General features: G+C 50.4%; 1 protein-coding gene across 2 annotated transcripts; it reads right to left on the bottom strand.

Annotated features, from left to right (window-relative positions):
• Window positions 1-28723: 28723 nt before the first annotated feature.
• Window positions 28724-96173, bottom strand: TMEM121 (transmembrane protein 121). Of its 2 annotated transcripts, none has more exons than XM_075002987.1 (2): window positions 96122-96173; window positions 28724-31900 (listed from the first exon to the last, which is right to left on the bottom strand). In XM_075002987.1, exon 2 carries the CDS (start codon window positions 31208-31210, stop codon window positions 30272-30274), a length of 939 nt encoding a protein of 312 aa, XP_074859088.1. In that variant the 5' UTR covers window positions 31211-31900; window positions 96122-96173; the 3' UTR covers window positions 28724-30271. The 2 variants fall into 2 exon arrangements, with proteins under 2 accessions (XP_074859088.1, XP_074859087.1); XM_075002986.1 differs by lacking the exon at window positions 96122-96173 and adding an exon at window positions 95663-95847.
• Window positions 96174-144179: the final 48006 nt, after the last annotated feature.

Genomic DNA, 144179 nt, shown 5'->3' with positions numbered 1-144179 from the left:
CAGGCTGAGGCCAGGAGCAAGGTAGCAGCAAATCAGGGGGAAGGGGCTGCTGAACACACACCGTTGGATGTGTGTGGCTCTGCTGCCCAAGTTTGCAGTCCTTGAATGCTGCCTGGGCGGCTGCATAGCCATGCGGGATAGAGGGGGCCAAGTTCCAGAGAGGTCGCTTTCTGCATGAGAGAGTTCTGGACCTCTGCTGGCCAGCGCAGGCTGCAGGGTGACATGGTTGTACTATCTGTGCCTGCGGCCCAGCTCCAGAAGGGCCAGTCTGCATGGGGGCTTCAGTGCCTACTCAGAGTGTCCTGTGTAGTGTCAGCTGGTTTGAGTCTGCTGCACCTGTCCTCTTCCTCCTAGTCACCCACTGGCTCTCCGAGGTGCCTGCGGTGGGTCAGAAGACACCACTGACTCACCCCCCAGGTCTCCTGGAAGCGCTGCCGGAGCAGGGGGCTGGAGCGAAACCCCACCAGAGAAGTTCCTGGAAGTGTGATGACCTCATGTTGCTGCTCCAGCTGGTGGGCATGCACAGATCGCACCTCAGCAGAGAGCGCGGCCAGGCTGCTCCCACTGCCAGAAATGGGGGATGTGGCCACTCAGGTCTTCCCACACTGCAGCAGGAGCAAAGCGCAAGGGAAGCCATGTTTCTGGTGGGCACTAGGCAGTATGGGATACGGCCGGATAGACTCTGGTCGGCACGCTAACGTGGACACCAGGGCCCAGGTTTGGACCTGAGTTAAAAACCCTTAACCTTGGGTTGTCAACCCAGAGTAAACACGCAGGCCACTCACTGAAGTTTGGAAACCCAGGATCCGCTGGCTCAGGTTCTGCTAACCCCAGGCTTGCATTGCCCTGCGGGTGCAGACCAGAAAAGGAAAATTCCCACTGAATTATGGCTGCACGGCCAGATGCTGGAAGTCCATGGCAAACTTCCTGCAGGCGCCAGCAGAGAGGCTGGAGTGGCTGAGTGTGGGGTGCTGACTGGGGTGCCATGGAAGAGGTAGGCAGCTGCAAGGAACCTCCCAGAACACAGCCTTTGGGCATGTCCTCTCCATGCCGGCCTTTTGGAAAGCATCCTCACTGCCTCAGCATTCCCTCTCTGCGCAGGCCTGGCGCTTGCGCGTGACCAAGAGAGCGTGACGACGTTTGCTATAACATCATTCAGCCCTTCGATTCAGGGGCACTTCCTGAGTGTCCTGTCTAAAGGCGTCCTGCTTTTTTTGTTTCACTTCGGGGCTCAGATTATGTTAATCAGGGCCTGATAATGTGATTAATTCCAGTCGCTGATTCCTGACATCTGCTCTGTGAACTGTACATTTGTTAATATCTCATTTCATTTCGTTTTCAGGGGGAGACAGTTTATTGGCACAAACAAAGAGCTGGGACAGTCATTAGTGAGAAACTGAATATGCATGCTTCGGTAGCTATGGTAACTCCATAGACAGCACCAGTTTTCTGGTAAAGCCAAGAATTTAGTTTGCATGAAAATGCAGGCCCAGGAGGGAGAGATTGAGATCTCTGCACAATGAAGCAGCTCTCTGCGTGCTGGGGAGGAGGTACATTTAAAAAGAAAAAAGATGCACCCCAACGGCTTAAGCAAAATATACAATTATGCAAGCAAGGTAGTAGACATTGCTTTCACCCACGTTGCAGGGGCAACTTTCTGCCCTACTTACAACATGATGGGCAAAACTGCCACCTCTTGACTTCTGAGCTCTGCTGGCTGGACATGTGCCAAAGGACGGGAACTGCACAAGGACGTGGATTTTCCACTTGTCCTGTAATGCATTATGATTCAGTTTGCAACAAACAAACAGTTAGTAGGTGAAGATCTCACAAGTGCACCCATCGCTCTCCTTTTGCACTTCGGGTGCTGCCAGCCTCCACAGTCCCCTGACTACTCTGATGTCCCCAGCAAGGCAGGCTGCACAGGAAGTCTTCTCCTCAGAGATGGCTCACATGTAACCGCTGTTTTTGTAACCAGGCCCATATTATTCTTTACGGGCCCAGCTCCAGCGTGGGCTCTGGCAGCTGAGCTGTGCTTCAACCCACACAGAGGGGTTTTCCTGGGGTTTCCCATTCACAGCATGACAGGACTGGAAGGGACCTTGAGGGATTATCTACCATTCCACAATAATACAAAAGTGTTTTAAACATAGATGATGGCAAAGGTATTAGCCAGATGTCAATAATCACAAAGAGGTCGCTCTGTCAGCCTGTATCTTCACATAAAGCAGCCTTGTAACACTTTAAAGACTAACAAAATGATGTATGAGGTGATGAGCTCTCATGGGACAGACCCATGTCTTCAGATCTGGGGAATCTGTCCAGAATTTCCAGATTTGCAGAAGTGGGTCTGTCCCATGGAAGCTCATCACTTAATAAATTATGTTGTTAGTCTTTAAAGTGCTACTAGACTGCTTGTACCTCAGTAAGGTTTGCCCTGGAAATTTCAGAAGATTGCCTGATTGTGCAGCTGTCTTAGAGGCACTGTCTTCGCCTGACCTGTTGAATGCTCAGAGTAGGCCTGTCTCCTCTTCACCTCGGCTCTCCCCTGGAGTGCAGGAGGCTGTGCAGAAGAATGCCGCCTTTTACATTTGAGTCTGCAGTGCAGAGGGGGAGGATGACCCTCTGTGAGTGGAAGGCAAATTAAACTCCTTGTGCTTTGCTGAGCCACCATCTTTCCCACAGAAAGCCTAGACAGTGGGGAAAGGGGTGTGACTCGATCATTTAGGGCAGTGCCGCTCAATGTCTAGGAGTCTGATTTGCCTTGCATACCCCCAGTTTCATCTCATTTACAAACGACTTGACCACAGAATCAGACATAGGACTCTGAAAGGGTTTTAGACATACAGTTACTGACAAAGTGCTCACTTTCTTGTTTCTACCAGATAAATATAAAATAATTCTGTACTTATATTTCACTGTGCCTAGGGCAATGCAAATAAATCACTGTATGAAATTTTAATTGTCCTGACTTCACTAGTGCAATTTACATGGCCTGCTGTAAAACTAGGCAAATGTCTGGCAAACAACTGTCCCCATTGGAATAGCTCCGTGTGCCCTGAATGGCATGTGTCCGTCTGGCTGACATACAGTGAGCGAGTGAACGGTGCTTGGAAAGCTCTGTGGTAAGCGTGCATACATGGTCCTCCTGGAGGACTCTCGTGTCCCCGTGCAATGCAGAATTCTGCAGAAATTGACGTGCTCACAGAATTTCCTTTCCCTTGCAGAAAGGGGCTGTGCTGCTGCTGGTCTCCGCTTGGGACAGCTGGACCTGCCAGAGCCCAGCTGGCATATAGCAGGCACAGCTGGAGGGTGTGAGAGGGCACTGGAGAGTTCCTGGTTGCTGCAGTTCCCAGCAGGCCCTGAGGGAAGGAGGCAGAAGTGGGCAGAAAAGTCCATGCAAGCTAGGGTTGAAGTAGAGGAGGCGAGTGTCTGGGCTGGGAGGTTGTGGGTGTCTGGACCCCTGGCTGGGCGACGGCAGTGCAGGAGAGGGCAGCTGAAGAGGAACTAGGTTGTCACAGGGGTTTCTTTCACTCTACTTCCGGGGGATTTGTGTGTGTGTGTGTGTGTGTGTGTGTGTGTGTGTGTCTGTTGTTACTGACCTGCTGCTGACAGGCCTTTTGAAATAAATTACTAACATAATTGAAACTGGTGTGACAATATTGGGTTATTTTCACAAATCCAAATTCCATACAAAATATCTTAAAATTCTGCAAATGTTTGTAAAATTAAATCTTTTTGGTGCAAAATGCCCCCCAAGGGTCACCCTGGTCTGAACTGCAGGAAGGAGCTTGTACTTGTGGGTGTGCCGAGCCGATCAGGTTTGTGGCTTGCACAGTGTCTCAGCTAAGATGTTCCCTCCAATGAACCCAAGCTCACAGGTGTACAGTGGCTCTGGTTGTTGAGTCAGGAGGCAGCTCTAGGCTGGAATCTCTGCCCTTTGGGAGTTTGGATAAACAGGGTAGCCCTGGATGTCCTGCTGTCCTCTAGGGCTCTTCAGACTGAGCCATGTCCCTAACGCATGAGACCACCCTCATCTTTGATCTGGTCAATGAAAGAATCCGAAGGCAGCTTGCTTCAGTCCCAGGTTGAAGTGGGACCTCAGGGCAAGGTGTTCACATCGCTGGGAGCCCAGGTACTATGGCACATTTAGTATAATCGTGTCCAGCAAATAACGTTGTTTTCTGGAAACAGCTGGTACTGTACATACTCTACAAAGTGACTTGACTGGCGCTAGATAAGCACATGAACTCGCTATAGCTCCTTCTGAACAGTCTTTGTTAACATACACATCGACTTACAACTGAAATAATAAGGAAGAGATAAACCCACGTGCTGCAGTTTTATTGGTGGCAATCATGATCCGACCCCGTGTTTCTGCAGGTAAGGGCAAGGCCATCGGTTTTTGCTGTGGGTTCCTGGGGCCAGTTCTACAGCAGCTCAAGCCCCTGTGAAGGGTGGTGGTGATCTGATTTACACCATGTGGCCCTAAGAGTCATCTACCAGCTCCCTTGCCCCAGCACACCCAGGTATGCGCCGTGTGCCCAGGGGCGCTGGGTTTGCATAACTTTTGGTGGTGTCCAGAACAAGTCCAGTCAGATCCATCCACTCCAAAAGACGGAGCAGGGCAACTGCCCTGGGTCCTGCTCTTTAGCAGGCCCTGTTCTTCAGAGGGACATGGGGCCCAGGGCAGCCTGGTGCCAGCAACCCAGCCCTGCCTCCTGCGCTCTGCCCGCCCTCGCAGAAGAAGCAGAAGCCGGAGAGACAGGGTTGGGGCAAGGGCTCGGGTGAAGCGGTGGAATGGGGGAGGGGGTGGCGCAGACACGAGAAGAGGCGCAAGGAGGCGGACCAGGGTGGGGTGGCAGCTGGGGGAAGGGCTGGAGTGGCAGGTGCGGTGGTATGGGCTGGGACCGGGGCCAAGGTCACTCATTGCCTCCAGCACCAGGCCTCCTGCTAACCCTCTGGAGCCCACATCCCCTGAAGCGCCAGCCGCCGAAGTGCAGGGCTCAGGCTAGCTGCCACGGGCTGTTCCTGCGGATGGGCTGGCTCCGAAAATGTAAGACCAAACATGGACGAAGCCGGGCCCATGTGCCAGAATGCGGGTGGAGTGGGGGCACCAGGGCCCACGTAACTCACTGCCTGTGCTTGCGCCAGCGGCTGCAGGGCAGCTGGGATTGTCCGTCTGTTCAAACCCAGACTGGACACCTCTCTGGGAGACAGGCTGCCATCGAACCCACCATGTTTGGCTCCATAAGGGGGTGGCTAGGTGAAGTTCTCTGGCCTATGATATACAGGGGGTCGGACTAGGGCAGCTCTCAGCCTGTCCAGACTACTGTCAGCTATGTGCAGGAGTCTGATTTGTCTCGTGTGTCCCCAAGTTTCAACTCCCTCAAGAACTGCTTGCATACAGAATCCAACCTAGAAATACCAAGCACACTGCTGTGGATAGATTGCTCACTGTCTCACTTTTACCACAGAATTATATAATAAACCAACTGGACTATAAATATGGCCCTTCCAATTCATAGCACACAGAGCAGTTTAAACAAGTCGTATTTTGTACTGACATCACGGGTGCTTCGTATGTGGCCTGCTGTGGAACCAGGCAAACCTCTAGCTGTGTTGACGTGTGCTCTGGAAGACCTCTGGGAACCTGCAGCGGGGGGTGAGGGGGTGTACCCTTGTTTGAGAACCGCCGGACTAGATGAGCTAATGGCACCTTCTGGCCTTAGACTCAATGAGTCAGTGGTAAGGTCAAGATTTTCTCAGGGACAGTCGTAGCAGAAGTTATGGGAAAGCCTGTGCCCTGCCCCGACTTTCAGAACAAGTAGCCATGACAAAAGCACAGAATACTAGAGCTTGAAGTCATCAGGTCCAGTCCCCTGCACTCATGCAGGACCAAGGGAGATTGGTTGCCCCCACCACCCATGGGGGCTTGGATCTCTAGGCTGTCCCACAGCTCAGAGTAGCTGGGCTCTCTGGGGTCCCCACCCTCAGTCAGGGCAGCTGGGAGAACAAAGGAGCTGGGAAAGATCCCTACTGCCCATAGCGGCTGGGGGAAGAGCAGGGGTCCTCCACCACCGGCAATAGCCAGGAGCTACAGCCCCCCACTGCCCGCCGGCTTGTGGTGACCAGGAATTGCACATGCCTGCAGCGAGGCACTGAGTGTAGCCTTGCTGCTCAGGGTGTTTGGGAGCTCAGGGCCGCGACCACCTGCAGCCTGAAATCGTGGGGGTCTTTGGAAGTCACAGACTCCGTGACTTGCGTGGTGAAATCCTAGTCTGACTCATCAGAACTCAGAGCTCAGTTCTTGCACTGCAGCTGTGTCGGTGTGTGCATTTCCTTGGGCAGTGTGTGCCACCGTGGGGCGTGCATGGGTGTGAACGAGGCTGTTGGTTTCACAGGGAGATGCGTAGGACTGGGCTCACAGGACAGGAGGCTATTTTCACACAAGCCCTGCCGGTGAGGTTCGAAAAGACCTTTCAGGTCCTTGCAGTACAGCCTCAGGCCCTAGACAAACTCCCGGAGATAACGATTGCACAAAGGTTTTAGCAGAGGCGGAAAGCTCCTGTGAAAAGAGCTGGAGGGATTGATTCGGGAGGAAAGACTGGAGGAATTAAGTCGGCGTGGCCAAGATGGACAGCATCTCAAAAGGAGCTTGTAAGTGGTGCAAGCAGCGGCAGAGTGTAAATACTAACATGCTAGACCCACGGATGTACTGCTAGGAGCAAAGGGAGGGAGTTAACATCAGAACACGTTAGGCTGCCATAGCCTCCCCAGTGAGGGTGATCAAAGTTTGGAATATCTCCTAATGGGATTGGTCACTTACTGATTAAGTCACTTGAAAATTAGCTAGGCAAAGCATTAGAGACTGCCCTGTAGGGAACAGTCCTGCACTGCTCTCGGGGACAGGGGATCAGTCCCATCTTGTCTTTGGATTGTTCTGATCTCAAGGGAATCCATCCCATGGCTGTTAACTTTCCAATGCTTAAATCTTCTGACTGTGAAGGGCTTTGAGGCCTTGCCTACCTGAAGTTCCCCATTGTTGTGGGAGTTTGCAGCTCATTACTTTGCCTTACTCAGTTTCATCTACCAGAATTAGCCTCCGCCTCCTCTTTATGAGCATCTTGAAGCGATGTGGGACGGACGTGGGAAGGCAGCCCTACTCAGCACAAGCTTAGAGCCTATTGGGACATCAGCAAACTAAACACTTTTTGATAGGCAACAGGTTTAAAACCGACACAAGGACGTATTTCTTCACACAGCACACTGTCAACCTGTGGAGCACCTAGCCAGGGACTGCTGTGACAGCCGGGCTGTAACAGGGTTCAGAAAGAACTAGATAAGTTACTATGGGTGTCCATCAGTGGCTATGGCAGGCTGGGCAGGGTGATGTCCCTAGTCTGTGTTTGCCTGAAGCTGGGCATGGGAGACGGGGTGTGGGGGTGGGAAATCACTCAAAGGTTCCCTGTTCTGTTCACTCCCTCTGGGGCGCCTGGTACTGGCCGCTGTCGGCAGACAGGACACTGGGCGAGCGTGACCTTTGGTCTGACCCAGTGTGGCCGCTCTGGCGTGTATGCACTCTCCTGAGCGGGGGCTTTGCATCACAAACCCTTCCTCCTCATGCCCAGTTGTCTCTCGCCAGACTGCTTGCCACAGCAAGTATTGTTCACAAATGCCACGGCCTCAGCATTTCTCACGGCCATTCAATACAGGGCAAGCCACTGTAAGTTACATACGTTCCCTTGCCCAAGGGGTTCCCTCGCCACCAGTGTCTGCTTTCACTTCCGAGCAAAGCCCTCCGTGGCAGTTACCCGCCCGTGTTTCACATCTCACACAGAGAGCCAAGCACACGTGGCTGCCAGGATGTGTCTCTGTGATGGGGTTCAGGGGTCCCCAAGCTCTGCACCCTGTTTGCAGGCAGGAGTGACTCTCACTTGGCAGGAGAACAGCGGGTTTATTAGCTGACAGGAAACAGCGCCGTACAGAGGAGTCAGTACAGCAGGCAGGGACAGCCAGTCCAATCCATGCTGGGGAGAGGAGGCCCCAAGTGGCGCCCCTCCCCGAGCCGGGGCCTGGCCCCCTCCTTTGTCTCTCTCTCTCCCAGCCCAGACTCACTGCTTCCAACTCCCAGTTCCAATTCAAACCCCTCAGGCTTCACCTCTTCCTTTGTCTGCAGTCCAGAGGTGTCACCTGGTCACCTCAGTTACCCTCAGCAGGAGCCCCCCACCCTCTGTGAGCCCCACACATACACTCACCCATCCCTGACTACAGCACAGTCTCCTGCAGAGAAGAACAATAGGACAGATTTGCTTTCTGTGATATCAGTGCCTAGCTGCGTTTGAAGGCTCCTCTTTCATCCCATGTTGTTCCTTGCCGTGGCCCAGCTCCCTTCTGGCTCCCAGAGTGCTGGACAGTCATGAGGCCCCAGCAGCAGCCTGGCACCCAGCTCTGCTCTGGCTCCCGAAGCACCTGGACAGCCCAAGCCCCTGGAGCAGGCACCTGGCCCTGGTTCCTCTCTGGCCTCCTGAGCCTCCACTCCAGAGTAAATGGAAGAGCCTTTCTGCGGACGGCCTTCCTTCATCAGCCCCACCCATGGAAAATGATGTGATCAGCCACTGAGGCTTCTCAGAGACCTCTGAGGGAAGTGAAGCCACAAAGAGACTATTCTACGTCAGCCGCATGGCTTGGCTTTACTTTTCGGTGCCTTTGGGCAGGGCATTGGCATGCAAATGGAATATTTGTTTTCTGTAGGTTATCGGTGTGTGTTTTTCATTCATACTGAATAGGAGAATTGCCCGGCCTCTTTTCATGAGGGTCTGAAGGCTTTGCCTGCTGTAGCACTCCTTCCCTCCTGGGTTTGCTGCTGTGAGATTTCAGAGTGGAAGGAGTTTGTGCTACTGGCACTCTGCGGGGAGGTGGAAATGAAAAACAGCCACAAAAGGGCTTTGCAATAGATGGGAAGGGATGCTGAGTCTTTGGGGGACCTTTCTCCCCAGAGGCTGTGAACAGTTGCCATTGCTCACAGCTGCAAGTTATGGCACAGCTCTTTATAAGCAAATATGTTTATTCCTGGGGGAAGCATTTCAGAGGCCACGTTAGAAGAAGCTCCAAGCATGCTAAAAGCTTACTGGAAGTCACCCCTCAGTTCTCTGGGACCCTAGAAGGCCAAGGCCTTTCAACCCCTTGGCAAGGCTTGCTCCCATCCCCTCTGGACAGGCCACCCTCCTGTCTGTGGGTCAGAAAAAGGTCCCTTTGACAGTTCAGATTTAGGGGGTGGATCCCCAAGTCTACAGACAGAAGTGGAGGACCCTTTGTTGCTCCCCTACATGCCAGTGGGGGTAACAGGCTTTAACTACCTAGCCCCAGGTCTGTTCTTTGTCTGTTGGCCTCTGGAAAATCAAGTGTGACATGATCTATGGACCCTCTCTGGGGGTGGGTCTGCTCTGGAGGTGCTACAACTTGAGAGGCTAATTCCTGCCTCCCCCCAGTTGGTGGAGGGCAGGTCCTTCCTCCTGCCCCAGCCCCCCATGGATGCACATACAGGCCCTGGCCCGCAGTGATAAACAACACAGTAAGGTCTCCCAGAGACAGAGCAGGAAATTGCCATCTCTGTCACAACACGGCTGCTGTAAGGCTGAATACATTACTGGGAGGCACTCGGTCCCTATGGCAACGGTGTGCTAGCTAGTGCTCTAGATGGATGGAGGTAGGGCTTGCAATTGCAGTGTTCTGGCTCTGTGAAGTGGTAACTTGCAGGAGCTCCCTGTCCACGAGAGCGGTCCCTCAGGTATGCCTGAGGCAGCAAGCCCTCGTGCTGCTCCCGTGGCCGTGCAGCTTCCACCATGCCCCTCGCCTAGGGGTGCACTCCAGTCTTGGGTCATTCTGCCCCCTATTCACAGACCTATGGTACATGCCAGGTCTCAGTGATGTGCCTGGCTTGGCATCACAGCAGTCACCCCTACCCCAGCCCCAGGCCCCAGCATCTCCTGTGGACTCCATAGGCGGCAGCTTTGGAGAATCAGCTCAGTTCCCACTTTCTGGTTCCGTTTTTGCATTCTGTTACTCCATATCCCAATGCCTCGCGCCAAGGCCCATCCACCCTTTTTTGTTGCCAGGTGAGTGCCCTAGCTTGCAGGTGTCATTGTGATGCTAGCTGAGCCTGGCTGTAAAGCTATCGGGCTTACATAACGAATTCGTTACATTGATTGGAGTCAACATTGAATATGACTCAAGGTCAGATTAACAAATCTCTTGCAGCTACTTAGAAAGAGCTTTTATTTTGAGATGGCATGGGTCTGCTTCAGCACAACGTCTTGCATTTCTCAGGTGGGTGAGAAGGAGTTCAGCTGTAGCAAATTGAGAGCCCCGATTGGGGCTATTTTATAAAAGACCACATCCCTGGATTCTGTGGCTGTAATTCCATTGATGAATTCTGGGGATGTTCTTCAATTAGAGAGAGAGCTCAAGTCACCATAACCATGAAATGAAGTTACAGGACTGGATTTCAATATGTATGTGGAGCTGAGTGAATAGTACATGAAAAAGCACCTTAATGCAACATAAAGTTTATTAATTAAACAGAGAAATGTCAGCACATGCAAAAGGAAAGGTTCTGGCCAGAACCTGACCTTATTAAACGGCTGCACACTGCTGCTCTGTCGCTAGCTTGCAGCACCAGCTCTGTAAACCCACAGAGGGTGCCAGCTCCCAGCCCCTACCCACCGAGCACCCAGTCCTGCTGGCCTAGGGCATTCCCCACACATCCCCTCTCATGTCTGCACTGCAGTGGAAGCCCAGTGGCCACATTCAGGCTTTGTCTCCACCACAGAGCATTTAGCAACGTGGCCAGGCCACCAAAAGTCAGGTGCTGGAAACACTGTTTTCTGCCTTTTGCAGCCCTCCTTGCCAACTACATTCCAGCATGGTTGGTGCCCACTCCTGAGCCAAGAAATAGTTTGGCGCGCATGTGTGTGGCAGGGGGAGGCACAGCATTTCTTCACTGAGGGCAACTAACCCCCTTTAGATACATGCCTTCTGCAAATCACAGAAGGGGGATCAATTGCATTGCGAAGGGAAATCCAGGGGGACAGATTCAGGACCTCCCAGGTGTCCTGGTGCTAGCTGAAGGAGGCCATCTCCCAAGACACGGTTCCTGCCATTCTTCACAATGCAGTGGGAGGGCTGCACCTCTGTCACAGGGTGAGGACAGAGGCTGCTCTTGTCTCCTTTGTTATTCACTTGTGATATTACAGGGACAATCCAGCAATTTTGGACCTCAGGAAGCTTCTAAACCACTTGGGTGCTTTTGAAATACATCAAGGTACCAAAAAGAAAGTGCTGGGTACAGCCCTGAAGCCTGCAGCAGCCGCACTGAGACCAAGGGTTGTCCTGACACCAGTGTGCTTGAAAAAAAACTCCTCTGCATGTACCCATTGGGCCGCAGCACAGAAAATCCCCCAAACCCTCATGTCACAGGCAGCCCTGCCCAGCCAAGCTGCTTTCCTTTGGGTTTTTAGCTGTGCCCTGGGCAGTCACACAGCAGGCTAGGAGCACCGATTGCAACTTTTCAAGCCAAAGGGGCTGCAAGTCCACCCACTCCTTGTGTGACTTGCTAACCGGAGCACATGCCAAGGGTACCACCACCAGGGAGTGGACGCTGAACGTGCCAGGTTCACATTCACTCCAAACTCCTGTGTGCCTTCGGGGCGGCTTCGATCACTAGAGCAGACGAGGAAATGATTTTTCCATATGAAAATTATTGGTGTCTGTGATTATTTTTTGTTTTCATCAAAAGTGTTCTACCTTTAAAATCATCACTGAAAACCCCCACAATTTCTGATGCAATGCCTTGGCTTTCACCCAAATTAACATTTACTCAGCAAGAGTTTTTCTGCCAGGAAAGCACATTTGGACCAATATTTTATATTCAAATTCGACACATTAACACATGATTTGAACCGGGATGGAAATTTTCTAGCTCATTGTAGGGGCTCTTTCACATATGTTGCTTTATCTAATTCTTGACTTCCTACCACCTTATGTCCCTCTGCGCTCTGATTTGCTCACCTTCATAATTTTTTTCTGATTTGTCAACCTTGATTACTATTTTTGGTTCTCTGGGCCTTAAATATGGAGTCTGTTTTGGTGTGGCTCTGGTCTGAAGAAGTGGGTCTGTCCCATGAAAGCTCATCACCTAATATATTATTTTGTTAGTCTTTAAAGTGCTACTTGGCTGCTCTTTTGTTTTGGACCAATAAATTAGGCCCATGTCTACTTGTAGCTAATTATATCTTCTTTCGTACACCCAGAAGGAGGGGGAAGAGGAAGGAGGCGGAAGCTGGGCTGGAGTTCTAGTTCGGTGCCTGCCAGTCCTGGCTTTGCAGAAAACAGAGAGCCTGTTACCAACCAGGAGGAGATGAGGAGAGCACCAACCCCTCCCCATCCAAGACCCCCCCATCCCTCTCTCTCGGTTCTCTCCCTTTGCATTCGTCTCAAGCATGGGGCTCCCATTGTTTCAGGGGATGGACAGCCGGCTGATCCAAGGCCATTGGCCAATGGGACAGAGCACAGCAGGTGAGGAATGCGTAGTGCAGAAGAGGCTCTCGTCGTGCTTGAGTGCCCTGGTGCTTTCGGGAGCATCTCCATCTTAACGTGAGCAGCTCTCGGGTGGCTCTTGTTGAGATGATCAGACTAATAGAGTATAATTGCAGCCTGGGCTTTGGCTGGTCTGAGAGCTGCTGCTGGCTGCCATGGGAACCGCGTATGTCGCATGGCAGAGCGAAGGGAATGGAAGACGTCTAGGCCTGCTAATCCGATGCTCTGTCTTCTCAAACCCCTCTCTGCTCAAGCCATTTCTCATCGCCGGTCTGGTGTGAGCTTGTCTCACCATTTACCCCCCAACGCCCTCACCGCTGATCCCCGTCCAACCTGGGGAGCCCACAGGGCTGCTGCAAGTGCTCTGCAGGCTCGTAGCTCTCCTGGAATTACAGGACAGAAGACACCACGTGTCCGCCTGTTGGCGTCCTGCATAACACAGGCCCAGTAATAGCACCCAGCGATTCCAGCATCATGCCCATGACTGGGGGCTGAGCTGGACCCTTCTCAGCTTCCCGCCACTGGTGTTTGTTCTGGGTTTGTCGGCTCGGCTCTGCTCTCAGAACCTTCACCGTAATGGAGGTTCTTGCCGACTTCGATCGAACTCGCGCTGACCCGCCTCTTGGCCTCAAGGGTTTGCTTGGAGAGGGTTTGCTCACAAAAAGACATTAACCTCAGTGTCAGTCAGGTGGGCAGTGGGTGCATCAGAGCCTTCCCGGCCCCCTGCTGGGGGTCTTACCACGCCCTCCCTAGCACAGCACAGAGAGATTGAGTCCTCCAGGCCTGCTTAGAGGGGTCTTGTAGAAGTAGTGCCAGAGGAGCCGGTGCAGATAAAAGCACTGTGCTGGGGGGGCGAGGGCAGAGCAGGTCTGTCTCTGGCTGGGACCAGAGAATCAGGGCAGGGCAGGAGCCTTCTAACAATGCCAGTTTGTGTGAGCTGAGTGGAGTTGGCATTGGCATGCTGGAACCGGGGAGAGGGTCTGAGAACATCAGCCCTGAGCGAGGAACACCGAGAGGGACGAGGTGGGGGAAGGCTCAGGGAACAGCAGCAGCAGCGAGCTGGAGGCAGCCGGACTTGGCTGCTGTGTAGGCAGGGTGATCGAACAGCCAGTCTGAGAAACTGGGAATCCTGGTGGGCAGGGAGACACAGAGACATTAGCTGAGACACAGTCCGCATTCTCCTTAGCAGCACCTGCCTCCCACAGTCCACAGACTGTGAAGCTTTGGACTTTGATTAGACTCCTCGTTGCTCCTTGATGCACAGAGAGCAATGGTGGCAAGAAAGACCTCTCAAATATGGCTGCAGGGGGGCTTAGCTAATGCGAGCCGTACATTCATAGCTTCAGGCACTCCAGTTTGTGCCCCTTGTGATGGGCCTTCTCCTCAGCTGGGCAAACCACCAGGAAGCAATCGTATCCGTATTCTGTAGCCTCCCCTGGGCTTCCTGTGTCCTTCTGGGTCCCATTCAAGGACCTGGCCCTAAGCTTTAAGGGCATGAGTGGCATGGAGCCAGGCAACCTCAGCAGTTACCACTCTAGGGCTCCCCATGCAGAATCATGATGGGTCGGAGGCACCAGGGTGGAACGACATGCTACTGCTTTGCACTGTGCCAAACACATTTCTGCAGCAAGCCAGGGAGGAGAAGCCTGAAAGTGAAGGGCTGAGCTTCTCCCACCTTTGCCCTGCTGACATTTATGTTCCTATCTGGGTCTGCAGAAGGCTGGAGTTATTCAATAACTTCATCAAATATTATGGTCCTGCCAGTAGGTCTCTAAGTGGGCTGCATCAATTGTGTCAGTCTGATTGCTGGTGCTCATATTAAGACCCAGAGTTGTATAATTTTATCCTTTGTGAATGTTTTACAGTGTTTTAACATTGATTCCCAAACTAAGCTATATTCAGGATTAGGAGATGCTAAAACTGACCTGTTTTATTAACAAGTTAGGAAGCGACCCCATCAAATGTTCTAGCCTTTATACCTGAGCTTTGTTAAATTTCTTCGGGTGCAGTCTTGTACGTTCGTTTGGATGGCTGCAGAAATCTGGGCTGTCCATGCAGAACGCAGTACTGCCTAGTGTTCTCAATGCCAGTCACTTGGAGGGCAGCCAGTCTTTTGTTTGGAGTTAATCTCATGTAGAGCTTCTCAGGAATTTTACAACAACATTTTTTTCCCCATTGAAAAATGCCAGTTTGTGTGAAATCCGGTTTTTTTTTTACAGGAAAGGATGAGTTTTGGCATGATTTCCATTTTGGAAAAACTTTGAAAGAAAAAAGTTCCAAAATGGTTGAAAGGTCTTGTTTTGAAATTTTCAAAACAAAGAGTTCTGGATTTTAGTTTTGCGCTGACGTTTCATTTCAAAATCTAAGTTAATGTATAGCAAAAAGGGTTTAACCTGAAAGAAAACATTCTAAAATGATCAAAAATGAAACATTTCAATTGATGTACGCCAAGATTTGTTTCAGATTTTTGATGTGCAAATAATTTTAAAATTTCAGCTTTTCATCCCAATGCAGCATAGAAGGCGGGTTTAGGGTTTTTGTTTGTTTGTTTTCCATTTCCCACCTATTTGTACTCACAGCCTCTTGGCTTTAATTTGTAACAGCCAGGTGCACTGGCTCAAACAGACCTGAACTGGCATGGCTATTAGCAAGGGAAAGGGCCACTTCCAGCTCTGTGGCAGATGTACACATGCCAGGCAAAGTGCAGGAGAACAATTTGGGAGTGAAACGGAGCAGCCACCCCTTGGCTTGCTGTGTGTGATCTCCATTCCTGGGGCAGCTGGCAGAGTCAGGGGAGTCGTCCAACTCTGCATTCCTCCCATGCTGTCAGGGATGTTGTATGGCTGGGGTGTGCCTGGGGAATTTGCAGTAATAAAGTGAAAACGCAATACAAAGACTATTCAGAAGAGAGGAATAAATGAAAGTATTGCTCCTTTTTCGGCGACATGCAAATTAATCTGGCAGTATATCACAAAGCAGCTGTGTGCTACTTCGCAGCCTCCAGTGAGCAGCAGTCCCTGTACCACGCTGTAAATCCCACATCTTTGTGTGTTATAAATTAGGCAGTGATTGGAGTGGATGCTAATTTATGGGCCTCCAAAAAGGATTTACCAGGGTGCTCTTGCCCAGTTTGCCACCATTACGAAGGCAGTGACACGCACATTACATGGCCTGGAGCGTTTTAATTCATGGACAGCTGGCGAGGGATTACTGGCATGTTTCAATAATTCTCGGAAGCCTCGGAAGCAGGATCATTAGTAATCAAATAATCAGTTCAGTTAACAATCCTCAGTAGCTGAAGTCTATCAGATTAAACTGCCTAAGATTAATGGCTGAGCTGATTATTGTCTGAAGCCGTCGGTTTCAATATGCTGTTATTACGGACAACAGACCCAATTCCCCATGCACGTCAGAGGGCGAAAGAAGCAGCAGCTGGCCAGCAGCAGCCCTTTTCTGAGGCATGCCGTGGGGAAGAGATGCTACCTGCATAACTGGCCTGGAGGATGACTGTTCCAGGTCACCAACCACTGAGCCTGGGGAACTGACAGGGCCATCGCATGGGAGAGGTATTAACCTAGCCCAAAACCCCAGCGCTCCAAGCCCATCCCCACCTTGATGGGGACACACTACCTGGTCTGTGCACTGCAGGGTTCAGAAGTGTTGTTGGCCGGTATTCCTATGCAAACACCCCATGCTGGCGAGCAGTGGGGAAGTCCTTCTGAGCCCTTGCCTTTTTGGGCTGTGTGGCCTGACACCTGGGACACAAGAGCGGAATTCAGAGACTGTGCTCCTAGGCCTGGCTCTGCCTGGGCTTTGCAAGGTGGCCATGAGCAAGTAATTTCCTCGCTTCGTGCCTCAGTTTCCCCATCTGTAAAATGTTTCCAGAACAGGTGAGAGAGACCCAGCAAGGGGAGCTGACTTTTCTGGGTCAGTAGCACAGCTGAAAATAGAACTCTAATTTCCTGTAGCCTTCCAAACATACCACTCATCCCTTTGCAGAGGAAGTCCTTGGCACTAAGCAGCTCTTTTCCAATGTCCCTCCTTTTCTCAGGGAATCTCCAGAGGCATCCCACTCCCATCTCTAGAGCAGTTAGATGTCTTCTTTCCTAGCAGAATTTGCATTGAGAGATGCTGCTTGTGAAAACAGCATCTCTAAAGGAAACACAAGCTGAGCTGGGTGGTTTGAGCTTGGAGGACAATACAGATCTATACAGTGGACTCTGCCCTATCATGCTTGTTATTACAGCTGAACCTGGTTTCCATAGCAGGGATGCCATGACAATGAACTTCTAAAGTGCAAACTTCACAGTTCAGGGGAAAAACAGTGAACAGACAGCTGCCTGAAGACAGGGGGTCTGGCATGATGCAAATAGCCACACTGTGGTTAGGAAGAGTTAATGTCTGGGCACCTCGTCTGTGTCTTCTTTCAACCTGTGACCCGCACGACAAGTGAATTAACAGTGTCACCACTATAGGGAGCCGTTGCACTGACGCGGCCCTGTACCGTCGGCCGGTGAAACAAGGCATGAGAACAGCTGGGAGAGAACTTCGTTAATGCTGTCGGCGCCTGTTCTACCAACTTCAGCACAGCACGTCCTACTGCGCCACCACAGCGACTTGTAGGGGTGTGTGTGTTTGTGTGAACCCTCCCTCCAAAGCTTAACCTAGGCTTACGGGAGCAAGCACGGCCCCACTTACAATGCAGCATCCCTTTGTGTAGTGTGTGTAGCTTTGAAAGGACAGCAAAGGGTCTGTTCTCATGACAGCCAAGTGCATGTGTCATAGAGAGCTATTCTCTGCTGAGTGCTGCAAATTAGCTGCATGTCTCTCAGAATCGACTCAGCCTTTCATTCTCTTTGAGGCTTGCCTGGGCCTTCTTGTCTTGTCAAGTGGTCAGTCAGGGCTAATGAAAGGTATGGCTTTTCTGCCCATTTGTAACAGTTTACTTCATCCTTTACAAGCTCACAGCTGCTTCTTCACAGAGTCCCTGTTGCTGCAATTAGCAATCCTCTTTTCAAATGACTGCCCGCTGGCTTCAGTGGCTATATTTCTGCATGCAAAAATAGCCAAAGAAAGATCCAATTGTCCTCCTTTATTTTCTCTAGAATATGATCCAAAAAGCAAACAGGAGGCCTATAAAAAGGGGAAACTAGGTCAAGTTACAATGGTTGGATACAAATAAGTAACAAAAGTACGTAGGAACAAAAGTCGAAAGGCAAAGGCAAAAAATGAGATCAAACTAGCTAGATACATATAGGGTAAAAAGAAAACATTCTACGATATCCTGGAAGCAAGGTGAAAACCAAGGACAGGGTAGGTCCATTTCTTAATGGAGAGGGAAAAGCAATAACAGAAAATGTGGACGTGGCAGAGGTGCTTAATGACGCCTTTATTTCAGTTTTCACCGAAAAGACTGGGGGGTGTTTGCATGCCTAAGACAGTGAACAATGGTGAAAGTGAGGTTGGTTCAGAAGCTAAAATAGGAAAAGAACAAGTTAAAGCTTAGCCACATTAGATGTCTTCAACTCACAAAGGCCTATGAAGTGCATTCCAGAGTGCTCAAGCAGCTGATTGAGGCATACCTGAGCCATTACCTATCATCTTTGAGAAGTCATGGGCGACAGGGGAGATTTCAGACAACTAGAAAAGGGCAAATACAGCACCCAGCGAAAAAAAGGGACATAAGGACAGTCCAGGAAATTACAGATCAGTCAGCTTAACTTCTGCACCAGGAAAGATAATGGAGCAGATAACTAGGGAATACATCTGCAAACATCTGGAAGATAATAAGGTGATAAGAAACTGTCAGCATGGATTTGTAAATGACAAATCTTGTCAAACCAACCTGATAACTCTTTTTTTTCCTAGGATAACGAGCCTTGTAGATAAGGGAAAAGCAGTAGATGTGGTGTACCTAGACGTTAGTAAAACACTTGATATAGTTTTGCACGGCCTTCTTATCAATCAACTAGGGATATACAACCGAGGTGGGGGCTACTATGAGGCGGGTGCATAACTTGTTGGATAACCATTCCCAGAGAGTAGTTATCAATGGCTCACTGGTTCCAGAATGGTGAGCGTGATCCAGCTGCAGCTCACGGAAGGGGTGGTATCGCTGTAAGTGCGTTGCATATTGGGATGGAAGGAAGTTTGTCTTCCCAATGGGCCTCTGCTCCTCACTCCACCTCCAGCCTTAACCGAGCTGAACTTAGCAGATGACTAGTGACTGTCCGACAGGGTCTCCTGGTTGGTTTCACATGGATTGCTCCTGTGAATATGCAGAGTCACAGTAGCTCACACTGGTGGAACGAGCCCCGGTTTGCCTAGGCACAGCGCTGGGGTATGACAGAGGCTCTAGGACCATCACAGTCTGGAAGGGGTTAACTTGCAGCCTGGGGCACCTGGGTGCCTTGTATTGGCTGCTAGGCCTGGGTGCAGGAGTTAAATGGAGGCAGCCCAGCAGTGGGGACAAAGAGCTGATGGGCTACTCCAGCGGTGAGCTGGAAGCCTGATGGATACAGGCCCCCAGAAGTGGCAGCCTGCCCGAACCCCTTACTGAAGGGAGTGGTGGGTGCACATTGGATGAGGCCTGGAGCCTGAGCTCAAGGACACTTGAGATGAGCTGGCAGCTAGCTGAGCTCAGCTGGGCTGAAGGCTCAGTTGTTTACACATAACTGCCATACCTTGGTAAAGGTCACTGTGGCTCCAGAAGGGCTTGGACACGTCAAGTGGTCTGGTCAGTGGGCCAGGTCCCTCTTGCGGCTGGAATAGGCCAAAGGACCTTTGGGAAACTGAGGCAGAGTTGGTGCATCACTCCTTCTGGCCACAAGGAGGTGGGCTGGAGTGGCAGCTTTGCTATGAGGAGGTACGGCAATTGAGAGAAGGCGGTTGGTTGTCTGGGATGGCTGGTGAAAGAGTGTAAGAAAGATCCAGTGACACCGAGCGAAGGGCTTCTCCAGCCTAACCAGGTACATAGCGCTTGGCAGCTACAGCTGGGCCTGCTATTTGGTGTGGTGCCTGAGGCGGCTGGCTTGGAAGCATTAGCATGTGGTAGCTTCTGATGGGGGTTGGTACAGTGTTCAGAGAGACAGCCAGGTTAGCCTGTCAGGGTGACGTTCTGCCTGTGTGGAGGACCAGCCCTTCGCACCTCCTCATGGATGAGTGGTGTGGGGAGTGGGTCTAGGCCCAGGGAGCTATTTACCTTTTACAATGATTACCGGGGCGGGGGCGGGTGGGGCTGCCTGCTCGCCTCCTCCTCACCTGTTCTGTGTATTACGGTGGTGCAGCTGAACCCAGCAGGGGAGCCGGACTCCACAGCGTGAGGTGTTGGGCAAACACAGAACAAGACGACAGCACCCGGTAGTTTCTCAGGACTCCTTCGCCCTTCTGTCCTACAGCAGTGCCCTACCAAGCTGCTCTCCGAAGGTGCAGATAAACCAGTGTGGCAGCGGGGAAGAGCCCACCCACCAACTGTGTGTGGAAGGGTTCACTCACTCAGCTGTCTCTGCAGTGGTCTGACCAGCCCTCATTCTCCAAGACTCTGTGTTTTGGGTGGGATGGGATTTACTGGGAGAGAGGTGATGGGGATCTTGGCTCATCTTTGTTCTTCTCCTAATGCAGCCAGCCTGCTGTGTGTCTCCAGCCTCCCTCCCTTCCTCCCCATGCGAGGCATGGCTTGTGGCCTCGGTGTGTGGAGCATGTCACGGACATGTGAAAAATGTGTTGGGGTGTTGGCGGCCGTGACTGTTCTGCTTGGCTTGGAACTCTCCAATGTCTGGCTGTCGTAGCCCAAGTGGGGAGTGGAGAGGTGCTGCCTCTGAGGACTTCCATTTGGCAGGGCAAACTGATGACAAAAGCCAAGGTCTGGAGCAGGGCAGGTGGGTGAGAAAGACAAGGGACGTAAGTTGTGACCATCATGCTAGTTATTGTCACTGGATAGAGCAGGAAACCTGTCAGGATCCACATTGGTGACTTCTGGCCACTGTATAGGTCAAATGGACGCAAGAAAAGGTCACTGCCTGTGCCTGGTTTCTCCTGATGTACAGTATCAGGCATCCTGCAGCACCAGCCCTTTGCTGTCATGTCATCCAAAGGGTCATCCAGCACCATATGCCAACCCAGTTTGGCTGGGCTCAGCGCTTGGGGAGGCGATGGAGCTTCCTCTTGGACCTATTTATTGGCTCCTGCTTTGTGTGCGATTTGTCTAATCTTCAGACAGCCTGGATTAAAAATAAACTCATCGATACGTCCTCAGTGCAGTTCCTCAGCCGTATGAGTGATGCCCGAGCATCTGTCGCAGCACCATGGCTGATGTTAGGCTACAAGGACCAGGGTTGGAAAGCCGCTTCTGGATGGCTGAGAGCAGCTCTCTCTTTCTCTTGATGCCTCCAGACTGGTTGATTGCCTCGTTCATGCAGCTGATACTGCTGCAAATGCTGGTGTAGCTCCTACTGTAAAAGTCTCCTGTGAGAGCCCTGAACTGGCGTGCAAATATGCTTTCCCCTTAACTCTGCCCAGAGGTGGTGTAACTAGCTAGAGAACTAGGGTTGCATGGGAAACACGATAGCAGTGCAGCTGCTCCGATGCAGCTATCCCACTGCAGCATGTTAGGGGCAGATGCTTTAAGCTGATGGGGGAAGGTCTCCTGCTGACATAGAGCTGTCCACACCAGCGCATAGGGTGGGGTAACTTACACTGCTCAGGGTGGGCTTATTTACATCCTGGAGCAACATGAGTTATACCAACATAATTAGTGCTGTAAACATAGCTGTAGTTGGGAGAGTGGTAGAAAGGAAGCGCTTGAAGCATGGGCCTGGTGTAAGGCCTGAACCAATATCAGCAAACATGACACTAGGAGTAACAGACCCTGTCACAAGCAGATGTTTACCTGCAATTCAACGTTTGGAATGGTGTTGCAAGGAAATGTGGACACACACATGAAGCCCCAGACAAGGAGGCCTGTTTTTTAAAGGACAGTGTTGCTTGGTGCCCTCAGCTTTACAGGTGGCTGCTGGAAGACGCAGCCGGTTCTCATGCTGTGTGGTTGGGTTTGCTTTAAAAAGGGACAGGCGGGAGTTTGCCAGCAGGACTTGCCATTTTACGGGAGGAACAATTTGTCCACATGGATTCAGAACAGAGCACTGAGACCTTGTTTGGTCCCAGCCTGCTTATTTCGAATTGTTCCCATTGGCTGCAGCAAAGTATCTCCTGCCCAAAGAAACAGGTGAGCCTGGCTCCAGTAACCCAAGCAGGTGATCTGATAAACCCACCTATGGAAACATGCTACTGAATCTGCAGCCCCATTTCCAGACAAGCCTTCTCCATCGACAGCAGCTCCAGCCTCGGGCAATGAGGTACCTGTCCTCATGGGTTATCCCACGCTCCCTCTGACCTATTTCTGCATTAACATCTTCCTTTGCAATGACTGGTCTGCTACTTTACACGTCCCATCCTCCTTTGCTGCAGAATCGCATTATGACCACCTGACAATGAGCTGGCGCTGTCGGCGCTAGAGTAAACATTACCTCTCAGGGACATTGAACTCTTCTCCAAGAGCAGATTCAACCACCCAGGGGACACTGGTTTTACCCGAGTGCCTGCCAGAAGGCAGCTATGCGATACACACTCCACCAGACATGCTGGGGCCTCACTGAAGTGTCTTGACCTCTTGCGCACCTTAGGTGCAGCACTTTCGCTCACTAACACCCCCAGAAAGGACCTTTCTTCCAGTGCCATGGAAGAACCAAAAGGGGTCAGAGCTCCACAGAAACGGGGGCCATTGTGCAGGGAGCAGGGCAAAAGGGCAAAGCACTATAAAAAGGCACAGGGGGGCGAGATTCCAAGCTAACGAAAAGATTTGCATAAGTAATTCCCATTCACTCTAATGGTACTCAAGTCCCTCTAGGCAACTTGGAAAGCAGCGGACAGAGGTGGCCCAAAATAGCAGTTAAAAGCTGATGGAAGAGCTGCTGATTGCTAGCAGGTTGGCCCCATCAGATACAATACAGCTGATGGGAACAGAAAGAGTCTGCCCCACTGCAGGCAGGTGAGTCTCCCTTGTACACCATGTTGTGGATACAGGGATGCTGGAACTGAGGCTCTGAGGGCGGCCGCTATATCCCCTGGCTTGAAGCAGTTATAATTCAAATATATGGCTTCTGCCTTCAGCCCCCCGCACCCCCAAATTTAAAAATTGTTGCAGCCCAACTTGTGGATAGCAAACCAACAATCCTGTTGCAAGCCTGAGCTAGCTCGGGTTGATGGAGATTTTTCTGTGCATTCCTTGAAAATAAGTTGGAGCCTTGTCAGAAATCTGGTCTCTGAAATGCACCATAAGCATACTGTACCACTCAGAATCTGCTGCATGAGGGGCTGTGAGAGATTCAGTCACAGAAGTCTCCAAGTTCAAAGCACATAAATGGCTCTTGGAGATGACTGCATGGCCGATGCAGCCCCAGACAGCACCGTGTCTGCAGGTCTCGGTCATCCACAAGGATGGAATTTATTTGCACACTCTTGCCTCCGGGGCCAATGAGAGAGTCACCTACACACGCCTACCTCCCCTCATTGCAGGGTCAGCAATCGTCTAAAGACTGGGTGCAACTGGCACTGCCATTGCCCACCCATCTGGCACTGGGATGGAAGTGCAGAGAAGAACAGGGAATAGAACCAAACAGGCCATGTGCTGCCCAGAGGCAACGCTTCTGTTGTTCTGCTTAGGAAATGGCCAGAGCCCTGTGAGTGTTTGCTCTGGGAAGGGTTTACCGATAGAACAATACTGGGGGAGATGTATGTGGAAACCCACCTCGTGGAGACACAAGTACGCCGGCATGATTCTTTTACCAGTGTACTCGACACCAGGCGGCCGCAGTTCTTTGCTGGTATAATGGTGTGTGCACGAGGGCTTTTGCTGGCATAGCTGTGTTGGCTACAAGGCTGATGCCTTCCCCCTTGTATGCCCTGGCCCTTGACAAGTAGCCCAGGCCTTCTGTAGAGTTGCAGCTTGTGTTTGCTCACAGACTTTGTCTTTCTGAAGCAAACCCCGAGCTTGTGGCTCAATTCCAAGGAGCTGCGCTAGAGTTCTGCTCTTCTATTGTGATAGCTCAGGCCGAGCAGGCTGACCACTGTGGCTTTGATGGCTACGTTGACAAGAAAGGATCATGTGAGCTGGGCAATGAGCGTGCTGTGCAGGCTAAAGCTATTACTGCTACAGACAGATTTTTAAAAGGAGACAAAAGGCTCCCTGACCACTGACCAGAGCTATTCACTTCTCCTTTGCTACACTTTGTGCTGGATGTGTGTACAACACAGCAGCCACGATCAGAGGGCTGCAGGTCAAGTACTCTGGTTGTCCCGGTTTCAATTGACTCTTCACAGCAATCAGAAGAAACAAAGCTCATGCCATGTCAGAAGGAAACCAATGTTGTCAGGGTCCCTGTGGTCTGGCACTCATCGTGAGGAGTGCGGTGGAGAGACATGCAGGCGGAAGGACTGATTTACAAAAGGGGTGCTTGCTACATTCACGGTGCACACAGGTTGGGCAATAGGCGTACCTGACTTTGCTGGGAGAAAGTGACATGAGGCCTTCTCGTTTTAGACATCAGACCCAGGACACACAGTAACCAAAGCCAAAGAGACAAAGCAGGCTGCTCCCTGGGGCAAGGAAGCACAACTCACAACGCTTAACTCTTGGCTGGCTGCCTGCAGAGTGAATCCAGTCACCCTCCTCCTAGCAGGACCAGGATCCCCATGTCCCCACCCCCAGGGAAAACAGCAAGGAGGGGCCTGGTCCAGAGCCAACCAGCAGAGTCGTACAGTGATGCTAGTGGGCTTGGGCTGAAGTCTGCACCAGTGCTCCTGTACACACTGAAATCCATGGAGCACACTCGGGCTAATGACCGGAGAACAGGGCACTGAAAAAACCCTTCACTCTGTTCAACCCTGATGTTGTCCGGGTGGCAGGCGCAGCTGGAAGAGTAGGACTGGGGCAGCATGTAGGGCTGGTGGGACCGGGCGCTCCTGCTTGCAAGCCACACTCAGCAAAGTTCTCTCGGTGGCACCCCAGATCCCAAGCAAATGACGCATGTTGGGGGTGCTGGGCTCTCCCTGCCTAAGGGCTCCAGGGCAAGGGTAGGGTGTCACTTGCTGAAGGAGCAGCTCTAGCCCTACCAGAAGTGCTGGGCTGGTGGCAGAAATCCCTGGGGAGGGGCTCTCGCCCATGACAGGCCAGGCAGATGGACGCTCACACTGGGCCTGGCCTTCCCTCACAGACCATGAACCTACACCCGTCAGACATCCTTGCCAGACTTCCTGCTGCCTCAGGGCGCAGTGTATGAGTGGCTTGTGGTGTGCAGCAGCTCAGCCTGGACGACCCACCCCTCCCTTCTGCCCTATGATGCTGCGCATCCATGTGAGCCGCAGGAGGAGTCGGGGCCATATCCGGGCAGTGGGGCAGGCAGGGTGGGGGGATGCCAGCCAGCCAGCACAGCAGGGAGGCTACATTACCTTCTATCCCAACCTCCTGCCCCACAGGGAGCTGCTTGCAGGGAGCAGCAGAGGAGGGGTAGGGAGCAGATCTGAGCGCAGGCTGGACGGAGTGGGAGAGGGCACCATGGAGTCCAGGGGCAGCTGGTAGGTAGGAAAAGCCAATGGGAGGGGGCAAGGGGCCGTGTCCCTAAACATTACAGCCCCTATGGCCCAAATGCCAATAGCCATCCTTGGGAGCATGGATTGTGCTCATGTAACCGTTTCAGACATGACCAGTGCCAGCAGCATTACAGGAGTTGGAAGGGTTGGTAGGTTTCCCATTTACCTAATTTGGAGGGACCTTTAAAAGAATGGAGCAAAAATTAATTAGACACCAAAGAGGGGGTAGAGCATTTTATCAGATACCTGGGACTTAATTGCACTGGCACTAATCAAGCTATATTCTAATGGTATCAGAAGGGTTATTTAATTCTGGAGTAATAAAGCAATTTAATTAATTTCTGCTAATCCCTTTTAAATACCTGCTTTGCTCCCACTTGCTCTACCATAGAATCATAGAATCCTATGAAGGGAAGGGACCTTAGGAGGTCATCTAGTCCAGCCCCCAGCCTCAAGCAGGATCACCCCAATTAAATCATCCCAGGCAGGACTTTGTCAGGCTGGGACTCAAAAACCTCTGGGAATGGACATTCCATCACCTCTCTTGTTCCTTTTTGCTCCTTGTTCTGCCATCTGTCACCATTGAGAACAGTCTCTCTCCATCCTCTTTAGAGCCCCCTTTCAGGAAGTTAAGGCTGCTGTCAAATCGCCCCTCAGTCTTCCCTTCTGCAAACTAAGTAACCCCAAATCCCTCAGCCTCTCCTCATAGGTCATGTGCTCCAGCTCCCTGATCATGTTCATTGCTCTCCGCTGAACTCGCCCAATGCATCCACAACCTTTCTATACTGAGAGGGCCCAGAACTGTCACCAGGTTACCTCTCTCACCCCAGTAAGGGCCCTACCCCCTCCCTGATAATCCTCCCATTGTTGACATGCTTATAGAAACCTTTGTCACCCTTCACATTCCTTGCTAGCTGCAGTTCCAATTGTGCTTTCGCTTTCCTGATTACTCTCCAGCATTCTCCGGCCATGTATTTATACTCCTCCTTAGTCATCTGTCCAAGTTTCCACTTCTTATACGCATCCTTTTTAAGTTTAAGCTCACTGAGGATTTCCCTGGTAAGCCAAGCTGGTTGCCTACCTTATTTGCTTTTCTTACTGCACATCGAGATGGTTTGTTCCTGCACCTTCAGTAAGACTGCTTTAAAATACTATCAGTTCTCCTGAACTCCTTTCCCTTTCATATTAGTTTCCCAGGGGATCCTGCCCATCAGTTCTCTCAGGGAGTTGAAGTCTGCACTTCTGAAATCAAGGGTCTATATTTTACTGCTCACCTTTCTTTCTTTTGTCAGGGTCCTAAAATCTATTCTCTCATGATGGCTGAAGTCCAGGTTGCCATCCACTTCTATTCTGCCCACTAGTTCTTCCCTGTTTGTGATCAGCAGGTCAAGCTACACACGGCCCCTGGTCAATGCCTTCAGCACTTGTACCAGGAAGTTATCTCCAACATTCTCCAAAAACTTCCTGGACTCTCTGTGTGCTGCTGTACTGGTCTCGCAACAAATGTCTGGGTGGTTAAAGTCTCTCATGAGAACCAGGGCCTGTGATCTGGAAGCTTCTGTTAGTTGTCTGAAGAAACCCTTGTCTACCTCATCTATCTGATCTGGTGGCCTATAGCAGACGCCAAACATGACATTACCTCTGTTGCTTCTGCTTCTAAGTTTAAGTCAAAGACTCTCAACTGGCTTTGCCCCCTCCATACACTGGAGCTATGAGCAATCACACTGCTCTCTCACATAAATCACAACTCGCCCTCCTTTTCTCCCCTGCTGTCCTTCCTGAGCAGTTTATACCCTTCCATGACACTGCTCCAGTTATGAGAGTCATCCCACCAAGTCTCCGTTATTCCAATCACTTCATACTTCTGTGACTCTGCCAGGGCCTCTAATTTCTTTCCTGTTTGTTTCCCAGGCTTCTTGCATTTGTGTACAAGCACCTTAGATAATTAGCTGATTGGCTACTTTCTCCTTTCGAACCTCCTTTGTTGTTGCTTCCTCCTTCCCTACTTACTTTTCTCTGGGGAAGGGAACACGATGTTTAAGCTCTGCCACTGCCTGCTCTGCTCTGGGCTCTTTGAAGATTGTTTGCTTTTCTCCATTTGGTTTTAATCCTGGTGTACAGACCCCTCCAATGGCAGCCCTGAGGAAAGCGGCAGATGCAGAGTTAACAGACCTGGCCCACAGCTGCCCGCTCTTGAACAGAGAGCTGTGTCCCCTGGGGAGCAGTGCCTGGTGTGAGCCCAGCTGGGCAGCTGATGGTGGATGGACTGACCGTCAGCCCTGCCAGGGAACAGAGAGCATCCCGCCAAGGCAGCGATGCTGAACAGAGCGGGGGCTGCTTTTACCAGTAGCCTAGTTCTCTGCCCTGGGTCACCTGGGCCCTTAGGGTGCACAGGTCATATCTCAGGCTCCGAACACTCCCCCCATCGGGCCTGGCACAAGCCCCATGGAAGACGGAGCATCACTTACTGTGCCCCTGTCCTCAGAGGGGGCTGGGAGGCGGGGTGGGAGGAGGGGCACCTGTCTCCAGAGCAGCGCAGCTAGGCCCAGCTCCATTCAGCACCGTTATATGGCCTCACCAAGGCCCTGCCCAGCAGGCTGCCCGTGTGTGAGATGATTTGCTGACCCTGGCACAGCACGTAGGTGCCAGCTACTGGGGCAGCCTGTCCCCAGCTCCCCACAGCTTCCTGGCTCAGGAAGGGGAGCAGAGCCAGCAGCTGCGGAGTGCTCAGGGCTGAGGAGCTGGGATGAAAGCAACTTAAATTTCGTACCGCAACCAAATGACCGGGCCCCGAGCTGGGCTGCTGTGGCTGGCTGGGGCTGAAGCCAGCCCCCTGCAGCAGGACAGGGGCCAGGCTGCCAGGGCAGGAGGCAGGTGTGGGCTGGACTGCCTGTGGCAGGGCCTGGGCTGGCGCCTAGAGGTGCTGGCTGGTTGGAGGGCAGGGTACTTTGAGGCTGCGGGTGGGGCAGTTCTTTCCCTGCTGCTACAGACCCCTGGCCTGCACTGCGTCATTGAGTAGCTCCCTTCCCCAGGCAGCAGGACAGGTGCAGACGCACCAGTAGCCAGGACTGGACCACGTCCACGTCCCCTATAGTGCCCCTTTTGCCAGCGCCTTTACTCTGCCCGCCTAGCCTGCTGCTGTCCCTGGAGTCACACCCGCCAGCAGCAGAGCCAAGTGCCCCTACTGGCCCTTGCCAAGCAGCACGCCAGGCGCACTGCCTGACTTTCACCTCCACGGAGGAGGGAAGCCACTAGCATGACATGCTATTTTGGGGGCTAGTCGGCCCAGCAGAAACCAGAACATGTGGCCTGTGGGTCAGTCTGAAATGCTGAAATCTGTTTTCACCTGCAATTGGGCTGGAATTGTGAAGTTTTCACAGACTGGACATTGGGAAAAGAAACGTCTCCTTTCTGAAACATTGAAGTGATCCTCTTGTAATGTTTCAAGTGATGTATTTAAATCCCACGTAGTACTGGAATTCCCACTTTATCGTGTAATGTGAAATTCAAACAGCAACAAGGAAATCAGAAAGGAACAAAACAGACAACCCAAAACGCAAAGTGAAAGTCAAAACAAAACATTCCATTTCCATTTCCAACCACTTTGAAATTTTTCCATAGAAAGGCCATCAAAATCCTCACCCTCCCGGGGGGCATTCTGCAACTGAGGAAAGGTCATTTTCTGATGGAAAACTGTCCCAGCAAACATTTGTCAAACTACTCCAGGCAGCAGAACAAGTGAGCTACAGGGCCCCCTGAGCGGCACCGGGAGTGTGCTCTCTGGGGAGGAGGGAGCCCTGCCATGTGCTCTGCGACCAGGATGGAGTACTGAGCGACAATGCGGCCGAGACTAGCATGCTGGTGGCTGGGTTTTTATTACTGTTATCCAGCTGTCCCCTGCTGCTTGTGCGAGCCGTTGGCCATGCCCAAGGGGCTGGGGAGTTGTAACGGTGGTGCTGGTTTCCTGACCCTCCCCTGGCCAGGCGACTCAAGCCCCTTCTATTCCCATTTCATAGCACGTTTTATTCTTAAAAATAGAGTAGCTGTGCCAAGCAGCCCTCTGGCTAAAGGCTGATGCTGGTGTGAAATGCACCATCATCGTCATTATTATTAGCGCTCCTTGGCAGCGGCTTCCAACTGTGTCAGCCCTGCTTGGCGCCACTGGGGCAGCTGCACCGCACCATCGGGAGCGCTGGCACAGCCAGGGCATGTGTGCATGCACGAAGGAGAGACAAAGACCCTTCTAAAAATAGAAGTATTGTGCTGAGTCATTGGAAACGAACGGGATACAGAAAACACCAGCATTAGATTAACACGAGCTTGTCAAGTCCTGCTCCCCGCACGGTGGGCTGAGCATGCTGGCAGAGACATTTCCCTGCTTCCCAGCCCACAGCCTGAGCTGAGGAGCAAGAGGCTGTCAGGAGAGGCCTCTCATTTATTGTGTCACGTGCTGAGTTTTCCTGTCCTTACTGCGGGGATAAAGAGCTCAGGGACCTTCCCAGTGGATGGAACCAAAAGAAGCCAGACTCAATAATGGGGATCCCCAGGAAGGATCACAGAGGAGACCGTTATAAATAGGGAACAGTAAACACAATCATTGGAAAGAAGAGACAGCTATAATCACAGGATTCACTGGTGCAAACACCCCTCCCCCCATACAAAGGATTCTGGTAACAATAGCTTCATTCCAAATGTGGAGCAAAGGTGAGCATCTTAAGGGACACCATGAGAAATCTCAGCCTTGGGGAACCTGGCTGGGCAGTGGGGGAGGGGGTGGAAGAAAAACAGGGCTCAGTTGATTCAGCTCCTTTGCACGTTCATTTGGCTTTCCCGGAGAACTCCTAGGGCAATACCTGAGACGAAGAGGTCTAGGAGACACTCCATAGTTTGATAAAAATGCAGTACATGTTTTGTGCCTGGGGGAGCTCGCCTGGTCCATCCTGCTTGCCCCAAACAATGGGAGAGCAGCTTCCAGCCTCCCTCCACCCCAAATGCAAGGCGAGCCTGGATGATGTCTGGAGATGATCCGTCATGTATCCAGAATTTCCCGGGTGGGCGACTGCTCGTGAGACAAGCCCTGTGTACTGTGGAGAGTCTGGTTGTGAGAGATGGAGTTCTGCTGGAGCTCCAGGGCAATGGCATTCTGGGGGAACTCCTTCACCTGCTTCTTGTACTCTAGGAAAGTGCACACCTTGGTGGCGATGGCAATAATGTTCTTGCCAATGAAGATAGTGGAGACCCGGCTGTCCTGGAACAAGACCATGTTAATGGCCCGGATGAAGATGGTGACAATGTTGATGGTGACCAGGCTCAGCACAGGGTAGAGCATCATTTTCTGTGGCGCAATGTGCTCCCCTTGCATGCTGATCTCACTCAGCGAGACACAAGGCAGGATCAAGAGCAGAATGTAGCAATAGAAGAACATGAGCCCTTCTGCCCAGATGGGAAGCCCCGTCTTATGTGGCTCCCACAGGTTGGCCTGAATATCTAATATATCCAGCAGGTCCAGGGCCACCCAGAAGAGGCGCCCGCGCAGATCCTCCTTCTTCCTGAAGGTTCGTATGTACTCCATGCTGTCCAAGGCCACCAGCACCAGGTAGAGCCCTGGCACACAGATGGACAGGAGCAAGGTCAAGGCCTTCCTGGCCACGGTCTCCAGATTCTTCTTGTCAGCTTTGTAGTTCTGGAATATAAAATAGAGCTTAATCTCCAGCACGAAGATGTAGAGGAACCACAGGATCATGGCGTAGCCCCGCTTGGCGGTCTTCACCTCCGCCCCCACCCAGACTGCTACGTAGCGCAGCACAATGAGGAAGCAGATGTCTCCCACCAGGACGATGATGCAGACACCGATCTTCCGCGGCCCTTGGTTCTGCTCCACCAGGTAGGCATCCATGAAGGCCATGCTGGTCATGATGACAATGGTGGTCAGACACACGTGGCGCTTGTCAGGCGGCGGCAGCACCATGGTGAGGTAAGCTGCCCTCCCGCTCTCTCACGCGTGCGACTCCTTGTTTCACCTCAGGCGCGAGCCTGCATCAAGGGAGGAGGCCCAAGTGATCGGTGAAGAGGCTCATCCATTACAAAGAGAGCTCCTTAGCGACCGGGAACAACCTCCCCATAGGAGGACAAAGCAACAGACCCCCCAGCTCCCAAGGGTCTCTCGTCAGAGTGCTGCAGCAGGGAAATGCCCCAGGGATTCCCAGTCACCCTTCATAACAGCTGCTCCCAAAGGCTTCAGTCTGGTCGGCAGCAAAGCTGGTCCCCCACTGAGCCCTGCGATAGATCCTTCCAGATACCACCTCACATGCATTCGTGTCAGTAGGAGGGGAGCCAATGCCCCAGCGTGGCTTGTGGCCAGCAATTCAGTGTCTCTAATGTGCTTCCTGGCATCACACAAGAAATTTGCCTCCAGATCCCTGGAAATCAGATTAACAACCAGGCCAGCAAGACAGACCTGCGCTGCCAGGAGCCGGTCGGGGTGTGAGACTGGAGATGCAGCTCAGGAAATGGAGCTTTCCTTCTGGTGCATGGCCCAAGGGTCAGAGGTCAAGGGCCTCCCAACACCTCAGCTGGGATTCCCCAGTCCCTGCATTTGTATTCTCCATAGCGAACCCTCCTCCTGGCACTGGGTCTAATTCCTCCGACTGACTGCGACCTGCAAGAGACCAAGGAGAACACAGGTTCAGGGCTTGCTCGCCATGCATAGCAGGGGTGAACAGATGCATGTGTGGACAGCTGTCCGCTCCAGAGGGGAGAGGAAGGCTTGTAACAGAGCCTCCAGCCCACTGTGGTTCCCTTAACCCTCCACCCACCAGTGCTGCTGGAGTGTGGAGAAACATGCACAACCCTCTTCTCTTCTCTCACAGCTCCAGTAATTAGCCCTGTCAGGGAGCCTGCCTGCGGCTCTTGCTCGGCGCGGCGCTGCCAGGCATTGCAATTACATGGACATGGGTCAGGAACTACACCCCAAATGGCCAATGGACAGAAACCTCCTCCTAAGAAACTGAGCCCCCAGGTGCAGCAGAGTCCTTGCAGGTGGCTGTCACACTGGCCTACCAATGGGCTCTCGCCGAGAGAGCTCAGATGTGAGACAGGAGAAAGCCCTAAGGTGTCGGAGACAGCGTGAGTGAGGGCGACTCAAGGACAGTGTTAAGCTCACGTGTAGTGAACAGGAACAGCGCGAGACTGAACACCGATGAGCCAATACTGGCATGTCCAATATTACGTTCAATTAGCCAATGAAAACACCCAGGGGTTGGGCTGCTCCAACCACCGCTCCCATTGGGGTCTGTACAGAAAGAGACAGAAGGAGAAAATCTGGCTCGCGGTGTGACCTCCACCACCGAAGCCTGGGTCTCAGCCCTTCTTTGTGCTACCCCAGAGAGATGTCCCAACCACAGAAGGCCAGAGACATGACACAGCCCCACCTCCACCTGCTGTGGCTGAATCCCAGCCACCAGCTAGAATGTGGGGGCTGTTTGCCCCCCGATGCATTTTCTTCCTTCTTCTCTAGCCCAGTCCCAACCCTTCTGCCCCAGGCCTTGCCCCTTGGGGGGCCGAGAGCCATCCCCCACCTTGCTCAGGCCTTGGCAGTGTCTCTCAGCTGCCCTGCCGATGCTGGGCCAAGCCTCCAGGTCTCAGAGTGGTTATCAGACCATGTGGTGGGTCTGGTTTCTTCCAGCAGTCTGGGTGCACCAGAGTGAGAGGCTGCATTTTCTGCCTTTGCTGGTCTTTTCTCTCCCCTCTGCTTTGTTTTGTTCCGCCTTCTTAGGAAATGGGATACAAGCACTCCAGCCCATCCCACCTGACTTCACGTTCCCCCCAGATGAACGCTGGTCAGACAGGGGCTTTGAAGGATCTCAGCAGAGGGGAAAGGGAACAAGGGAGGCTGTTAGAAAGACGGACTCCCCTAATATGTTGTGTTTCAAAGGAAGGAACGCTGGCCCTTCCATGCTGTATGGTTAGTAAAGGCATTGGCAGGCTGGTGAATGGGGTGTTGGCCATGGCATGGAGCCAGCCTCTGTGTACCGATCGCTGAGCCGTGTTTAACCCTTTCTACTGCTGGATGGGGTGTGGGTTAGCTGACACCAGTATTCCGCCCATCATGTCCCACCTTTCAAAGAGGAGCCTGTCCCAGAGGCTGTGTGTGTTTGGGGCAGGTGGTCTCCAGCGTCGGGACAGCACCAGGAGGTATGCGGGACGTACAAGCTGTATTAATCGATACAGAAACCTGCACAGGCAAACGTACAACCAGTAACACATTTAACATTTGGAATGAGATGGACGAGCCTGAGACTCAGCAGCCAATTGTGCTGTGCCCCCCTTAGAATATTTCACCCCTGCCCCCCGCTTTGCTCCCCCGGTCTGTGGGAGACTAGGGCTAGGCCAGCACTCCATCAGCAGTAACCCTGGATGCGTCCCTCTGCTGCTAGTCCGCGCTTGTGGTTTTGTGGGCAGTTCGATCGCGGTCTCTGGCCAGAGCTGACGAGAGGCGGCAGAAGCCTCGTGTATTGGCTGTCCCTGGTGCGCCAGTGAACGCTATGGGGCTGTCTGGGGCAGACGCTGGCATATGCATTCAGAGCTGAACATGGCCTCCTGGGCCACTGCCTGAGCCACACATTAACAGCGGTGGGGGGTCACGGAGCGAGCCCAAACTGTTGACAAGATGCTGCCACCCTTCAAGCCACACGGGGGCCTGTGCCTGATGTACATGAGCTGCTGCACACAAGGCCAACTTGGTTCCAAAAGGCACAAATGAGCACCGCACACTGCCCTCCGGAGCTGCCGGCCGCCGGAAGGAAGCAGCTACCCTGGCGGTTCCTGCTAATTGCCAGGAGCGACTGGGCCAGCGCTGCTGGGCCAATTCCCAGCCTGGGGGACTACGAGTGGGTCAGGGTCAGGCCTCTGTCTTGTACAGTGACAGGAACCACGGGCTGCACCAGTCTGCTGGGCAGAACCTCACACTTCTACCCAGCAGTCGGCAGGCTGGGACACAGCTCACAGCCCGGCCTTCGCGGGCTGCTGACTGGAACAGCCAGAGGAGCTGCCACGGTGCAGAAACGTGGCTTTGTCCTGTAGTCCCAGCACGCCGCCGTCTGGCGCAGCAGCCAGGAGAGCGCAGGTGGGGGTGTGCCTGTTTAGCAGAATGCAGGGGGAGCTGCAATGTCTCGTGCCGCTCGGTGACGTATCGGTGACACGGCCAAGCCAGCTGGGTGTGCGATGCACAAGAAAGAAGAGACGTCGGTGCAGTGCTTCGCCCACACCTCACGTGGTGCCTTGGCTGCAGAAGGTCAGTGCGCCTACTCCAGCCGTGGCTAGCAGACCTGGTTCTTCCAGCGCCAGCAGGAACAGCTCATGGCACAATGCCCCTTGCTAACAATCCGTCCCAGGCTGAGAGGTGTAGCCACCCCCATCTTCTCTTCTACTCTCCCCAAGCAGCTCTGCTCTCCCCACCGCTGCAACAGCAGGTCACGTGGCCAGCAATGCACCTGAGAAGGGGGCCAGGTGTCTGTCACTGTGGTACTACTGGCTGTCCCCCCCGCTGTCGGCACTTTCAAGCAGGGGCAGTCCCTCTTTCTGAGTGATGTTCCAAGACTTTTGCTGCACATGGGGCTGTTGTGGGCTCTCTGCAGACTCAGGCAGACACCACGGCATCAAGTATGCTTGGGTCATAGTCTCAATGTTTTCTTCACAACTGCCAGGGCTTGAAACATGCTTCTCTTAAAGGGCATTCAGCCGAGATTCTGATGTCACCACGTGATGGGAGACAGGGCACTTGGCTGCTGCTTATGGTGCCTGTGCCATACTCCAGCCTGGGGGAAATCCCCTGGAGCTATTTACTAGAGCTGACTGGGGCATATTGACCCCAAACTCTGTGAGCACCAGGGGTTGGGTATCAGTTGACTTGAGTTTGCCAAATGAACCACTTCCCGACAAGTCCTTGTAGAAGTAACATGTCGGAACACATTAGAGTCTCTGGGTTAGTGGTTAATTGGTAGATGATGGCGCGCTTCCCGTGGGGAGTCACATGACATTCTTTGTGTTCTCTGACTGGAGGCTTGAGGTTTATAAATAGCACTCACGCCAGAACAAATTAGTGAGGTTTCCGATCCATCGGAGAGCTACAGGGAGAACAGATACCAGGCCTGGGGAACTTTAGGATACTGACGATGCTTTACATAGAAAAGTGCATTAAATGTGGCTTTGCGTGTGGAGCCCAAATCTCACAAATGCTGGATTCTGCCTTGCTAGAGGGGCTGCGAAAGAGAGATGCTAGATTTAGCGTCCGTCTCACAGAATTGATACTGACTCTCTTCTGGTTTCAGTAATTCCAGGTAATTGCGTGTGCTTATTTGTAGCCCACAAGGAGCTGAAATAGCTCAGAGGGTGGGAACTAGGGCTCAGACAGCAAATGATTTTGTCAAAGGCAGAAAGTACATCATTAGCCAGGGCAGAACCTGAATTCTGGCCTTTTGAATCCCTGGACAATGCCTTAACCACAACCTATTCCTCCTACAGCCTGCGTTCTCGAGCGGTTCCCAGCACAGACCTTGGAACAGCTGCTTTCCATACATCACGCAGAAACAAAGGGTAGAGGCATAGACAAAACCCAGCTCTTCTAGGCCCCAGCTTAGCTTTGCTGCTACTGCTGCCTCTTTTCATTCACTGGCACTACGTACAGCCAAGGTCCTGGAATGCCACTGGGCCAAGGCAAGTCAGCTGTGTGGCTCCCAGATAGCAAGAGTGGCTGACTGTTTCTCAGCAGCAGTGTGACTAGGTCAAACAATACTTGGCTCTGGGATAACAGTGATGTGTGCTCCATCCCCAGCTGGGATGGATGTGACCTGGGCACCCTCTGTTACTTTGTCTGGCAGTGGGAGACACAAGCCTTGGCCAAAAGGAAGACTGACTGTCCACAAGAGGAAAGGGCAGAGCTGGCTGAAAATGAGAATTTCAGAGTTGATAATTCACACTGCGTGATGGCCAAACAGCAACCACATGGAAAAGAAAGGAAAAGGGGAAAGAAAAAAGAAAAAGAACAAAGAGAGAAAAAAAAGTGGTTGCATCGGGTGTGGGAGTTAGAAATACCCCAACATGGAGGACTTACTGAAGGCATTAGTACAAGCAACGGTGGCCCAGCAGGAGGCCAACCGGGTGCAGCATGAAACAAATAAACTCTTAATGGACCAGGCCACTGCACATCACGCCCTTTGTGGAGAGGTGATCGACTGGCTTCGTGAGCTGGTGTTTCGATTTCCGGGGAGACAAGAGCATGAGAACCCTGAGAGCCGCAGGCTGTCTTCCCAAGATAGGGCTGGGAGATGAGGTGGAAGCCGACCTCCTCGCGTTTGAGAGGACTGTGCAGCAAGAAGCCTGGCTAGAGGACCAATGGACCAGTATCCTCGTCCCATTTCTTTGTGGGGATGCCCAGAGGGCTTACTACGACTTGCCAGCTGAACATGCCAGAACCGACCCTAGGCTCAAGGAGGAGATTCTGGCCTGACTGGGGGCGACTCCAGCTGTCCAGGCTCAGCAGTACCATGCGTGGGAGTACCAAGAAGGTAAGCCACCAAGGGCTCAGCTGTTTGAACTGATCCACCTTCGGGGCACACCTGGGAGTGGAAAAGACCCAGGCATGGACCCTACGCCAGTTTTACTGGCCAGGGATACTTGAGGACATCTGTCGATACTGTGCTTCCTGCCCACAGAGCCAGCTGCATGGTCCTTGCCCCCATCTGAGGGCCCACTTGGTGCCACTACCCATTATCGAGGTCCCATTTGAATGAATCATAATGGGCCTGGTGGGTCCATTGGAAAGGACCACCCGGGGACACAGTGTACACTTGTGGTCCTCGATTACGCCATGAGACACCCTGAAGCTGTGCGCCTCCAGAATACGGCCTCCCAGAATGTTGCCAAGCGCTGGTGGAAATATTTGCTCGAGTTGATCTCCTGAAGGAAATCCTGACTGATCAAGGCACCCTGTTCATGTCCCATCTGATGAAGGACCTCTGTGCCCTGCACCACTTACAGACTTTGTGGACCTCAGTCTACCATCCTCAGACAGATGGCCTCGTGGAGAGGTTTAATTGTACCCTCAAGGCCATGATTAAAAAGGTCATGAGCAAGGACAGAAAGGACTGGGACATGCTATTACCCTTCCTCCTGTTCACTGGCTGGGAAGTACCCCAATCATCCATGCAGTTTCCCCCTTCAAGTTATTGTAGGGGTGCCACCCAGGGATACTTCAGATATAGCCAAGGAGAGCTGGGAGGGGGAGCCAAATAGCGGGAGGAGCACAGAGGAGGGAACCACATAGCCCAGGTCACTCCCATCGTGCAGAAACACATGGAAGAGGCTCAGGGAACAAAAAGGACCTATTGTAACCATCAGACCAAGATACAACGATTCCAGCCGAGGACCCGGTTATGGTGCTGGTCCCCACTACCAAAAATAAGCTGCCGGTCTGGAGGCAGGGTCCCTATGAGGTCACTGAGCCAGTCAGAGAGGTAAATTACAATATACACTAACCAGGGCAGTGAAAGCAAGAACAGGTCTATCTGATTAACCTCCTGAAACCCTGGCAGGAGAGGCCTGTCTGGTGGCGCAAAGGGAGGAGGCCCACCCCCTGGCCGAAACCGTAGTACTGTTAAAGGTGGGCCCCGAGTTAACACCAGCTTAGAGAAGGAAAACCCTCAACATGATCACCCGGAACCAGGGTGCGTTCTCAGAGAAACCTGGCTGAACATCAGCAGCCGTCCACCAAATTGTTACCAATCCTGGGGCCCGAGTGACGACGAGACCCTACCAGGTCCCAGAAGCCAAAAGGGAGGAAATCGAGGTGGAGGTATGCAAAATGCTGAAGATGGGCATCACTGGAGAATTCTACAGCCAGTGGTCCAGTCCCACAGTACTGGTACCAAAGCTGGATGGCACCACGTGCTTCTCCAATGACTTAGGCGACTGAATGAAACCTCCCAGTTTGACGCCTATCCCATTACCGCGCATTGATGGGCTGGTAGACTGCCTGGGCAGCGCTCGTTAACCGACCACAGGCTAACTATCCTGATGCTACTGGCAGATCCCGCTGGCTGAGGATACCAAGCAGAAGACGGCATTCTCTACACCCGAGGGGCTATGTCAATATACTGTTCTTCTACTTGGCCTCCATGGGGCGCCAGCCATCTTCCTGTGCCTCATGGATAAGCTGCTGCGGTCCCACACCAGGTACACAGCCGCTTACCTGGACAACGTAGGTATTCACACCCCAGACTGGGAGACTCATCTGGAGAGGGTACAGGCTGTCCTGGACACATTTAGGCAAGCTGGCCTCATGGCAAATCTGACCAAGTGTGCTGTGGGGTTCGTGGAGGTCAAATACATCGGGTATGTGGTGGGGAAGGGGTGGTAAAGCCCCAGTTAAACAAACCAGAGGCCATTCTGCAGTGGCTTGGGCCTAAATGGAGGAAGCGGGGCTGAGCTTTCCTGGGAGTTGTGGGGTACTACTGACAGTTCATCCCCCACTTTGCAACACGGGCCAGCCCCCTGACAGACTGGGTGAAAGTTCGAGGCCCTGACCCACTAAAATGGTCCGAAGAAGCAGAGAGAGTGTTTGAGGATCTACGAACTGCTCTCTGTAGCAATCCAGTGTTGATAGCCCCACCTTCACCAAGTCATTCATCTTGCAAACAGACACGTTGGACATGCGGTTAGGGGCAGTCCTGTCCCAGGTGACTGGAGAAGGAAAACATCCAATCTCATATCTTAGCAGGAACTTGCTCCCCAGGGAGCGGAAATATGTGGTTGTCGAAAGACAGTGCCTTGCGGTAGAGTGGGCTATGGAGGCCCTACGATATTACCTGCTTGGACGTTGGTCACCTGGTCATGAACCATGCCCGCTACAATGGATGCAGTGGAACAAGGAGAATGCCAGGGTGACTCAGTGGTTCATATCCCTGAAGCCTTTTCTATTTTGAGTACAACGCAGGGCAGGAAAACAACACAGGAATGCAGATGGGCTTTCCCAAATGCATTGCATGGTGTCCCAAGCTGCCCAACCCCTTGGTGTAGAGCAGGGGGTGGTGGGGAAGAATATATGGCTGACCACAGCCTGTGGGGTGCAGGGGCTTGATGGAAGGCAGATATACTGGATGGTGGGCTAATGCTTTTCTGTCCCCCGATTAAGCCCAATTAGGGCAGGCAGCTGGGGCCTCATTATCAGTCAGGCACAGCTGAGGCTAATCTGCACCCGTGGCCAGCTGAGGCCTCTGGATTTCCTATAAGAGGCTTCCCCCCAGGCAGCAGGGGGAAGGAGTTGGAAGGTGCACAGGGGAGAGAAGGCTGGAGCGGAGCAGCATGAAAAGGTACCAAGGGGAAGTGGTGGGCAAAGTTGCCCAGGGTGAGGTCACTTCATTAGGGCAGGGTCAAGAGCCCCACTAGCTGACTCTTGTTCATTTAGGGACCCTGGGCCAGAGTCCAGGGTAGTGGGCAGATCTGGACTCCTCCCACCCTTCCCCAGAGGGCTAACTCGTGGGGGCTGCAAACGCCCACACGGGGGCATGTTTTGCCCCCACCCAGGACTCGCCCATGATGAGAATGGCTCGCTAAGCAGGGACCCCTGCCTTGGGAAAGACCCCGGCAGTTAAGGGGCCACTGTGAGTCTCTGAGACACACCAGGAATCCACCAGGAAGCATAGGGACCCCTAGGGGGCTGACGGGGGAATCTGTCACAGGGCTTAAGCTGCAGCAAGGGAAGTTTAGGCTGGACATTAGGAAAAGCTTCCTAGCTGTCAGGGTGGTCAAACACTGGAATAAGTTGCTTGGGGAGCTTGTGGAATCTTCATCACTGGAGATATTTAAGAACAGGATAGACTGACACCAATTGGGGATGGTCTAGATGGTACTTGGTCCTGCCATGAGGGCAGGGAACAGGACTCGATGACCTCTCTAGGTTCCTTTCAGGTTTAGTGTGCTGTGATTCTGTGTTTCTATGACCTGGCTTGAAACAAACCCAGCTCTGCATTGTGATTTTCCTGACAGGATTCCCACAGAGCTGAAATCTTCCCACAGAAAATGTAACTCTCGCAGCGACTCACGTTTCCCATCAGCCAGGCCTTTCCATGCACAAGGCCCAGTCAGCAATTAGAAGAAGGGGAGACATGAACACATGGCCAGCTAACTGGGTTCCTATTAGGCTGTGGGGCACTTTTTCTTAGGGCTCTTCGGTGGGGCAGAGGTCACCCTGCAAATGTGTCTCAGGTTGTCTGAAAATGGATGAAAGGCTCCAGGAGTGGTGGCTAATGGAGCTCCCCACTGGGACTGGTACACGTCTGCAAGCATGGCTCAGAATCCCTCCCCTGGTATGGGAGCTGCAGGCAGCACTTTGCACTGCTCTCATCAGCAGAAGCATCCTCCTCACACACCTTGACTGTTCCTGGCTGCCTTCAGCGCTGTGATTAGTTCTCTCTCGAGATTTCAGATAAAAATATACAGCCACAGCTGTAACTGCTTTTTAAACTCCTGCCAGGGTTTACTGGGGATTTACAGCCAGGGCTGCATAATTCCGGCTGCATGAGGGCTCTCAGGAGGAAATGGTGGTTTCTGCCTTTAGGTGTTTCTTCTCTCAAAAGACACAGACTATTTAAAAAGCTGTGGATGCCTCAGAGAAGCTCACAACATGATTCTGCATTTACTTCCCATCCTTTGTCCTTCCCTTTGTTTCCCCTTCCCTGAGCCTCCACTGGGGCAATGACAGCTGGGGAAGCAGAGGAGCTTTCCAAGTGTAAATCCTCTCAGGAACATCCCCTGCCCTCTGGATAATCGCCCTTGGGCACAGAAGCTGTCAGAAATACCAAGATTACTTTGCCCAGTGGAAGGGTTCTCCCAGGAGGCGTCAGCAGTGACGGAGGAGGTATAAGGCCTAAGCACAAAGCTGGTTTCACAACAGCAGGCCCCCCTTCAGTCCCTGTGGGGGTCCCTAACACCCTGAGGGGCACATGTGCAAAGGAGGAGGGACAGCTGTGCCTGGTTAGAAATGCCTGCAGTGTGATTGGGAACACCGTGATGTACACACTAATGCCAAGGGGACCTTCAAGCTATCAAGTAAGGCACAGGTATGCAGGCCATGGACACAGAGAGATTCTCTATGTTTATGCAGCTGCCATAAGGGTTGGCAGGAGTGATGGATGGGACACCCTCGGGACCTGACCAGTGTTGAATCAGAGAATTGCTGGACCACAGGAGGCCAATATTGTCTAGCAGGGTTACCAACACTTCCACTGATTACTGGGCTCTTAGAACAGCAACGAAGGGTCCTGTGGCACCTTATAGACTAACAGAAAAGTTTTGAGCATGAGCTTTCATGAGCACAGACTCACTTCTTCAGATGCTGGTCTTGGAAATCTGCAGGGCCAGGTATAAATAAGCCAGAGCAAGGGTGGGGATAACAAGGTTAGCTCAGCCAGCAAGGGTGAGGCTTACTACCAGCAGTTGATCTGGAAGTGGGAACACAAAGGGAGGGGAAGCTGCTTCTGTATTTAGCCAGCCATTCGCAGTCTTTGTTTAAGCCAGAGCTGAGGGCGTCAAATTTGCAGATGAATTGTAGCTCAGAAATTTCTCTTTGGAGTCTGGTCCTGAAATTTCTTTGCTGTAGGAAATTTCAGGACCAGACTCCAAAGAGAAATTTCTGAGCTACAATTCATCTGCAAATTTGACGCCCTCAGCTCTGGCGTAAACAAAGACTGCGAATGGCTGGCTAAATACAGAAGCAGCTTCCCCTCCCTTGGTGTTCACACCTCCAGATCAACTGCTGGTAGTAAGCCTCACCCTTGCTGACTGAGCTAACCTTGTTATCCCCACCCTTGCTCTGGCTTATTTATACCTGGCCCTGCAGATTTCCAAGACCAGCATCTGATGAAGTGAGTCTGTGCTCACGAAAGCTCATGCTCAAAACTTTTCTGTTAGTCTATAAGGTGCCACAGGACCCTTCGTTGCTGTTACAGATCCAGACTAACACGGCTACCCCTCTGATACTTGGGCTCTTAGAAGACATTTACGGGTAAATTACAGCTACATAACAGCACAGAACACTGCGAGCCAGGACTGGTGGCTGTAAATAAACTTTAAGGGACCACAGGAAACTCGGCCACACCCATGATAAGTGGTCATCTGACTAACTAAAATCATGCTGGCCTGCAGGTGTTGCCAGACCAGAGAGTGCTCGATTAGAGAGGTTCAAGCTGTACTAGTCATAACTTCCTGACAAATCTGCCATGTAAGTAATAAAAAGAGCCTCTTGGAACAGCTAGAAGAGATCACCTGGGGCAAAAATATTTATTCACACAACTAATCAAACATTTGCTTTCCATAAGAATTCTTGCAAATTAAACCCAGCTCACCTGACTGCTCCTAAATAAGGAAATTAGAAAGTCACAGATAAAAAAATTAACAAATTTGTACTGGAAACCATGAGGCTGTGATTGGCTAACACGAGGCTTCTGGGAATACTGGTGCAGAGGCCAGAGGTAGCAAGTTCCTCTGCAGCTTTGGCCTAGAACAAGTATGTCCGCGCTACTGAAATCTCTGTAAATGTGGGACCAGCCAAGCGTAGACATTGATCAATATGTTAGATAAGAAGTTGTTCCCCTGCTAAGCACTTACGCTAATAGCAGAACCAGTTACACTGGCACGCAAGTGCATTCCGCAGTCTTCCTAATCACTAACAGCTTTAGCTCAGCTGGCCAAGTGAGTCTGGCCAGTCAGAGCCCTAAGTACACATTGTGCTAATGATAAAGGGTTCCAGTGCAGCCCACAAGGCAGCTGAGGTGTGGAGGGGAAAGCAGCAACCCCAAACAGTGCATCCAGGCTCTGCCCTGCCGGGCCAGAGTAGGCCCACACGCTCTGCTGTGGAGAGCAGCCAGCTTGCGCACAGCCACTTGAGAAGCTCTGAGCCACACACTGCAGAGCCTCAGCCTGCTAATTGCACCACATGGTCGTTAACTGCCTGATCCCCAAGGGTGCCAAGTTAAAGGGCAAGGAAAATGTCACTGAGTGTGCCAGGTCCCCTCTATGCTCATCTAAGAAGCCTGTGACCAGGCGTCTCTCTAATTTTTCCATCCCGGGCAGACTAAGTTTTGTTATGCTCACCGAGGCATGGGTGGATGTGCACCACTAGAAGAAACATGCTGCCAGCTGTGGGGGCTCCGCTAACCAGCTAGGCGGCACCTGAGCCTCTGTCTCTGTCCATTCATCCATCTATCCCGACCCGCTCTCACACACACAGAGCAGTGCCCCTTACTTTAATCATAACCCACAGCCCCTCCTGCTGACTCAGCTCCTCGCTCCTCACAGAGCTCTGCCAGCGCTGCTCAGTCCAGACCCACGACACCCACCCTTAGTCCAGCCCTGGCGTTCCCCATGACCAGCTGTGCTGATGCCCCTCCAATGTGAGCTGCACACCCCACTGGTATTTCAGCTGCGGGCTCCACACCCACAGCACCACTGAGGCCTGACCCACAGCTCCCTCTGTTAGCTGAGTGCTGGCTCCCTGGGTCCATAACCTCCAGTCACGCCCCACAGCCCACCCTCAGTTGTCCCAGTGCAGAGCCCCCTGTCCTCCGTACTGCCCTTATCCCTCCCGCTCATGCACCCTCTCCAGCTCTGCTAGCACACCTGGTAGACTTGGAACCTGTTTGTTGAGGCTCTGCCCTCACCTTGGGCACAGCTGAGGAAGCAAACTTAACCCCGGGGTGCAGCGCTCAAGGTAACCAACTGGACTGCCTCCCTGGCCCCGCCTTACCCACCCTGGCCCTGTGGCCACACTTCGTTCCTGGGAAAGCCAGAGCTGGGTTTGGTTGTCCTGGTTCTTTGTACTACTAAGCCCTGTTTTCATGGCTCAGGTTCGTTATTTACCGAGCGTGTCCCTGCAGTCCCCGGCCACCCTGTCCTGACACATCCTGCACCATCCCAGCAGAGCTGGCACTGCAGGGCGGGTGGGTGACAAGTGACTTCCAAGCCCTCCCTGGAGTCCTGTGAGTTTTGTGGCTAGTGCCTGGATCAGCCCCTGCCCTGCTCCTGTCTCCGCTGGGAACCTGGGGCTGCAGAGGATTTATAGTTAGTTGGCTGTGGCAGCAGCACCCCATGCTGCCAGGCTAAGGTGGGAATGGCTTGGAGCAGCATTTGAGAGGGGTCCTCGCAGGGCAGCACCAATCACTTGGATGTGTCCAAAGCACTGCTCACGCTGACTGAGGCATCCAAAGATTTGTGGTGTCATCAGCCGTCAAGGAAGTCCATGGCCAGGGCTGTCCCTGGGGGGTGCAGGGCCTGGGCCAACACTCCACCCCCCAAGTGTCCTAGGTGCAGGGCCCGGCCACATGAGCCAGGGGTCACCACCCCTCCACCTCCAGCTTCTCGGAGACCAGTGCTGCCAGGAACCACCACAGAGCAGAGGTGTGTGTACTGCAGATCAATGGCAGAGCTGACTTCACAAGACAGTCTCAGTGGAAGCAGATGGCTCCTCAACCAGCTGTACCTGGCAAATTAGAGTCAATTATTTTCACTGATTTCAGTTCTGCTAGTAAAAATGAGAGAAGCAAAACCCAACAGAACATATGTCACCCAGGTAGTCAGAGCACTTAAAGAATCATTTCCCCTTTAATTGGCTTGATTTCTTCCAGCTTTACTGGATGTAAAACTGACGCTCCCCTTTGTTTAGTCTTTCATTAGCAAAACGAGACGATTCTTGTGCCCCTCCCATGATCCTTTCCATTGGGCTTGTCTTCAGATCATGGCCTGCGGCACTCCTGTGTTGTGAGCAACCACTCAGAGCACAGGCAGGAGGGAGTGGCGTGAGGTAGGTGTAGCGTCAAACACCTGTCTTGGGGCTGGTGATCCTGCCATGTGGCCATATTTCTCAGGGACATACCTTAGCTTTACAGCAATGGACAGTGTTCTGCTGTTCTCCTAGAAAGGTGGTGCCACATTTACTTTCTCCCAATGTCTCCGCTTCCATGTTTCTCCAGAACTTTGCCAAAAGATTTGCCAGCATTGTCTGTAATCCTGGGGCTGGATGGGACCACAAAGGAGGTACAGGGCTGCATTTGGGGCAGCTCGTCCTGTCCTGGCTGCTCTTTGGGGGAAGAGATTCTCCACTTTAGGGGGCCCTTTTCCTCCAGCCGGTGTCACAGACAAGACAAGGTTTCCACATCCTTATCCTTCGGCACCAATAAAAGTGGGCAGCTTCTGAACCCAGGGCTGCTCCAGTGGCATCCCAAGGGACTCGTGGTTTGTGGGATCAGGATCAGGCCCACTGTGCAGGGAGACCCCATGGCAGGACCCCAGTCAGCCACTCTTGGGCTTGGAAACACTTTTTCTTTCTTGAAAAAGACAAAGCTCCAGGCCTGGCAAAACACAAGTGTGCAGGTCACCGAACGCAGGCCAGTGCATGGCAGCAGCTGCTGAATTACACGCTCAGAAGATGTAAGTGTTCAGGCTTCAGAGGAAAGCGGGTCTCCACTTCCATGTGTTCATGCATTAGGGTTGTCTTTACTCACCTGGGGACAAGCTGTACAATTTGCTCCTGAACGCTATCAAATGTGGAGTCCTCTCTGAAGTCCACAGAAACGCTTTGGCTTTGTGTGAGGCCCAAATTTGTCCCACCACCACCTCAGCAGCCCACCTCTCAGAGCAGCTCCACATCCATTCAGAAGAAGGCAGACTGGACCACCGACACTGCCTCTCACAACAGCCATGTGCACCTTGCCGGGCTCCCCCCCGAGTTCTTCCCCAGCTGAACCCTGCTGAATGTCTGTCAGCTGGGCCCAGAGCTGCCTTGGGTGCCACTAGCTGGACAGTGGGAACTCAGTGACGAATGTGATATGCAGGTGCAGAACGTGGCTGCCTTAGCTCCTAAATGCTATTGCTTCCACTTCAGCTAACACAGAGCTGCCCAAGTACCAGTCAGCTTCCAGGGATGTAACAGGGATTTGAACTCAGACCACCTCTGTCCCAGCCGCATGTCAAGATCATTAGTGCTCCACACCTGGCCCAGAGTCAAGGCTGCCTTCTTACCCTTGGAGTGGGAACTCTTCCACCCAGGGACCATCTCCGTGTGTCGGGACTGTCGTAACTGAGCATGATGGGCCCTTGGGGGCTCTTCGGCATGACCCCAGCCCAGATAAACGTTTGTGGGGCTTTAATAAAAACGTTCTCTTCAGCCGACGGTGGGAAAGGATGGCAACTGGGACACCAAATAGCACCAGCTGCACCAGCAGAGAGATGGGCCAGCCTGGGGTACATCACATGCACCGAGGGGCCCACAAGGGACCGAACGATCCAGGCCAGGGAATGGAATTCCCAGACACAGCTGCCATGGGAGTGAACCCCAGTGGCTCACAGTGAGCCGCTTTCTGACAGAGGTTCAACATCTTTCCACTCCAAATCCCCCGCCTCTGCCAGAACGTTAATGAGGTTGCCCCTCCAGTGCCCTCTCCCTGTGTCTGCTGCACAACTGCTAGATGACATGGGAAGAAGGGTAGAGCCCTGCCAATCCCCAGCTGTCTGCTTCCTATGTGCAGGTATCTGCATTTACAGAGGGCAGTGTGACTCTCCACGGCTCGGTTTCGCAGATATCAATGCAGATACACACTTTGCATCAAGACCCCCTGCACATTTGTGGCTGTCCACGTTAGCTCTCTCAGTATCTGCAGCCGTGGCTGCCCTGGTGGATATCCGCAGCACATTTCTGTGTATATAACTGCAGAGGTGGCTGTTCTCAGTGTGTGTGTGCCAGGACTGCCTCATGTTCCCTTGGGAACTCGGTGCCCGACTCTCTCCAGCACCTGTGCCTGTCCCGCTCTGTCACTGCTGGGTTCTCGGATGTCCCTGCCCCAGACTCTTGGCTGGGCTGTACGTGAGAGCGGCCAGCAGAGGTGGGTGGATAGCATTAGTGTTTAGCTTTGACGCAGTCAGCGTGTTCTCTGCTGGCAGAGATGGAGACCCAAAGCCTAGAGCTGAGCCTAGGGCCAGCGCAGGGTCCCCTGGGCCCTCAGTGTCCTTCGTTTCTAAGGAGGCAGAGTTTGTTCACCCAGAAAGCTTCCCTCAAAGCACTTGGCAATAACGGACCAGCTGAGCCCTCCACCCTCACTACGAGGGACAGCTGGGAACCGCCTGGGAAGAGAACGCAGACACAGGACTCTCGCCCCAGAAGCAATGGCCAGTGGGGAGGGGATGGGGCTCTTCCTTGACACCTGGCTAGGGCTGGGGGCTTTGCAGAGCCTGGCCAGACACAATGATCTCAAGAGCTGAGGCAGTGTACTAACACGAGTGGTGTAAGCAGGACTGGAGGTGGGCGATTCTGGGCAGAGATGTAGACAGTGTGGGAAACTGGCAGTGCTCAGAACATTCCCAGTAAACAGTCAATGCATTCTGGGGCACTGAAACTATTCAGACATCGGGGTCAAATCCAGCCAACTGTTCTGGCCCTAGGTTTTGGGCGGGATGGGAGGAGGGTTTTGAAAGATTTCATTTTGGTGCTTTCAAGATGAACTTTTCTGGGGTTGAATCAATGTTTCGTTTCTGAATGTCCCTCTGAATTGACATTTTGTTTCAAAATTGCTTCAGAAGATCTCATTCATCCCAAAGATACATCCTTTGTTCTGTTGCTACATGGGAAAAAATCCATTTTTGTTTAACCCTAACCAAATTTGAGATTTGTCAGTTTGGTCCCCAAACCAAGACTCGATGATGTGCTCAACTTCGTGGGTGGCAGTTCTGGCTGGAGCCTATGAACGTTTATTTTAACCAGGCCTTAACAACAGGGCTGCCCAGGTGCAAATTTAGCAGCTGCTTTTTCCCATCCTTATTGTTCCAGGTAATGATAGCATCTGCATGCAGCTTGGAAAGGAAAACAAATGAGGAGAGATCACCCTAAGCCTCTGAGCAAGGACAGAACCACTTTGCTGATTATTATTATTCCATGTGATTTAATGCCAAAACCAAGTGAAGTTGCATAATTTGCCAAAACTCTGCCCAAACTCCTAGACACAATCCAGCTGGGCAAAATATGCTGTGTGTTAAGCAGGCCTTAAATATGCTGCTGTTTGCCTTTGTGTGGCCTTAAATATGCTGATTCTATTTGCAGTTGGCACTTTATGTGGTACCACTAGCAACTGTGCTGTTATTCCGCATACTTCAGATTTATCCTCCCCAGCAGATCACGCAGCTAGCTGAATCTCAGGGCTGATAGTGTTGCCCCATCTGTTGGTATGGTGTTCACACCATAGGCACTTTGCAATGGCTTCCTTAATGTGAGAGTAACTCTTGCAATTATCGCCTAGTGTCTACACAGGGAGCGCTGTGGAATTAACGTGGATTAAGTCCCCAGGCAGTGCTGACTGAGCTCCCTTGCTTTCCACACCAGCATTTCAGACTTTCAGCTGACAGCCAGCCTCTGTGCTAGCCCATGGAACAAGGGGGGCACTGGCGGCGCTCCCTGCCCCTGCCCCTGCCTGTGCATCTCCCTCACCACCTCTGCCCAGAGCCAGCACAGTCACACCACCCCCAGAGGCCACAGTTCCCAGGACCCCTCCCTGCCAAAAGAAAGGCCTCCTGGGAGCCCAAAGGAGATGGGGGGAGGGAAGGGGTCAAGCATCCATCAGCTTCAGGGAAAACTCATCTTTTGGGGTCCTTTTCCCAAACTGGAGGCTGGGAAGAACAGCCAGATCTCGTTTACTGCTCAGCGGGAAAATCTCTGCTGCAACACCCGAAGGGACTTGTGAGGCATCCTGGTCTGGGACAAAGGTGCACCTTTCTAACAGTGCCTGGAGCATACCAGTCGGACAACGTCCCTTGGGTCATGGTGGCTTCTCCAGCACTGCTCATACTTTGGGGCCATTCTCTGGTGTGCGTTACGCAGGTGGTCAACGGTTCCTTCTGGCCTTGGAATTGAGGGAGGAGAAAGAAACCCACATGTCCCTCTGCCTGGTCCCAAGCAGAGCCTGCCTCTTCTCCATCCCTCTCTCCATGGTGTGGCTCACTACCTGGGCTAGCTATGAGCTCAGACACACACCCCTGTGGCTGCTCTGTAGGCTTTGGTCACAGCACAGCTCACAAAGAGAGCTGGCAAGACCCTTTCACTGGAACAGTTTTATACCAGAAAATGCAGGCTGCCTAAATTGAAGCTTTTAGAGGGAAGAGGTTGATTTCAACCACACCCCACTGCGCCATGAGTGGGTCAGCAGAAACCCAGTCTTATCCTGCTGTGCCGGAGGGAGGGGAACTGGAGAGGGTGCAGAATTAGGGTCCTTCCCTTGGCACCGCACCTCTGGGACGCAGGCCCGTTTGTCTCACTGTCACAATTGCCAGAGCACCAGCTGTTTTGGTGCATGCTGTGAGCCCAAGGGGGTGCTGCCTCTGGCTCTTTTGATGGACAGCTGGTCTACACTGGTCCCATGGAAGCCAAAACCTGCGTTGTGCTGCAGTGGCAATGATTTCCTCTGCAGCAGCAGACAGCATTGAGCTGGGCGGTGGCCAGCCATGGAGGGCTGCTGCAGGGGCTGGGGAGAGGAGGCCTGGCTTGCTTAATAAGGACTTTTGCCAACTTGGCATCTTTGTAGCCACCCAGAAGGGCTGAAATGATGGCACAGATGCTTTCTGAAGACTTGTTGCAGAGCTAAGGGCCTGGGAGCTGCCCACATCTGGGCCTTCTCCAGGGCCCAGGGGAGTGGGGGTGATGAGAGGTGCCCTGATTCACCAGAGCTGCATCTTTATGAAATCTCCTACTGGCTGGCCCCCAGACCTCCCCAGGGCTGTCTGCTGGGAGGGAGGTGGTCCCCGGAGGGCACTGGCAGAACTGAAGGCAAGGCGCTGGAGTCAGGACACGTCAGTTCTATCTCTGGCAGGGCTGATTATCTGCAATGTGGCAGTGGGAGAGTTCCTGCCCCTTTTTGTGCCTGTTTCCCCATCTACAAAATGGGGGCCAGTGACCCTGACTCCCCTCTCCTGCCGCAGGGAAAAGGCTTGGGGGTGTGCTGGGTAAAAGCCTGGTAGTATTTAGTAGGGAGAGGCCCTGAACCAGTGTGCCCAGGCCCACTCCCAGGGCACTATCTGTAACGGGACACATTGTAAAACCCACCTGAGTTCCTCAGAAAGGTTTGCCTTTTGGGCAACATAAATAAAGCTCCTTGACAGGCAACTCGAGTGAGGAAAACACAGACAGCTGCGAGCTTCCAGACATGACCTTCAGCACGACATCACGCGGGGAACCAGTTTCATTCTGAGCAGGGGAAATGTGTGTGTTGGGGGGCAGGTCCCACAGCAACGCCCAGGGTCCCATGCGGTGCTTCGGGAACAGGCCAGCACTGCCAGGAAGGAGGGAGCTGCAGACAAGACCAGACAGATAAGGTCTCTGCCTCTGAGGTCTGCCAGCCAGATGCTGCGTCTGCTCACAGTGACACTTGCACGTTGGCAGCACTGTGGGAAGCTCCACTGGGATGGCCCTGCCACAGTGTAGGGTATTTCCCATTACCAGCCATTTAAAGATCAAGACCAGATGTTCTTCTGAGAGGGCAGCTCTGGAGGCAAGGAGATACCGGGAATCTGTCACTAACGATGGTGGAATAGTACCAGAGAGGTTAGCCAGTAACAAACATGCTGAACAAACCCAGCCCCAGAACCGACCCTTGGGGGGCTCCGCAGGATACCAGCCACCAGCCAGACACTGAGCATTGGGAGCCTTGTGGGTGTTGACTGCAGCACCACTGGCTGACTGACTCAGGGGCCGTATTTGTTCCAGCGACACACCCTCCCACTTTCATCCGGGAAAAGAAAAGTCATCCCAGTCCACTGGGCACTGAGGAATCAGGTCTCTTCTTCGGTCTTATGCCCTTCCTTCCTCCCAGCCTCAAACACAGCAAAACCCAATCTGTCCTGCTGATGTCTGTCTAAATCCCAGCTCCCTGGCAGCAGAGCTCCGAGCTCACTCCCAAACCTCACCTGCAACAGCCTGCTGCGCGCTGCTCCAGGAATGCAATTACTGGGGCTTGTAACTTGCTCCCCGATTGATTATAGGTTTTCAGGCTTCTTTGTGGCTCGGTTTAATTGAATTATTGGGAGCTTTCAGCTCCAGGGTCACAAGCAGCTGCTGCTTCCAGCCTTATGCCTGGACAGCAAACAAGCTGCAATTCACGCAGAGTTGAGCCTCACACTCTGTCTGCATCCTTATGGCATCTGAGCCCCCCACCCTTCTGCCATGGATTTAGCCACACATCCCTGAGACGTAGGGCAGGGCTGCTCTCCATGGTGCTGATGGGGACTACAGGTCCAGAGAGACTAACTGACCTTCTCAAAACAAAAAGCAGCCAAGTAGCACTTTAAAGACTAGCAAAATAGTTTATTAGGTGAGCTTTCGTGGGACAGACCCACTTCTTCAGACCATATCCAGACCAGAACAGACTCAATATTTAAGACACAGAGAACCAAAAACAGTAAGCAAGGAGGACAAATCAGAAAAAGATCATCAAGGTGAGCAAATCAGAGAGTGGAGGGGTGGGGGGGAAGATCAAGAATTAGATTGAGTTAAGTATGCAGACGAGCCCCTATAGGGACTCAGAAAGTTCACATCCCGATTTAAACCATGTGTTAATGTTCCGAATTTGAATATAAATGTCAACTTGTCCGTTTCCCTTTCTACAAAGGAGCGATAATTGCTTTTCAGTAACACACATACCTTGAGGTCATTGACAGAATGGTATGTGTGTTACTGAAAAGAAATTATCGCTCCTTTGTAGAAAGGGAAACGGACGAATTGACATTTATATTCGAATTCGGAACATTAACACATGGTTTAAATTGGGATGTGAACTTTCTGAGTCCCTATAGGGGCTCGTCTGCATACTTAACTCAATCTAATTCTTGATCTTCCCCCCCACCCCTCCACTCTCTGATTTGCTCACCTTGATGATCTTTTTCTGATTTGTCCTCCTTGCTTACTGTTTTTGGTTCTCTGGGACTTAAATATTGAGTCTGTTCTGGTCTGGATATGGTCTGAAGAAGTGGGTCTGTCCCACGAGAGCTCACCTAATAAACTATTTTGCTAGTCTTTAAAGTGCTACTTGACTGCTTTTTGTTTTGATAGTGTATAGACTAGCACGGCTCCCTCTCTGTTACTGACCTTCTCAAAGTCACACTGGAACTTCATGGGAAAGCCGGGAACTCAACCCCACCTCCTACGTCCTAGTGCCCTAACCACTATTGCATCCTTCCCCTCTACCACTCCCTAGCAGCGCCCAACTTCCCAAGCAAACTCCTCCACAGGGGAACAAGCAGCCACAGCTGCCAATCCCCTGCACAAGGCTGACTCTGCTGGGGAGCCCGGGGGGAGCCAGGCAGGCACGCCAACAGCTGCACAAGCCAGTGGCACTCTCAAACATGAATCACACTGACCAGCTCTTCAGCAGTTTTGCTGTGTGTCAGTCTCAGGGATGCAGGTTCTGCTGGCATGAGGCAGGGGACAGACAGCCCAGGACACATGGCTCGGAAAGAATGATTTCCCTCCCTCCGGGGCAGCTCCCCGAAGCACATCCCAAGGAGGCTCTTGGCTTCATTAGTTTGAAAGGCAAGAACCCCCCACACCTGGCATATGGTGCATGCAAGTGCATCAAAGGGCCTGATCTGCTCACCAGCAGAATCCAATTCAGGTCTCAAAGTGCCTCACAAACAACTCACTAACAATGCTGCCTAACACCCTGTGCCGTGGAGAAAGAACATACACAGTTGTCTCTGTACCACCGCGATGGAAGGGTGAAGCAGGATCCCAGGCAGCACGGATGCTGCGGGTGATTTCAGGTTTGCTGAACATCATTAACTGAACTGCTTGCTTGGATGAGCAGTCCTGCTCCTAGGGGGAAAATGCCTGAGGATGTAGAAGAGCAGAGATGCAAAGAGTTTATGCAAAGCCATCACCCCCCCTGCCCTGCCTCTTGTCTGGAACGTGTTCTGTGCTAATCAAAGGGAAGGGTGTATCACGGACCTGAACACAGTCAGCTGGAGCAGCCATTGTCTGAGCAGGACTCGGGAACCACCACATCATGGGCAGTGGGTATGAGAGGCAAGGGGAGGCAAAGCCTCCCCTGGGTCTTACTGCTCAACCACTCCCTATCTCTATTCTGACAGTTCCTCAGAAGCCTCAGGAGGCTGTTGTAGCCAGGTGATTCTTCCCCCAGAGTGGATCTATTAGCATACAAGTGTAAACCCTTCCAGCTTGCCAGACCTATTAGGATAACACTGAACCTGTGCAGGAGCCATGAAGGGATACTGAAACCTTTGAACAGGCATATGCCATTCCAGAGTCTACACTCTCAAGTTCTGGACTTACTGACAAAAACTGTCGTGCATTACTGCAATAGCTTAACATTTGCTTTACATATTTCATTAGTCTGTTGCTGAAGATAATAAAAGTCACAGCTCTAAAAAATCCTTGCATAGATTTTCATAGAATTCTAGGGCTTGAAAGGACCTCAGGAGGTCATTGAGTCCAGCCCTCTGCCCAAAGCAGAATCAACCCCAACTAAATCATCCCAGCCAGGATTTTGTCAAGCTGGGACTTAAAAACCTCTAGGGATGGAGATTCCACCACCTCTCTCCAGTGCTTCATCACCCTCCTGGTGAAACAGTTTTTTCCTAATATCCAAGCTACACCTCCCACACTGTAACTTCAGACCATTGCTCCTTGTTCTGCCATCTGTCACCACTGAGAACTCTCTCTCTCCATCCTCTTCAGAGCCTCCTTTCAGAAAGTTGAAGGCTGCTATCAAATCGCCCCTCTTCTCTTCTGCAAACTAAATAAGCCCACATCCCTCAGCCTCTCTTCATAGGTCCTGTGCTCCAGACTCTTAATCATTTTCATTGCACTCCACCAGACCCTCTCCAATGTGTCCAAATCCCTTCTGGGGGGGGGGGGGGCGGGCGGAACGGGACACAATACCCCAGATGTGGCCTCACCAGTACTGAGTAGAGGGGAAAAATAACTTCTCTAGATCTGCTGGAAATGCTCCTCCTAATGCAGCCCAATATGCCATTAGCCTTCTTGGCTACAAGGACACACTGCTGACTCATATCCAGCCTCTCTTCCTTCCACTGTAATCCCCAGGTCCTTTTCTGCTGTACTGCTACTTAGCCAGTCGGTCCCCATTACTCCACCTGCTGCCTTTTTTGTTACAAATTTCCACGAATGTTTAAGGACATCTTTACATCCCATCCGAGAACCAAAGACTGATTTTCCCATGTCACATATTGCTCCTTAGACTCATCCTTGCCGTCTCATCCCCACCTGCATTCATACCTGGCTTCAGCACACTTCTTCTCCTCTTTGTAATGAGGATCATTATGCTGAGAAAAAATGGGCCATTTAGAGCCATTGCTTTACTCCCCCAATAAAAGGCAAAGGGAGGAAGGAGATCATTAAAATTCTAACCCTGACTTCCAACCTCCAAAGCAGCCTTCTTGGCATTCAGCTGTCTCCTTGGCGGCAAGCAGGAGAGATGTGGCAGTGCAGGGGAGGGGAGGATATCACTTTTCAGTTTCCCAGCGAGAGCTGTTCTGTAGGTAGGGAGCTGCCTTTGCAGGAGAGATACAGCTTGCTCAGGAAGTGACGAATGGCAGGAGAGGAAAAGGGGCAGAGTCCTGGTCATAATCACTGACACCCAGTGAGCAGACAGGCAGAGCCAGGGCGGGACTGCTGCTAACCTGGCACAATCCTATTGACTGCAGTAGTTCTAGGTGGACTTTGGCCAGCTCAGAATCTGACCCCAGGCTATTAAGTAAGACTGATCCTATGGCCCTGCCAGGGCTGCTTACTACTCTCCACAAACAGTCTCTATGCTCAAGTTATTTTTTCAGGGAACTACAGTCAGACCAGCACAAGTCGCATTCGAAGTCCCCAGTGACACTCAGCCGAGGACGGAGAGAAAACCAGGCAGTTCAGGGCTAGCCATGCAGATTTGTCTCTTAATGGCATCTCTGCCAGTGCCCCAGCCGAAGCTCCCCGCTGGGTGACATGACGCACCGCATGGCATGTGCTTGGCTGAGCCTTTGAGAGCTCTCCCTTTTCCCGACCCCCTCCACACCCCCCGGAAGTGGACTTCCTGTGTCCTTCAGCACAGGGTGCCAGTCCCTGGGCCAGGAGTCGGGAAGGCTGATGAGTGTGCCCAGCCACAGCCTGACCCCAGTGCCCAGGGCTCCTCTCTCCCATCCCCCTTTGTTTGGCTGGCTATGGCTTCTCACGGCAGCTGGCAGCCACTGAGCACCACCCACTGCTGCCTGCTGCCGACATCTGAGCAACCTACTGCTTAGAGGTCACTCCGCTCACGCGTCTGCCACGGTCTGGGTCTTGCTCTGCCCCGGTTACTCAATGAGATGTATCCACCGAAATGGGCACCCGGCTGCTGAACTGCCCTTTCACCCTGGTTAACCCTTCCCCCCTGTGCTCCCCCTCTAAGGGTGCCCTGGCAGGCTACCCCCTGCAGCCCAGCTCCCAGGGGACTGTCCAGTTAATTGACACTGAATGAAAGGGGAGCTGCTCCTCTTTTTCCACTTTGCTATGTGGGTTTAATGAAATGCAAGGCTGCGTGGGGAGGACACTGGGCTGGAACTCAGGAGACCTGGGCTTGCTGCTACTCTGCTGGGTGATCTCGGGCAGAACACGTTATTGCATCGTGCTTCTGTTTCTCCATCTGTAAAACGGGAACAATGATATTAATTTTTTTTGCAAGGCACTTTGAGAGCTGCTGGTGAAAAAAGTGTTGTTATTGCCACAACCCAACCTGAACAGCTCTTTCTGGAGACTCTCATTCCAGTTCACCAGTGGTTTAGTTTGGCTCAGCACACAGCTGGGTGCCAGAGTGTCCAAGCTCCCCCTTGCTGCTGCTGAATGGCTCCACTTCCTCCCACGCTTTGCAGGAAGTCTCACTAGTTCCTGGCTCTGCAGCGAAGCTGGGTATCCACCCCAGGCAGTGCTTGGCAGGCAAGGAGACTACACAGGCCATCTGTTCCCTCACTGCAAAGCCTACAGCAGCAGCCTGGCCTCAGCTCAGCCAGACTCTTTCCTTAGGTAGGGTGCATGGGGCCTGCAAGGAGCAAACATGACGAGCTGTGTGCAGACGTGGCAGGACTGGAGTTTGGATGTGCCGGGCTGAGGTGGGGCTGATGGAATGTGGAGCACAGGCGGTGCATGTCCTAGTGCCAGGTGGAGGAAAACATTTGCTCGCGTGGAGCGCAGCTGGAGCGGAATGCAGCCAGAAACTGAACGTTCTGCCCAGGAAAAACTGAAATTGGTCAAACCTGTTGAACAGAATTCTTCATTATGGGTCACTTTGGCCAAACTTACTCTCAGGCTGCGTGGGCACAACACCTCATGGGAGTTGTCATTGGGCGACTCATTCCCCAACCCCCCACCAGCCGGGCCACATCCTCTCTTCACGCTTCGTACAAAGCCATCCCTGGCCAGAGGAGTCTTTCGAGCCCAATCTTTCAGACTAGCACTGGGATCTTCTAACAGGAGAGCAGAAGAGACTCTCTTTAGTGGTAAATACATGCTCCTGAGCACATTGTCTAATCCAACACAGTGTCTTTAGCAAGCTACTGTCCGGCATGTAGCTTATTTACATGGCGCACACCGTATCACAGTCTTGGCAGTTAATTAGTATGTAACTAGGCAGCTAACAGCTGTCATGTAAATAGCATGGAATTCATGCCTTGCAGCCCGATGAACTGTCAGAATGAATCAGCCTGCACTAACTTCCCCAGAAGGAGACATTCGTGAAAGGCGCCAGAGTTACAGCACTTGGGAGTAAAGTCCCCTCTTTATACACAGAGCAGGCAGCAGGGGCAGCAGCCACACATGCATTCCCCAGGGTTGCCCCTTTTGGCCAAAGTGTGTCTGCACCGTCCGGCAGGACTGTTCCCAGGCCCCGTCAGCCCTTAGCCTGCAAGCTGAAGCTGCCAGGAGTGACCAGTTTAGTTTGGCTTTTCTGGTGGGTTTTGGATGTACATTCTGCCCCCTGAGAACTGCACTGAATCCCTCAACTTGCACAGGCTGCCAAAGAGATCCTGTAGCCCCAACAGACCCTGCCTTTGGCCTGGGGCCTCAGGCACTAACTGCATGAGCTTCTGCTGTGTGAGCTAGAAGCTACATGGCTCATCATTAAGGCTACAGACCAGACCCATTAGTCGCTCTGTGTGGTCTTGGTGCACTGGATGGGACAGAACACCACTCACAGGAGGGTTACGCTGTGATGGAGCAATGCCCTGCATTTGATCTGGGCTTCATAAGCAGCTTCTAATGCCCTGGTCCCTAAAATCCCTTCTGTAGTGCCTTTAAACTGTGACATGACAATATCCCGGACAATCCTCAAGGAACCCAGTGCTGGGGAGGGACCTTATATTAAAAGTACAACTGTGAGTGGGCTGCATGAGTGGCTCCCCTCCAGCTCCATGGGCTCTAAGGTTGTTGTAGCCAAGAGAGTCTCCCGGGACGGCGTAGTTCTGCTCATTACACTTGCGTACCTAGAATTTGCAGGGTGCACAGACTTACCCATAGCAGCACTTTCATTGGATACAGAGGGTGCTCATGGCTCTCACACTCAATGGTGTGTGCAGTCAGCACACACCTCACTTCAGGTGCCCTTGCTTCCTGTGCATGTCACTTTAGTAACACGGGTAGGAGAAAGCCTGGGTAGATGGATGGCAGTGGATTCTGGCAACCCTCTATGTGAACAATGGTAACACAATGTCTTGTGGGCCACATCTAGAACTCCAACTGGCTGCATTTGGGCTGAGGACTGCAGGATGCTCAGCACTGCATTAGAGAGACCAGGACTGATCGGGTCATCATTCCCTGCCCTCCCTCCAGACTGAGACTAGGGCTAGCTAGGACAACACCTGCTCCCACAGGAAGAGGGGAGGTATGGCCCTGATGCAGCAGCGACATATCCAGACACTGCCCTTCATGTGCTGATCGCAAGGGCCCACCTATCTCTGCATGTCATATTTGGACCAAACTCTTTTACCTCCGAGCATCACGCACCAGTGCCCAAACGAGGGAGAACATTCCAGCCACAAGCCAGGATGCATCGAATTCTCATTTTAATTAAGGGAGCAAATTGCACAGTAAATTAAACTTGATCTTCATGAAAATTTCCCCCTGCATGTCGCTCCTGGTATAAACCTGGGAATAGGTTTTATTTGAATTCTCTCTTCTTTTGTCTTTAATTTAAAAAAGGCAAGATTTCCGTGTAATTGCCCTTGCACTGCTAGCGAATTCAGGGAATACTCAGAAGGCCTCCTGTGGCTAATTGAGTGTCTCGGAAACGTCACGGCTGTAAGCAAAGCTCTGTGCCTTAGACTCTAAAGATATTTAACAACAATTTTGTGGTCGCGTGATTTTTTTTGGTGGAATTTTTTCATCTTTTTCATTCTCAATGTCAAATGCATCATTAGGTTTGCCACACTTAATTACTTTTATCATCCCCAAATCCTCGGCATCTCATACAGAAGAGAAAATATGTTTTGTGGAAGAGGCCAAGCCCGACTGACTGTATTAACTCTGATTGTTATGAGAGGGTGTCTGCAAGTAGGTTGTTACAAATTATGAAGCATTTTATTTAAATTAAGTAACATTCAATTTTCTACTCTGAATTCTCTGGTGCACTCAAACCAGTTCTGTCATATACAGGAAAGAACAGAAGAGCACTGAAGTGACTGGGGGGGTCCCCTGCAGTGCAGGCTGATGAACAGTGAATGTTCTCAAGAAGGGTGTTCAGTAACGTCTGTTCTTCCTCCCTCATAACACAAGAACAAGGGGACCCCGATGAAATTAAAAGTAGGGCATTCAAAGCTAAGGAAGGAGAATGTTATTTGCACCCAGGTCACGAGCAGACTGTGGAACCCTCTGCCACAGGATGTTGTAGAGGCCAAGAACTTTGCCACATTCCTCATGGGACCTTTCTATAGATAAGAATACTCAGAATTATTGTAATTAACAACAACACTTTCTGACGGGGATATTGAACTTCCTGTTTTAGAGCTTAAACAGGTCTCCATCGGAGACCAGGCTGAGACCTCAGTCTTTTACTATATTGGGCTATGAGCTGTCTCACTTACTGCCACTCTCCAACCAAGGCCACCTGCTCAGATATTTTATAGTCTGGTACGACTGTGCCCCAAAGATTATCAGCATTCTACCATGCTTCTGTGATGCCTGTTATGGCAATGTCTGTATTTAATACTGGGTCTCATGCTCACCCACCTTAGGTTGTGGCCACACTAGCCCCTCCTTTTGGAGGAGCTATGGTAATGTGGCACTTCGGGATATGCTAATGAGGCACTTTCATAAATATGCATCGCCTTATTCACATAATGGCAGCTGCACATGCTTTGAAATTGCTGGTTTCGAAATGCAGCTGCCTGTGTAGCTGGGGAAGCCTTTCGAAATGACCCCCTGATTTCGAAGGCCCCTTATTCCCATCTGGTTTTTATTGGGATTATACATATGGGTTAACTAGTAAGTTCCCATTAGTTGATTTAATTGGAGAAATAGATAAATTAGAGTTCTTACCTTTTATTTATTTTTAAAGAGATTAATTTGCAAATGAGGATTACACATCTGGTTTCTACTAACCCAAGAGGGTCACCTGGTAAAAAGTAAATAATGGAAGTAAAATCATAGAATCCTAGGGCTGGAAGGGACCTCAGGAAATCATCCAGTCCAGCACCCTGCCTAAGGCAGGATCAGCCCCAACTATATCATCCTAACCAGCACATTGTCAAGCCAGGACTTAAACCTCCAGGGACGGAGATTCCACCACCTCTCTAGATAACGCATTCCAGTGCTTCACCACCCTCCTGGTGAAATAGCTTTTCCTAACATCCAACCTACGCCTCCCCCTCCATAACTTCAAACCTGCTATCAAATAGCCCCTCATTCTTCTCTTCTGCAAACTAAACAAACCCAAATCTCTCAGTCTCTCCTCGTAGGTCCTGTGCTCCAGCCCCATCATCATATTTGCTGCCCTCCACTGGACCTGCTCCAGTGTATCCACATCCTTTCTATACAGGGTCTGGGGGAGCGTAGGGGGGAGAAGCACGTAATACTCCAGACGTGGTCTCACCAGTGTCAAGTAGAGGGGAACAATAACTTCTCTAGGTCTGCTGGAAATGCTTCTCCTGATGCACCCCAATATGCCATTTGCCTTCTTGGCTACAAGGGCGCACTGCTGACTCATATCCAGCCTCTCATCCACTGTAATCCCCAGGTCTTTTTCAGCTGCACTGCTCCTTAGCCAGTCAGTCCCATCCTGTAACAATGGTTGGGATTCTTCTGTCCCAAGTGCAGGACTCTGCACTTCTCCTTGTAGAACCTCATCAGATTTTGTTTGGCCCAATGTTCCAATTTACCACTCCCGCAGTTTAGGGTCATCCACAAATTTGCTGAGGGCGCAATCCATTCCCTCATCCAGGTCATTAATTAAGATGCTGAACAATACCGGCCCTAGAACCAATACTTGGAGCACTCCACTTGAAACCGACTGCCAACCAGACATTGAGCCATTGATTAGTACCGTTGGGCCTGTCTGTCTAGCCAGCTCCCTATCCATTACAGTCCCTGCGTCCAATCCATATTTCCTTAACTTATAGACAAGAATGTTGTGGGAGACTGTATCAAGAGCTTTGCTGAAGTCAAGGTATATCACATCCACTGACTTCCCCATGTCCACAGAGCCAGTTACCTCATCACAGAAGCCAATCGGATAGGTCAGGCATGAACTGGAGCACAATCCAAAGAACTATAGACCTGTCAGCCTTACCTCAGTCCATGGAAAAGTCATGGAGGGGATACTCAAGGAATCCTGCCTAGGAAGCCCTGGGATAAATTACAGGGTGGGATGCTTCTCCCTACAGCAGATCATAACTCCAAGGCTCTGGTTTAAAGAAAGAGGTGCTTTAAAATCGAACTGGTAAATCTGGTGCAACCTTCAGTGCATCTGAGTCGGCACAGAAAGAGCATATTCTGTGCTGAAATTCATTTTGTCACCACAGTGATCACAGATGACGGACGGTCCTGGAAGGCACAGCATTTGTGCTTGTAAATAACTTATTCAAAAATAAATCATGTTTCCACAGTGAAAGAAACATGGATCACAGTGTTCTTGTGCTAGGAGTTGCCAGGAAGAGTAAGCATGCATGACCTCAGTCTGCAGGAAATGTGTCTGAACCAATTCATGCAGGTTCAAAGTCACTGAACTGCTTACTGACTCAGAGGGGCAGTCATGTGAGTCTGCAGCTTCCCAAAAAACAAACCTTCCTGTAGCACCTTACAGACTAAGAAATGTATTTATTAGGTAACAAGCTTCTTACTCACCAAAGCTCATTATCTAACAAATAACATTGTTATTCTTTAAGGCGCTACAAGGCTGCTTGTTTTGGGGTTACTGACCCATCATTTTAAGCCAATGTCTGAACCAGAACTGAGCAGGAGTGTTGGGAACCACCGATGAACCAGAACCAAACCAACCTTTGTTACAGTTTGATTTCCTACATTTGACATGTAACCACACGATTTATTAAGGGCCTGATTCCAAGTCTGCTACCGTCCATGAGTCACTCCATTGATTTCAGTGGGCTCTGGATCAGACCCCAAACACATTACCTGGTTAATAATATTTGACCAGCTGTGTGCAATATATAAAGCAAGTGGGGGAGCATCTCTCTTCAATTCCCAAGAAACAAGTTTCTCTGTCTCTGTCATTTAGCTCAGCAGATGCCAGGGATGGTCCCTTATTGTTTACATGCATCTAGCACTAGGATCCCTGAGTCATGGACAGGACCCTATTGTGCTAAGTGTTCTACAGCCAGCAGACACAATGATAGTTCCAGCTCTGATGAGCTTCCATGGATGCACCCTCCTGCCCTGTCAGGAGCGCTCCCAGAGAGCTGTAGCAATGGGGCTAGGAAAGGATTTGAACAAAGCAAATATGGTATAAGTTGCACCTGCCAGCAAGGAGAATGAGGAGACTCTGCTCCCTGCACCGCAGGCTTTGATCACTGGCTCGTGATTTATAGCATGAGAGAGTTTCAGCGGACCAAGCTCTCAGGTCTGCAGAGCTGCCAAGAAACACCATTTTCTTGTCAGAAGCTGCAAGCAGCAGGTCATTCAATCTCCTGTAACTGCCTTGCTCCTGTAGCAAACATATGGCATCAAAGGTCTCCACTCGAGCACCTCCTCCCGCCTTCACTTAGAGGGATTGTCACTCCCTTCTGTTCAGGCTGTCACTTTCGTTCCAGTCAGACACACCTTTCCCCTCTTTGGTGCAGGGGTGGTGGAGCAGTGGGGGTGCCAGGATACCAGAAAGCCCAGGGGGTTAGGTAAACCCTTTTACTGGGCCAACCCTGGTGGAAAAGACAAGCGCTTGAGCCACACAGAGCTCTTCTCTCGGTCTGGAAAAATGCATGCAGAGTTCACACACCCTGCAGAATAGATTGTTCAGCGCAAGCGGAGTATGTGGTGCAAGGGACCATTCAAGGTGGAGAGGGTCGTTGATACCTCTGCAGACCAAAAAAGGTGTTTGGCTGAAGTCACTAGCCTTGCAGGGAGAGGGAGTTAAGCTCCATCACAGGCTCTGAATGACCGTGATTCAATTTTGCTGTGTTGCATGGGGCTGGTCAGAAATTTGAAAATAATTTGTGGAAGAATGGATTTCCCCTGTCCCCAGCCCAAGCCTAAGATTTCTCATTGTATCTGTGGGGGCTCTAGCACCTGATCATCCGCCCTGCCTCCCTTTACAGGGGAAAAAGCCAAAAATAGGAGACACAAGGGGAAGGCAGGAATAAAGGGGAGAACTAAAAGAAACACAAAAACCCTTTAATTCCCCACCCCACCCACACCCCCCAGAAAACTGAATGTTTTCTGTAAAATATTCCAGGAAACACTTTTGCTTTCCAAGCCTGGAGAATCAACATTTTGAACTGTTTCATGGCCAAGTGTTGGTGTAAGATCCCTGATCCACCCCGGAAAGCTGCCAGTAAAATGCTTTGGCCTCACCACACAAAACACCCTGCCGGAGGCTAAGCTGCCTTCTCCTCCATTTACTGCTTCCCAGAGAACAACAGCTCAGCCCAGCATGCACAGATTCTCATCTCATCTGCATGACCATAAATCTCTTCTCACCACCAAGTGCTTTTGTCATCTTGGAGCTGCTGCCAACAGCTGTAATACACACTTGCAGAAATCACAAGATTTATTGGGACATTCTAGCTAGCAACTCCAGGGCCCCCAGGGAGGGCTGACACTTCCCACCAAGCCCTGCCCAGAGATCACGACAAAGTAATACCAAGAGAAGCCAAGGTAAATAAAGACACAGCACTGCCTCCTGAGCATCACAACATGTCCATTGCACAAACAGCTCTAGTCCTTTGGCTTTGCTTCTGCTGTTGGCATGCAATGAGCTCTGTTCACGCCCTTACCACTAGCAATACATCTGCAAGTGTTTCACGGGTAGTTTCAAGATGCCTGACAGTGCCACCAAACCAGATTGCTGCATGGCGCGCTCATGGTGTCCAATCCATTTGCCAGCCATCAGCTTTCCCTTGGAGCGTCCCAGGCATGCAGAGATTGCAGTATTGAGAGAGACAAACCCAAAGATTAGGCGACACATACCAAATGAAGGCACACGGTGTGAAGATATACTGCTCACTCAGAGATGCGTTGCATGAATGAGTCCGGAGCAGGCACATTTGATCAAGAGCATCAGGCTGTGAGCTAGCTTATGATCCAATGGGATACTGAGCTTGGTTATTATGGAGAATATTGTCCCTTGGCTGACCTTAGACATGCTTTCTTGTCAGATGGTGACATTTGCAGGCAATACTGACTGGGAAGAGTTGTAAACTGCACTAACAATATGGCTTAATGGAAAAGAATGCTCATGGATGGAAAATGACCCCTTTACAGGGATTTGGAGAGATGCAAGTTAACAGACCTGGGGATATTAATCTGTAGTGTAAATCTTCCAAGGCAGGGAGGGAGGGGGAATGCAGTAATGCTAAATCAGGGACTGAGGAGTGTGAATGGGCAGTGAATTAGACAGCCGCTTGCAATGTGGAAAAAAAAGCCAGTGCTCAGAAGTGCTCATAGGAAGCTGGGAGTTATTTTAATGCATCCTCTCCTGAGGGATCCTTGAGACTCTGCTCAGAAGACTGTGCTCTGTTCTGGGTGCCTCAGCAACCGAAACCTTTTCTAGGTATCTGCTGGGTGTGATCCCCACCTGCGAGGAAGAGGCAGTGTCATAGGCACAGACTAGAGGGTGGAAAAGGGAGTCTGAATACCACCAAAGACCTTGGCTGGGCAATATTCAGCTCTAGCATCATCTACCTGGGAAGCTGCAATAAAGACTGCAGCCCGGGGGATGTCATTCCAAGGGGGTTTTCATTTGGTTTGCAGATTGCCTCGGTTTTGTCTGCTAACCCTTTGCCACTCACCCTCTGCTCTGTATCTGTGCACCTGCTTCCCAGGCAAGCCAAACATCTGCCACAGCTTTTATTTCAGCTGACAGCACTGCAGATAGCAGAACACGTTTCTACATGTTCTACAGCCCACGGCCGGGGGCCAGTGGGGGTACCCCAAGCCCATGCCAACTCCCCAGTGGCATTCCCCAAATTCAGCAGCTCTCCTCACATTACTGGGGGCACTCAACACTGCCCAGCATCTGGATATCGCTGCTTCCCTAAACTACAGTCAGGCTTAATCAGCGGAGGCCAATGATCGCAGAGGGGAAGCTGGGATTTACGACAAAGGCACTAAACTGGGAGTCCAGAGCTCTGGCTCCATCCCAGACTGTGTAGCCTGAGCCAGTTCAGTAATGCCTCCGCCCCCATCAGCAAAGTGGAGAGGGTAATATTCCCTTTCCCCAGCTGGCTGTTTAGCTTGTGAGTGCACGGGGGCTGGGGCCCTGCTTGGCTACAGGTATTTGCAGCACACGCAGGCACGCCTGAGCTAACGCAGGCTTGCAACCAGGGCTCCCTGTAAGCAGAGCCCTTGGGCGGCCACTCATGAGAGAGTCAGAGGCTGCCCAGCTGACTAGCAGAGTGCCCATATTTGGGTGTGTGTGTGTGGCACACCTGCACATGCTTTGGTGCATGTAACAAAAGTTATTCTGCCCTGGATGGAAAAAGTAAAGGGACCCCTGTTTGCAACACAGGTAAGTACCCAGGCTTTTGGGTGGGACTGTTTCTGAGCCACTCGCTGGTGCTGTCAGGACTGTGCTGCTATTTAGCGTGGGTGTCATGAGACAGGTCTGAGAGCAGGTCTGAGACAGGACCCACGGCTTTTCCATCATCTCGGCACCATTCCTTATTTTGTACTTCACCAGGCACCTTCCCTCCCACTCGGATACTCAGCCAGCGACTTGCGTTGCCCTGATCTGTATCCCTTCTCTTTCTGCCCTACCTCTGCCGAGGGGGCATAACACCAAACCAAATACCACCCTCGAGGTGAGTTTGCACCATTGGCTTATACAATGGCTGCTGTACCAGGGTCTGTGCCATTCTTTGTACACAATATCATGTTTATTTGTTGCTTGGACTGACGTGGCCACTGAGCAATGATGCTGCCTTTGGGAGCCGTCGGCATCCACACCCAGTTAGCTTAGAGCTCACGCTGTGTATTGGGAAGTTCAGACTACTCCTCTCCGTGCGTGTGACGCTGACTGCATTAGCCCTGAATTTCACCCAGATGATCATGCTGCCTCCAGTCACCGAGTTTCATTAGGGGTCAGAGCTAAGGTTGCACTTTGGAATTTTCCAGACTACCCTTTGCCTGACTATGTAACCTAGACTTTGCATTAACATTATTAGTTCTTGAGTTCATTCTGGAAAGAGGCCTCCTGCTCAGCCTCTATCTTGTGCGCTGCTTGCAGTGCTAAATGCCTAAATTAGTGCACAAACTCCTCAAGAGCATGCTCACATACAACATATACTGAACTGACTGTTTATTAAAGGTTTCCACTCATTCCCTTTCACAATGCTCTTTTTTAGGATTATTCTAGGAAGGGGCACTGATTCTCCTCACCTTCACTGATGCAAATCAGGAGTTACTCCACTGATTTCAGCACAGTTGCACCAGGATAAAACCAGCATACCCAAGAAGAATATAGGACCGCATGGGTTTGCAGGAGAGAAGATTAGTTTAACCATACATTTTAAAGTCACTACTGCAGATTACTCACGTAAGTGAATTCTAAATATCTCCTCCTGGGTATTTGCACTGAGAACATGAATCCAAGAATTACTCCTCCATTCAGAGCACAGAGACTTGTCATGTGACTCATGGGTCCAGTCAAAACAGAGCATGATGACTATCAAACATTTGCGAAGAGCTTGCAAATGAGCTAAACCCAAGAATTTATTGACATTTGAAATGATGATTAAACGAGTTTGACAAAAAACTGTGATCTGCTTATACTTTGCAAACAGGAAAAAAAAAGCAAAATCCATTGTTCATTAGGAATTGTTTGTCTCAATCAAACTGTAACTAATTAGACTACATCTACACTATCCCATGTCTTTGACACATGCCTGTCATTTCAAAATAGTTTTCAAAATAACAGCCATGCTTTTTTGGCACTTCTGTATTCTTGGTTGCAGGAGGAATAAGGGATGCCTCAAAATTGCACAGTATTTTGAATAGCCTATTTAGAAATACACTCAAAATAAGCTGCACAATTAGTGTAGTGCAAATGGCACAGCTTATTTCGAATTTAGGCTGTTGCGTGGATGTAGTCTAAGAATGCACCACAGAAGTACATAGGCTTCATGGCTCTTTTGTCTATAAACAGGGCTTTTTTAAGGTTTATTAATTTCATTTTCTGACAACGTACTTTTAGTAATTTGAGTTTTATGCAAGAATCCAAACATCTGGGTAAGAGTTGGACTTTCTCCTTGGTGTGTACCCTGATACCCTAATAAGTATTAAAAACATCACTTCTCAGTAGTATATGCTATCATGGTTACTCTCGGAAAGGTTCCCTAGTATGCTTTCATGTAGTACTGTTTCAAATAACATGTAGTGCGCACCAACAGATCTACACAGACCAGTTAACAGGCATCGTATTAGTTCACATTAGAAATCAGACCCTATAGTCTGCATTACTTTTCCATGCAGAGAAGCCCTTAGAGGCAAGTAACCATTTTCAGTATTTACTGGACAAACACATATTGTTTTCTCTTTCTCCCTCTCTTCTTACAACAAAAACAAAAAGAAAAAAAACACAGATGTTTTCCAGTTTTGGGTTAAAACATTAAAATCAGAATCCTCTTTTTGTCATGGGCTCTGTGTTCTATGTATGCCCTCCAGCCAATCTTTATCCTCAGCCTATACAGCAGTGGGCATTAACCCTGACATACCAAGCCTTAGGAATAACCAGCCTCTGGAGGGCAGTTAGACTGCAGAAAGGGGGAGTCCTGTCACTAGTGACATTTAAAACTAGATGCAAAATAGACAAAAATATGCCAGAACCACCACTGGTGCATCAAATGAGGGATAGCCTCAGGATGACCTGCGACAGTCCTGGGGCTTTAGAATTAGGCTTCACATAAGATAACCACATATGTTCTCCTTGTTTTTGAGAAACAGATTAAAATGGCTACCACTCTGAGACCTGCCAGTTATTTTCTGCAAGTTAGCTGAGGGGGAGGCTCACTGCCATCCGTAGACTTAGCATAAGGCATAAGTACACCACTTCCATTCATACCATAAGCACAGAATCAGGACTTGGCTAGCAAGCAGAATCCCCCTGCAATCTTTCTTCCACATCAGAAAGCTTCATAAGCACACAACTCTCACAGCAAAAAGAAATTCTGTTTATTTTCCCTAAGAGAAAGTCTGTGAACAGGGGCTTGCCAGGCCTAAGAGAAAAACATGCAACAGAAGGGAAAACACACCTGATTTCACAAGAAAAACCAATCTCTTTGCTAGTGCTAACAGTAAGTGACGGGGATAGCAGATGTTAGTGACATGATTGTACTAAGCCAAAGGACAATGTAGGTCTTCTCCTTCCCTCAGAGAAAGGTTCCGATGTATATCTTTCTTTCATTTCTTTAACCAAGCCTTTGGCTTTGGTGAATGCACTTTACTGTTATCCAGGAATGGTGAACTGAAGAGTGACAGTGACGGATCGGATAGCTCCTCTCCTGCCACAAGAAGAGGAACCACAAGATGGGCGCCACCAGTAACAGTGATTTTATGTAGGAGGGGCAGATGTCACCCTCTGAGAGAGGGATCTGGCATCCAGAGGCATCTCTACAACCTGCTCTGACAGCTGAGGGAAATCCCACACAACAGCTCACTCACATTCCCCAGCCCCCTGCTCTGGCTTCTCTCACTACCAGCCCATGCTCCAGAGGAAAGCAAGATGAGAACAAGGTAGAAACAGCTATAGAGCCATAACCACTTAATTGCAGGTATATATTTCAAATGTGTACCTATTTTATTACACTAATGCAGCATGTCATTAAATGGAGGCTCAGTCAACTTAATGCTGTTTTGAATGTTGGTGCTGCATCAATCTGAGGGATTGCCATGGAACTCGCTTACCTCCAAGCAGTTTTACCAGTTGTCCTGTATTTCGCACAGGGAAATATGGTCACCCTAACTGTGGATAGACAGGACCCTGTGCTAGATGGACCTTCGGTTTGACCCCATAGGGCTGTTCTGATGTTCTTAGATAGACCCCAATTGTAGCTGCCTGCCTGCTGTAACCACTGGGCACCATTCCCCTCCCAGAGCAGAGCTAAGAGTCCAGGAGTCCTAACAGCCCCCCCTCCCCCGCCGAATTAGTAGCAAAGTCAAAGTATATATTAAAATGTTAAGGCCAATCAGAGCCCCTTAAGTGACCTGCTGAAAGATGTCACAACAAGTTCGTATTAGAGCTGAGTGAGTCCAACGTTTATTTCTCTTTCTCTCTTTCTTTCTTTTATACAGGAATTAGACACAGGGCTCCTGACAGCTACTTGCTGAGGTCTCTGCCCAAAAAACCTAGAGATTTTCAATGCCTCAGTAGACCCTGGAAAGGGGAGATATGGGAGAGGGCAGATGGGATCAGTCACCCTGACCACCAAGTTGTTGCTTGGCTTGTACTGAGCATGCTCAGTAAAGCTGCTGAAGCTGCTGTTCTCAGTCTGTGCCCCCATCACAGCATGAAGAGTTCACCCTCCCCCTCTGAAGTGGTGCCCCTGACATAGTAGTAGCCTGTCTCACCTAAGAAAGGTTGGGAAAAATACACCCCAAAATGGATGTATTGCACCCTCCATCCAGTCTGCAATTGTCGGACAACATTACAGAGAACTGTGCAGAATTCAGACAGAGATTTACATTGTATTTAGCAGCAATAGTGTCAGATGAGGACATGATAAAGTGGAATCATCAGTCTTTTTGGCTGTTGCTGGTGATGACGTCTGTAACAACTTTAAATTTGAGGAAGGTGAAAGCGTGCAGTGAGATAAAATGCTGACAACACTTGAGGGAGGCTGAATGCCAAATAGGAATGGAACCTCTAAGAAGCCCAGCATTTTTCTGAAACTAGATGCAGGAGCTCAGGTTCATATTCTGTCTGAATTATGAAAGACTGAAAATAAAAGCAAAACTGGGACCAACAAAAATAACTGGTTATTCAGGATCAAATATACCCATGGAAAGGAATGCTAGCATCAGCTGTGAAACACCATGGATGAGCTCCCTCTCATTGCCCTGCCAAAGGTGGCGACACCAGTTTTAGGCTGGAGAAACTCAGTCTGGGTAAAATGCCAGGACATTAGAACACTAAGGCACATGTCATTGTGGAGAAAGTAATGGCCATTTGTGCGTATATTTAAATCCCAGAGACCTCCACATGGGTTCTTCAAAACTGAGAACTTCTCAAACTACCAACCAGGGAAGAGATTATGACTGAGTTTTCAAATGCTGACTATTTCAGTACATCCTCAGGTTCTGACAGCCAAAATTAACTAAAACAAGCTCACAGTTAGACATATTTAACACCCCCTTTGAAAGCTACAGCTTCTCATGCTTCCCCTTTGGTACAGCTTCAGAACCAGAAGACTGCCACACAACCACCCAAAGATAAGCTCTATGAACATACTAATGGTGTTAACACCTCAGTGGAAGACATCGTCATTTGGGAGTCAAAGAAAGAGGATGGAAGACTTCAGGAAGTCTTGAAGGCAATTAGAGCAGCAACCCTCAAACGCAAAAGGTAGAAATGTGTTTTAGGAGCTACCAGATTGACTTTTGTTAAGGACATTATTTCCAACAAAGGTGTAAAACCTGGCCGGAAGAAGACTTCACCCACGGAAGTGATGCCACTTCCCCACTCAGACAGTCAGTGGTGCCTGGGAAGGGTCATTTCTCTTGGGAAAGTCCTGTCTAATCTGCCTACCAAATCAGTGGTTTTGAAAAACCTCCTTGAGAACAAAATGGAATGATATTTGGGTGCAGAACAGCTGGAGCAGGTTCAGCGGAGGACAATGAAAATGATTAAGGGGCTGGAGCGCATGACTTATGAGGAGAGGCTGAGGGATTTGGGCTTATTTAGTTTTCACAAGAGAAAACTGAGGGGTGATTTAATAGCAGCCTTCAACTTCCTGAAGGAGGGCTCTAGGCTATTTCACCAGGAGGGTGGTGAAGCATTGCAATGTGTTGCCTAGAGAGGTGGTGAATTCTCCATCCCTTGAGGTTTTAAGTCCCAGCTTGACAAAGTCCTGGCTGGGATGATTTAGTTGGGGTTGATCCTGCTTGAAGCAGGGGGCTGGACTAGATGATCTCCTGAGGTCCCTTCCAGCCCTAGGGTTCTATGGATCCTGGGAAGGTTTAAAGCAACAACTGATAAAAAGCCAACGCTGAAGTGCTTTGCAGCAGGAAAGCCTATTAGAATTTCAGCAGATGCTTCGCAGTCTAGGTTGGGTGCAGAGATTTTACAGAAGTGTGAGGACTGTGCCTTGTGTGCCGAAAGCACCGATGCACGCGGACGCCAAACAGGCATAGATCGAGAAGCAGAGTTTAGAGATATTGCTTGCCTGTAAGAGATTCAGTCAGTATATTTATGGATGAGCAGTGGAAGTTCAAACTGACCGCAAGCCACTGACAGCATAGTTTAGCAAAAATCACTGCAACAAACCCTGTTGCCAAATCTGTCCGCACAGCTACTCAAGTGACATCATCACAGGACCTAACCACATCACCCAGGCCATCAGGGGCTCTTTCGCCTGCACATCTAATAATATGTGATATCTGCCAGCATGTGCCAGCAAAGCCCCTCTGCCGCGTACATGGCACAAGCTGGTCTGTCTCTGTGCAAAAGAATAAACTGACACAAATTAGACATCAAGAAGAGTAACATTCAAAAGCCAGTGGGAAAGCACTTCAGTCTCCCTGGACACTCAGACACAGATCAGACAGGCGCCGTACTTAAAACAAAAAAGTTCAAAACCAGATGGCAGAGCTGCAGATGGCAGAGCTGGAATTCATATGCACACTTGACACTATCCAACTGGGTCTTAAGAGAGACAGGGACTGGTTTGCCCACTACAAAAAGGAATTCTCCCTCTTTGGTGTTCACCCCTTCACAACCACTGTTGGAAGTGGGCCACATCCTCCACACCTGAATTGACCTCATTAGCAATGGCCCTCTGGATGGGTACGTCTACACTGGCATTCCTCTTCTAAAAGAGGTATGCAAATGAGGTAAATAAAAATACAAATGAGGTATATATTTACATAGTCAATGCCTCATTTACATATTCTAATTTCAAAAGAGCTTCTTTCGAAAGAAGAAAGCCAGTGTAGATGCTGCTCTTTCGAAAGTAGACCCCATCTTCGAAAGAATCCTTCTTCCCATTAAATAAAGGGACATGATCTTACGGTGAGAGAGGGAGTGATTTTCAAGGGCAGTAAGGCTGTTATTCCAATGCACTTCCCAAAAAAAAAAAATGCTAGTGAAGGCTCCCCAGGGTCATTTAGGAATGGAGAATTGCAAACAACAAGCGCAAGAGATGCTGTATTGGTCATGGGTCAGCCACAGCATTGCTAAAATGTTAGAAAATTGCTTTTTGTGCTCAATATACAAGCCATACCAACAGGCAGAGCCCCTGAGACCTCACCCAGTTCTATGAAGTCCTTAGGAGCAGGTTGGCCCTGATGGATTTACCTGGCATTCAAAGGGTTATGTACTAGTCACCAATTATTATTCTCTGTATACAGAAATGTGCACACTGCACAGGAGTAATAATAGGTCTGAGATAGCTGGTCTGAAGAGAATAGCTCCAGACTTGGAATTCCAGACGAAGTCTGTAGTGATAACAGGGCTGCAATTCGCCACAGACTGGGATTTCCATCACAAAACATTACATCCAAATTACTCCAATCAGATGGACTTGTGGAAAGGTCTGTATGGAAAGTGAATAAACTTATAAAAAGAAAAAAGACATTTGTCAGAGAGGGTGATCCATATAAAGCTTTACTGATTGTTGGAACAAAGTCTGGACACCGCGTCCAAGCTCATAGGAATAAGGGGATTTTGATGTTGGTGGGGTCCTTTTAAACAGGACCCCCTGTAGATGAGCCACGGAGGAGCGAAACACAGCAATTTCGAAGTGCCACTGCCAGCAGTATGCTAACGAGGCGCAGAATATGCATTTCAGTGCCTCATTAGTATTCTTCGAGCTGGCCATTAGCATGGCCATTTCAAAGTTTTTGGTAAGTGTAGACATAGCCGTAGTGTCTATTTTGAAATAGTGCCATTGGATGCCATTATAGCTAATTTTGAAATAGGGCTTAACAGTGTGTTTTAACAGCGACACAGCTATTTCGAAATCAGCATTATTCCTCCTGCAATGAGGTTTGAGAAATTTAAAATGATGCACCCCCCATTTTGGATTTATTTCAAAATAGCATGTGCACAGCGTAGATACTTGCAATGTTATTTCAAATAACGGCTGTTATCTCAAAATAACTGCTATGTAGATGCAGCCTGAGAGAGCAGCTTGTTGGGTCTAATGTAGATGTAGGGTGGTAATGTTTTCAAAAACAACAAGAAGTCCTGTGGCACCTTATAGACTAACAGGTATTTTGGAGGATAAGCTTTCATGGGCAAAGACCCGCTTGGTCAGATGGAGCAGACTAATTTGGCCACCCCTCTGATACTTGTCAGCAATTTCAAAAGTACCAAAGTGACTAGGAGCCTAAATTGCATTTTCATTAGAGGCTTAGGCACTAAGGGCTTATTTGCATGGGAGACCTTACGCTGGTGTCAGGCAGAGTGTGACTGTGAAGCACTACAGATGTACACTACTGAGGTGGACACTCTTACTCTGGCATAAGAGCCTTTTTCTGGTTCTGCTCATGTCACTTTGGCAACATTTTAAGCCAAGCTGCATAAAAGCAGCTCTTATTCAGGTGTAAGAGCCTCCACGCAGGGGAGCTACACTGGAACAACAAGAGGGGTGTGAACACATCAATAGAATGGGACTTGGATCACTGAGTATTTTTCATAATTCCATGGAGCATGTGGCCGCGCAACTGAAATAACCGTGCAAATCTGTGGCACCTTATAGACTAACAGATAATTTGGAGCAAGATGCAGACTAACTCCGCTACCTCTCTGATACGTACAAATCTGATCTTTGGGCCATTTTGAAAATTTAACCACAGGCATATAGGAACCTAAATCTCAATGCATTTCAATGAGACAGACTCCTAAGTCACTTGGGCATACTTGACAGTTTTGCCCTAAAATGCTTAACTTGAAAATGTGGGTCAAAGTTACTACAAATGGCATATTTATTTTCCTAAATGCAGTGTAAGGAAAACATGCAATGCCCAGTTAACAAAGGGCTTTGTTGTATTTGCTCAGCTATTATTCTATGTTCAAATTTTAAAATAAGTTTACTTCATTGATGGTTGCTCACCTTTCATATTTGCTTTCTGCACATGGCTTCACTGGTGGGAATATTACTAAAACTGTGGATTTTACTAGAGGCTGTTCAATGTGTCATTTCAAATGTGTGCTCATGGGCATTCCCCTGGAAAATCTAGTTCTAAGAGTCACGCTCGGCCTGTCAGAGAACACAGATGTGCCAAGCGACAGAAGTCAAATTAGCTGGAATTTTAGTGTGCAACTCCCAGGTGTGTGATACCATTCTTTACATGAGCAGTTCAGGAGCAATGCAAGGGACAGAACAAAGTCCCATTAAACTACAGACAAGTAATGTTATGTGAACAAATACTGAGGAAAGAGGCTACATCTGCTGACTGGGAGGTCTGCTGGCTCTTACCAGAACACACCCACCAGGATCTGAAACCAGGAATCCCAGTCACCACAGCAAGAATGAAGTTGCCACCCCAACCACACACAGGGCTGGACTTTGCTCTGATTGTCTCAGGTGACAGACAACATGAATGGAAGCAGGCAAAATTGTTTGAAGAAAGCTCGTATGCAAATGTGGCATCTTTGAGAACTCAACTGGGTTTTGAACCAACAAACACATGCATGCAAACAAGCATTAAAAGCCTGGAGCAACCAGCCAGCTGGCTGGCTTCTCAGCTGTAGCCCTTTGATTATGGAAACGGTGAACTGACAGAGCAATTATTTCCTGCCATTTAAGGCAAAAGATACGTTACTGCCTGGGACTCTGCAGCTTTGAGTAGGGTGCAGAAACGTTGCTCAGCAAGCAAAACAGCAGCCGCTAGTGGTCAGGGATTGCCAATGCAGATTCCTAGACTGCCACCAGATGCTCAGGAGGTGCCTGTTGGGCTCTAACCCAGCAGCAATGCCCAGGATAATAATTTCACAGCACCACAAACCCTGGACTGAGCGTTGCTGTGTCACCTGCCGTAATTGTTTAAATAGTCATCTTCCAGGTTGTAACTTCTCAAGGGCCGGCTTGACCTCAGTCTGTGCCTCTTACACCCGGCAATAAACAGCAGCAACTAAATCATCTCACTAATTCTTTAGGAGGAATCAGGGCCCAGCTCAAGGCTTATGGGTGCAGATGCTCCCTTGCTCACATGGCCACAGCCCTGTGCAGCCAGCCCAGAGGAAAGCACCAGCTTCCCAGTGGGGCAGAGTCCTCAGTTCCTTCTGCTGCCAGGACCTTCCCTCTGCACGTGCTCCAACCTCCACTTCCCCACAGAGACCCGCCGTCCTGCCACGGCCCCGCTGCAGAAGCATTTCCACGAGGCAGGCAGTGCTCTTGCGTTTACCCAGCAGACCGTCCCCAGGAAGGGACTCCCAGGGCCTCGCGGCTGAGATCAGCGCCTCAGGCTGCAGCGGCTGGTGGCGAGGGTGATGGGATGCTCATCTTAGAAAATGTTTTGCCATAATGGCAGCTCCTCCTTTCTGCAGCATTTGACTGACACCTGTGTTGCAGACAGCAGCAATGATGCCTGTAAGACAGCTGTGCCCGCTCCCTGGGCTCCACACCTAGGCCATACAAAGATGTGGACCTTCTGTCTTTGCCCTCTGCCACAAGCCCCATGTCCACCCCTGGGGACACAACCTCGCATGAAACACCTGTTCTGTCAGCTGGAACAACGTCCCTTTGGAAACAACCCCCGGCTTGGCCCTCCTCAGCTGAACACACAACAGAGCAGTGCCCGGTGAGGAGGGTCCACGGAAACGGGGAACACGGTGGCCCTGCATGCTGCACTGGCGTCAGAGTGGTGCAGCTGGCACCTCCTGGAAAAGATGCTGCTGGTTAGCAGCGTCCAGGGCGCGGAGGAGCTGAACTGGCTCACAGACAGGCCCCTCCTGTGCGGAACATCCTGCTTGGTAAAATGTGTCATTTGCTGAACAGATTGTCCCTTTTCTCTCCCTCAGTCACAGTCCTTCAGCCAAACGCCCCCAGCCCTGCAGCCCTTCCCCACTGCACTCCACCACTCTCACCAATCCCCTGTGCCTTGCTTCCAGCAATGCCCGGCTCCGCCTGCTGACAGCCACGCCGCTTATTGCCATGTCAGCACGCCTTGTGTGAAACTCAAGAGCACGCACACTCAGCACCACGGCTGGCATCAACCGGCCACTTCGAAGACACACCAGAGAACATTTCTGCTGTGCTCACACTCTGGTGTGCACATTTTATGTAAAAGTGTGCGTGCACGTGTGTGCAATATGCACACACAGGAATCTGCAAGCTTCTTAGCCCAGGAAAACAAGGGCGGTTGTGCCTTTTTTATTGTGATGCTGTGTAAGGCCAACATTTCCTCAAGGGCTTGGGTGTACAGCGCTTTCACCTGGAGCCAGTCCTCTCTCAGGTGGCTTTATTTATTTCTACCACTGAAGCCCTCAGGGCCCCCAGCCATGGCCCAGGACGCACTGTGCTGGGTGCTGCCCAAACCCAGAATAAAAAGAGGGTCCCTGCCCCAAGGACTTGACTGCCTACATGGAAGCCATGCTGCAATCTACCCTTGCTCATCAACACGCATCTGCAGGGGGAGGAGGGTCTTGTGATTACGGCACTGGGCTGGGACCAAAGATAGCTGGGTTCACGTCCCAGCTCTGCCACTGTACACAAAGCGGATTGCATCCTAGCCTTCTGCAGGCAGAAAGGGGCACTAGGGGGTGAGAGACCTAACCCTCTCCCGATTGCTGTTGCAGGCACAGGCGGTGGCTGCATGTTTTAAACCTGACCCTCCCCCCGGTCGGGGAGAGGGTGTAGAGCTCTAGCAACATGGCCCCCAACCCCTGTTCGTGGCCATGGCCAGGGCCACGTGCACAGCTCTACGCTCCCCAGAGCAGCCGGAGAGGAATGGTGACTCTCAGAGAGGTCTCCGCCCATGTGCATTGCACTGCTTCTGACAGTTGCACCCAGGCGCTAAGGCTGGCAGTCATCACAGAATGATCGCCGGGGACATCTATGTTCTACTCCTCTCTTTCCAGTCACTAAGAACTCCACTACCGATCACCTCTCCTTAGGATCTTCTAGGTCTGGAGTCTGCCCCAGGCAGTGGTTTTGGGAAGTCTAAGCAAAAAGAGCTCTGGAGCTTGGGAGCACCAGGTACAGTGACAGCACATACACTCTGACGTGGGCGCTCATTAACTGCCTCCAGTGAACAGCAGAATCATAGAACACTAGGACTGGAAGGGACCTTGGGAGGCCATCGAGTCCAGCCCCTGCCCTCATGGCAGGACCAAGCACCATCCAGACCATCCCCAATACGTGTCTAACCTGCTGTTAAATATCTCCAGCGACAGAAATTCCACAACCCCCTAGGCAATTTATTCCAATGTTTAACCACCCTGACAATGGAAAAGTTTTTCCTAATGTCCAACCTAAACCTCCCTTGCTGTATTTTAAGCCCACCATTGCTCCTTGGCCTATCCTCAGAGGCCAAGGACAACAATTTGTTCTCCCTCCTCCCTGTATTACTATTTTAGGTACTTGTAAACCACTATCACGTCCCCTTTCAGTCTTCTCTTTTCTAAACTAAACAAGCCCTAGTCTTTCCATCTTCCCTCATACCTCATGTTCTCTGATCTTTAATCATCCTTGTTGCTCTTCTCTGGATCTTCTCCAGTTTCTCCACATCTTTGTTGAACTGTGGTGTCTTTCTCACAACACTCCTTCTAAGGCATACCAGGATCATGTTTGCTTTTTTTTTTTTTTTTTGGAACAGCATCGCACTGTTGACTCCTTCTTATCTTGTGGTCCCCTATGACTTCAAGATCCCGTTCTGCAGTACTCCTTGCTAGAAAGTCGCTTCCCATTCTGTATGTAAGAAACTGATTATTCCTAAGTGGAGCACTTTGCATTTGTCCTTATTAAACTCCATTCTATTTAACTCTGACGATTTCTGCAGTTTGTCGAGATTATTTTGAATTCTGACCCTATTCTCCAAAGCGGTTGTAACCCCTCCCAGCTTGGCATCAGCTGCAAATTTACTGAGTGTACTCTCTATGCTATTGATGAAGATATTGAACAGAACTTGTTCCAAAACAGGACCCTGTGGAAACTCACTTATTACACCTTTTCAGCATGATTGTGAACTATTAGTGGTTATCAGTTATCCAGCCACAAATGCACCCCCCTTATCCTAGCCCCATCTGAGTTGTATTTGTTCAGTTTATTGATAAGAACATCATATAAAACCATATCAAATGCCTTACTCAAGTCTAGATATACCATACCCACTGCTTCTCCGTTACCCACAAGGCTTGTTATTCTGCCAAAGAAAGCTATCAGATTGGTTTGGCATGATTTGTTCCTACAAATCCAAGCTGGTGGTTACCTATCACATTTTCTTCCAGATACACACAGATGAAGTTCTTAATTACTTGCTCCATTATTTTTCTTTGCACAGAAGTTAAACTTAATTCCCTGGTTTGCTTTTATTCCCCTTTTTATAGATGGGCACTATCTTTGCCCTTTTCCAGTCTTCTGGAATCTCCACAGACTTCCAGGACTCTTCAGAGAAGATAACTAAAGTCTCAGATACCTTCTCTATCAGCCCCTTGAGTACTGCAGGCCCTGGTGACTTGCAGACATTTAAATTTTCTAAGTAATTTTTAATGTGTTTTTTTTTATCTTTTAAACCTACCTCGTCCCACTAGCATTCACTATGTTAAGCATTCCTTCAATGGACTTGGTGAAGACAGAAACAAAGAAGTTATTAAGCATTTCCAAGTTTTCTATTGTTGTTTCTCCTTCCTCACTGAGCAGTGGGCCTACCCTGTCCTTGGTCTTCCTCCTGCTTCTAATATAATTATTGAATGTCTTCTTGTCACCCTTTACGGCTCTAGCTAGTTTGAGCTTGTTCTGTGCCTTTACCTTTCTAATCTTGCCCCTGCATACCTGTATTGCTTGCTTATATTCATCCTTCGCAATTTGTCCTAGTTTCCACTTTTTATAGGACTCCTTTCTGTTTTTCAGATCATGCAAGATCTCCCGGTTAAGCCAAGGTGGTCTTTTCCCAGAACACTACAGTACACTAGGCGCCGAGCATTGTTTAAAAAGATGTTCCCTTCCTCTGATTATTTTTACAGGCTAGACAGGGCCCAGGTGAGAGTGGGGAAAGGGGCTTGGAAAAAGTCAATCTCCGATAGCGTGTAATTGAACAAAGCGGGAGTGTGTTGGAACCTGGCCACACTTAGCAGAAAAATGGATGCGAGTGTGTCACTGGAGAAATAACACGAGGCTGTGTAATGAGCCTGTGTGGTAATGCACAAAGGCCCAGCTAAGGGCGTGTTGAATATTAACTCAACCTTGATGTTGTTTAAGAGGATGGGACAGAAAAAGCTCCAACTGCTAATAAGAGAAGCTGACACTAGACAGCACCCAGGAATATGTGGCTTTGTTCCTGGGTGTTTGTGGCCCAGTGGAACTTCTCACTGCTAACTGTGAAGGGCTTCCTCTGGATGCTCTTTGCATCAGCTCTTCACCTCACCATGCCTACTGTCTCCAAAGGGTCACACCAGCAGAGCAGTAAGGGGCCCACGTGCTGTGCCATTTGCTGCAGTGGCCTGGCTTCTTAGCCTGCTGGAAACATACAATGGGAGCATGGGCTTGCGGGTCCTGGTTAGCTTTCCGCAGTGCCTCTGGGTTCAGGAATGTGAGGGCACTTCGCAGGTGCATGCGAGTTATGTCTGGTGCTAGTTTCTGGCAGAAGATAGGTTTCCTGGGCATTCCTGGCCCCTGTCCATCTCTCCAGTCCTCAGGACCTCCACTTTGCACTTACAGGTTCCCAGGACAAGGACACCGGGGAAGATCTCATATCTCCCAGTCAGGGGCCTGGGCACAAAGTGAGGGGGCGGAGTTTGGGTTCCTGCCATGGGCATCTCCAACCGCCTCCCGTCTCCTCCACAAACAGGGAGCAGGGAAGCGAGTTCAGTCCCTTCACCAATTGTTCAGCTCTCCTGTGCTGGAGCCAACAGCAGAGAAGTGCTGCTGAGGACAGCTTCAGGGCCCTGTTTCCTGCTGTGTGGAGCATGCAGAGGAGAGACCACACCACCAGGTCTCCCTTATGAGAGGATTATCCTCAGGCAGTAACAGGTATTCACATAAGGGCAACTCTTGCCTGCATGGAGCAGCACTAATGCCTTTCCTGTAGGGCCCTATTCACCCTGAATGTTAAGCTTAAACAAAACCAACGGGGAAGAAGCTTTCAGGGCATTAACTGATGGAGCTGGTAATAGAAGCCTCACCACTCGAGACCTTTAAAATGAGCCTGGAGAAATGAATGAAGCATAGCCAGCCAGGACGAACCCTGCACTAGCCCCCGAGCTACAAACCAGCTGACCTTTTGAGGTTTTTTGTATCCCTAATTTCCATGGTCCCATGAGGCAGTAGCTCTCTTGTCTGCAGTACAGTGGTCCAGGACTGAAAAACTTCTGCCGCTCAGAGCCGGAAAGCCACAATAATGGGCACTGGATTATTCAGGCATCCTGCATGACTCAGCAACTGGACAGGAAGCGGTTAATGGTGCTGGCCCATTCCACCGAGCAGTGGCCCAAAGCAGTGCTTGTCAGAAGCCGAGGGGTGCTTTGGCAGCCCGGAATAGCCAATATTATAACGAGACGTGATAGATGCAGTGGGCACATGGAATGTTCAAAGCTATTGTATTAACTTCATAGGAGTCTCATGTATCTGTATGTGCTGGCTGGTGATTGTATTGCTGGCTCCATGGGGCTGCTGAAGGGTGGCCCCTGCAGGAACTAGCATCACTCAAGATAACTAACACAAATCCCTACTGCGGGTAACACACCCTGGGGAGTTTCACACCTGGGGAAGTAGCACAGGCTGGTGTGACACTGTTCAAGGGGCCAGGGTGAGAAAGACAAAAAAACAGTGTAAAGGGACAGCACTGACCTGGGAGAAATCACACTCCACCCAAGAGCTGACATGAGATTGTGACCGGGAGGGCCAGCCCCTGCAGGAAGGGCCTGGAAGAAGGGGGTGGCTGCCGGGAAAGCTATCAGCACATCAGCTCTTCAGTATTTTATGGTGTGTCTGCTCTGGGATGATTGTGTTCTGAACAAACAGCACTAGGCTGGCTGGTCACTACTTAACCTCTTCACTGCCCTCAGAGAGCAGGACTGTGGCTGCTATCACACTTTCAATGCGTTAAACATGTTAAATGGATGGAAAGTGAGTTCACTGATAGGGCTCAAAATGTAACTGTGAATGGGCACTCATCCTTGACTGGGTGTGGGTCTACGGGATCCCACAAAGGTCTGTTCATGGCCCTATGCTATCGGCGCAGACAGGCACATCCAGAAACACACATCTCACAGCTGTGTATATTGACAACCAATCACACATAGAAAGGCACACCCAGAAACACCCAACACACAGCCATACTCACTGACAACCAGTCAGGTGCAGACAGGCACAACCGAAACACCCAACTCACAGTCATGCTCACTGACAACCGTCAGGCACAGACAGGCACAACCGAAACACCCAACTCACAGTCATGCTCACTGACAACCGTCAGGCGCAGACAGGCACAACCGAAACACCCAACTCATAGTCATGCTCACTGACAACCAGTCAGGTGCAGACAGGCACATCCAAAGATACATAATGCACTTGCGTTCCTGTACCCTTCTCCTGTTTTACAAGTTCTCCTCAGGCAATCAGGCAGCAAAAGCAATCCCATGTGATGTGGAAGGACTAATGAAAAGGGCAGGGTTCTCAGATTTCCTGGCTATCAGGTTTGGCCCCAAGCAGTGGGGCTTTGGCTTCCACCGCCAGCCTCAGCAAGTCTATGTCAGCACTCTGGCCCACTTGGGGGCCTGACCCACAGTCTAAGAACTGCTGCAGCAGTGAATAGTCTAAGCTCACTGAATGTGCACTGGCAGAAAACTGCTCAAATAGCTGAACGCTGAATGGTGGGACCAGCCACAGTTTGGGAATAGCTCACTACCTGCGGGAGGGGAGCTATTTGTGGCATTACTGTGAAGGTGGCCAGCTCTGCTCCTGGCTGTGCTCACTACCCCTCCAGAGCCCCAGAACTGCAGGGCCCTGACCCTGCGCCAACTCCGAACTGGAGCCCCCGGCAGCACTTTCAGGCTCAGGCCCTCTCTTCAGAGAGCCAGGGAAGAAGACGGGGAGGAGACGAGAGCTGCCTTGCCTTCGGAGCTGCTGATCGAGACAAGTTACAATAATTACCGCTTATTTGCAGAATAATTATTGATTAAAACAGGCAAAATTCACAGACTGGGGTGAGGTCCCAAGGGGTTTAAAACCTGTCTGGGTAACATAAATGTGTTTAGGAAGATGCACATGCTGGATTTAATGTGCTGACAGCTCCAGTAAGTCCAGCTGCACCTTCCCTGGTGTGAGCCTCTGGGCCTGGGCATGCTGGAGAGAAGGTGGGTGAAATCCTGACCCAGCTGTGCCCTGCTGACTGGAAGGGCTGCACCTGCCATGGACCCAGGGGGCCAGCTGTAGCCAGCCCCAGAGCTGCCTCACGCTGCAGAAATGGGACTTCCGCTGGGCAATTTCCCAGTGAGCAGTACAGAGGCCTAGGTCCAGCACAGCCATGAGGCCTCAGAAGGAGAGGTTCCCACAGGCCACTCAGACAACCACCACTCAATATAAAACCAGCATGGACCACGTCAGACCACAACAGCCTCGCACACATCTTCTTGTCGCTAGAGGGGAGGGGCAGGCGGCGGATTAGCTGCCCTGCCTCACGGAGCTTAACAAGGCCAGCGCCAGGCACCAGCACTGGCGGAACAATGCTGCAGCTGAACTGCCCAGTTCACGCCTCTGGCTGAGCAGCACCCCTGCAGTGGAGTCCCTGCTGCTTGTGTGAGCCATGCATGTCAGAGGGAGCTCTCTCTTTAGGAGACCCCTGAGAGGAGGTCAGAGTGTTGCTGTTGCTGGGCTGATTTACCACTCTGTGCAGAAGTTTCTGGAGTTGGCTCCAGTGGTTTGGGATCAGATTTCATGAGCAAGCAGGCAGGACAGACGCTGCTCTAAGGCCTGCGTGAGCTGGGAGAAGATGAGCCACAGCAGAGAGCAGACTGGTTTTCCTCACTCTGCAGCAGGTTGTTAACCCTCTGCCAGGGATCATGGGCAATGCTACTCAGCACAAGGAGAAACTGGGAGGGAAAACACCTTATCCTGTGTTATTTGTCTGTTTTAAATGCTGTTTTATTTTAGCCAAACTGTTTTAGTTACTTTTCTCAGTATGATTCTTTAGCTTCTCTGTAAATGTAGCAATTGGGAGAAAGTCCTTTCTACTTTGTTGGTTTTTTTTTGTTTTGTTTTGTATTTTCTTGTAATGGGGTTTCTTTAAGCCTGTTCACTTGTGAGTTAACTGACTAGTTTAATCAGGGAGCTGCTGCCTAGCAGTGATCCACAGCAGAAGAAGCAGCTGCCTGAACTTGAGCTGAGGATTCCCTGCAAGCAACTGGAGAGATGATTCAGACTCAGCATATGATGCAGACTGGATGATCAGAGGCACAAACCGAGGCTTTGGTGAACTAAATCTCAGCTCTTGGGACCTCTCAGTCTCTTCTTACTGAGTTTGTGTGGCCTGAACTGCTCAGATTTTACTTTTTTTTTAAATTAAGTTTACTGTAACATGGACATTATCTCTGGCTTATAAAATAGCTGTGCTCTGTTGTAAGGATTAGACTGTTTCATCATAAGATTTTATAAAGTTACTTAATTTCTTTAGTTTCTTATGGAACTTGCATGGGAGGGTGGCTGACACTGGGCAATCCCGGCTGAAATTCCTTACAGACTGAACTCTGGGTCTCCAGTACTGTACGGCAGTGTCAGTGGTTTTTTTTGTTTGTTTGTTTGTTTTTTGCTTTTTTATTTTTTTGGCATTGGAGAAGGGCAGTGAAGTCCAGCCTGCTCAGGGTTACACTCATTGGCACTTAACCCTCTGGCTGTTGTGAGATTGAGGAAGGGCTACATGCATAAGGCCTTGGCGTAATGGGCACGTTGCAGAGACACACATACAAGTAACAGTGGTAAGCAAGCATCTCTTGTGACACTTGCTGTGTGCCCGTCCAGCCCAGGTCCAGAACAGTCATATGACTCATCTGGCCAGGGGGCATGGATGGAGACAGTTCAGGTTCTTCATCCCCATGATAAATTCACGGAGCAAAGGATCCAAACAATAGTCCGGGACCAATTTCAGATAATGAATACATCCACAGAAATGGTGAAGTGTTAACAGTTATTCCGCTGCTGGAAAGGGGGCTAATTTCATGAGACAAATTGAGCCTTTGCAAATTATTCTCTTGCTGGGCTGTGCGCAAGCAGACTGAGCAGCACTTTGGATCTTTCAAGATGAAAGGTACTATTATGGTGATGCAGCAACTCGCTTCCCATTACAGGCCTGATTTTGATGCTCTCCCGCCTCCCTGTCTAACTTCTCTACAATGCTCCTTTCTGCCATTTCGTCTTTCATCTGTGGGCTCTAGCAGGAGAGATGTTTTTATTTCTTTTCAGAAAGCTGGAGATTAATCAGCCAACGCAGTGCGAGGACAGACACTGCTAAGATGTTGTTCACAAAGAAGTCTGCATTTTTTATTTTGTTAGTTTTGTCAACTCCAACTGCAAAAGTAGCTCGGGCTGAAGCAATTCCCCGTTTTAGCCATTAGCCCTCGACGAGAACGGGTGCATGCTTTCGTTCGGGTTTCGTGAGAATTTGCAGCCATTTGATGTGCCAATATGAATCTCTGTGAGCTCCCTGCAAGCAGCTCCCCATTAACCCTGTAGAGGTTGTAACCCGCTGCAGCCTTTGTAAACTCGGACAGCTTAGCAGTGGTGGCTCAGGCAGTGTAGGGGCCTGGCTCTGCCCCTCTGCAGGAAATTCTGTGCTCTGCATGCAGGCTGCTGCAATTTGCCAGACCTTGACAGCAGTAGCTCCACTGTACAAAAAGATTAGAAGCACTGAAGGAGAATAAGGTGCCTTAAGACCACTGGACCTCCCTGGGGAGCCTCCCTGCAAGTCACTCCCACCTGAATGTGTAAAGGGTCTAACACAAGTTGAGAGACCCCCAAGGAAGCAGCTGCAGCCCAAGACAGGGACCTACCCTGCAGCAAAAGAGCCCCCGCAGAGGCACAGCGGAAGCCTGGTTCTCACCGCAGGCCACTCCAGTAACTCTGTCCCCTTCCTCCCGGGCGCTCCCCTCTCCGTAAGAGCTTAGAAGGCAACCCCTCGCCCCGCACTGGTCACAAATCCCAGGCCACGCTTCCTCTCCCACACTCAGCCCGCTGCGTTCCAGGCATTAGCAACCCCCCCAGCTCTGCCCACACCGGTCACAGCCTCTGAGGGCTAATGGGGCCAAGCACAGACTCCTGAAAGCTATGGAGCAGAGAAAGCACAGCAGCAGGTTGTCAGACTGCCTGTCTCAGGGCCAACGAAAGGAGAAGTCTCGCCAGCCCGAGTGAGGTGAACATAAAATATTGAACATGGGCTCACTCAAGGAGCACCCACCACCCTGTGCAAAAACCAGCATTTGATTGTGCCATTAAAGACTGTTGCTAATGCGTACACATAGGAGAGGGGGAGGCACATTAAGGGAACACAGGCACCCGTAATTCTGCTATTTCCTAACATTCGCATGCTTGCCTTTGCAGTTTTACTGTTCTGTTATGACAGGTTTGCATGAGTGCCTGAGCGTGAGAGAGAGAGACGCACACACCCCGAGGGGGGGAAGAGTGCGCACCTAGGTTTTTCAAGCAAATTGAAAAATGAGAAACTCCAGCCTGCAGAATCCTACTGACACCCACATCGCTCATCAGCAGGGCTGGAATGGTTGGAGCCATTGGATGGTCCTCTGCTATTTGCGCTAATAGAGAAGCTGACAGTACTATGGGGCTGTCATCCCTTGTATGGGCCAGTGCTGCAGCAATAGCAGTCACACACTTTGCCAGTGGGTTTCATAGAAGTTTGCTGAGAGCAGAGGAAGGGTGAGACTCAGGACTCCGGGGTTCCATTCCAGGCTTTCAATGTGAGTGTCACTTAGTGGTTATGGATCCTTCTGCTCGGTTTTCTCCAAACCTGAGCCCCTCTGCCCCATCCACTCCAGCCCCTCCAAGTCTCTCCCCTGCCCTAGCAACTCCCAGTTCCCACCACCCCAATCAGCCCACTGTTCTTGACTCGCCAGTCCCATGTCTCGCTGATAACACTCCTGTTCATGCATCCCCGAATGAGGTTTGCCTCTCTTTGCAATAGTGTCACCCAGTTGACTCATATTTAGCTTGTGACCCACTATGACCCTTAGCTCCCTTTCTGCAGTGCTCCCTCCTAGATGATCACTTCCCATTCTCTAAGGCTACGTCTACACGTGCAGCCGACATCGAAATAGTCTATTTCGATGAATAATGTCTACACGTCCTCCAGGGCCAGCAACGTCGATGTTCAACTTCGACGTTGCTCAGCCCAACATCGAAATAGGCGCAGCAAGGGAACGTCTACACGTCAAAGTAGCACACATCGAAATAGGGATGCCAGGCACAGCTGCAGACAGGGTCACAGGGCGGACTCAACAGCAAGCCGCTCCCTTAAAGGGCCCCTCCCAGACACAGTTGCACTAAACAACACAAGATCCACAGAGCTGACAACTGGTTGCAGACCCTGTGCCTGCAGCATAGATCCCCAGCTGCCGCAGAAGCAGCCAGAAGCCCTGGGCTAAGGGCTGCTGCCCACGGTGACCATAGAGCCCCGCAGGGGCTGGAGAGAGAGCATCTCTCAACCCCCCAGCTGATGGCCGCCATGGAGGACCCAGCAATTTCGACGTTGCGGGACGCGGATCGTCTACACGGTCCCTACTTCGACGTTGAACATCGAAGTAGGGCGCTATTCCTATCTCCTCATGAGGTTAGTGACTTCGACGTCTCGCCGCCTAACGTCAAAGTTAACTTCGAAATAGCGCCCGACGCGTGTAGACGCGATGGGCGCTATTTCGAAGTTGGTGCTGCTACTTCGAAGTAGCGTGCACGTGTAGACGCAGCTTAAGTGTGCAGCTGATTGTTCCTTCCTCAGTGGAGCACTTTGCATTTGTCCTTATTCAACTTCATCCTGTTTCCCTCAGACCATTTCTCCAGTTTGTCCAGATCATTCTGAATTTTGACCCTGTCCTCCAAAGCACCTGCAACCCTCCCAGCTCGGCATCACCCACACATTTGGTAAGTGCATTGTCTCTGCCATTATCTAAATCGTTAATGAAGATATTGAACACAAGCATCTTCAAAAGCAATCCCTGCAGAACCCCCATTTCCAGCAAGACCATGAACTATTCTGGGAACGTTATCCAACCCATTGTGTACCCATCTAGACTTTATTTCCCTAGTTTTATTAATGAGAGGGTCATGAGAAACTATATCAAATGCTTTACTAAACTCTAGGTAAATCACATCTACCACTTCCCCCTTATCCACAAGGATTGTTACGCTATCAGAGAAAGCTAGCAGGTTGGTTTGACATGATTTGTTCTTCACAAATCCATCCTGTTACTTATCACAAATGGATTCCTTAATTATTTGCATCATTATCTTTCTAAGTACAGAAGTAAATCTGACCATACATATACGCTCAGTGTAGACAGACGCTTCAGAGAATTTGCCTACCAAACTCTGACACAACTCTACTGCGCAGGTGCACACTGCAATTTTTCAAAGCTTTTTAGCTTGGCCACATTTGAGGGGATTTTCAAAGGGATGATGCCTTCCTGTGCTGAATTTCAGCTCCCAGCTCCAAAGCAAAGAGATGCCAGAGCTTCTCAATGAAACTGTTGGAAGATTATTTTTAAACAAGGACAGACTATATTGTTCTTGGAAATGGTTGAACCATTCAGGCTGAAACATAAAAAACTGTCTGCCTGAGGAAAACACCTGGCATGGAAGATTTCAGCACAAGCAATTAAAGCTTGGTCATGTATAAGCAACTGAAAACAGGGTCCTGGAATGGGAAGTCTCAGGCAACCTTAAGCATAGGTGGCACTGCTACATTACAATTTGTTGAGCTCCAACAGGATACACCAGCATCTGATCTGGCTCTGGGGGTCCAGGACACACGAGCGTGAATGGTAGTGTGGGGAGGTAAGGCATTGTGTGGGTCAGGCTAGGACGTGGGTGCTGCTGTCTAACTGTAGCGATAGGAAGCCTGGTGGAGGTGCGAGTGCCACATACGCAGGGTGTTCTGCAGTTCCCAGGCTAGTCTGTTTAGTGGTTAGAGGGAGGAGGGTTTGGGTTCTTCATGGGAAGGGAAGATTGCGTGGCCATGGGGCATATTGCATAGGGTACTTGTGGTGTATGAGTTTCTCTCTGTTCCTCCCCCTCGTGGAACAGGAGCCCAAGGCCATTGCATTTGAGAGGCTGGGGTGGGTTGGAAACTTGGGTAAAACAGAAGGCCCCGCCCTGCATCAGGCCCATAAAATCCCTTCTTCCTGCCCTGCCCATGGGTGTGCCCCTTGCTTCTCTCCAGCTCCCCCCAGAAGCCAACACAGGCCCAGCTAACTCCTGCCTCCTGCCCTGCATCAGGTGCAGCGTGGTGGGACTGGCTGACGTGCTACATTCCCTGACAGCAACCTGTGGGTGTTCCTCCACTGGCCTCAGCTTCCAACAGCCAGGGACGACTCCGCCCCGGTGGCACAGCGGGAGAGGGGCCAGCATGGCACGTGGACCAGCCCCACCACACAAAGATCCCTCCGGATCCAAGCGCCAGCTCTGCAGTGATCTGGAGACCATAGTATGATAGATTCCTCCGCCCTCTGCCTCAGCCCTGTTCCCTGCTGCCTGCCTGAACTAACCTGCCTCTGCCATGAGGGAGCAGAGCCCTGTAGCCAGCCCCACCCTCTTCCACTGACACTTGCCAGGGCTGTGGGGCAGAAATGCTCCACTTGGCACAGGCAGCTTTTGGAGGTGCTCTGCAGCAGGTTCCCAGCTTGACAGCATGTGGCTCAGCCTGACACAGCGCCTCCCATGGCAAGCTGCAAAGGCTGCAGAGCAGACGCTGGGTGGGAAAAAGAAAGGACTGCCACCTCCACTTTGGAGCGGCCCTCCCAGCAGGGCACTCGCACCCAGCACTCACTGTGTTTTTCACACCAGGAAATGAAACTGGAGGGGTGGGGCGAGAGGATCCCACACAGAAAGCCCTTCCCCAGCCTGCCCTACGCTGGCGCCCCCAAATCTCCTGTCAGCTAGCACCGTTCTCTCCCAAACGCCCAGGGCTTATTCCTCCCTCACTGAGAACTCTGGGCTCCCTTCCCCTGAACAGTGAAGCTGGGGACGAGCTGCCCAGGAACTCTTGCTGTGCAGCAGGGTCAGGTTGGAGGTAAAAACCAGCTTCCTGGGAAGCACAAATGTCTCAACTAATTAGACAAGATGGCAGGAAAACAAGGAGGAACGCAGGTCAGAGGGGTAGCCGAGTTAATCTGTATCTTAAAAAACAGCAGCAAGTCCTGTGGCGCCTTATAGACGGACGGATATTTTGGAGCATAAGATTTTGTGGGCAAAGCGGGTCTTTGCCCACAAAATCTTATGCTCCACAGTATCTGTTCGTCTATAAGGCGCCACAGGACTTGCTGCTGTTTTTGAGGAGGAACAAATAAACCAACTGGAATTCTCTTAGTTTGATAAATCCCAACATTGCTCCTCTCCTTTTTTTTAAAATTCTTCTCTGCTACTGAAAACCACTCCCAATAGCTTTGCTCCAGCATGACTAACTTGCCAAATATGCCTCTTAGCAGCTCTCTGGGGAGCTCCCCATTTCCTGCACACCCCAGGTGTGCTGTCAAAGCAGTGGCAGCTAACTGACGAGAAGGAACACAAGGAAACCCTGGGCTTCGATCCAGCTGGACTCCCCCACTTCCTTAGGGCCAAGAACAGAGCCAGCAAAGCAGAGAGATTTAGGTCCTGATACGGAACCTCCTGAGATCTGGGGGTGCCCCCTGGATAAAAGGGAGGGGGTCGGGCCTATCACTGTGTGCATGGAGAACACAAAAAAACCCTTGAAATGAGAAGGAAGAAAGAGCATTTAATAAAGGCAGCCTACCGAAAGGGCTGAGGTCTGCCCCTATAGACAGGCACATGGTGCTGTGAGGTCCTGCTTAGAGAAGAGTAAAGGCTAGAGAGTCAAGGGTGCAGGGGCAGTGGGAGAGAAGGCAGAAAGTGGGATGCTGTAGAGTAGTGTTTCTTAAACTTTTTGAGACCACAGAACACCAAACAATAACATGTTTCATGTGGAACACCTATGAAAAGAAACAGCTATATATAGAGCAAAACCAAAACGAAGTAATTTAATCAGGTCTCATAGCAATAAGAAAGTAACATTGTATCTGGTTTTAATAACAGAAAACATCGACCATCAGTGCATGAGATCAAAAACACGTCAGCCTCTCGCAGCACACCTGCAAGTCGTTCACGAAACACCAGAGTTCTGCTGAACAGAGTCTAAGCAGCACTACGCTAGAAAGCTGGGTTAGATGACTACAAAGCATCGGGGTTGTGTGTTTTAGCTTCTTTGTCTGCTAGTGGTTCAGGTTCAAAACCCAGACAAGAGTCAGAAATAGGGCTCCTGCCCCTCGTCACTGGGTGACAGCGTTCCATGCCATGCTGTGACTGTGCCTGTCTCTCAGCCAGCAGGACCCGCTAGATCGTGGGTGTCCAAGCTCTTGGCTTGCCTGGGCCACGTACAAGATATATAATATAGTTAATATATATAAAGTCACACAATAATGCTAAAAGATTGCAATCTTGTGGGGCCGCATTACTAGCTGTCCAGGGCCGCAGGTTGGACACGCCTGCGCTAGATAAAAACCAGACAGCTCAGGGTGGAGTTGTTTTGGCCAAACTGTCTCCTGGAGGTACTGGGTCAAGTATGGGGGGCTGATGGACTGCACAGTCCAGAGGCAGTGCCCAGACCCCCGAGATGTTGTGTCACAGCCTGGCATGCCCTACAGCACGCGCACAAGGCATGTCCTGCTCCTGCCAGCGCCAGAAGTGGAACCCTGCCTAGACTATTCCCCAGCTGCAGATTTACCACGTAAGCCAGAGTGGCACAAGCAGCAGCTTGTCCCTTCCCTGGGCGCAGCCTCTCCTCTGCAGAGACAGACCGGGAGTACTCAGGGCCCCTATCTAAGGAGGGTCTGAAGTTGTGGGGCTCCCCCCACTGCATTTGGGAGGCTGTACCATGGTAGCAGCAACCTCTGCACTCAGCCCCTCCAGTTTGCTGCTGGCCTGTCTCTCACGTAGGGAGGCAGAGTAACCACCCCACTACCAGGAAGAGGAAGGAGAATAGTAAGGCACCTTCCGGTGGCCATTTTGTATAGAGCCTGGCCCCTCCCAGTCACCTGACCAGAAGCCAGGAGGCGGGGCCAGGCCTATAAAAGCCCAGCTGAGGGCTCAGATGGGGCTGATTCTCCAGAGCAGCTAGTGGGTGGTGGGGGAGTGGCTGAGTGAGGGCAAGTCCTGGACTTGGCTGCCCAGACCTAGGCTGGACCTGCTACCCTATGAGCCCTGAGATGGTGGGGGGACTCTGGGTGTGTGCCAGGAGGGGCTGGGGCTAAGAGCACTGTTAAAGGTCTGGGGCAACGTGTTGTGGTCTGCATTCCCCACTGACCCATGCAGCAGGTGGTACTGCTGCAACCAGGGCTGCTGGGCTGGGATGAGGTGGAGCAGGTGGGCCCCTGCCACTACCTGGGTGGGTGGCTATCCCCCATCCCAAACTGTTGTTTGTTTGCTGCTCTGCTCTGCTCTGCCCTGGGCTAGGGCCAGCCTTGCTGTGCTCCAGGGCCTGGGCTCCTTTTCATGCATGCTGCCCTGCCCTGCCCTAAGCTAGGGCCTGGGGCTGCCTGAAGATTGTTAGTTGCCCTGCCTTGCTCCAGGGACTGGGCTTTCTTGGGCTTGTTGTGCTGTCCTGAGTTAGGGCCTGGGCCAGGCCCACCTTGCTCCAGGGTCTGGGCTCCTTTTGATGTGTTCTGAGTTAGGGCTGGGGGCTGCTAAAGACTGTAGGCCTGCTGTTGCCCTGACTTAGGGCTTGGCCTGGACTTCTGAGCTAATTTCCCACAGCACCTGTCTGAGGCAAGGCCAGGGATTGTGAACTGTTGCCTCTTGTCCCCCTGAGACTGGGGGGAACTGCCCCCCCACCCCAAACTAGCAACTTGTGGCAGTAGGGCAGGACAGCCACCCACTCACCCAGAAGGGGAGGACCCCTTCCAGGAGCCTGGACTCTATCACGCTCATCACTTCTCTTCCTATCCCACATCTCTCTCCATTAAGTTCTTCTGATTACTAGAAGCCTCTGGACTCAGCAGATACAGTAGAACCTGCTACAGAACTTCAGTAAATCGCTGCTGTGTCTCCTCCCAACCCCATGTGACAGGCCTGCTGAGCCAGTGAACTCTTTCGCTAGGGGTGTTGAGAGCACCTAGCACAACTAAACCTGGACCTCAAACAGAGCCTTTAGGCTGTAATTATAACAAATGCCACCACAGTAACAGAGAAAGCTAGCAGGAATATTAACTCTGCTGCTTTGCAGCACCTGTACATAGAGAGTTTAACAGATTAGAGCGAGAGACTTCTGAGTTAGAGTATATATTCAAATTCAACACATTAGCACGTGGTATGAACGGAAACATCAACTATCTCATGCATTACAAGAACTGCTTCCCTACTTTCGATGCTCCTAATTATCTCAGACAGGACAATTAACATCCTCTCACCCCCTTCTTTCAATTCCATTTGATTTGTCAGTTTTTATTGCATTTTTTTTTTTTTGGTCATCTATACTTATAAATGTCAGTGTACATTGGAAATGAAACTGATCTGAAGAAGTGGGTCTGTCCCACAAAAGCTCATCACCAAATAAATCATTTTGTTAGTCTTTAAAGTGCTACATTTCTGCTGCTTTATTTTGTTGCTTTATTTTGTTATTTTGACTAACACAGCCACCTCTGTTACTATACAACCTGTACAAGTTATGGTGCGTGTCACACAATCACAATTATAATATATCAACTGACAGACTGAACTAGGAAATCAGGACTAACAAACCCTCCAGCTCTGCAGCTGGGTATTAAGACTACACCCATCACAGCAGGGCATCTACCAGGCCTGAATGGGTTTATCCTCTGCTGCAGAGGATGGTGCAGCTATACTGCAGAGACTCACCAGCACCTTGAACTCTGCAGGCAGAAGTTAGGGTCCCTGAGGTAGGTCTCTGGCCTGCATTATGCCGGAGGTCAGACAAGATCATCACAGTAATTCCCTCCAGCCAGGGAACCCAGCATACATTAGCTGAACCCTTCCATTTCAGGAAAGTCTGGCTCTGGATCCCTAGACAAGTGCTGCAGCTTGGGCTGATCTTTCTAATGTCCCTGGGTGGTGGGGGAGAAGGATCCTGACAGACAGATCCTGAATCCATGTGCTCTCAAGCTCACTCTCTTGGTGTCCCTGGGGCTGACAAAGGCCTGGGGGAACAAGCTGCATGAGGGAATATGTCACCATGCACCAGTAAGGGAAAGGTCCCGCCCTGTTCCCCATGGTTATGACGATCCCCTTTTCTTCAGCAGAAAATCCATGGAATCTCCTGGAACAGTGCTGCTGTAGACACCACAGCACTACACAAATCACCTAACCCCTGTAATCAGCGAGCCTTCAGCTGGACCACAGGCAAGTCCTTCTGGGAGTGGAGTCAGCTTGTTAGTTACAATTTGCAGGGCTGTCGCACAGCAACCCCTGTCCCAGCACTTCCCTGGCCAAGGTGTGGCACAAACAAGAACAAGTCATCTCTGCCCCAAAGAGCTTAGCATCAGCACGTGACGCTAGCTTGTGACATCTACTGCCGTTGGCCCTGGCTTGGCTTCAGGAATGGCCCCTCTGTGTTGTGCTCATTTGCCACGGAGGGGAACTGCAGAGAAGGAAGGTGTATAATGGGATTATGGTAATTAGGCAAATGGGCTTTGTCTGACTCCCCTGCAGTGACACCCACCCTATACCTGAGAGCGCACACAGGGGAGCTGTGCCCCTCTCAGACCATGCGGCTGTGTAGGAGACCAACGTGCCCGTCAGATATCTCCCTTTCCTTCTCCCCCATCACCAAGTGCCACTGTGCCCGTGGCAGCTGACTGCTGCACGACAAAGACCCTGATGCAATGCTGACTCCTGTATGTTAGCAGCCAGGGCACTTGGAGCGCCCCTAACCCAGCACTGAGGTTTGCCTTTGCAGACACCCGCCATGGAAAGCCGGGAGCTGAACCCAAATGGCCTGGCTGAAATCCTGCCTGTCAGTGACACAGAGGAGATCCCTCCAGCCTGGCACAAGCTGGGGTCCCAGCAAGAGACCCAGCCATTCCCGTTAGCGTCACCAAGCAGTGCACTAACCCCAGGGCCCTTCATGGGCAATTATGATTAATGAGCTGCCAGAAATATCTCAGCCATGCATCTGTGCCAGGGAAACATTCCCATCCCCACTGCTGGGCAGAGCAGCTGTGAGCCCCAAGCCTGCTGCCAGGCACCCAGGTTAGAGAGCTGCCTTCTACCCACAGCCCCCTCTCTCCTCCTCTTCCAGCAGCTCGCACTCCCGTCCCGACAGCCAGCTTGGCCAGCAGCAATCCTGGGCTGCCGGAGCCCACGGCTGCCTGGGTGGGCCTGTGCTATGGGCTTCCCAGCCTGGGTTCCACACAGGAGGTGGAAGGGCGTAGGGTTTTGCTCTCTGGTTTCTCCATAATGTTGAGCACCTACTCCAGTCCTTCACCAATCTTCCCCCCCGGCAGGGGCGTGCTGCGGGGGGACAGCACCCTGGGGCTTCACTGCTGGGGGGGCCAGCTCGTTGCTGGTCGCTTGTCTCCCGCCCAGCCCCAGGCCAGCCGGAAGGGCCTGTGGGGAACCCGGCTCCGCACGGGGCATAGGCAGAGCCCAGCTGCCTCCCCAGGCGCAGGGGAGAGGCTCCGGCAGGAGCGGCTGTGACTGAGGGCAGGGATGCCGCTGCCTGTAACAAGTGGCTGGGGAGGCGGAGAGGGGCTCCGAGCCGGCGGAGAGTGGAGCTCAGTGCCTGCCCTGCCTGCCGGGGCTCATGGCCGGCTACCTCCTCCCGCCTGTGCCCAGGGCTACGTGGGCTGCTGCCAGCCCCTCCCGGCCGCCGGGGGTCCCGTGAGAGCAGAGAGCCTCCCCGGGGAGCCTGGCTGCGGCTCCGCCTCCGCCTCCGGCACGGCTCGGGGAACAGCGCCTGGCGCCGGGGGCAGCCGGAACCACGTCGCCCGGCGCTCGCTGACCGCGCAGCCCGCGGGAGGCGCCGGAGGACCCCGTTCGCCCCCGGCCGGCCCAGGCAGCGCTGCCTCTGCGCCCAGCGGGGCTCGGGGCCGGGCCGGGCCGGCTGCTCCCCGCCCGGGAGGGCCCCCGCCGGCCCCTCTCCTACCTGCGGCGCCGAGCGCTCCGGGCCGGCTCGGCTCGCTTCGGCCGGCGGTGAATCCCACGGGAGCCCCGCGTCGTCCCCGGCGCTCCCCGCTCCGCCGCCGCCGATTGGCCGCCGGCTGCGGTGCGGGGCCGGTGTAACCTCGCCCGCCACCGCCGCCCTGCGTCCCGCAGCCCTGGGCAGGGCGCACGCCGGAGCGCGGCGCGGAGCGCAGGAGCCGCCGCGGCGGGGGCGGGGAGCCGGGCGGAGGCGGAGGCGGAGGCGGCGGCGGCGGCGAGGAGCGGCCGGTCGGGGTCCCCGCTGGAAGCCCCGGATCGGGGCCGCGGGGCGGAGCGGGAGGGGGGGCGCCGGGCCCAGCTGGGCTCTGGCCGCGGGCGAGCCCCCCGGCGGCTCCTCGCAGGGCCCAGCTGGGCACTGGGGGTCACTCGAGGTGGGGCCGTCGCGCGTGTCCCCGGAACCCACCGAGCTCCCCTGCAGCTGCTGCCACTCGTGGGACGGGCGGGGCTGTGCCGCGGAGCCTCTCCTGGGGCTCAAGTGTGGGGAGCCCCCCCCCGGCCGCTCCTCGCCCCAGGCCCTGCAGTGGTGCAGTAGCCCCCGCCCGGCCCGGCCCGGCCCGGCCCCCGGGTGCTCCCCCACTGCTCGCTTTTCCCACGCCCCCGAACGCCGGGACTCGCCGCGCTCCGTCACCTGGGGCGTCCGCCCCGTGCAACCCGCGCGCCGCGCCACAGGACAGGCTGGGAATAGCTCCCCGGGGGCGGAGGGGGCCCACTTCTCCAGACTGCTGTGTTAGGTGCCCTCTCTCTGCGGGGGAGGGAGAGGCCTGTGGGGCCGGGTGTAGGCAGGGCTGCACTGGCCGGCTCCCCGGGGGGGTGAGAAGGGGAGAGCCACTGAGAAGCTGGTGTGGGGGGGAGTGGGGAAGGTTAAGGTGCTGATACCAGTAGCTGGGGAATACCTTGCGGCTTTGGGAAGGCCCGGCTGCTCCCAGCTTGCCATCAAACCTTTTCACATCAGGGAAGACTCCAGCTTTCCCCTTCCACACTGGGTGCCAGCCCTGGTCCGTTCCCTCTCCTGCCCATGCCCCCTCCTCCCCGCCCCGCCCCTCCCCTCCCCTCTCTTTCCTCAACTCACCCAGTCTTTCCATCGCATGTTACAGCCAGAAAGGAGAACGGTGAGCCTCGTGCTGACCTCCAGTGTAGCTCAGGCCAGAGACTCCCCCAGATTATTTCCTGCTTCCTGTCCAGTACCTGTCTATAACCAGAGCTGGTCTGTTTGGAAAACATCCAGCCTGGATTCAGACATTGCCAGCCATGAGGAACCGCTCCCCCATCCCCGAGGCGGCTGATAAAAACGGATGTCTTGTTGCCTGTGTGAATTTGTCTGGCTCCGGCCTCCAGTCCTGAGTTCTGTTGTACCTTTGTCTACTCAGCCCATGAGCCCATTACCAAATGTCTGTTCCCACGTAGGGTCTTCCACCCTGTAGTCAAGTCACAACTGGACAGTCCCTTTGGTACCTGACGCACATTAAGACCTGCACTGTCAGGCAGATTTTCCAATATGGCTTTTCCTGGAACCCTCTCCAATTTATCAGCATCCTTCTGCATTGTGGGCAGCAGACCTGGACACAGGACACCAGCTGTGGGTGTGCTCATGCCATGGACAGAGGGAATAGACCCTCCCTATTCCAACTCTGGAGTGCCCTGTCGATAGATCCAGGGAGTGCAATAGTCCTTTCAGAAGCTCCCAGTTGCCTAGGTATCACGGGAAGCTGTGATGCTCCGAAGGACTTGGATCCTCATGGATAGAGACCCCTATCTTGTAATTGTGGCTGACCTTCTTTGTGCCTAGAGGTACAGGTTTAACCTCCTTAGTCCGGCACCCTCAGGACCTGACCAGTGCCAAAGCAGAGAATTTGCTGAACCACAGGAGGTCAATATTGTCTAGCAGCGTTGTCAATGCTTCCACAGCTTACTGGGCTCTTAGAAGACATTTGTGGGTAAATTACAGCTAAATGACAGCACAGAACGCTGAGAGCCAGGACTGGTGGCTGTAAAACTTCATGGGACCATGGAAAACTTGGCCACACCCATGGCAAATGGACATCCAGCTAACTAAAATCATGCTGGACAACATTGTTGCTGGACCCAAGAGTGCCAGACTAGAGAGATTCAACCTGTACAATTCATTAAAACACACGGGCTGTGGCTACACTAGTCCCCTCCTTTTGAAAGGGGGTATTAATGAGACACTTCGGCAGATGCTAATGAGGTGCTGCTGTGCATATGCAGCTCCTCATTAGCATAATGGCAGCCACACGCATTTCGAAAGTGCTGATTTCAAAACACGTGCCGCCGGTGTAGACTGAGGCCTTTCAAAAGGACCGTCTGGATTTCGAAAGCCCCTTCTTCCCAAAACCAAATGGGAAGAAAGGGCTTTCAAAATACAGGGGGCCTTTCGAAAGGCCTCTGTCTACACTGGCAGCATGCATTTCAAAATTGGCACTTTTGAAATGCATGTGGCCTTCATTATGCTAATGAGGCACTGCATATGCATGGAAGAGCCTCATTAGCATCTGCTGAAGTGGCTCATCAGCATCCCCTTTTGAAAGCGGGGTGCTAGTGTAGCCACAGCCACGTTTGCTCATGCCTAGTTACTGAGCAATCCGGATCTCTGTATCAGTGACCTGTCTGCTTGATTATTTACCCTCTGTGCAATCTGCTGACATTATCAGGGATGATTTTATGCTTTCTTCCAGGTCACTGATAAAAGTATTCAGCAGTGGAAGGCCAAGAACTGGTTCCCCGCACCCTCTCAGTGATGATTCCCAGTTAGTATTACAATGTGGGTCCTATCAGTTCACAGGTTTTAATTTATTTGAGTTTTATATTGAATTTGTATAGTTGTAGTTTCTTAATTAAAATGCCCTATGGTATGGTCAACTCCCCTACATAAGTCTATGTATATACATCAGCACTATTATCTCCATTGACCAAAATCGTAATCTCATAAAGAACTCTAGTTTGGCATGGTCACATCTGTCATAAGCCCACACTGATCTGCATTAACGATATTACTCTCTTTTAATTTTTATTAAGTCTCATTCCAGCAGTTGCATTCTTTTGCCAGGATTGGTGTCAGGCTGCCAGGCCTGTAATGATTCAGGCCATCCCATTCACCCTTTTAAATACTGGCCCAACATTAGCTCTCTTCCACTGCTCTGGAATTTCCCCAGCTTTCCAAGACTTATTGAAAATCAACACAAATAGTGTAGCAAGCCCTTTAGTGAGCTGTTTGAAACCCTTGGATGCAAGTTAGTGGGATCTGATGAAATAAAGAGTCTGACTTTTGTGGCTGCTTTTCTTTTTAATATTTTCTTAAGTAACAGTTGGAAATTTAAGGAATTTAATTATCATCTGATAGTTATACATCATCTGTCTTCTCCCAAATATAGAATAGAAATACATTTTGAGCAGTCTGCATTATTCTTGATGGTTCCTCCATTTCCATCTAGTAAGGGACCATTGTTAGTGACCATTGTTTGCTCCCAATATATTTAATAACCTTTCTTATAAGTGTTTTAACTCTTAAATCTTAAAATCTTCTGGCCCTATATGTCAGTGTAGGTTCTTTTGCTTCCCTTACCAATTTTCTACAATTTCTAGTTTCTCATTTATAGTCAGTGTTACCAACTTTCCTTTTATTCTATTTCTATATAGCCATATATTGAATAATCACTGTTGCTTTCACATCACCTCAAAGCCAGGCTGATTTTTTTTTTACCCATGTAGTCCTCTGTCTTGAGTGTGGGATTATGGATTTTTGAGCATCTAATCAAATGTTTCTGAAGTTCCCAATTATGACCCACACTGCCATTTGCATTTTTCCTTCCTAGATCATTTTGTTCGTAGCTGTTTTCAGCTTTGTGGCACTGGCTCTTTCAAAGCATCAAGTATTATACTACTGCCCCTTCTCCCTGGCCCTTCCCTCCTTCATCACACTGTTGCCTACTTCTTTCCATGTCCCACCCCCGACACACCCACCTTCCTGTGATGAATAGGTACAGATGCACCTACCTCTGTGAGTATGTGGACTGTGTCACAGGCCTAGTACAGCAGAGCCCCAGTCCTGACTGTGACCTTTACTGCTGCCCCAGTTAAATAGCACATGCTAGTAGTAGCCATTTGCTTTTCTTCCATGGCAAGCACAGACATCTATATATATGTCATGATGAGGTTAACATACAGGTGCAAGACCCCAGTTCTTGATCACAAACACTCTCCTGATATACGCAAAAGCACAGAGAAAAGGAGACACACAGCTAGGGGTATTAAAATGGTTAACTGGTTCAATGAGAGCACTTATCCGGTTAACCTTAGGCGAGGCCGAGGTGGGGAGGTTCCACTGCCGACCTCCCTTGGCGCTGGATTCCCACTGTGGCTGAGAGGTGGTAACACTAGCTCCTCCACAGGGCTACTCTGGCCCACCACAGTTGCCTGCTGGTTAATCAGTGAGTCATATGCATATGGGTTAACCATTTAACATCCCTACACACAACCATCTGCAGCCCAGAGCTCCGGCTCACTTACAGAAGAGCCCCTGGAAAATTTTTAACATCTGACAACTTTGGCAGCTCTGCTCTCCTGACAGGTGGTCCCGCAGCTTCTGGAGCCCACGTCCCCAGTTTAATGTCTTACTGAAACAGACTCCTCAGGCACAGGGGTTGTCTTTCACTGACTCCTCCTGTGTTTGGCACCCACTGTTGGGTCCACCGCACCCCTGCTCCAGGCCTCGTGGCTTTTACTTCCCTCTTATTCATCAGAGCACAGCTATTCTCTCTCATATTGAGGCATTACTGGTTTAATCTCCTCTTTTCAGGCACTTCCAGCCACTTTGAGAAACAGCTTGTTTCCCAGGCAGAGTTTGGGTTTTGAAGTTTGAGGACGATGCACGGAGCTAGGGCTGCAGATGCATTTTTTAAAAAGCCTTCGTTGCAGTATATGCTCATTTCATTGCATGGTCCCATCAGCTTGCGTCACCAAGGGGAGCAGTCCACACACACCCTGCAGAGGTGTTGTCCTGTCACTGTATGTCACCCCAGGGAGCACAATTGGCCCCAGTCCCTACCCGAGATACTATCCTGCCAGCTTTTGTAACCAGCGGGATTGCTGCCACACATCACTGCTCTCTGGAACTGTCCTGTCAGCTTGTCACCTCCGAGCTCTGCCACACACACAGCCCCTTGAGACACTGTCCTGTCAGCTTGTGTCACCCCAGAGCTCTGCCGCACACACAGCCCCTTGAGACACTGTCCTGTCAGCTTGTGTCACCCCAGAGCTCTGCCGCGCACACAGCCCCTTGAGACACCGTCCTGTCAGCTTGTGTCACCCCAGAGCTCTGCCGCACACACAGCCCCTTGAGACACTGTCCTGTCAGCTTGTCACCCCAGAGCTCTGCCGCGCACACAGCCCCTTGAGACACTGTCCTGTCAGCTTGTCACCCCAGAGCTCTGCTGCACACACAGCCCCTTGAGACACTGTCCTGTCAGCTTGTCACCCCAGAGCTCTGCCGCGCACACAGCCCCTTGAGACACTGTCCTGTCAGCTTGTCACCCCAGAGCTCTGCCGCGCACACAGCCCCTTGAGACACTGTCCTGTCAGCTTGTGTCACCCCAGAGCTCTGCCGCGCACACAGCCCCTTGAGACACTGTCCTGTCAGCTTGTGTCACCCCAGAGCTCTGCCGCGCACACAGCCCCTTGAGACACTGTCCTGTCAGCTTGTCACCCCAGAGCTCTGCTGCACACACAGCCCCTTGAGACACCGTCCTGTCAGCTTGTGTCACCCCAGAGCTCTGCCGCGCACACAGCCCCTTGAGACACTGTCCTGTCAGCTTGTCACCCCAGAGCTCTGCCGAGCACACAGCCCCTTGAGACACTGTCCTGTCAGCTTGTGTCACCCCAGAGCTCTGCCGCGCACGCAGCCCCTTGAGACACTGTCCTGTCAGCTTGTCACCCCAGAGCTCTGCCGCACACACAGCCCCTTGAGACACCGTCCTGTCACCTTGTGTCACCCCAGAGCTCTGCCGCACACACAGCCCCTTGAGACACCGTCCTGTCACCTTGTGTCACCCCAGAGCTCTGCCGCGCACACAGCCCCTTGAGACACTGTCCTGTCAGCTTGTCACCCCAGAGCTCTGCCGAGCACACAGCCCCTTGAGACACTGTCCTGTCAGCTTGTCACCCCAGAGCTCTGCCGCACACACAGCCCCTTGAGACACTGTCCTGTCACCTTGTGTCACCCCAGAGCTCTGCCGCGCACACAGCCCCTTGAGACACTGTCCTGTCAGCTTGTGTCACCCCAGAGCTCTGCCGCACACACAGCCCCTTGAGACACCGTCCTGTCAGCTTGTGTCACCCCAGAGCTCTGCCACACACACAGCCCCTTGAGACACTGTCCTGTCAGCTTGTCACCCCAGAGCTCTGCCACCCACACAGCCCCTTGAGACACCGTCCTGTCACCTTGTGTCACCCCAGAGCTCTGCCGCGCACACAGCCCCTTGAGACACTGTCCTGTCAGCTTGTCACCCCAGAGCTCTGCCGCGCACACAGCCCCTTGAGACACTGTCCTGTCAGCTTGTGTCACCCCAGAGCTCTGCCGCGCACACAGCCCCTTGAGACACTGTCCTGTCAGCTTGTGTCACTCCAGAGCTCTGCCGCACACACAGCCCCTTGAGACACCGTCCTGTCACCTTGTGTCACCCCAGAGCTCTGCCGCGCACACAGCCCCTTGAGACACTGTCCTGTCAGCTTGTCACCCCAGAGCTCTGCCGCGCACACAGCCCCTTGAGACACTGTCCTGTCAGCTTGTGTCACCCCAGAGCTCTGCTGCACACACAGCCCCTTGAGACACTGTCCTGTCAGCTTGTCACCCCAGAGCTCTGCCACACACACAGCCCCTTGAGACACTGTCCTGTCAGCTTGTGTCACCCCAGAGCTCTGCCGCGCACACAGCCCCTTGAGACACTGTCCTGTCAGCTTGTGTCACCCCAGAGCTCTGCCGCGCACACAGCCCCTTGAGACACTGTCCTGTCAGCTTGTGTCACCCCAGAGCTCTGCCGCGCACACAGCCCCTTGAGACACTGTCCTGTCAGCTTGTGTCACCCCAGAGCTCTGCCGAGCACACAGCCCCTTGAGACACTGTCCTGTCACCTTGTGTCACCCCAGAGCTCTGCCGAGCACACAGCCCCTTGAGACACTGTCCTGTCAGCTTGTGTCACCCCAGAGCTCTGCCGCGCACACAGCCCCTTGAGACACTGTCCTGTCAGCTTGTGTCACCCCAGAGCTCTGCCGCGCACACAGCCCCTTGAGACACTGTCCTGTCAGCTTGTGTCAGCACGGGGCTCACTGTCCCCCGAGCTTCTCCCTTGTGGTAGTAATTTGCTGTTGGCCTCCACCAGTGGCAAAGGCTGGTCCTCCTGCCCCCAGACCTAGGTCTCTCCCATGCACATGGAGCACGAATCCGAGGCTCTGCATGTCTCCTGCAGCCAGGGGCAGCGTAGGTATTTAAATGTGACTCTTCCTGAGGGGCAGACTGTGTCCCAGGGCTGGGAGAACGTGCATCCCCCATTTCCCAGCCACCCTGGGGTGGGGGTGGGGATGGGAGTGCTGTGCCCACACACACACAAACACACACAGATGTCCTGCAGCCCTACCTGGAGCAGGGCAGGGAGTGGAGTAAATAGAAGTGCTCTGAAGCAGGGAAAGCAGGATCCCCACACCTGATTTGCTCCCTATTGCTTGGGAGGGTGAGTGTTTGCTGTGTCAGCTTCATACCCTGTGCTGTCCCCCAGCCCCGACCCTGAAGAGGGAAGCAGAGACTCGTAGCCAGCACCACTAGCTCTGCTCTCTGGACTTCACTTCCAGTGGCAAGTGCCACTCCTGGAAGTGATGAGGGCAAGGCCTTTTGTGGACATGAATCACTGTCTGCCTCCTTTGGTCCCTGGCCACCCAGGCTGCTGCTTGCAGTGTTTGGCAGCTGTCCTGGGAGGAGAGGAGACAGCCACAGGGGTAGCGAGAGTATGTCCAGTATCCAGGGCCAGTCCCATGACAGACACTGAGTGTCAGCAGAGCCCTTCCTATGGCCCATGTGCACAAGGAGTGCCAGGAGTGGAGCCCCAGCCCAAGGGACCCGGGACCCCTTTCTTGCTAAGTGGATGGGCAGCTGCATGTTGTACCAGATTGAGCTTACAGCATGTGCAACTCCATTCCCAGCTACAGCGCAGGACCCTCGCTTGTTCCCTCTTCACTTGTGCCTGCAACTGCCATCATCCCGGCTGCCTTTCCACCCCTGTTGAACCTTCACTGGGGCAGTCTGTGGCCCGGGCTGTAGAGCTGGCAAGTACAGACATCTGTGCTTAACACACAGGGCCCAGCCTTTAGGTCCCTGTGTTATAGCCAAGTCACTTTAACATAAGTCTATAAACCTACCACACTAAAACAAGTCATTAAGCCATAAGAAAAATAGATCTGTCTGTAGGCAAGCAGGCTGGTCCCCATCGAGGCTGCAGAAAGCTCGCATGGGCTCGGCATCAATGTGCCCAAAAGTCCAACGAATTGCCAGAGCCGTCTGGCCGGGGCACTGGAGCAATTCTTACACAACAGTATCTGACCAGAGATGGCTACTTCCCCCTGTTGTGTGTGTTGAGCACCATTGTACACAGCCACCAGTGACCGCACAGCTGCCTAGAGAGCACGTTATTAATGTGTGTGTGTGTGTGCGTGTGTGCATACGTGTGTGTGCTTTGTCCACATTATTAACTCTTGCTGAGGGAATCCACGGTCATGCTTCTGCCTTCCTGTAACACAAGAAAGTACCCCCCACACCCACTGCCATGTATCTGTCTGCATGCAGGGGCAGCAGAGTGACCCCCTTGATCTGACTGCTTCCTATTGCCCCTTGTCTTTTGCCTCATGTTCTGAAAGACTAATACTGGGAACAGGAAACAGGTTCCTTGCAGTGGCCAAGCTGTGTCATTCTCCACAGCACTTCCCGCCTGGCTGGGCTGCTTCCAGGGGTGGACAACGAGAACCTTTGTTAGGTTAGCTGAGGCAACGCTGCACGGCTGGGTCCTACTGCCCGTGCACAATGAAGGAGAGCTCCAGGGCTCCTGTGCCTTTCGAGCGCTCCCCAAAGCTGTTGGCAAGTGTGAGGCTGTAAGAGTGCAAGTGTGGGCAGGGAGTCAGCACTAGCATGGAAAATACAGGCAGCTCTTTCTGTCTCTGTGGGTTTGGCTCCACTCTCTGTCCATGCCCAGAATTCAGCATCAGCCACACCTGACACCCACTTTCCCTCATGCACTGCAGGGAGACCTGTTCCCTGTGTTCCTTAGCCTGCTGCCACCTGACTCGCTTTAACTGCACTTGGGTTTTGCTTTCAACTGTGAGGAAATGTGTTTGTGAAGAACTGCACAACCCCCTTTGCCTTTGGGGGTGTCAGTATATATTAAACAATGCCTCTGTCACACCCCTTTCCATCTGCCCCTGCATGCTTGAATCTTGTGGGCCAGATTCCTCTCTGGATGGGAGGGCTTAACGTACAATATCATCATCAACAACCATGGGCTCAGTGCCCATTGGTGTCCAATACCTCTTACTATTTCCTTCCATCTTTCCCTGTCTGCAGCAGGGTGGCTTAATTTCTGTAGACTAGCTCTGCACCAATCTACTGTATCATCTACCCATTCCGTGTGGGGTCTGCCTCTCTTATTCCAATCATCTGTTGTGCTGAATACTAGGGTCTTGACTTTTTGCTCATTGTTCATTCTGCATTTATACCCAAATAGCTATAACTTGTGTTGTATAACCTTCAGCAGTAGGTTCTCTTTTGGCTGTATCTTTCTATATAATTCCTTGTTGGTGATCTTCTGCATCCATCCTATTCTCAGTATCTTTCTGTAACAATTCCTCTCAAATGCCAATATCCTTCTCTTCAAATCTTTCATTTTCACCCATGTCTCACATCCATACAATATACTGGTGAATACTCACGTTTTCAAGACGCTCAGCTTCGTTCCTAAGCTAATTGCTTCACTTTTTCAGATTTTATTCATCACCTTCAAACTCTCTCTTGCTCTCGCTACTCTAGTAGCTCTTTCCTTCTTACTGTCTAGATCATATGTTATGTTGCTCCCCAGATATGGCAACATCTTTACATTCTCTAGTTCGATCCTGTCTACACTGATCTCCTTCCTATTTCCTTATCTCCAGATACCTTTGTTTTTGTTTTATTGATGCTCATAATCAGTCTGTACCACTTCCCTTCCCCGTTTAGCACCTGCACTATTCTCGCTAGTTTCTCTTTATCTTCCTCAGTAACTATAACATCTGTGAACCTCAAGTTGTTAATTCTCATCCTGTGCACTGATATCTCTTGTACCTCTTCCTTGATTTTGTCTATCGCTCTCTCTAGATGCGTGATGAAGATAATCGGAGATATCGGATCTCCTTGTCTCATACCTCTACTAGTTCTAAACCAACTGCCCAACTCTCCTCACATTCTCACGGCCGCCTCTGCATTGTCATTGATATCCTTCAGCAACCGTATCAGTCTGCTATACACTCCATCCAACTCCAACACCACCCAAGTCACTTTCTGACCTATACTGTCAAATGCCTTCTGAAAATCTGCAAAACAATTGTAGATGTTTTTGTTCTTTCATTGAGCTTTCTCCTCCATCAGTCTTAGTGCCAGTATCTGCTGCACGTTACTTCCATCTTTCCTGAATCCTGCTTGCTCAACCGCTATGTGTTCTTCTATCTGCTATCTTGTCAGTATCATCAGCACCTTGCCTAGATGACTCGTTAGGGCAATCATTCTGTAGTTCTTGCACTCCAATGTACTTCCTTTCTTGTGTATCATCACTAGTACGGCTCTTGTCCATTCCTTAGGTGCCTTCCCTTCTTTCCATGCTTTGTGAGATGCATCTAAAAAAGCGGGTCTTTGCCCACGAAAGCTTATGCTCCAAAATATCTGTTAGTCTATAAGATGCCACAGGACTTCTTGTTGTTTTTGAAGATACAGACTACAGATACCTCGCTGATACTAGCCTTACCAGTTGGTAACGAGAGGCCTGCATGTTCTGATTCCTCTGATCCCCATATCCAATGGGAGACATTTAATTGAAAAGCCCAGAGCGATCTGCCAGCACCATGAGCGTCTATATTACCACCTCTATAATCCTGGCAGCACTGAGAAGCTTTAGCAATGGGGACTAGATGGTTGGGTGGGTGAGGTGACAGGGAGAGGGAGGGAGGTGACGGAGCTATGTACATTTACACATGTATAACATCTACTTGAACAGAAATAAACCAACGCCTTACCACCAGCTACCCTCAGAAGTCATGCTGCATAGGAGAAAAGCCATCACAAGGCTACAAGAGTCATTTCCAAAGCATGGGAAATTCCCCAAACAGCTTCTGAGGGGATTTGAAGCTAACAGGCTTGTGGCAGGCAACAAGGGAAGATGAGCAGAAATGAAAGCGAGCTGCATTTACTAATCCTCCAAATAAATGTCCTGAGCAAAATTTCTGATGAGCCCTCATTGTATCCGCACAGCTCACACCTCCCCTGTCTATCCACAGATGGGCTGGGGCACCTGACTTCAGGCACTTCTGTTTGGTCCTTCCCCTCCCTGGCAGGATTCACTCTTGAACTCTGATGTTGCATCTCTGCTTCCACTGACGTCAGCGACAAAACTCCCAGGACTTCTGAGAATCACACCCACTGGGCCTTAGTCATTCATCTGCAGAATGGGGCTGCTGACAAGTCCCTGCCCCCCGGAATGACACGGGGCTTAATGGAGAATCTCAAATGCAAGGTCCTACATAGGTACCCGGGGACTTGGTTACAGTCATTGACTCAAAGGGAATAATGGGCAGTAGCTGGCTTCAGAAGTTTGCTAACAGAAACCGTTTTTAACTCCAATACTAAATGAAAGGTGCAGCCGACATGTAATCTGGAGCCCACCAACAGGCAGGAATACAGCCAGGCCATAGTGTTGTGCTATATCAAGGATTGCATTAGAATTGCAAGCTGTCACTTTATGACAGAGAGAGATTGAGAGAGACAGTCAAAGAATGAAAGTGGGTTGGGGTGAAAGGGTAGTCTCAGTCCTGCTTACAGGGTGGGGGCAGGAGTCTCTGTAGCAAAGCACGTGAATGATGCAATGAGTGTCATTCTGGGAAAGCCAGTTGTTTTAAAACAAGATAGTGAGTTGAGTCTTTCTGTGCTAGAGAGCAGCCTGTTTTTTTCCTCTCTGGTTTTTGGTTCTCATTCTGAACTCTAAGAAATAAAGTTTTGTTATTTTGCAGCCTTCCAGAAAGAGTACTCGTGTGTATATATAATCTCTGTGTGCGTGTATACTGTGAACATCAGGCATATTCCCAGATAGCCCTAGTTCTATTGAGCTAGGGTGCCAGTTCTTGAGCCTAGGAAGCAATGTGCCACATGAGAGCTTTGGTGTGCTTTCACGCTGTCTCTGAGTAAAGGCACTCTGCCATTTAGCTGTTGCCCAAATTTATGAGGCCAGATATTTATATAATGTCACAAAGTGGGGTTTTGTGGCAGATTTTAAGGGCTTCTTTAAAAGGGAAAGAAAAATTGAATTTGCTGAAATGCTCGTTGGAGTTCCAAACTCTTATTTCTTCCCTCCATTGTGTCACTGGGGCTGGCTCCAGGGAGCCCAGCAACGCTGGGAGACATGCTGGTTCCTGGCCAAGAAGCAGCTGAGATGGAGAATTATGTTCCAATCAACTCAGCAAAGGAAAGAAGCTATAAAGTGAGTCATCCACCGCCCATGATCATAACAGGCTTTGTGGGATGTGTCCTTTGGATAAAGGGACTTGGGTGGTGGTGGTTTTGACTCCTGAGTTGGAGACCTGGTGGGGTGTGATGGGACTGAACCAGCTGCCCTAAAAGGCCATTTCCACCAGTTATTCTCTATAGGCCCTGAGCTCTGCAAGATGAATCCCTGGGTGTAGCCAGCTTTTCTTCCCTCTCCACCAAGAGACCCAGCAACTTCTGTCATTGAAGCATGGCAGGGCCAGCTGGGAACAGGTCTCCCAGGGCTCCTGCAGCCTCATGGAGGGGCTTTCCAGGCACAGTGGCTACCGCACACCTTGGCAGCACTCGACAGCAGTATCTAGGCATTGCAGCACTGGCCCATTGGGGCACATTATTGCCTCTGGATCCCTGCATGGAGAGACCCCTCTGCGTGGCTGTAAGGGTGCTGCCTTTGCTCCCTGTCCCTGCACAGGCGCTGGGGCTGCCCTCACAGGTGTGGGGAAAGGGTACAGATTACTGCCCCACAGGCTGCAGAGTAGTGCGGAATGGGGGTTCTCATCCATCAGGCTCACCCAGGTTATTCTTCCAGATTCCAATGTCAGGGCTTTTCTCCAAGTGGCCTGGGACATTTTCTAACACAACCATGGTTTTCTCAGCATGGGTTCCTGCAATGCTACCCATTATGAAGGAGCAGCTCACATAATTTATGGGTTTAATTTCTATATGAAGCATCTACCGGCTGTGCAACAGGCACTGTATCAATCTCTGAGTGGAGGAAATCAGAGCAGTGTTCCTGCGTGCTCCTCCAGAATTCATACGAGCAGCCTCCACCTTTCACTTACACAAGCCATGCAAGAGTGTTTTCCGTTCATGCTAAGAACAGCCATTGTTTTCCAGCTTGGATCCTTGCGATACTGGTCATAGGCACAATAGCATGAGGGAGGGCCGTGCTGGGCTGTGCCAGGCGGGGTGAGCAGGTGTGCGGTGAACCCCAGACCAGAAATGCCTTAGTGACTTTTGACAGACCCAGCACATCTCTGCTCTCTCACCTGAGCTGTCAAACCTAAGAAGAATGGAATAGAAAATCCAAATATGAATCACTTAAAACAAGGGCCACACTTCATTCTGCATGCACAAACACGAATTAGCTCACAACACACGAGCTCCAACGCTCATAGTACTGTGTTCCGAGAACCTAGTCCAAAGAGCATAGAATCACAGGGTTGGAAGAGACCTCAGGAGGACATCAAGCAGGACCAATCCCAACTAAATCATCCCAGCCAGGGCTGTGTCAAGTTGGGACTTAGACTTTTGGGCAAAGAGAGTGTATCACATCCCTTGATAACCCATTCCAGTGCTTAACCACTCTCCTGGTGAAATAGTTTTTCCTGATATCCAACCTACACCTCCCCCACTGCAACTTGAGACCATTGCTCCTTATTCTGCCATCTGCCACCACTGAACGTCTCTCCATCCTCTTTGGAAAAAATCCCTGTGTCCTGTTACACGCAACGTCCCCTTACGGATTACTGTTCCAACTCCTGCCTATATTAACTTCTATGTAAAGTCATTTTCTCTTTACATTGTTTGGCTTTTCCAGGTCTTTCTATCTACTCCATCTATGGTCTTATGCTGACACTCATCACTATAGGTTCTGTGAACCATTCACACAGGCTTCCATGCAATCCTGTTGGGACCAAAGTGCCTCTGCCAGTTTTGAACTAGCTTTACTACTGAGCTACATCCAAGGTCATGTAATAGATAAATCCTGGGTCAGTGTCAAAGAAACTTCATTTCCAACCTGGAACCAAGAGACACGCTTCCTCTCGTGGTCTTTGACATGGTTGGTGTTTTAAAATCATGACAGAAAAATAAGTTAATGTTGCTTTGAAATTTTACTGTACAGGGAAATGGGTTAATTTAAGAGCCATCTTAATGTAATCGAAGCAAGCACAGTCCCACTCCCTGTCCCTCGTCAAATCTCTTTTTAGTGCAGTACAGTACTGCCTGATGGGGTGCCTCTGGTTTGTAGGCAGAAGTGCAGCTCAACAATCAGTTCATAGCTCCACAGTTCTACTGCACATGTATGAATATCCCATGAACTATGGCTTAGCACATACAGCAACTGCCCAATTTCCATTGCATGGCTGGGAGCTCCCACTCTGCTCAGAGTGGATAACATACTCTGTGGTTCTGAAGACTACCAATCATCTTTGGAAAAGTATGGGAATAGTCTCTTCTTATTCCAGGGAGAAGAACTCCCTTTCCTGTCTCTAGCGACCCTCAGTCTTAACCACTGACTGACCTAGCAGAGGGTGGCTTGTGGGTACATGGATGATGGGTAATGCATTACTTTAATTGGCCCACAGAAATATGGTGCTTTCTACAACTGGGGGGAGACAGGGTAACAGACACATCGGTGCCTCATTTCCTAAGGGAGGTTTATATTAGATTTACGATAGGAGCTGCAGGCTCTGCTGTTATGCATTGTATCTGTGCTTGGAGCTCCCTGCCCTGCTTAGCTTTTCAGAACCCATGGCACTGTGTGACACCACTCAGCGCTACTAAAGAAAGGAATACAAACTCACACTGCTCTTGCTGGGGCAGACACACAAAAGAGAAGCTCAAAATAACTGAGCGTAGGCGGGGGGAACACACACGCTCAGCGATTATCAGTGACAGGAAAAAAAATACACAGCATTCCTTGGGTGGGCCGGAGAGGTTCCCAGCAAACAGAAGAGGCAGGCTGCAAAGGCAGGAGAAAGGAAATTCATCCCTGTGTAGGGGCATGCATCTCTTGCAGCCCAGTTAATCTCACATTGGCGGCACCAACGAGCAGGAAATTGTACCTAATCTTTGGCTGGCCTCACTTTGTGGGGCTGAACACCACTTCTTTGAATTCCTCTGGATTACCACTCACTGCCTATTGCACAGCAGTAAACTCACATGCTCACCGGGCTGTTTGCCTTCAGTCACAGCTGGAACAGGTCGAATAATAGCTGCAAATAATCTACTCATTATATTTTCTGTACCAGTTACTGAAAAAATTATCCAGTGAATCAGTTTCCAGCTACAAAATATAACTCTTCTACTGTTCTTTCCCACGAGCATCTCAACTATCTGCTGTCCAGACCCGGAACCCTGGGAAGTTTTCTGCTTACCAGAAGCTAGAATCCAGGATGTGACAGAGAGTCTTCCAAAAATCATCAAATCTGCAGACTATTACCTACTTCGCATTACCACCTACTTCTCCAAAACAAAAAAGCAGTCCAGTAGCACTTTAAAGACTAACAAAATAATTTATTAGGTGATGAGCTTTTATGGGACAGACCCACTTCTTCAGACCATAGCCATACCGTAACAGACTCAATATTTAAGGCACAGAGAACCAAAACTAGTAATCAAGGTTGACAAATCAGAAAAATTATTGTTAAGGTGAGCAAATCAGAGAGCAGAGGGGTAGAAGGAGTGGGGGGAAGTCAAGAATTAGCTAAAGCACGGTATGTAAAAGAGTCCTTATAATGACACAGAAGATTACCATCCCAGTTCAAATCATGTGTTAATGTGTCAAATTTGAATATAAAAGAATGTTCAAAAGCTTCTCTTTCCAAACAACTGTTAAAGTTCCTTTTCAGTAGAACACAGACTTTCAGGTCATTAACAGAATGGCCCACTCCATTAAAGTGCTGGCTGACAGGTTTGTGAATCAGGAGTGTTTTTATGTCTGTTTTATGCCCATTAATTCTTTGTCTAAGAGTTTGAAGTCCGTCCAATATACAAAACATGTGGCCATTGTTGGCACATAATGGCATATATGATACCTAATAAATTATTTTGTTAGTCTTAAAAGTGCTACTGGACTGCTTTTTTGTTTTGATAGTATATACACTAGCACAGCTCCCTCTCTGTTACTACCTACTTCTCCACATAGGAACTGACGACACAGCAAAGAACAACCTTGAACAGATCACTGCAGATTATGTAATTCTGGGAAGCGAGATCAAGGATTATGGAGCACAAGTGGTGTTCTCATCCATCCTCCTTGCTGAAGGAAGGGGGCCAGGTAGGGACTGTTGAATCGTGGAGGTTCCACCTAACGAAGAAAGGAAAGAGCATCATTGCAGGCAGGTTTGCAAGACTATTGAGGAGGGCTTTAAACCGGATTCATCAGGGAGATGGTGACACAAGCCCTGAGGTAAGTGGGGAAGGAGGAAGGAACAACAAAGGAGGATCTGTGGTTCGAAAGCAGAAAGTAGGCCAATCAATTAATTATGTAAGGTGTTTGGACACAAATGCAAGAAGCCTGGGAAACAAACAGGAAGAATTAGAGGCCCTGGCACAGTCAAAGAAGTATGAAGTGATTGGAATATTGGAGGCTTGGTGGAATGACTCACATAACTGGAGCACTGTGATGGAAGGGTATAAACTGCTCAGGAAGGACAGGCAGGAGAAAAGGAGGACGAGTTACAATTTATGTGAGAGAGCAGTATGATTGCTCAGAGTTCCCGTTTATGGAGGGGGCAAAGCCAGTTGAGAGTCTTTGAATTAAGCTTTGAAGTGGAAGCAACAAAGGTGATGTTGTGGTGGGTGTCTGCTGTAGACCACCGGATCAGGTAGATGAGGTAGATGAGGATTTCTTCAGATAATGCAGAGAAGCTTCTAGATCATGGGACCTGGTTCTCATGGGAGACTTTAATCAACCAGACATTTGTTGGGAGACCAATGCAGCAGCACACAGACAATCCAGGAAGTTTTTGGAGAATGTTGGGGATAACTTCCTGGTACAAGTACTGATGGAACTGACCAGGGGCCATGCACAACTTGACCTGCTGCTCACAAAAAGGGGAGAAATAGTGGGCAAAATAGAATTGAGCAGCAATCTGGGATGCAGCAACCGTGAAGAATGGTGAGCAGTAAAATACAGACCCTTGATTTCAGAACAGCAGACTTCGACTTCCTGAGAAAACTGATGGGCAGGATCCCTTGGAAAACTAATATGAAAGGGAAAAGAGTTCAGGAGAACTGGCAGTATTTTAGAGAAGTCTTATTGAAGGCACAGAAATGAACCATCCCAATGTGCAGTAAGAAAAGCAAACATGGTAGGCCACCAGCTTGGCTTAACAGGGAAATCCTTGGTGAACTCAAACTCAAAAGGGGCATGTAAGAAGTGGAAACTTGGACAGATGACTAAGGAGAAGTATAAATATATGGCTGGAGGATGCTGGGGGTTGAGAGTAATCAGGAAAACAAAAACACAATTGGACTTACAGCTAGCAAGGAATGTGAAGGGCAACAAGAAGGGTTTCTACAGGCATGTTAACAGTAAGAGGGATAGCAGGGAGGGTGTGTGGCCGTTATTGGATGAGGGAGGTAACCAGGTGACAGATGATATGGGAAAGGCGGATGTACTCAATGTTTTTTTTTTTTTTGTTTTTTTTTTGTTTGCCTCAGTGCTCATGGACGAGGTCAGTTCCTGGACTACAGCACTAGCAATGCAGTATGGGAAGGAGGTAGGAAGCCCTCAGTGGGGAAAGAACAGGTGAAGAGCTATTTAGAAAAGCTAGAGGCACACAAATCCATGAGTCCGGATTTAATGCACCCAAGGGTACTGAGGGAATTGGCAGATGTCATTGCAGAGCCTTTGGCCATTACCTTTGAAAACTCTTGAAGACTGACAGATCTCAGAAGACTGAAAAAAGGCAAATGTAGTGCCCATCTTTAACAAAGGAAAGGACAATCCAGGGACCTATAGACTGGTCAGCCTTACCTCAGTCCCCAGAAAAATCACAGAGAGGATCCTCAAGGAACCCATTTTGGAGCACTTGGAAGACAGGAAAGTGATCAAGAGTAGTCAATATGGATTCACCAGGGGCAAGTTGTGCCTGACCAATCTCATTAGCAAGGTGACTGGTTCTGTGGACATGGGTAAGTCAACGGACTTTAGCAAATTGACTTTAGCAAAGCTTTTGATAAAGTCTTCCACAACATTCTTGCCGATAAGTTAAGGAAGTATGGATTGGATACAAGGACTGGAAGATCGATAGAAAGCTGATTTGATGGACAGGCCAAAAGGGTAGTGATCAGTGGCTCAATGCCTGGTTGGCGGTTGGTTTCAAGTGGAGTGCCCCAAGGACTGGTTCTGGGTCCAGTACTGTTCAACATGTTTGTTAGTGACCTGCATGAGGGGATGGATTGCATCCTCAACATATTTGTAGATGACATGAAGCTAGGGGGTCAGGTAGATACATTGGAGGGTAGGGATAGGGTCCAGAGTGACCTAAATAAATTGGTCGATTGGGACAAAATAAATCTGATGAGGTTCAACAAGGAGAGGTGCAGAGTCATGAACTTGGGACAGAAGAATCCCAAGTCGTGTTACAGACTGGGGACTGACTGGCTTAGTAGCAGTGCAGCAGAAAAGGACCTGAGGATTACAGTGGATGAGAGGCTGCATATGGAGGGGCAATTTGATAGTAACATTCAACTTCCTGAAAGGGGTCTCTAAAGAGGATGGAGAGAGACTGTTCTCAGTAGTGATGGCTGACAGAACAAGGGGCAATGGTCTGAAGTTGCAGAAGGAGAGGTGTAGGTTGGATATTAGGAAAATCTATTTCACCAGGAGGGTGGTGAAGCAGTGGAATGTATTACCAAGGCAGGTGGTGGAATCTCCATCCCTGGAGGTGTTTAAGTCCCAGCTTGACAATGTCCTGTCTGGGATGATTTAATTGGGGTTGATCCTGCTTCAGGCAGGGGACTGGACTTGATGACCTCCAGAGGTCCCTTCCAGCCCAAGGAGTCTATGGTTCTATGAATGTCTACGTAGTTTGGCAAAATCATTATTTGACTAGACCTAATTACAACAGCTTTTTGTTTTGCTGACTCAAGCTGGGACTTAAAGACCTCCAGGGATGGAGATTCTACCACCTGTCTCGGTAACACATTCCAGTGCTTTACCACCCTCCTGCTGAAACTTGCTCTACAGGAGGCTGGGTCTGCACAGCAGGCAGCTGGCAGCCCTTTTAAACCCTTGGCTTATACTTTGCTGATATCTCCACAATAAATAATCTCTCCCCATCTTTCGGTACTATTCCTACGATGCTCTTTGGGATGTTGCGGCAGCTTTGCAGCCAGGGGATCAGAACCAGGCAGTTCTCTGCAGCTTGAGGACTCATGCCTGCACAGACCAGCCACCAATGGCCTAGCCCAAGGGATGGGGAGCCTGCACCACTCTGGAGCTGGTCAGCACCTGTGTTCCCATGTAGTGATGAGTGATGGTTAGTGCATGAGACAGGGCCTGGATCATCAGTGATGGTCACATCTCACAGGCTTGTGAGTTCCACTGTGCTCCGCTACCAACATGGACCCTTGCCATGTATTTAATGCACTCCGGCTGTGGCTGAGTCAGAGAGTGAAGACCATGCCCTTTCTAGGGCCAAATCCTGACCCCATTAAAATCCACAGGAGTTCTGCCATGATTTTAATAAGCCAGGATTTCACCTCCTCTGTGGTGTCCTCCATGTCTGGGAGTGGGAAGTGCACAGGAGCATTAACATGGGGACAGAACATGAAAAAAGGAAGTGAAACACTTTTTTAAGCTGTTGCATTGCCCGGGGACATGGGAGCTGGGCTGGCAGTGAGCACGGAGCAATGGACCAGTCCTTGTCTTGTTCAACTTCTTCATCTGCGGCAAAGAGGAGCCCCTGGTTCTCCTCTGGCCACACTCGTGAGGGCTGCAAGGGACGAGTCGGACTTTGCAAATATTCATTTGTTTCACCCTACAACATAATCCCGATTTCTGCCTCTGTTTAATGCTCACCCATTATCTCAGCCACACCGTTTGTTCAGCCCTAACTCATCCCTCTGCTTTCTTTGTTCTCTGCAGAGGGGTTTCTCCATCAGCCCTGCTGACAGGAGGTTGGGGCAGTGGGCAAAGAGGGCAGTTACTTTGGGCCTGACACTTTAAATGGGCCCAGCGCTCTGTCTGCCAATGCTCCTACTTTGGCCACACACCTTCCACACTTGGCCCTGCCCCTTGTGGGGGCACAGAGCTGGGCTTCCCTCCCACCTTGCCCCTGGGGCCCATGGTGGCTGGCAGCCCCACTGACTTTGGGGAGTTCACCTTGATTATCTTTTTCTGATTTGTCCTCCTTGCTTACTGTTTTTGGTTCTCTGTGCCTTAAATATTGAGTCTGTTCTGGTCTGGCTCTGGTCTGAAGAAGTGGGTCTGTCCCACGAAAGCTCACCTAATAAACTATTTTGCTAGTCTTTAAAGTGCTACTTGGCTGCTTTTTGTTTTGACTTTGGGGATTGTAAGATGGGGCAGGGACTGTCTCTGCTGGCTGTGTTTGTTCATGGCAGAAACAGAATGGGGTCCTGGGATAGGAGAGCTGTAGTATAATAAAGCAGAAGCACACCACAGTGAGCACAGGGGACTTGAGAGGATGAGCTGAAATTTCTGCGGGTTACTTGTGCAGCCAGTTAAAGAGAGGGACACACATTCTGTGCAATGGTATGGTTTGGTTTGGTTTGGATTGAATTCTTTCTTCACTTTTTTTTGCTTAAAAAAAAGTTTCCCCTGGAGAAAGGAGGAAAAGGAGGAAGAAGTCAGTGAAACTATTTCCTGCATCACTTCTTAACAAAGAGGGAATAACACTTAATTTCTAAAATTTTCACATTTTTGCCCCAAAGGAAAAAAAAATAAAGAAATTGGCATGTTTTTACTAAAAACTGATTTGTTCAAAGCACCATTTTTTTTGTCTAAAAACATCAATCAATGTCCTTCTTCCTGTGTACAAGGAACTTTAAAGCCCATCTCTCTAATCGACTCTGCACACTTGTTCTTTTGCTGACGTTTGCATTGTCAGAAAAACACTTTTTCCTTGAGTGTCCCTGGCAAGGAGACCTCAGGTGAGATCAGAGGCAGAGTCTGGGAGCCTTCCGAATGTAGGGGGGAAAGTAGCAGTTCAAAATAAGCTACTGCTGGTCCCCGTTACTATTGGTATTACTGATGAGGTGCTAATGGCTGAGGGAGTTAATAGAATTGATAATAACTGGAAGCGGACAGGCTCATTATGCTACAGTCTGAGAGGAATGAGAATGAACAAAAGCAATGAAGTATTCAGGGAAGTGTGTGGTGCTTCCTGGGCAGGCAGCTGGGACTGCCTTCTGCCCCCTTGAGCGATGGCACCAGCCACTTTCTTGCTAGGAAAAGTAGCTGGACATTTGGCTGCTACCTTGACGCTCAGTGTTTGAAGACATTGGCCACCACAGGCCTTGATTCCATGGGTGTCCCAGAGCTGGAGCACCCCCAGGAAAAAGTAGTACATACTCAACCCCCAACATCACCACCTGTTTGGCCGTGGGTGGGCGGCACTTTGTGAGAGAGGACAGAGCAGGGGGAGGAAGAGGTGGAGTCAGGGTGGGGCCTCAGGGGATCGCGTGTCCACTTGTAAAGAAGAAAGTTGGTGCCCTTGTTGGCTACCCCCCAACACACCTTTTAAGATCCAGGGGTCTTGCCTATCGCGACAGACGGCATGCCTCGTCCCAGGCGCTACCCAGCCAGTATCAGTTATGGGGGCCAGATCAGTCACAGTGCTCTCGAACGAACTCCCACAGGACATGATCAAAGACAAGACACCACAACAGCTGTGGGTGAACACATGTTACAAAGCGAGCACTCATCTGTCCTCCTCCTCAAAGAAATCTGCCCTGTACTTGCAGAAGATGGGCCTGGGAGCGTAACTTCATTGGTGCTAGAAGCTGTGGACTGAACCAAGACCCTGGATTTCTGTCTTAGTACCACAATCTGCTGCCTTCTAACCCCACCCTGTCCCCCTTCTTCAGTCCTATGATTGCAGGACATAAGGAACCACTCCACCTGGAATGGTTCCTTAGAACAGCGATTCTCAGCTGGGGTACATGTCGCCAGTGGGGCACACAGGGCTCTTTCAGTGCGGAGATAACTCATATAGAGATTTGCCTATTTTTACAATGGGCTACATAAAACATACTAGTTGCACCAGTACAAACTAACACTGAGTGTTTATACTGCACCGTACGCTATACCTGCAATGTAAGTACCAGACTTACATTCCAATTGATTTGTTTTATACTTACATGGTAAAATGACCCAGTGAGCAGTTTGTCAGGAACAGTGTGCTGTGACACGAGTATCTTTACATATGATTTTGCGAGCAAACAGTTTTAAGTGAGGTGAAACTTAGGGGTACACAAGACAGACTGGACTCCTGAAAGCAGGTACAGTAATCTGGGGAGCCTGAGAACTGCTGCCTTGGAGCTAAGTACTCATGCTAAGCCACCTATTATCTGTTTCCACTGGTAGGAAGGTGTGGTGTTCTCCAGGAGAATGGCCCTGACTAGGTCACAAGCACATCTTCCTCAGCACCAGAGGTTGGTCCAATAATTACCTCACCTGTCTCGTCTGTCTCTCTTGCTGTTTGCTCTCACTCGCTCTGTTACATTTGATCTGTTTTCAGATAAGTTGTGAAGGTGCCGAGGCAGCTCTTCAGCTGATGTGCATCAGCCGGAGTCAGTGAAGCTGCTCTAATTTATACTGCGGAGGATCTGATCATTTCTATCTTCAGGTTCTTTCTCAAAATGAATTCCAACGTGTGTGTGTGGGTGGGGGAGGGGGCACCCTGGGATTCCCTGGGAAAGCATTCCAGAAATGTCCACGAGGAAGCTGGTAGAAACATTATAGCTATAAACATTTTAAATGTAAAACAGCTTTTTTATCCCAAAACAATAATTCTTTGGGTCAAAAAAACCCATATTTTGTTTTTAAAAAGTTTTAATGAAAGCTTTTCATTTTGGTCAAGATTTTCAGCAGCTTTTGTTTGTTTTTTATATTTTGATGGAAACACCAGCATCAGTCCTTTCGCGAGAACTAAAGACTTGGGACTGAGCCCTCTTTAACAAATTCCCTACTAGCATGACCAGGTGTCTGGTTCTCAGTCAGAAAGCCCAATGAAGATGAGCAAGTGAAGGAGGAGGGTGATGGACTGAGCATGGTGGCCTTGGAAAAGGGAGAGGTGAGGATGTTTGGTTTAGTTTTGTGAGAATGTCGGCAACCCTCATTCCTAGTGCCCATTAAATTGGTTTCATGGTCATCAAGAGATTCACCAAGAGATTGTACAGAGACCTTCATTCCAACAGAGTACATCAGTGAGACAAGTTGTAAGAGGTCATATATTGTCTTGGACCAATTTCTGTTGGTGGAAGGGAGAAGCTTTCAATCTACACAGGGCTCTGAAGACGTGACCTTGTCTACCTAGTCTCTCTGATATCCTGGGACCTACAACACCACCCTAAGCAATTAAATTAGCGTCAGCCACTTTTCCTACCAGAAAACTAAACATCCTTGCTTCCTGCTACAGTGATTGTAACAAACAGAGAGAATCCCCCTCTCCCAGCCCAGCCAAAATCAAATTCACCATAAAAATGAAGCTGGATGGAATGCCATGAAGATGCTGGTTTCCGACTGGCCAACTCTCCAAACAACCTCAATTGCTCAGCCAATCAGAATCATGTAGACACTCAGAGATCACTAGTTTGCTAGACATGAGAACAGCAACGGGCCAGAGTCCAGCTGCTCTACAGTCAGGGTAGTTTGATGAAGTCAATGGGGGTATGCTGATTTGCATACACTGGGGATTTGGCCCAGAAAGTCCTGAGTTCCACACTAGGTTTTGTATGTGGGATGGGGTGTGGTCACCAACCAATTCCAATTCATCCAGTCCCCAAGGAGGAGATGCTGCTCCCTAAGCAAATCCTGCTGAATTACAGAAATTTCTGCCCCCACACAGTCAGAGCACATCCCAACACTGCAATGAAGTGGAGTTTCTGGAGGGTGCTGTCTCTGCAGTTCCTCCTTTGCCTTCTCCAGCTGGAGTGTCAATCTGGCAGCTCTCTCTGCAGCTGGTCTGGCTCTCTCCCTAGCTGGCCTGGCTCTCTCTGTGCCAGCCTGTCATCTCATTGGCCTCACCCTGCCGTCTGTTTCCCGGTCAGCATTCTCTCTCTCTTTTGCAGCAGCTCCTATCTCCATTTCAGCCACCCTTCCTGGAGCTTCTGTTTTGCTGGCAGCTTGGGCCTCTGACTCCAGCCTTTTTTTCAGTCCATTTGCCTTTTACCTTCTGCCTCCCCTGCTGCTCAGATCCTGTGAGGTTCCCATCTCTTTCTGGCCTCCCTCTCACTCCTTTTGCTGATTTTCCTGCCTCTATTTCTCTTCCCTGAAATAAGCAAACAGGAAATCACAAACCAGGATACGCAGTCTGCTCCAGCCACCACACGTAGAACGCACACAATCGCCCCCAGCATTCAGAGCACCCAGCCATGCACTCACCCAGCTCGCTGCGCCACTGTGAAAGTCCCCAGGAAAGTTCTCTGTCATTCTTTGGGTGCATCAGACAATTTTCAAAGCAGGCTGAAGACAAATGGGCTGAAAGATTCCTATCGCTTAAATAGGCTTTCGCCACAGGAAGGAATGCTTTCCTCCCCCGCTGATGGAAAAAAGTCTGAATTCCCAAAAATGGAGGCCTGTACCAGGTGGCATGGTCACATGTCTTTCTAGACCAACAGGACAAAGACAGCCCTTTACAAGCCCTCAGGCTGATTGCTCAGTCCTTAGGGATGATAACCTGTCTTGGGGAAAACAAAGAAAGCAGTTTTGTGGCACCTTCGAGACTAACAATGTTATTTGTCCCATGATGAGCGCTCATGGGACAGAGAATCAGGAGGGGTGTGTTTCATGTGAGGTCAGTCTCATAACACCTGACCGTGGGGCACTGTGGTGTTCTGCTGCCCCTCACGCTCCACACTAATGCAGCGGGAGGCTGGGGCTGGGGCACCCTGCTGCAGCTGGAGGTGCTGATGAGTCACTCAGGGATGTTTTATCCCTGCCCGTCAGCCTGTGAGCATTCCTCCTACACAAACACACACACACGACTGCAGAGCTGCCTTGTGAAAGCTCACCCCCCTCCTCTCCAACTGCAAGTTCACATGTCACTCACCAGCACTTCCCATGGTACATAAACCGCTGCAGGGACTGGCAGGTGTGCAGGAGTCATTTAATCTCTCCCCATGACCTTCCCCCCCACCATAGAAGCCTGTGTTGCTTCCAGCTGAGAGCAGATCTGAAATTATTACCACTAGTTCTCCATGGCTGCTTTCATTAGCCCACAGGATTTCCCCAGAGCAATCAAACCACATCAGAAACCACATTAAGCCAGTAACACAAACACCAGTGTTAGCAACACAAAGTTCTTCCAACATCAGTAAGATCAATGAAGTTGCAGCATATTCCCCTCATTTGGGCGAGGTCTTATCCAACGTGCCATCCTCAGCCCAAACAGAAGGGCAGAAAAATGAACAAGGGCAAGAGAAAACTCTCAGAGGAAAATCACTATTGCATCTTTTACACCATGTCTATCTGATCCACACAAATCTTTCCCCAAACCTAGTTAGCTGGGGTTGGTCCTGCTTTGGGCAGGGGGCTGGACTCGATGACCTCCTGAGGTCCCTTCCAGCCCTGGGATTCTGTGAAACTCTCTGCAAAGATAAGCAAAGTCTCAGAGGCTGGGTGTTTATAGCTGCTTCTCTTATCCCTTCCCTTTACTCCCATGGGATTCTGACAGCACTTTAGCCTTACATAGCACTTTCTATCCAATGTGCTCAGCACACTTAACAAACCATTGCTTTATAGATATTATTGTCCCCATGCTACTGACAAGAGAAAGAACCTGTCCAATATCACACTGCAAGGTCGAAGCAGATGCAGATATTCTGACTCTTAGCTTTGTGTGTTCACCACTCCACACGGGGGTCTGGTTAATGGCTGTGATTAGGCTCCTGGATATATTTTCTTTGCCATTTATTTATGATCAGTTTAGCAGGTGTGGCCACAAGCCTCAGCTGGTGCAAAATGGTGCAGCTCGGTTGAAGTCAGAGGGCCAGATCCTTCATTGGTGCAAATCAGCTTGGCTCAGCTGCCATCATTAGCACAACGTGCCACTTGATACCAGAGAAAGACCTGTTGCTGTTTGTTGTCTCTGCCTGTGTGAAACCCAATACACGTGCAAGTAAAAGAGAACCACATAAAGACCGCCCCACCCAAAGCAAACACACTGGTGCCTTCCTCACCCTCCAAAATCCCTTGCCAGTGGAGGAGAGGAGCAGACAGACAAGGAGGAGTGGAAATGCCCCACCACTCACGAGGGTGTGTGCACTTATTTTCGTCACCAGCAGCACTGTACCCCAACAGAGGAGGATGAGAGTCACAGAGCTGCCAGCTCTCTGCTCTGATGACACCCTGCACTAGAACTGCCTCAATTCTTTTGCGAACATAATCTGCCATCACACATGACCAGTCTCTTCAGGAAGTGTTAATGTTGTTGGCACAGAGCAAGCTTAGCATCCTTGCCAAGCCCATCTACCTCCCTTTGTGCCTATAAAAATGATGAATAAGTTCTCCTTCCTGACATCATTGGCCAGTGGCTGCTGGTGGGAGGCCCAAAGGTGCCTCTTTTAATTACAAACTTCATTAATTTTGCAGCCGCTTCCCCTGGCTTGCCTGCTGAGCAGCAAGGCACTTCCCTCCTGCACCATGACATCTGGGTGTCCTGCTGAGCAGAAGGGAGCGGCACACCTTACGGCCTCAAAGACAAAAATAAGTGTAATTAAACCCTTAAGACTCTGATTACTGACACTGCAAAATGAAATTAGCTACCCATTCCAAAGCTATGAATTTCCCAGGGAATGGACAATCCAAGTAACATACACCCAGGCTTCTGCAAATGCATCACCAGCTCACACCTTCAGAGGTTTCTCATCTCCAGGAAAGGATATTGACCATGAGTTGCCACAAACCCTTCCTGAACTCAAAACATGCATGGAGCACCCTGCAACCAATATGAATTTCCAGATCCCCTTGTCTAAGGCCATATCCACACACCAGCCAGATCACTACACTGGTTGTTGTTCATGCTTTTAGTGGAGTTATGTGTAGTAGGCACTCCTTGTAAGAGATATCACAAAGTCTTCCCATATACGGAAGTCCAGCAACAAGAGGGAAATGCTCCAGAAATGCCATGCTGTTGGAACATTTTGTTATGTATGATTATTATTGTCAGTAAATAATAAACAGTGAAAATTATTCATTTTTCATTTTTTATATGCATTTATGTTTTTGGGCCACAAAAAACGTACTAAGAAAAAACGGGTCCCAACTATACAAAGTTTGGGAAACCCTGCTTTAAACAATATTAACTTCAAATAATCAATTGTAGAAATAAGTAACAATGGCTGCCTTTGGTCCAATGCTGGATCAGTGAAGCTACACTGGAGCCGACATCAGTAAATGCATCATTCTCCCCAGGTGATTGGATTCAGACAGGACAAGAAACTAAGGTTCACAGAAATGCTGGTTCTCTTTGCTTATTTCACACCGCTTGTGCCACTGTAACTTGGATGGTATTCACTGTCACACAACTGCACACCAACAGTTAATTCCCATGCTGTGGCTTAGGTTTCTACCTGAGAGTAACACCACGGTCAAATATTGATTTAATAGAAGAGCATCAGGTGCAGCGCACAACGCCCTAGTGATTGTGAATTACAGCTGGTAGGCAAGCGTTTTCCTGTCTGGGGAAAATTTGTGTGATGCCAAATATTTTTCCACCTGAAGTTTGGGACAAAAAGTTGAAACTGTTAATTGATTAAAAATCTGGGAGTGGGGTGGGAGCAGAATTAATTTGGGGCCAATCAAACCATTTTATTTTGATAATTTTGAGAGGTTTTGTTTTGATCCCGGACTGGACTGCCTTTCAGTTTGAAGCAGGAGATGAATCAAACCCAGTCCACTCCCATTAAAATGGTCAGTGTGTGGTGAGCTGGCATTTTCTAGACCCACTGGGGTCTGAGGAGACAACAGCCCAGTGTTTATGAAGTTCTGGGGTGTGTATCCAACCATCTCTAATGCTAGTTGCTGAGTGACTCGGGTAATTGGCTACAGAACCTCCCCTCCCCTCCTGGCCGACACACACACATCCCCCATCAGAGGCTCTGGTTTACTTCTTTGGACAGTGGTGGGAACTCAGCCTGGTAGTGTCAGTCCTCTGGCCACAGCATCACACTCACCACTGTAGTTGCCACTCACTTACCAGCCACCCCATTGCCATGCTTGGCCAAGAGCTTTAGGCAGGGTGGGCCAAGGTGGGGTTTAGCACCAGCTCCAGCAGATCAGAAGCAGGGTGCTCTGACATGGGTTATTGCTGGGGATCCTTGTGCTGCTCTACCCAGCTTTGGGGACAAGAAAGCCCCACCTGCCTCCCAGTTCTTGGGGCTTTCATAGGCCTGGCAAGACTCTTTGGCTTGCCACCTGCTAGGAGGTCTGGACCAGTCCCTGAAGACTCAGTAGAGCAGGTGCAGCCGGTTTGCTGTGCTGGGAAACAGGGCAGAGGAGGTGAAGATTTTGGCCACGGGCAGCTCAGGGTCAGGGCAGGAGAGAAGGCTGTGGCTGAGATGTACCTAAGTGTGGCTAACCTCGTTAGGAAAGCTGACGCCTGGGGAGTGGCAGTGTATGGGCTGTGAGCAGAGTGAGATCCTCATCCCACCCTTGCCAGGAAAAAGTGCCACAGAAAACAGAGGAGCCCAGAAACCCTCAATCCTCAGAAGCTCTCCAGCTCCCAGAACAGCCCAGAACCAGAGGGGGTCAGGTTGGCTTAGCTCTTCTCGAGGCTGCCAATTCTGGGCTTCCCCTCCTGGAGGGGCAGGCCAGAACTGCACCCCAGGTACATTTACTGTCCTGGAGCAGAACAGTACCAGTGCACCAGCTCTGAAGTAAAACCCAGGATAATGCTTGGGCATGAGGAAGGACTGTGCCTTTGGATGTGTCATGTCCCAGGCTGAGGGCAGGTTGCATTAGGTCTGTGTCTCAGTGCAGCCCTGATGCTGGCTGCAAGAAGTTTCAGAATTAAGACGTTAAGGGTTGGCAGCACACGCCTGTCCTCCGGCGGACGTAGTTAATGACTATAATGCAAAGCAGCATCCTGTGATTAAAAGAAACGGAGCTTCTAAAATTAAGAGCAAGGTTAAATACGTCATGATTTCCTTTTAGCTGCTTCAGCATCATGGGCCAGATAACAAGCTGATGTAAATCACCATAGCTCTGGCAACCTGAGTGGGGATGAGCTGACTGATACGGGCTGAGTGTCCAGCTCTTTGCTGTGTTAGAACCATTTGAGTTTGCTTTTGGTTGCGGTTGAGACGGTGCCAAACACTGAACCCAATGAGATTGTCTCCAACACACCCTTCTCTCTCCTTCAGTGCCCTTGTGTCATGGCTTCTCTTGTCCTCTTGATAGCCACAGGGCTCCAGGTGCTGGATGACGACGCAGGGCCCCTTCTCGCTGCCATTTTGGATTTGCTGTTTGGGGAGAGTGACTCGCCTCCACCAGCTGGAACTAGACAGAAGGCGCCATCTTCTCTGAGAGGGGCTCCTTTCTGCACACTCAGGGCTCAGCTCACAGGTGCTGGCTGTGATACTGGTGGGCACAACAGCAGCAGAACACAAGCAATCAGAGTGCATGTTGTGTAGCCAGCTTCTTATAGAAGCTTATTGGGTCCCGCCCAAACAGAACTCATGGTGTATTATTAATGGTGTGCTGCTGGAATCTGGCACGAATCAATCATGACGCGGTTCCTACCTCTGAGCTCGTGGCAGCCGTATGCAGTCACCCGGCAGCCACGGGGCAGAGACTCACAGCAGATATGCAGTTCATTCCTGGCACTGTGCTGCACATTTCATACACTGTAGGACCTCCAGTCAAGAGTAAACATTAATCCAGTTTACATGCGCCCATGACCATGATCGTTATCACAGCTGAGTGCTGACAGGCCTCCCAAAAGGAGCTGGTTGTGTTCTGGGTGGGCCTGCTCCACAAGGACTCTCTGTGCAGGGGTAGGAGGGTGTTCCACGCAGAGGGGAGTACTGCAGGAAAGATGTCACAGGACAGACTGGGAAAGGGCCGTGTTACGCTGTCTAGAGCCCTGCGGCTGCAGGCATGCCAGAAATGCAGACGAAGGGAGAGGAACCAGCTGGCAGTTAGATCCCGGATGGCTGAATAGTGCAGAACAACTGAATGCCTTTCCAGGGACTCTTAGGGAGATAAATGATTCAGCCCCTGAACTTTGGAGGATCTGGGTGCAGGGAAGCTGTTTCTGATGAGCTTAAGCTGTCAAGTGGACTGCGTCAGTTGGAACTACAAGGGACTGTTTGGAGTCAACTAAGAAACACATGGCCAGTCTTGCTCTTTACACTGCAATTATCCAGCCTAGTTATCTGTCTGCCAGTGCCTCAGGTACATGCGCGTTCACTAGATGGAAATTAAGCTGCCGCTCGTGCTCCTAATTCCTCAGGTCTCACCCTATACCTTGCTAGATGAAAGCCAGTGGCCAAGCACCCACAGGACGTTCCAAGACATGGTTGTGGCTCAGTCTCCCCGTCGGCTCTGACAGGAGCCCTTCCTACGGTGAAACGCACCATCTACCCTCCCCCGGATTGTCTACGTGGGATCTGGGTCCTTTTGAGATGGGGAGCCCTACTCCATGGACACTTCTGGGGTTTACATCTTAACAAAGTGTTCTGTCTCTCTGTAAAGCCCCCATCAAACTTTCCAGCTGTTAGCTACTGAAGAGTCCACCTTGCTGCAAGTCACACTGAGACCAAGAGCCTGGGGCCAAACACGTGCCAGTTAATCAGAGATCTCAAACTGGCAAGTGTGCTTGGAGGCAGCTGCATTGGCTTAGCAAACGGGCAAACAACAACTGATATTTTCAAGGCCATTGGGGATGTTTTAATATCCTGGTTTCATACATTTTAATGGGAATTAGGCATTCACATGTCAGCCTAAAGGCTTAATACCCTTGAGAAGCTGATGATACACAGGCCTCTGCTATTCCTTGGCGTGCTCTCTGCCAGGAGAGCTGAGGTTTCAGGACATGATGTGAGTTCCACAGCAGGGGTTGTGTGTAACACAATTAATTTACTGTTTTCCAGCGCTGGTGTGCCTGACACCTCATCTATATGTCTGTGTATTTCTAATGCACATTAAATCACCAGCTGAGATTTTCAGAGCCACTTCACACGCTCATGCCGAAGTCTGCTCTTGGGAAAAGAAGGGTCTGTATTTTACTGATCACCTTTCTTCCTTTTGTCAGGATCCTGAAATCCCCCATCTCATGGTCCCTGCAGCCCAAGTTTCCACCCACTTCTATTTCTCCTACAAAGCCAGCACTTTGTTCCCTGGTATAGAAAGCTGCGTGTGTCAACGGAACTTGCCTCCTGTTACATGGGAATGGCTGCTTCTGAAGCCCAGGGGGCTTCCTTGGTTTGAATGTTTCTAGATAGACTTCTGTAGTTCTCCTGTAGTTCCCCTGCAAGTTCCCCTGCTAGGTATAGCTCAGTGGTTTAAGCTTTGGCCTTGTAAACCCAGGCTTGTGAGCTCCGTTCAGGGGTCTGATGCAAATAGATGTGGGGTGGGGAAAAAACCGTCAGGGGGTGGTGCTTGTTCCTGTGGGGAATGCAGGGGACTGGACATGATGACCTCTCAAGGTCTCTTCCAGCTCTATGAGATATGTCTGCGTAAGTATCTCGGGTCAAAAAGTTAGATTCTTTGCCTGAATGTCTCTGGGACACACAAGTCCAGAATGGGGCTGCTTCCATACCTTGCTGCTAAATTTTCCCAGGGAGCTGAAGACATCTCTGTTGAGCGGCACTTTTAGAAACAGTCTCTGAGTATCTGCTTGTGTGAGCTTTGTGTGGAGGAAGAGAATTTGCTTTGTGCTAGGAGAGAGTGGTCAGTTTTCATCTGTGACAATTTTCCTGGGAGGAATGTTCCATTGTATGACGAATAAATTCTCTGGGTTCCACTATGTCAGCTGACTCACAGGACATGTTCTCCGAAGTCTGCTGTTTGTATTCCTAGCAGACGATGGCAGGGCTCCTTCAGCTAAGGCGCAGGTGGTGTATTTGGGTGATGGCGTGTGCGCTGCAGGAGGTGACGTTTAAAAATCCCAGATAGATACCAAGATAACATTCTTCTCAAGCGGCGTTCAGGGCATGGGGAGAGTCCTGGGCCTGCCGGGACCAGCGCGAGATAACACTTTCCCTCCAGTGGAGGAGGCTGGTGGCATTTTCTGATTGCCTGGAGTGAGGCTTGAGCTTTCAAATGATAAATTATCCCCAGGAGAGAGAGACAGAGAGGCGACTAGCAAACCCTGCCATTTCTTTCTCACCCTTCCCCACAAAGCATGTACAAGTCACTTTCTGCACTGCTGAATGCGGATGCCTCTGGGATGGGTCAGAGTAGCCATTCTGCATCGCCAGCCAGGCCACGGCCTGTGAAACTCCGGAGCGGGAGAGGACAATATTACATCAAGTTGAAACTGCAGCTGGGAGAAACCTTAGTGATGCTGATCTCCCGGCCATGTTCCAGTTTGGATAACTGGGAGCAGAGTGAAGATCATTGTTCCTGCTAACTTCTTCCATCCATAGCGGAACAGCTTGTGGTCTGTGCGCCGCGGCATGGGCGGACGTGCCCGTCCAGCAGAAGCACACGGTGTCAGCTGTGGGTGCTGTGCTATTCACCCGGGCAGCACCTGACCCTCTCCTGCGTGTCCTCCCGAGGACTCAACATACAGGGAACAGTAGGGAGGGATCACTTGACGTTCACCTCTTCTGTTCATTCCTTCCAGGGCACCTGGCATTGGCCATGTCGGCCGACAGGACCCTGGCTAGGTGGGCCTTCGGTCTGACCCCATATGACCATTCTTACATCACCGCACGCCTGCAAGTGAGTGCTATTAGTCCAGTTTTACGGCGGGGACATGTTTCCATGGCAGCTGGGAGCTTGTTTACCAGCTCGGGCAGACAGATGAGCACTAGCTCTGCTCACGACCCCTTAGGTTTCTCCCTGGGAGGCCAGCTCCAGCTGCAGCTCTTGCTCCGTGCTATTTTTAGTGCGCTTACTGAGGCAGGGCGAGTGCGTCGCTCGAGCCAAGCAGGAGCACACTCCCCACTGCTGTACTGACACAGTCCGAGTGGAGTGGAGTGGGCCCAAGCCCCCTACCTCGCACTGCGGTGCTTCCCCCTCACCCCATTCCACTACATGTGGCGCGTGTGCGTGGAAAGCAGAGAGCTTAGTAACCCTGATCTGCTCCTGCCTGGTGACTTCATCGCACGGGAAACGGCTCTCTCGGGGGCACAGCGCGACCCTGACAGTGCAGCAGGGCGGCACTGCAAAGGGCCAGGCAATATCAGAAGCTCTTCAACATGCCCAGCAGCCAAGCTGTGCTAGGACCTCGGACAGCCCCCAGAGCACTGGCAACAGAACCCGCCCAACTGCAAGCGACACCAGGGAGAGAGTGTGGCTCTGCAGAATTGCGGTCTCCCGCCTGGGCAGCTTTGGGGGGTCCTGTTGCAATATGCTGCCCCTTCAAAGCTGGCCCTGTCTCACCCCCCTCAGCCTGCAGTAGCTGAGCTGAAAAGTCTCCACATTTAGCCACACGTGGGTGTATTTTCACTGCCATTCTCAGGAGAGGATACTGGCTGCTCATTATGGAAATGCACCTGGCTTTTCGGTTGTTTTCATGGCCTGCTAGGTAACTGTTCCCAGGTGTATAATTGAGAAGGAGCTGCTGGATCTGTATCTGCTTTTTGCCTGGAGGGAGAGAGGGAAACCAGCTCAGCAGATCTCAGCAGCAGCAGCAGCAGCAAGGGACTAACGCTTGGCTGGGGAACAGTTCTACCCATTTGCTTTTCCCACTGCATCTGTGGCTCTCCCCAAAGACCTGAAATAGTCAATGGTCTGGGAAGGAATTCACCTTCTGTCTATTACTCTCCCCATAACGAGAGTTTTACCCCTAGGCAGCTTTCCGAGACAGCAGGACACACTGAAGTTAAAAATATCTCATTACCCTGCAATCGGGCCTGAAGAGAGTGTCTGTCACGTGAAAAGCCCTGTGCATCTTGTTCCAAGTCCAGGAAAAATTACGCCCAAAACTGCTGCCAAGGGCACAGAAAGCATCGCCACTGCAACAGCAGAGGGGCTAGCCAGGCAGGGGAACATTGGAGCACCTTCTTGGCAAGGGGGACTTTACACGGTGGAGGAGGGGTGCTGACTTAATCACCTCTTACCCCAGCAGCCTTCCAGAGCAACTAGCCGCCCTCACTCCCCTGGATCTTATATCTACGCTACACCCATCAGGAGAATGAACAGCATCCAGCTGCTTCAGGCTCTCTGCACATGCAGGCAAACCCTGGGTTTTACTTTGGAAGGTTCGCTGGGCTGCCACAAGGCTTGAGATGCCTAGATGCTGTTGTTAACCAGGAGCTCAGTTTCTGGAGCAGGGTTATGCAGCAGATATGAAATGAATGTCCGCTCTATAGCCACTTCCAGAGCTACACAATTACTCTGTAGCTAAAGCTATTTGACCACGTTACGTTTCCACTCACAGAACTTGCAAGAGTTCTGAACAATAAGAACCAACCTTAGCCCTCACTGAGGGCTGAGTCAGAACCCTCCCTTGTTATCTGTTCCTTCAAGCATTGTCCTGGACTCTACACAGACGTTTTGGGCATCACAGTGGCAAGGGCCAAAATTCTGATTTCACTCTGTGAGAAAGCAACAGCCAAGCAAGTTATTTCCCATGGTGCCATCCACACCACATTTCTACAGTGAAAAGTGAATGGGGCAGTAGGCGGCTGAGGCACTGGGCAGATTCCACTTCTGTATTCCCACTGCAGGCATTGTCCAGAGTCCCTTTAGAAGCAATGAGCAGTAGTACAGAGCTGCCTTTCTCCAATCAGCATGACGTCCTTTCCTGCGTGTGTTTGCAAAATGCTGCCACTCCACAACCACTGCTTGGGTTTGGGGAGCACCAGATAAATGGCTGACCACCATGGAACCTGGGCTCAGTAACAGAAAATCCTTGCGTAGCCTCACTGCTGGGGAGCTGCAGCTGAAGAACTCAGACTGCTCTGGCTTAAGGGAATGGGACCCATGTGCTTACCCCCTGGGACCCTAAACATTCCTCAGTCTGGGAAGATTCTTCACAGACTGCTCCTGGGCATGTTGCAGAGCTTTGGACCCCAGAAGTTCCAGGTGTCTGTCAGGGGTGTGGATATGTGCATTGTGCTGGGGGGCGGGGTGTGCGCAAGCATCTGGAGCAACCACTGACCCAAATGGGAAATGCACCCCTGTGCAGAGAAGCTATGTACTGAGCTTTTACAGGACGCTTCCAAACAGGGTAGGGGAGGTTTCTGCACCTGTTCCTGGATCTCTGCACAAGGTGTGCTCCCAACACCTACTATCTATCTGCAACTCACAGCATGTTGGGAACAGGTCAGGAAGAGGCTCTGAGGGTTAAGAGTGCACCTGGAATTCAGAAAACCCTGAATTATCCTCTGCTCAGCCACAGACTTCCCTGCGGTTCCTTGGGAAAGTCATGTGGATGTTCTGTGCCTCAGTTTCCCCCCTGAGTAAAGGGAATAACAGCACTTTCCTGCCTCACAGGGCTGTTCTGAGGATGAAGGGATGCGAGGTGCTCACACACTGCAGAGACAGGGACCTTCGAGAGATGGACCAATCTAACATACTGGCAAGCAGCAGACAGCTCCCCATACTCAAGTGCTGGGTCTGTGGACTCCGTTCAGCCCTTGGGTACGTGGGTGCAACATCCTTTGAAGTGAATTGAGTGTGGAACTCTGTTACCTTCAGGTGAGAGCCAGCCGTGGGTATCAGCAGATCATGGGTGGTGAGTGAAGCTGCTGCTTGGAGAGGCCAGCTCTCCAGCCTGCTTCATCACCCATACACCACCCCTGCCCAAGGCCAGGCTCTGCCCGTCCCCACCATCTCTTCCCTCCCCATCTCTGTGCACTCCTTCCAGCCAAATCCCTGACCCTCAAGGTAGCAAGTGACATCTGGGAAAAAGCCACTCCTCTGAAATGTCTTTCCTGGTTTTCACTGTGTGCCAGATTGGGAAGACTGGACATGCACACGGTACTGAGTTTAGAGCACTAAATTTGGGAATAAGTCACAGGTTTTGATATACCCTCAAGCCTAGTCAGAGATTTATTTGCAAAAACTTTGTAGGAAGGGAAAGTCAGTTGCCCTGCTGAATAAAACACTCATCGTTATGGACGACATGATGTAGCTCTTCTCTGTTTTACGTTTTTTCATTAGTATTTCAAAGCTGATTTTATGTTTTAAATACACTCTTAAGCCTTCACAAAGTAATCATTCCAGATTACAACACATTTAAACTCGATGAAGCAAAGTCATGATTTTAAATTAATAAGTCTGAGCACTTTAGCATGTTCATAAATTACTTGCTTTTAGAAGAAGGGAACACTAATTTATTTTGTGTGATTTTTCATAACAAGACATGTTTATGAAAATTCACTATATGTTTATGTTAAGAATATGTTCCCAAAGGTTTTAGGCATAATAAAGGATTTCATAAATTAGTGAGGTATTGATTTTGGTGGAGGGTTCTCTTAAAGCTAACTCATCAAAAAGTCAGAAGATAATGGGAAACATTTTTGGTTTGAGCGTTGGCCTGCTAAACCCAGGGTTGTGAGTTCAATCCCTGAGGAGGCCACTTAGGGATTGGGGCAAATAGATGTCAGGGAGGGTGCTTGGTCTTGCCAAGAGGGCAGGAGACTGGACTAGATGACCTCCTGAGGTCCCCTCCAGTTCTAGGAGACGTGTGTGTGTATTTTTCCAGCTAGCTGAAAGAAAGAGAATATGTTCTCTTTAAGGGCTCTCTTCAACAGCATGTCTGTGCGTGTGAAAGGAGAGGAGGGATGAGTAGAAAGGGTAGGAAGACTTCAGAAAGAAAGCTTTTGTACCATAGTAATTAACACTGAAATGTGTATTTTAGGTAAGGGTGGTCTTCTGAAGAATTTATTTTTAAAATCCCCTATATGTCTGAAGATCCAACCATTTCAGGCTAAAGCTGAACACTCAGATTGTGCCTCTAAATATCCCTGCCTGGATTGCTAGAGGTTTGATTTAAACTAAGGACCCATAGACACAGTAATGCACAACTGGCTTTGTCAGTAAATTCAGGGCTGACACATGCCTGTTCAATGGCTTCATTACCCTTTAATGGCTCTTTCACAGGTTCTGTGTTATGCTAATCGATCTGGCAAGCTGGAAGGCTTTTCACTTTAAGCTAATAGATCCACTTCATGGGAAGAATCAGCAGCCCACAACCTGCAAAAGTCTGCAGTGATGATATCACTTCCCCCTTTTATCCTTTCCTCCTGCTTGCTGGACAGATTACCACTTGTGATGCGAGGGCCCAGCCCCATTGGTCAAGCAGTCTCCATTGCCTACAATCTACATGTTCTTCTCTCAGCAGGCTTGGCGGAATTGCAGCTAGGCAGAGATAAACATCAGAATTCAAAGAAAAAAATATCCCTCAACAGTCATCAGTGAGTGCAGCCTCCTCCCCGGCCCACACCACTGGCCACGCAACCCCTGGGTCCCTGCTTTGCTCACTTGCTGACTGGGAGCATGGGGGGCCATCCCCAGGCAACAGCTGTTCAGAAGATGGGCGACAGCCACTACAACTGGGGACCTGTGCCCCTCCTCATGGTAATGGATGAGGACCTCTGCTTTGTCCTGCCAGGACCACAGAGTTCCCCACATGTGGCACTGTCAGGAATTTGGTGTCATCAGCCCTCTGGTCCACTCTTCTCTTTGTGGTCTCCAGGAGAAGAGGACACATTCCCAGCCATGAAATCCTGGCCAGGAACTCCCAGATGGACAAGGAGCTCCTCAGATGAAGAGCTCCGGCTGCTGTCAAGCAGTGCCGGCATTGCAGGTCTGATTGATTTACACAACTGTGTCATGAGGTCAAAGTTCTGAAAGAGCAGGAACGCAATTATATTTGTGGCAGGGGCTCTGCTGTACGAGCGCCGTACAGGAGGCCAAGTTCAGTGTGTTATGCCCAGTACGGATTACAAAAGACAAACCCTACAGGAATACTGCAGTGAATGTCTTGACCTCGATTTCAAGCCATGAGAAAGTCTGGGAAGGGAGACAGAGACAGCAAAGTTTTTAACACAGAAATCTTGGAACAGACACATGGTGTTTCTGAACATTTGGTTAGTAAGTCTCGCTGGAAAAATATAAGTAAAATCACGCAAAGGTCACCCTGGTTTGGAAGGACTGAGACAAACGTGTGGGTTTTCCGCACAGCCTGGTATGCACTTTGTGCTCTGAAGTGAATTCAAGTAGTGCTGTCCGCGGTTCCAGCTCTTCATTGGATCTGCTCCACAAGTATGCATCAGCAGCATGCATGGCTCCGGCACATCACCAGCTGGGAGGAAATTATATGCCTGAAGTTTTCACTCCCCACCAAGCTGTAATTTTGAGTAGCAAGAAATTCTCTTTAGAATTTGATGAAACCCCAGAATTTGCCAGACTGCCACAAATTAACAGCCTTGCAGTGTTCTACCGTGCCAAAAATACATCCATAAATACTCTTCTGCTGGGTCATTTCAGTTGGTATTCAGAGTGTGTTTAATGAGTGCAGCCCCACGTGGGAAACCTCTGTCAGGCCACAGTGACTCTGCAATGTACATAAGATGGTGAGTAAAGTGCTTGGAGGAAATGTACCCACATTTGCTGCACATGCCATGAATTGTTCATCTTTTGCATATATTTATTTATTCAGTCAGAATGCCGGCATTCCACAATGTCAGCCTGTTGCCAGTACATTTGCCAGTGATATTTATACATGTGAAAAGGCAAAGGCAAGTGTTTGTTCAGTCTGTGTGAACAGCAAAGTCAGCCTGCTGGGTTTATGTGCCCCTGGTGTTGTGCCATCACGCTGGGTTTCCTGGCAGCAAAACTTATTCACGCATGCCAGGGAGCATGGCAGGCTATCATCAAAGACAAGGATGCAGTCACCGCACAAGAAGGCCAGAAGGTGTTTTCTTGGTGTATTTTGAGGGAAAACCCACGGTATTCCTTTGCAAATGGAAGCAAATGCACCTCAGTTCGTCTCACTGATATGCTGTTTAATGGTGCTTTACAAGTTACACTGACGTACGCAATCACAGAATAACAGAATCCTAGGGCTGGAAGGGATCTCAGGAGGTCATGTAGTGCAGCCCCCTGCTTCAAGCAGAATCAACCCCCACTAAGGCATCCCAGCCAGGACCTTGTCCAGCAGGGATTTAAAAACCTTGAGGGACGGAGAATCCACCACCTCTCTAGGCAACACACGTTCCAGTGCTTCACCACCCTCCTGGTGAAGCAGTTTTTCCTAACATCTGACCTACACCTCTGTCTCTTCAACTTCAAACCATTACTCCTTGTTCTGTCATTGGACACCACTGAGAACAGTTTCTCGCCCTCTTCTTTAAAGCTCCCCTTCAGGAAGTTGAAGGCTGCTATTAAATCACCTCTAAGTCTTCTCTTCTGTAAACTCAACAAGCCCAAATCCCTCAGCCTGTCCTCATAGGTCTTGTGCTCCAGCCACTTAAACATTTTTGTTGCCCTCCGCTGAACCTGCTCCAGCAAATCCACATCCTTTTTATACTGGGAGCCCCAAAACTGGATACACTATTCCAGATGTGGCCTCACCAGTGCCAAATAGAGGGGAATAACTACTTCTCTAGATCTGCTCGAAATGCTCCTCCTAATGCACCCTAGTATGCCATTAGCCTTCTTGGCTACAAGGGCACACTGTTTACTCACATCCAGCCTTTCAGCCACCATAACCCCTAGGTCCCTTTCCATTGTACTGCTGCTGAGCCAGTCGGTCCCCAGCCTGTAACAATGTTTGTGATTCTTCTGCCCCAGGTGCAGAACTCTACACTTCTCCTTGTTGAACTGCATCAGATTTCTTTTGGCCCAGTCCTCCACTTTATTCAGGTCACTCTGGATCCTCTCTCTACCCTCCAATGTATCTACCTCTCCCCCTAGTTTTGTGTCATCCACAATGCCTTAAAAGAAATGGAATGTAAGTCAATGATCTTCAAAAGGTAGCTCTCATCTGCAATGCGTGTTCCTCCGTCAGAAGTTCAAAGCAAGCTGAAGGCAGCCATATCCAGCCGTGTACCTGATGGATGCTATGGATCAGATCTCTTTTTGCCAACTTTGAAGTGCTGGAGCCGTTTGTCTAGGCTCAGATGTCACACAGTTTTAGTGACTATGAAAATAGTTTGCCCCTGTTCCCTTTGCAAGGCGGAAGAGTTCAAGCACGATTCTGACTTGTACCTAGCGTGCAAAGTGCCCTGTGGTGACAGCATGAAAAAAGTTAAATACTGGAGAAGTGAAACCCAGTCATGGCTTGTCATGCCCAGCGTGGCATTATGGGCACTGACAGAGGCCCTCAGCTTCAGTGTTTGAAAAGAACATTCAGTCTATTCAGAAACGTTAAGACAGACATGTGATGGGTTTGGCCACAGAGATCCCCTGGGGACTGTCACCTGATGAAGTGGTCATACCATGGAGCCCACGTATCTGCCCTCTGGGGCACATGACCAATCTGTCCTGCTGCACTGGAATCTCTGACCTCCCCCAGCAAAGTCACAGACCTGGGGGGCACAGCGGAGCAGCACAGACACTGAGCGCTACTCAGCTCTGAGAAGGCCCAGTCTCAGGGGCTTGACACAGCGCCCAGGTGCACATCCCCACTGGGATCAAAACCCCAGATAAATCCATCTCACTCTGCATAGAAGCCTGTTACAGAGCAAGCGCATCAGTTGTTCCTTCCCTTCATCAATGAGAGTTACGCATGGCTGTTGTTTCGAATCTCAGTGCCTACTGTTATTAAGCGAGCAGGGTGGAAATACTCATTTAATTTCCCACGAGCATGAAAATTCAAATTGATAAAAGTTTTACAAATGCTGAAAATCTCTGGTTTTGTGCAGCTGAGGAAATTAAACTAGAAAACTAAATACTTAAACATTTTAAAAGTCAAAATTATCCATCAGCTTTCCATACAAAGAACTGAATTCTGCCAAGGCTATCCATAGGACCAGCAACTGCAAGCAGGGGTGATGAATGGGCAGGGAAGGAAAAAGGGAACAGAGGGAGTATTATCTGTGTGATAAGCAACAGTCACAGGGGAGGTCTACACTGGAATAAAAGACCCATAGCACAGCTGTGGCTGACCCGTGTCAGCTGACTTGGTTTTGAGGGGCTCAGATTGCCGAGCTAAAATCTGCTATGCACACATTTGGGCTCAGGCTGTGGTTTGGGCTCTGAGCCCTTCCCTGCCAGGGGGGAGACGACAAGACCCCAGGCTGCAGGCCCAGCCCAAATTCTATACCGCAGTGAAACAGCCCCTCCAAGCTGGTTCACGTAGACCAGCCACAGCGCTTGATTGCAGTGTAGACTCAGCCACACTGTAACAGGATTTAGGGCTTGCAAGGCGCAACTCGGTTACACTCCTCTTCCTGAGGCTGGTGCCAAACACAGTGCAACAGCCACAAACACACACCCCATGATTCTGAATGGGCCCACAAAGAGCAGCATCAGCTGGAGCATAGGATACCACAACACGATCCTGTGGCTGCTGCTGACGCCTCCCTGAGCCCTATGCCTCTACACAGAGCTTGGCTAAAAGCCCTGGTGTTCGGCTGTTCAAAGTTTGCAGACACCTGCCCCACCTCACCCTGGCAGCAACTCCCCGCACCCCCCCCCCCACACACACACAGATTGTGCAGGACGTGACAGGCAGCTAGAACCATTGGGAAATTTTTCTCACTGAGAGTCAATATTGAGAGTAAACTGCACCGCCACCTCTTCATCTGTCATTCTGCACCTGCCAAGTCAGCAGCTGAATATTTCTTTGGTGCTGCAGAGCTGGCTTCATGAGGTGGGCTGAGTCCTCCAGAATCTCCGCTGACATGTTAGCATCACCAATGGCAATCTGCCACCTGGGAAAGAAAGTCCCTACTTATAGTTGCCCGAACAATCTTGTGTTCTTAAAGAAGTGAGCAGTATGTATCTTCCTTAACTAGCCAGCTCTGACGTGACCCACCAGCACTTGCCCAGCCACAGAAAAGCAGTCCCTTCTGCTAAGCTACTCTGTGGCAAGGTGGCTTGGGGCCAAAACAGGGACATGCATGCCAGCCACTGCTCTGCCTTCATTTGGGAATTCCATTGTTGCAATGCATCCACTATGTCCTGCATGTGGCTGAGTGTCACTGCCCTGGTTAGCAAGAGATGATCAATGGCCCTGCACTCTGGCATGACAGTGACCACTGTAATAGATGGCTTCCCACTGATCAGTGGCTATCTGATGTCGCGAATTTCCGCAGTGCAATTGCTACTTACTTTGCTGGGGCTAACGCAGGTCTCATTCTCTCAGACGCTGCCATGGAGAGTTTGGGCACACAGATCCAGGAAAGTGAACTTGCACATCCAAAAGATTGGCAGCCACAGCTTGTTGTCCCCAGCTGGCATTGCGACACTGTCTCAATAATCAGGCCTTGTTTCCCAGGCCCAGAAGCAGTACGCCACGGTTTGCAGCTGCTCTGTGAATGCCATCCACAGTCTTGAACTGGGTCTCACTGTGCCCCACAGAAGTCTGAGCTCCAGGAAATCATCACATTTCCCACAACTCGCCTGTATAATTCATTCCTGGGTGGAATAACTTTTGTTGTGTGCACCATGGCATGTGTGGATGTACACCACCAGTAGAAACACAGGCTGCTGGCTGGAGGGGCTCCGCCAGTCAGCTGGGCAGCACCTGAATCTCTTCTCAGCTTACAGGAGACACTGGCAGGAAGACTGTCTTACCTGACAAGCCCATAGTTAATGTCCCTTGGGTTTTGAGAGAGGGGTTCAATTGATTCAGGGTTCAGCTGATTCACAGACAAGATTAATTCCCAACCTAAGGCACTAGGCAATGAGGTATGGGAAAGAACAGGTTCAGGGATAGTCTAGAAAGTGCTTGGTCCTGCCATTGGGGCAGGGGGCTGGACTCGATGGCCTCTCGAGGTCCTTTCCAGTCCTACTCTTCTGTGATTCTAATAGCTACTTAGAAATGCTAGTGGTCCACAAATCAATGGGTCTGGACTTAATGCATCCAGGGGTACTGAGAAAATTGGCAGATGTCATTGCAGAGCCTGTGGCTATTATGTTTGAAAACTCATGGAGATCAGGAGAGATCCTGGATGATTGGAAAAAGGCAAATGTAGTGCCCATCTTTAAAACAGGAAAGGACAATCCAGAGAACTATAGACCAGTCAGCCTTACCTCCGCCCCTGGAAAAATTATGGAGGGGAGCCTCAAGGATTCCATTTTGGAGCACTTGGAAGAGGGGAAAGTGATCAAGCGTAGTCAGCATGGATTCACCAAGGGCAAGTCCTGCCTGACCAACCTGATCAACTTCTGTGATGAGGTAACTGGCACTGTGGACATGCGGAAGTCAGTGGATGTGACATACCTTGACTTTATCAAAGATTTTGATACTGTCTCCCACAACATTCTTGGCCATAAGTTAAGGAAGTATGGATTGGATACATGGCCTGTAAGACGGATAGAAAGCTGGCTTGATGGAGAGGCCCAACAGGTAGTGACCAATGGCTCAATGTCTGGTTGCTGGCTGGTTTCAAGTAGGGCGCCCCAAGGATCTGTTCTAGGGCCAGTGCTGTTCAATGTTTATTAATGACCTGGATGAGGGGATGGATTGCACCCTCAGCAAATTTGCAGATGACACAAAGCTAGGGAGTCAGGTAGATAACGTCGGAGGGTAGGGGTAGGGTCCAGAGTTACCCAGACCAATTGGAGGATTGGGCCAAAGGAAATTTGATGAGGTCAAAAAGAAGTGCAGAGTCCTGCACTTGGGATGGAAGAATGCCAAGCATTGTTACAGGCTGGAGACCGACTGGCTAAGTAGCAGTGCAGCATAAAACGACCTGGGGATTACCGTGGATGAGAGGCTGGATATGGGTCAACAGCTAATCACATATTGGGGTACATTAAGAGAAGCATTTCCAGCAGATCTAGGCTGTGTCAAGACTAGCCTCCAGCTTCGAAGGGGGCATGGTGATTAGGGTGTTGGGAGATTACTAATGAAGTGCTTTGGTGCATATATAGAACTTCATTAGACTAAATCTCCCCCACCGCAACTTCAAAGTGTCAAACTTTGAGGTGCCAGCTTGCATGTCCCCCTTAAAGGGACTTCAAAGTAGCATGGGCACTACATGCAAGCCAGCACCTCGAAGTTTCACACTTTGAAGTTGCGGTGGGGGAGATTTAGTCTAATGAAGTTCTATATATGCACCACAGCACTTCCTTAGTAATCTCCCAACACCCTAATCACCATGCCCCCTTCGAAGCTGGGGGCTAGTCTAGACACAGCCCTTGAGAAGTTATTATTCCCCTCTATTCAGCACTTGTGAGGCCACATCTGAACTACTGTATTGCATCCAGTTTCTGGCCCCCAGTAAGGAAAGGATGTGGATGCATTGGAGAGGGTTCAGCGGAGGGCAATGAAAATGATTAAGGGGCTGGAGCACATGACCTGTGAGGAGAGGCTGAGAGATTTGGGCTTATTTAGTTTGCAGAAGAGAAGACTGAGGGGCAATTTGATAGCAGCCTTCAACTTCCTGAAGGGGGCTCTAAAGAGGATGGAAAGAGATTATTCTCAGTGGTGACAGACGGCAGAACAAGGAGCAATGGATCGAAGTTACAGAATGAGAGGTGTAGAGTGGATATTAGGAAAAGCTATTTTAACAGGCAGGGGAGGGGGCTGGAGCACTGGAATGTGTTACCTAAAGTGGTGGTGGAATCTTCTTCCCTAGAAGTTTTTAAATCCAGTTGACATTGTCCTGGCTGGGATGATTTAGTTGGGGATGATTCTGCTTTAGGCAGGGGGCTGGACTCGATGACTCCTGAGGTACCTTCCAACCCTAGGATTCTGTGATTGAAGTTTGTAAAGCAATCAAGTCTTGCATGAAGAGGACCTAGATAAATGCAAAGTATTATTATTATTATTATGAAAATCAGGGTAAAATGAATAAAACTCACACCATGCCAGAGTATGCTAACTAGAAATCCAGCCCCAATGATTCCGAAAAGTTCTTACATTAATCAAGTCACCTTGTCCACACTCTCCCTTATTCCCCAGGCACACAGGCTAAGGTTTGGGTTGAATGTTTCATGGCATGTGCCAAATTTTAAAATTGGAAGCTCAAATTCCTTCAATAAATACTGCAATAAAAGTGTCCTGCTGATGGAATGCTCAGTTGTGATATACTGGCAAACTGACTTAGAATGGGAGTATTCATTATTGTTTGTGTGCTGTAGAAACAGAACTCCCACTGAAGATCCGTGGGACCTGTGCTCCTAAGGTGCTCTTAAAAATCCTCCCTTCTTGCAAAAGGGTAGTGGTGCCTTTAATGAGCAATGTGTGTGGTCATTTATTTATTTGTAGACCCAAAGCATGGGCAAGACCTTCAATGGAGCAATGTCGATTTATACCAGGTGAGGACCAGCTCCACAGTAGTCATGCAGGTAGATAAACAGATTCTACCCTATGGAAGGATGGTTTCCAACCATTTACTGTTATTTTCTATCTTCATCAGTTCTGTGGTCAAGTTGTTTTCCCAAGCACTTGTGCTTAGAGTTAGTCAAGTGGGCTTAGCTGGAATGTACTGAGTCATTATGGTTTTATGAAAATGTCAGTTAAAAGATAAAATTATGATACAGTAGGTGATTTCCCACTGGTCAGTGGCAATCCAATGTTGCAAATTTCCATAGTGGAATCACTACCCACTTCCCTGGGACTAGAGCAGCTCTCATTTGGGTGTCACTGGCTAAGACAATTTTCATGGACTGGGTGGTGAGAAAAACAGTTGGAAAACCACTGCTCGAGAAGAACACTCACAATCCCTTCCACCACTACATTTCTATGATTCCCTAGTACCGAGAAATAAGGAGCATTACAAAGATATCACTGGCAATCAAATACACGTGTTGTCTTCAAAGTGTATGTGCTTTATTATTTAAGAAGCACACACATATAAAAGATTTGTGTCTATTAAAAATGCAGGAAATTCACAGATAAAAAGCTTTGTTTAACACTAGGTCAGGTTGCTCTAATCATAAACTAACACAAAATTAGGAAATACAGCCTAACACAGAGTCACAGGGCTGGAAGGGACCTCAGGAGGTCATCTAGTTCAGCCCCCTGCTTCAAGCAGGATCAACCCCCACTAAGTCATCCCAGCCAGGACCTTGTCCAGCTGGGACTTAAAAACCTCAAGGGATGGAGAATCCACCACCTCTCAAGGCAATGCATTCCAATGCTTCACCTCCCGCCTGGTTAAGAAATTTTTCCTAATAACTAACCTACACCTCTCCCTCTTCAACTTCTGACCATTACTCCTTGTTCTGCCATTTGACATCACTGAGAACAATTTCTCACCCTCCTCTTTAGAGCTCCCCTTCAGGAAGTTGAATGACGCACTTTTTTTCAAACATGAAACCCCTGGTACATTCAGGGACAGGCTGGAGCCTTCTCTGCAGATGAATCAGGGCTGTGCAATGGAGCTGATTGTCTGCAGGATGCCTGACTGATTTGTTACAGAGATGGAAGGTGTAACGTGGGGAATCCTGAAATTTTACGATGGCTCCAAATGAAACAGCTGCAGAATTCCACCACAGAATCTCTGAATCACAGAGCTGGAAGGGACCTCAAGAGCTCATCAAGTCCAGCCCCCTGCCTCAAGTGGGATCAAGCCCAATGAAGTTACCCCAGCCATGACTATGGGCTTCCACCACCTCCCTATGCAATTCTTTCCAGTGCTTCATCACCCTCCTGGTGAAGTAGTTTTTCCTGATATCCAACCTACTCCTCTCCTTCTGTAAATTCAGACTATAACCCCTTGTTCTTCTGTCTGTCACCACTGAGAAGAGTTCTCTCCAACCCTTTTAGAGCTCCTCTTCAGGAAGTTGAAGGCTACTGATAAATTACCCCTCAGTCTTCTCTTCTGCAAACTAAATAAGCCCAAATCCCTCAGCCTCTCCTTATAGGTCTTGTGCTCCAGCCACTTAATCATTTTCGTTGCCTTCTGCTGAACCTGCTCCAGCACATCCACATCCTTTCTATACTGGGGGGGCCCAAAACTAGACACAGTAGTCCAGATGTGGCCTCACCAGTGCCAAATAGAGGGGAACAACAACTTCTCCAGATCTGCTCGAAATGCTCCTCTTAATGTACCCCAGTATGCCATTGGCCTACTTGGCTACAAGGGCACACTTTTACTCTTATCCAGCCTTTCATCCACCATAACCCCTAGGTACCATTCCACTGTACTGCTGCTTAGCCAGTCAGCCCCCAACCTATAACAATGCTTGGGATTCCTCCATCCCAGGCGCAGGACTCTACACTTCTCCTTGTTGAACCACATCAGATTTATTTTGGCCCAATCCTCCAATTTATCCAGGTCACTCTGGATCCTCTCTCTACCCTCCAATGTACCTACCTCTCCCACTAGTTTGGAGTCACCCAGTAACTTGCTGAGGGTGCAATCCAGTCCCTCATCCAGGTCATTAATAAAGATGTTGAACAACACTGGCCCCAGAACCGAGCCTTAGAGCACTCCACTTGAAAATGACTGCCATCCAGATACTGAG

Source organism: Carettochelys insculpta, chromosome 9, assembly GCF_033958435.1.
Source record: "Carettochelys insculpta isolate YL-2023 chromosome 9, ASM3395843v1, whole genome shotgun sequence".
In the NCBI taxonomy this organism is placed as follows: Eukaryota; Metazoa; Chordata; order Testudines; family Carettochelyidae; genus Carettochelys; species Carettochelys insculpta.
This window is presented reverse-complemented; position numbering and strand designations above follow the sequence as displayed.

Bases quoted from the DNA above. Each gene is read 5' to 3' on its own strand.
- TMEM121 (XM_075002987.1), bottom strand. From the start codon at position 31,210: ATGGTGCTGCCGCCGCCTGACAAGCGCCACGTGTGTCTGACCACCATT.